This window comes from Saccopteryx leptura, chromosome 2 (genome assembly GCF_036850995.1).
Source record: "Saccopteryx leptura isolate mSacLep1 chromosome 2, mSacLep1_pri_phased_curated, whole genome shotgun sequence".
NCBI lineage: Eukaryota > Metazoa > Chordata > Mammalia > Chiroptera > Emballonuridae > Saccopteryx > Saccopteryx leptura.
In genome coordinates this window covers 360,428,695-360,571,248 of record NC_089504.1, presented here as the reverse complement: position 1 = coordinate 360,571,248, position 142,554 = coordinate 360,428,695, and the positions used below count along the sequence as shown (strand labels likewise).

Here is a 142,554-nt window from a genome sequence, read left to right as displayed (position 1 = left end):
GATACAACGCCTACGCAAACATACCTGGGGTTTAGTCAGTGTCCGTTCTGATTGGTTGGTGCCTGTCCGAGATCAGTTATCAAAGATTTGAAAATCCCTTTATTGTCAACATAATATATAAGGTCTACTGGAAAGTTCTGTCCGTTTTTGGAATAAAACAAAATACAAATTTTTCTTACAGTCAATAAACTTTATTAAATAATATAATTGCCATTATTATTAATGATTTCTTGCCAGCATGAGGGCAATTTGATATCCTATTTTTGAAAAATGTTTTATCTTTTGATGCGAAAAATTGAACCCGTGCTTGTTTGATATCTTCTTCAGTTTTGAATTTTTTGCCCTTCAAAAAATTTTGTAAGGACAAAAACAAGTGATAGTCGGAGGGTGCTAAGTCCGGGGAATATGGTGGATGCGACAGACATGCTTCTGTAGCATTTCTTCCTTGTTGAAATTCGTAAAAATTACAGTGGCGTAAATGAACTTTATCAGTAGCCATGGGTACACTATGGCTTCACACATAAGACTAATGTGAATCAACTTTGTTTTAGTTAATTTGCTACGTCAGTATGTATACATTAAGTGATAAAAATAGAGAGGCACACATGCGCCAAATAAACATGTACTTACGTGTTGAAACTTGTGATAGAAACGGACAGAACTTTCTGGTAGACCTTATATTTACATCATTTCATGTTGTTTCTTTATGATGTAACACTATTTGGCAAATAATTTACTTTTTTAAATGCCTATATCATATTGCTTAAGAAGATTCACCATAGTTCACCCAACCATTCCTGTATTATTGGGCACTTAGGTTGTGTCCAAATTTCTGTTTTAATGAATTTGAACTATCCTAGTGTTATAAAAGTATACATGCCTACTTCCTACAGGATGGCAAAAATAGGTCATATTACACATAAAAGAAATCTTTTTGGAGCTTTTGTTACGTGAAAATCACTGACAAATCCCAACGGTAATAAATGTTTCAATGTCAGTTGTGACCCTTTCCATCAAAGACTTTGCTCCTCACTGTTGAAATGTCCCACTAGAGTTCATGCAGACGCCTTGAGGAGGGAAGGCGTCAGCACCTTAACTGCTTAAAGGGCTCTTTTCAGTTAAAACCCATTCCATAAGTGAATTGTACAAGTCCTAAGAAAGGCTTTTGAGTGGTTATTCTTTCTTCTCCCTTCCCACAGACCTACTCGGGCCTGTTCTGTGTCACCGTCAACCCCTACAAGTGGCTGCCGGTGTACAACCCCGAGGTGGTGGCCGCCTACCGAGGCAAAAAGCGCCAGGAGGCCCCGCCCCACATCTTCTCCATCTCCGACAACGCCTATCAGTTCATGCTGACGGGTGAGCTCAAGGCTTTTGTGTGCATCTTTTGAGAGCACAGCTGTAGGAGAAAGAGACTCTAACCGTCTCCAGACACTCTTTGAGACAGTCACCTTCAGTTGCGGTTGATATATGTGTGAGGAAGACGGTCCAGGGTGGAGGGAGTACAAAAGGTGACTTACAATCTCTGTTACACAATTGCTAATGATCTGTTAAATTTCTGAAAACCAACAGAGGTTGGATAACTTACTTTTGAATAACTCAGAAACAAAATAAGCTGAAACAGAAATATAAACATAACTACATATAGGTATATCACACACATGCACACAGATACACATTCTCTCTCTCACACACACACAATCATGCCACACAAACTGTGTGTCTATTACCAAGAGCCAAGAAACAGAGGAGTAAAATTTGCCTCTTTGGTCTTATCCTCAGGTCTAAACTTACAGTCTTACATTAAGGCTGGCATAAATGCTACTGTCCTTTTCCCAGAGTCAACCTGAACACATCCAGATATTAAGGTGTTTCTGGTATAAAGACAGTTATCCCACGACTCTTCTTCCTACAATACTGTCTCAGCCAGACCAGCCTAAGGCACTATGCACCCTGGGGAGAGGGCTTGAGAGTTCCTCTTCAGGCAGAATAAAACATCAAAACAAACTTCTACCCTTTTCTAAAACCTGATTCTAGCCATGATTACTTTCAAAACTACCACCTGTACTGTATTTACTCTTGTTCACAGGCTAAACTGATCTCCAATGCCTATTTTCCGTCCTTATTTTAAAATGTATTGTGTTTCCATAGATTTTAGTGTCTCCCCGAATGCATCCTCCCCTCCCCCTATTCCCCTCAATTTCTCCCTTGCCCCCTCCCAACAGCTCCCCCTCCCCTTCCCTTCAGGTTTAATTCTGTTCCTCAGTTCACATTGTTCCTTGGATTCCTCAAATGAGTGAGGTCATATGACATTTTTCTTTCTCTGCCTGGCTTATTTCACTCAACATAATAGTTTCCAGGTCCATCCATGTTGTCGCAAGAGTTAATATTTCCTTCTTTGTCATGGCCCCATAGTATTTCATTGTGTATATGTACCACCGCTTTTTAATCCATTCATCCACTGACGGACACTTGGACTGTTTCCAGATCTTTGTTATTGTGAACAATGCTGCCATAAACATGGGGGTGCATTTCTTTTTTTGAATCAGTGATGTGGTGTTCTTGGGATATATTCCTAAAAGTGGGATGGCTGGGTAAAAAGGCAGTTCCATTTTTAATTTTTTGAGGAATCTCCATACTGTTTTCCATAGTGGCTGCACCAATCTGCATTCCCACCAGCAGTGCAGGAGGGTTCCCTTTTCTCAACATCCTCGCCAGCACTTATTCTGTGTTGTTTTGTTGATAAGCGCCATTCTGACTGGTGTGAGGTGGTATCTCATTGTAGTTTTAATTTGCATTTCTTTAATGATTAGTGATGTTGAGCATTTTTTGATCTGTCTATTGGCCATCTGTATGTCCTCTTTGGAGAAGTGTCTATTCATTTTTTTGCCCATTTTTGATTGGATTGTTTGTCTTCCTGGTGTTGAGTTTTACAAGTTCTTTATAAATTTTGGTTATTAACCCCTTATCAGACGTATTGTCGAATATGTTCTCCCATTGTATCGTTTGTCTTTTTATTCTGTTCATCTTGTCTTTAGCTGTACAAAAGCTTTCTAGTTTGATATAGTCCCATTTGTTTATCATGTCTTTTATTTCACTTGCCCATGGAGATAAATCAGCAAATATATTGCTGCGAGTGATGTTGGTAAGCTTACCGCCTATGTTTTCTTCTAAGATGCTTATGGTTTCATGACTTACATTTAAGTCTTTTATCCATTTTGAGTTTATTTTTGTGAATGGTGTAAGTTGGTGGTCTAGTTTCATTTTTTTGCAGGTAGCTGTCCAATTTTCCCAACACCATTTGTTAGAGACTGTCTTTACTCCATTGTAAGCTCTTACTTCCTTTGTCAAATATCAGTTGTCCATAAAAGTGTGGGTTTATCTCTGGGTTCTCTGTTCTGTTCCATTGATCTATATGCCTGTTCTTATGCCAGTACCAGGCTGTTTTGAGTACATGGCCTTGTAGTATAACTTGATATCCGGAAGTGTGATACCTCCCACTTTATTCTTTCTTTTCAAGATTGCTGAGGCTATTCGTGTTCTTCTTTGGTTCCATATAAATTTTTGGAATATGTGTTCTATATCTTTGAAATATGTCATTGGTATTTTAATTGGTATTGATTTGAATTTATAAATTGCTTTGGCTAATTAATACAGACATTTTAATGATGTTTACTCTTCCTAACCATGAACACAGTATATGCTTCCACTTGTTTGTATCTTCCTTGATTTCTTTTATCAATGTTTTATAATTTTCCAAGTACAAGTCTTTAACCTCCTTGGTTAAATTTACTCCTAGGTACTTTATTTCTTTTGTTGCAATAGTGAAGGGGATTGTTTCCTTAATTTCTCATTCTGACTGTTCATTGTTGGTCTATAAAAATGCCTCTAATTTCTGTGTATTAATTTTATACTCTGCCACCTTGCTGAATTCATTTATCAGGTCCAGTAGTTTTTTGACTGAGACCTTAGGGTTTTCTATATACAGTATCATATCATCTGCAAATAATGATAGTTTTACTTTTTTTTTTTCCAATTTGGATGTCTTTTATTTCTTCTTCTTGTCTGATTGCTGTAGCTAGGACTTCCAGTACTATGTTGAATAAGAGTGGTGAAAGGGGGCACCCCTGCTTTGTTCCTGATTTTAATTTTCGCCCATTAATTATGATGTTGGCTATGGGTTTGTCATAGATGACCTTTATCATGTTGAGGTATGTTCCCTGTATTCCCACTTCAGTCCTTCTTTTACCTACAATAAATATGCCATTAACTTGTCATCTAAATCCAGCCCAAGCCCACTTCTGATATATATTGAGTGGTATAGAGAGAAAGTCTAGTGCTTCCTTGCAGTGCTCTGCGTGACTTGTTGCGTGTATGTTAAATCGGGTAGGGGTGATGGGAGCTGTAGGGACCAGGAGAGAAGAGTGCTAAAAAGGTAGCAGACCTACAGCCCATCAAGCCCTAGGAAACACTGAAGAATCATAAGTCTGAAAAATATTAAGTTTGTTCCACTTGACTTTACTTACTAGTTACAAATATATATATATTTGTAAATATATATATATATATATATATATATATATATATATATATATATATATATAAAACAGTATTAAATGTTTATAATTTCTCTTTTGCAGACCGAGAGAACCAGTCAATCCTGATCACGTAAGTAGATGTTATACTTTCTTTTCATGCTGAGATGCCACCAGCTTGGGGACCACATTATACTTAGTTTCTGTTTGACAGCGGAGAATCCGGTGCAGGGAAGACTGTGAACACCAAGCGTGTCATCCAGTACTTTGCAACAATTGCAGTTACTGGAGACAAGAAGAAGGAAGAAGCTCCTACAGGCAAAATGCAGGTGAGTCTGAGGCCCAGCGTCAGAATCCAGACTGTCCAGGCTCTCAGGAAGCCTGGGCCCCGGATGAGCACTGCTCCTGTTTGTGCAGGGGACGCTGGAAGATCAAATCATCAGTGCCAACCCCCTCCTGGAGGCCTTTGGCAACGCCAAGACTGTGAGGAATGACAACTCCTCCCGCTTCGTAAGTCTCTTGGTCACAGAAGCATTTTCTCGGCCCTTAAATGTCAGAGAAAGAGTGTCTGAATGATTATTTCAATCTCATCAGTCTTGTGAGCTTCGAGCTTTGTACATAACATCATCTTTTTCACTTGCAAGGGTAAATTCATCAGAATCCACTTCAGTACCACAGGGAAGCTGGCTTCTGCTGATATTGAGACATGTGAGTAACAGGACCTGCTAAATAGAGTCCAAGAATGACAAATGATGGTTTGGAGGAACATCTTGCAGCTCCTGCTGAGCCTGGAGCCTGTGAAACACCAGCCTGCTGCCAAACGTGCCCACAGTTAATGCCAATCTTACCCATAGTCCTCAGTGACTTTATCCACGTCAGTCATGAACTAATGATTCTGTAGTAGCTGCCAAGAGCTGTTGGGCCTGTCTGAATTATTCCAGCCTCAGAACAAATTTCAATTATTTTCTAAGAAAAAATAACACCAGGGGTAAATGAGTTGCCTGTGGGTTGAGTTTGTGTGATTAGTTCCTAGTCTGAGCCTTGATAAATTTCACTTTAGAGTCCCTAAGCACCCCGGGGGAGAGAGTGGCTACCAAGAATCAATTATATTCCATAAAGGAAGGATCTTCTGTAGGGGAAAGTGTTATGCCTTGGGCCAGCATGCCTTATTCTTTCCAGAGCTGGTAAGAGCTCTGCCACTGTCGAGATGTAAGATGTGCTATTTCATAGGAACATTTGGCTGAAATCTGAAGATGCCAACATGATTTAGCTAATGACCCCAAGTGCCAAAGTCACTCTAGGAGCTTCACAATTCCCCGCTAATCCGATGTCTACTTTCCACGGCAGATCTTCTTGAGAAGTCCAGAGTCACTTTCCAGCTAAAGGCGGAAAGAAGTTACCATATTTTTTATCAGATCATGTCAAACAAGAAGCCAGATCTAATTGGTAAGAAAGAATTTAAATTTATAAACTAGGAGCTAATAGTTTTATTAACATCTTTTAATGCAAAATGTATCCCTTGAATTCTGTGTACCCAGAAATGCTCCTGATCACCACCAACCCATACGACTATGCCTTCGTCAGTCAGGGGGAGATCACGGTCCCCAGCATCGATGACCAGGAGGAGCTGATGGCCACTGATGTAAGTTACACATGCAGCTTTGTAACATACATTATGTTTTGGAATGACAACAGCACCTTGTTGTATGTGTGTGATTAAGAATGTAGTGTAGCCTGACCTGTGGTGACATAGTGGATAAAGCGTCCACCTGGAAATGCTGAGGTCACCGGTTTGAAACCCTGGGCTTGCCTGGTCAAGGCGCATATGGGAGTTGATGCTTCCAGCTCCTCCCCACCTTCTCTCTCTGTCTCTCTCTCCTCTCTCCCTCACTGTGTCTCTCTCTTCCTTTCTCTCTCCTCTCTAAAATGAATAAATTTTAAAAAAATGTAGTGTAAATTCTCCTAAGTAGATCTGTGTCTCCTGCCCCAACTCTCCTCTCATCCATCCTGATAGAGCGCCATCGACATCCTGGGCTTCACCGCTGATGAAAGAGTGTCCATCTACAAGCTCACAGGGGCAGTGATGCATTATGGGAACATGAAATTCAAGCAGAAGCAGCGAGAGGAGCAGGCCGAGCCGGACGGCACTGAAGGTACCACATGGAGGTCCATCTGGGCTTAAGAAGACAATCTAGGCAACAAAACGCCCATTCCTTTACAGCGGGGCTTCTCATGGGTACATACTGATTACTGTAGGGATGCTGGGTGCACAGAGGTCATGTTGGGCACCTGACTTGTGTCTCTGCAGTGGCTGACAAGGCAGCCTATCTCCAGGGTCTGAACTCTGCCGACCTGCTCAAAGCCCTCTGCTACCCCAGGGTCAAGGTCGGCAATGAGTACGTCACCAAAGGCCAGACTGTAGAGCAGGTAGGTGCATCATTTAAATTACTACTAAGGATGCAAGCATTGGACAGTTCTCTAATCACCTCAAGAGATATATTTTGTCTTTCAAGGTTTACAATGCAGTTGGCGCACTGGCCAAAGCCGTCTACGAGAAGATGTTCCTGTGGATGGTCACCCGCATCAACCAGCAGCTGGACACCAAGCAGCCCAGGCAGTACTTCATCGGGGTCTTGGACATCGCGGGCTTTGAGATCTTTGATGTGAGTAGTTTGGGTAAATGTCTGGCCTCAAAAACAAAAAGCCCTTCCACATAGTGTTTGCTTTGCTGAATCCACACTGAAATCCCCCAGCTCACCCAAACGGCTCTTGTTTGAAACACCCAGTTCAACAGCCTGGAGCAGCTGTGCATCAACTTCACCAACGAGAAGCTGCAACAGTTTTTCAACCACCACATGTTCGTGCTGGAGCAGGAGGAGTACAAGAAGGAAGGCATCGAGTGGGAGTTCATCGACTTCGGGATGGACCTGGCCGCTTGCATTGAGCTCATCGAGAAGGTCTTCCTGTTATACATTTCAAAAACCATATTTGGTGGCAACTAAATTATTAATTGTATCTTATTTTAATTCTATTCCCAAAGAAAAATGTTTAAACAGGGGAACTTCTTGTGTGGTCTTATTTCTTGTAGCCGATGGGCATCTTCTCCATCCTGGAGGAGGAGTGCATGTTCCCCAAGGCCACGGACACCTCCTTCAAGAACAAGCTGTATGAACAACATCTTGGAAAGTCCGCCAACTTCCAGAAGCCCAAGGTCGTCAAGGGCAAGGCCGAGGCTCACTTCTCCCTGGTGCACTACGCGGGCACCGTGGACTACAACATTACCGGCTGGCTTGACAAGAACAAGGACCCCCTGAACGAGACCGTGGTCGGGCTGTACCAGAAGTCTGCACTGAAAACTCTAGCCTTCCTCTTCTCTGGGGCTCAAACTGCTGAAGCAGGTATGGGTCAACAATTCCAACACTTATAAGATGTGTTGTTAGATTGAGGCTGGTGATCTCACAGCGGTGGCCTAAGGACTCCAGGCTAAAGCCTTTGGGTCTCCAGGTTTTGAGTAAGTAGTCTGCATTGTAATTATACAGCTATGGCTCCTGTCAACACTCATAGAAGCCCTACTGCAAAGGGTCAGGGAGGAGCTCTAAGGATCTCAACCAAAGAAGAGCCTAGGCCTCCATGATTCTCTCCTGCTTTCTCTCCACATCTGCTGGATTCTCAGTATCTAGGCATGTTGAAGGCAATACAATGACAAACTTCTGCCTCTCAGTTATAGCTTCTATTGATGATGTTGACATTATAGTGTTCCCAAATGTCCTAATATTGAAGAGTCCATTTCTATACTGTGAGAAGAATGCCCTTCATTTCATTTCCTAGTGGAGAAAAAAAAAAACTCCCAGAAAAGTGAATGCACATTTAGTTAGCATGTAAGATTCATTCTCAATCAGAGAGGCCAGTGGCAAAAAAATGTTCATTTCAGCATAGAAATCCGCAAATAGGGAAGAAATAGCCCTGTTGATTCAAAACTGTATTTGAGCCCTGGCCAGTTGGCTCAGCAGTAGAGCATTGGCCCAATGTGTGGAAGTCCCAGGTTCGATTCCCAGCCAGAGCACACAGGAAAAGCATCCAGCTGCTTCTCTACCCTTCCCCCTCTCCTTTCTCTCTATCTCTCTTCCCCTCTTGCAGTCAAAGCTCCATTGGAGCAAAGTTGGCCCAGGCACTGAGGATGGCTCCATGGCCTCTGTCTCAGGTGCTAGAATAGCTCCGGTTGCAACCGAGCAATGTCCCAGATGGGCAGAGCATCGCCCCCTAGTGGGCATGCCAGGTAGATCATGTCGGGCACATGCGGGAGTCTGTCTCTCTGCCTCCCTGCTTCTCACTTCAGAAAAACACAAACAAACAAAAAACAAAAAATCACAAAACACTGTATTTGAATGACATCATTTCTCATATTTTCCTCAGAGGCAAGTGGCGGTGGTGGCAAGAAAGGCGGCAAGAAGAAGGGCTCTTCCTTCCAGACGGTGTCCGCCCTCTTCAGAGTAAGGAAGACTGCTCGCAACGCCGCCCACACTCCCCAGTGACTTCGCAAAGTTGTTTTCAGAATCACAAGTCGCTTAGAAAAGGGCTGACATTAACTCATGACTTCTGTTAAACTAGCTTTGGAGAGAGAAGAGCTTGAAATTACTCGGGAGTTATTAGCTCATCCTTCTGTCATGTTAAGCCAAATAGCATACAATATTTTATAGGAAATCTGATAAAACTTAATACTCTGACATTCATAATTTAGTTGAATCATAAAAATAAGCAATGACATGTCCTCAGAGAGACAAAATAATCAGTAAGACTAATAAAAATCTAACCACTAGCCTACACAAAGCCTAATATGGTATCCTTGTTCTTAATCTGGTTAATTCCCAATTATAACTGGTCAAACTGTTTCCTTTACAGACAATATTTATTTCCTAAACATTGATGTAGTTGGAAAGGGGGAACCATATATTAATAGAAAAAAGTTCAGATGTGGTTCAGGCTTGTGTTGCCTTATTTGGAAAACCATGGAGTTTAGTAGAAGACAGTATGATCATTTAGTATGGGAAGGCAATGGACTTGTATGTGGGTGGCCAGGGGAAGGAAGAAAGACAGTACTTGTATACAATAAAAAGAATCATGTGTCAGGCTCTTTATATGTATAACTCCTGCCCACTTACGAGGCCACAGCTATCCCTCAGCAGAAGCATATCAAGATGGCGGGGGTGGGAAGAGAAAAGCCTCCCCACTGGCCACTCAACTCAACCACAGACACTGATTTTATAAACGCTCAAACCACGTCGAACACCGGAGATAACAGGACTGTTCTTGGTTTCACAGGAGAATCTGAACAAGCTGATGACCAACCTGAGGAGCACCCACCCCCACTTTGTACGCTGCATCATCCCCAACGAGACCAAGACTCCCGGTAAGAGAGCTCTGACATCACACAGGCTCCAGCGCGCTTGCTCTGGACCAGGAGATGAGGCGTGCTATTGTTCCTTTCAGGGGCCATGGAGCACGAGCTTGTCCTGCACCAGCTGAGGTGTAACGGGGTGCTGGAGGGCATCCGCATCTGCAGGAAGGGCTTCCCCAGCAGAATCCTGTATGCAGACTTCAAGCAGAGGTCAGACACTCCTGATTGTGCTGTATCGTAAAGTGTTAGTATAAATATGTTTAATGCAAGCAGAAACAATTTTGTGAAAATATGCCTCTATTTGTTTTTAATTTTCCACACAAAGTAAGAACTTATAAGCCTCAAAGCATCTTTAAAATCTAGATATACGACATATTGAGCATTCTATATATTTTTAATTGAATTTGCCAACCTTTTGGGTCAGCTCATCAATATATATATATATTTATTTTGATAATTATGAATACTACCAGTTTTTATTTGTATTATTCTCCTTTAATCCTTACAAAACCTCAGCAGAGGCAGGTACTACCAATACCTCATTTTGTAGACAAATAAACTGAGGTGAAAAGAAATTAGGTTACTTACCCAAAGTCCCATGGGTACTACGTGGCTGAGTTCAGAATTGTCCCACACATTCTCTGTCACTTCTTTTGCATCTCCACCTTTTCCTCTCACACATTAGTTTCCCAGAACCATGTTACAACAGCCCCTCAGTCCTCCTTTCTCCTCCCTGGAGATGGATAAATCCATCCTGAGACTCAAACGAGAGGCAGAGTGGACCAGGGTTGGGGGACGCGGTGGGGAGCTGGTCTCTCCCAGCCTGGGTGTGGGGGAACTGACTGAGAGCTCCACGGTCACGACCTAAAGCCTTTCTCCATTGGCCGCGAGGTGCTCAGAGCAGTACCTCATACCTACAGCGTACTTCCTACCAGAGTCCTCAGTGAAAATGTGCTTTCGTGGACTCAAGCTCTTACAAAGCAAGTGCATCAAACAAGGATAACATGCTGCATTTTACTGGTCACCTAGACCTTAATGCACAAGATGGTAAGAGTCCTTTCTGAGAACGAGGTCTGATGAGGCAGAAAGGAAAGTTACAACTACACAGGAAGGTAAAATGGAATAAAAACAGTCAATGTTAGATTAACAATCCATGTATACAATATTTTTCCTGCGAACAAAATATAATAATACTTTTTTTTAACTTTAATTTTTTGATGGATCATTTAGTGTTGAACTACTATTAGTGTCATCAGTAAACCCAGTTAAAAAAAAACTATTTACTTAAACAGATACAAGGTATTAAATGCAAGTGCCATCCCTGAAGGACAATTCATTGACAGCAAGAAGGCATCTGAGAAGCTGCTTGGGTCCATCGATGTTGACCACACCCAGTATAAATTTGGTCACACCAAGGTAATCTTCTCCAAAGCCAACCTGCTGCTATTCCTGTCCCTTTGAAGCTGATGCAAAGTTTCTGACCCACAACCCTGCCCATGCGCAGGTCTTTTTCAAAGCTGGTCTTCTGGGGCTCCTAGAGGAGATGCGAGATGACAAGCTGGCCCAGCTGATTACCCGAACCCAGGCCAGGTGCAGGGGGTTCCTGGCGAGAGTGGAGTACCAGAAGATGGTGGAGAGAAGGTATTAATAGGGATACTTGACTGAACTCCATCAGCCTAAGCCTTGTAATTCTGATTCCTGTGATAACCTGACTTCGAAATTTTCCATTCCTATCACAGAGAGTCCATCTTCTGCATCCAGTACAACGTCCGTGCCTTCATGAATGTCAAGCACTGGCCCTGGATGAAGCTCTTCTTCAAGATCAAGCCCCTGCTCAAGAGTGCGGAGACCGAGAAGGAGATGGCCACCATGAAGGAGGAGTTTCAGAAAACCAAAGAAGAACTTGCCAAGTCGGAGGCGAAAAGGAAGGAACTGGAGGAAAAGATGGTCACTCTCTTAAAGGAGAAAAATGACTTGCAGCTCCAAGTCCAGTCTGTAAGTAGTAGTATTATCCTGGGTACTGTCACTCAAGACGTAACCGCTAGAACTCTGGTCACTAGCACTGTTAGTTGGGTAGTCAGTGCGGGAGACGCTCACTGTAGGGAGAAAGTGAAAGCATTCTGACTGTACCACTAAAGTCTATGCATTCCGTCATCTCCCAGTCAACATCCCCGAAACAGCACCAAGGCAATGAGGTAGAGCCGAGGTGCAGTGTCGTCTCTATTTTACACATTTCATCAAACGATAGGAGTTATGACTTATTTTCCCTTTGAAGACAGTCCTTGAAACTGATTTTAATAAGACATTGCCCCAAATAAAATACTAAGGGGAAGATAGCATGGAGAGAGTCATTTTTCCTCCAAAACTCCTTTTAAGTCCTAGATGTCCATGGGTCTTAAATCACGACATGTACAGCTGACAAATGGCAGTATGCTACATCAAACTTTATTGAGTTGTCGCTTGTTAATGACCTCCAAAACTCAGGCTTTCTCTTTCCGGTCCCGCTCCACATCTGCCCATCATGTCACGCCCAGATTGCTGCAGTAACCCCTAAGTTGCTCACTGCCTGGACCCCAACTCACTCTCCCTCCACCCTGGCTGTTCAGTGTGCACCCCTGAACTGATTAATCCTTTTCAAACTGTTTCCATCAACTTCGATATTAATTTTTAAGACTGCTTTTTCATTTTATTTGAATCGAATTGGTCTGGTATAATTTACTCATCACAGAATCATATATTTCTTCCATTGATTAAGATTGTTCTTTTCTGTCAAGTTGGGGGGGGGGGTGTATAACAACCTCTTCTTCTAGATTACAGAAGGAAAAAGAGTTTTTTTTCTGTCCTCTTCAAATCTATCCTGATTTTTTCTTTTGTCCCTAAAGAATTAGAATATATACACACACACACACACACACACATACATACACACACACACATATACATACACACACACACACACATACTAGATGGCTATATGGCTATATGCAGCACATTTTATTCTTTTATGTGCTCAAAGGCTGATAGGGAGGCTCATTGATAAATGCATATATCAATTTCTCTCTCATTTCCTGTATACCCCCACCCTTCTTAAGTGCAAACACAGCAGGTTGCCAGGAATTTCTTGACTTTATGCCTTAACTTGACTTTAGAGCAGGCCAGGACCATCCCACAGCCCCACAGAGAGACCGAGTTTAGCAGCAGCTGCATCCTGCATTTCTCCTGCTGGAATGTCTTCTTCCCTCCTGCTTCTCCACCCAATAAATGATTTCTGGAGCCTAAATCCAACCCATCTGCCAAGGCCCAACTCGAATGCCCTTTCATTCACAAAACCATCTCTAATAGCACTTCTCTGAACTCTTATGTCCCTAATCGCCTTCTGAATTAATGGTATCATTTGGGTAATATGCTTTAAAATCTATTGTAGAATACAGTGGGCCCTTCATATCCACGGGTTCCTTATCTGTGTATTTAATCAACTGTAAATTGAAAATATTTTTTAAAATGTTGTATTATTTCTGACATGCACTATATAGCTAGGCCTATGATTGTAGTGTCTGTGCTGACTGCGTACGGACTTTTTTCTTGTCATTATTGCCCAAACAATATAGCGCTTAGTTACATAGCAGTTACACTGTATGAGGCATTATAAGTAATCTAGAGATTATTGGAAGTCTGTGAGAGGATGTTCATAGGTTATATGCAAAACACTGCAATTTTATGTAAGGGACTTGAGCATCCTGGGTTTTTGGTATCTGTGAGGGGATCCTGGAACCAATCCCCCGGGGATACCAAAGGCATAGGGTCTATCTTCCAAAGGAACAGGATAATATCTGTCATGTTTTATTTTCCATAGTATCCTGCCTTGCACACAGCAGATGGTTCATGAAAGTTTAAATTCAAAAAACAAACAACAGAAATTTCCACTGTGATCATTAGAAATACTTAATTATTTCTTCCCAATTTTGATTTTGTTTTCAAATCAAGGAAGCTGAAGCTTTGGCTGATGCAGAGGAAAGGTGTGACCAGCTGATCAAAACCAAAATCCAGCTGGAGGCCAAAGTCAAAGAGGTGACCGAGAGAGCAGAGGACGAGGAAGAGATCAACGCGGAGCTGACGGCCAAGAAGAGGAAGCTGGAGGACGAGTGCTCAGAACTGAAGAAGGACATCGACGACCTGGAGCTGACCTTGGCCAAGGTTGAGAAGGAGAAGCATGCCACAGAGAACAAGGTGTGAAAGTATACAAGAGAGGTTTATGTTGTTGTTATTATTATTATGGAATATAATAATAATATGGAATCCACCAAAATATAGCCTGTAATGCAAAGTATTTTCACTTCCTAAGGTGAAAAACCTCACAGAAGAGATGGCAGGCCTGGATGAAACCATCGCCAAGCTGACCAAGGAGAAGAAGGCCCTCCAAGAGGCCCATCAGCAGACCCTGGACGACCTGCAGGCAGAAGAGGACAAAGTCAACACCCTGACCAAAGCTAAAACCAAGCTAGAGCAGCAAGTGGATGATGTAAGTCTAGGATTAACAAGAAAACTAGTATTTTTAAAGGAGGTTAAGGAAATCTTTTGACTCCACATTATTTATGTTTAGCTGGAAGGGTCCTTAGAGCAAGAAAAGAAACTCCGCATGGACCTAGAAAGGGCTAAGAGGAAACTTGAAGGTGACCTCAAGTTGGCCCAGGAGTCCATAATGGACATTGAAAATGAGAAACAGCAACTTGATGAAAAGCTCAAAAAGTAAGTATGAAAGAATTACTTACGAACTTCTTTCCAGTGGTGGGTGTAGACTCAATTGTTATCCTTTGCTACTTTTCTAACAGGAAGGAGTTTGAAATGAGCAATCTGCAAAGCAAGATTGAGGACGAGCAGGCCCTGGGGATGCAGCTGCAGAAGAAGATCAAGGAGTTACAGGTAACACGGGGTTTCCCTCAGGGCGACAGAACGGGCGGAATCACTAGCACGGGCTGAGCATGTGTATTTCATCGCGCCCAGGCCCGCATCGAGGAGCTGGAGGAGGAGATCGAGGCGGAGCGGGCCTCCCGGGCCAAAGCCGAGAAGCAGCGCTCCGACCTGTCCCGGGAGCTGGAGGAGATCAGCGAGCGGCTGGAGGAAGCCGGCGGGGCGACCTCTGCCCAGATCGAGATGAACAAGAAGCGGGAGGCCGAGTTCCAGAAAATGCGCCGGGACCTGGAGGAGGCCACCCTGCAGCACGAGGCCACGGCGGCCACCCTCCGGAAGAAGCACGCGGACAGCGTGGCCGAGCTCGGGGAGCAGATCGACAACCTGCAGAGGGTCAAGCAGAAGCTGGAGAAAGAGAAGAGCGAGATGAAGATGGAGATCGACGACCTGGCCAGCAATGTAGAAACAGTTTCTAAAGCCAAGGTAGGTACAGCAGAGTCTGGGAAACTGTTTATTAACAACACTAAGCCTTTATGTAAACGTCATAGTTTGCACAGGGCACTTTACAAAAATTACCATATTTTTTTGCTCCATAAGACGCACCTGACCGTAAGACGCACCTAGGGTTTTAAGGAGGAAAATAAGAAAAAATATATTCTGAACCAAATGGTGTGTTAAAATATTTAATAAAATATACCACAATAATATTTCAACAATGTAAACTCAACAGCAGTATTATTAACAAAGGAGAAGAGACTTTAAGGTTCAAATACTCTCCTAGTTGTCCAGGAACCCGCAGCAGCTAAAAAAAAAAAAAAAAAAAAAAAAAAAAGATTCACTCCATAAGAAACACATGGGCATTTCCCCCTCCACTTTTAGGGGAAAAAAGTGTGTCTTATGGAGCGCAAAATACGGTATGTCATTTGTTCTGTGTGATAGTCCAGGTTAGTAAGAAAGACATTAATATTTGTAATACTTCCACTGAACATAGGAAGAAACTGAAATCAAAGAAGGTAAGCACACGGGCCGCACGACACCATTATTACCGTAGTTTTTGCTCCATAAGACGCACCTGACCATAAGACGCACCTGACCATAAGACACACCTAGGGTTTTAAGGAGGAAAATAAGAAAAAAAAATATTCTGAACCAAATGGTGTGTTAAAATATTTAATAAAATACCATATTTTTTTGCTCGATAAGACTCACAGGCATTTTCCACTCCACTTTTGGGCCAAAAAAAGTGTGTCTTACAGAGCGAAAAATACGGTAAGATAAAAGCTCCCACTTGAACGTCGGTCATCTGTGTTCTCTAGGTCTCCGGTTCAACACAGTTCTCCAACCTTCTCAGTTATGCAGTTAGAAAAGTGTCACTCTACATAAAGCCAGCAAAAATTTTATAAATGTGCTTTTAAAAAATACACCATAAATTTCTTGGAAAATCTTGTTAGAGCATCACCTTAAATTTTTTATAATAGTGACACTGCTTCATGATGAGCTATTTAAAAATCCCAACATATAGTTTCAACTTAGGACAGTAATCATAAAATACAAAGAAAAAATTTCATCTATATCATACCTAGAGAGAAGAGAGAATTTATTTCCCGTGTCCAAATAGATCCTTTGGTTCTAGACGAAAGGGTAGCTAGCGCCGCATCACGTTCACACGCCCCTGCGTCCCCCGCTGGCTCCCTCTCGCACAGGGCAACCTGGAGAAGATGTGCCGTACACTGGAGGACCAGCTGAGCGAGCTGAAGTCCAAGGAGGAGGAGCAGCAGCGGCTCATCAACGACCTCACGGCGCAGCGCGGCCGCCTGCAGACGGAATCCGGTAACTGCCTCCCCCGGTCAGGCCCAAGAGTGCGGGGATGTGGTTACGAAAGAACGACTGATTCGGTGATGGGAAAGCCTAACTAAAGCAGCTCCGCCCACGGGTGACTCACCAACCAGCTCAGGCTCTCAGCCCGCTTGCACGGTCACGTGGGGACAATGGTGAAGGGGAGGACTTTGCTGGGACAGGAACAGGCTGTGTGCTCCAGAAAGGCCGTGAGCACGTGGCCGCATGGAGAGGTCGCGTGGAGTAAGGATCGCTCGAGCGTGGGCTCTGGGCTTCTGTTCCCGAGCCCGCTTCTTTTTATCCGTATTGTAGCGAAGCGATTGATTCCTGAGAGGGCGGAGGGGAACCCCGTCTCTGGCAAGTGGTAGGAAACGGGGACTGGGCCTTCTTTGAACATTCTCGCCAGGTTTTACGCCTTACGACCCTTCAAGAGTAAGTTACGAAGAAAACAGAGAGTTGCATTTCTTTGTTCAGATTAATATGTAAGTTTCACCATAGAAATCAGAAATTTAACATTAAGCATGAAGATGTCAACAAATAAGTCAATCATTTGAGCACTCAATTGGGTGGTGCAGTTAAAAGTAAAAATTTATTTCTAATGTGGGCTTGCAAAGTTTTTCTTCCCTATGAAAACATTGCTGTTTCTTCTGCCTCTTTCTCAGGTGAATTTTCACGTCAGCTGGATGAGAAGGATGCTCTGGTGTCTCAGCTGTCCAGGGGCAAACAAGCATTCACTCAACAGATTGAGGAATTAAAGAGGCAGCTGGAAGAGGAGATAAAGGTAACTGTTACAAGACTCATCCCCCTCCCATGATCTTGACCTTAATTGGAGTCCATTGCATCAACTTGTTAAAGGCTTTAAACCTTAGTAATTAATCATTGAAATATCCAGTACAATAGAGATGGGACTATTTCCCCAGGCCAAGAACGCGCTGGCCCACGCCCTGCAGTCCTCCCGCCACGACTGTGACCTGCTGCGGGAACAGTACGAGGAGGAGCAGGAGTCCAAGGCCGAGCTGCAGAGGGCAATGTCCAAGGCCAACAGTGAGGTTGCCCAGTGGAGGACCAAGTATGAGACGGACGCCATCCAGCGCACGGAGGAGCTGGAGGAGGCCAAGTACGTGCACAGACACTAGAGAACATGCAGAGAACTCTGCACATTGAATCAGAGAGACGCAACCCTTGATGAGTCCGTGAATTAGTCCCAAACGCTCATGAATTAACTCCTAGTTGCCAGGCACTCCGAAAAGACATGAATAAAGACCTCTGAAAAGACATGAATAAAACAAGCATGATCTCTTCCCTCCTTGCCTAAAATCTAATTAAGGAAATAAAGAAAAACAAATAATGATACAGATAATTAGGCCTTAGTGCTGTTGGTCAAGTATACGGACCTCATTGCTGCTTCAAGAGTTTGCTCTTGCTGGTCCCTCTGTCTAGAACACTACTGCAGACCTCCCCCTAGATCACTCTCTGACTTCTTCTAGATCTTGACTCAAACGTCACCTCCTCAGAGGGGCCTTCCCTGACTACCTAGAATAATCGCTCATCCCTCACTCTTTGTTCTTCTTCATTGCACTTGTATCAGCAATATGTTATTATGCATCTTCTCACTTGCTTATTGCTCATCTTACTTGATGGGAAGCGTCATGAGACGAGGACCTTTTCTGTCCTGTTCACTGCTGTGTACCCAGTGTCGGAGCTCATCAATTATTTGTCACATGAATGAATGGATAGTTTGAACATGAATATTATTAACATAAGGTTTCCATTAACTATCAATGCAGGAATAGTTCGCATTCTTGTTTTGGTTTCCTTCTCTCTACAAACATATATAATCTTCAAGGAAGAAGCTGGCCCAGCGTCTGCAAGCGGCCGAGGAGCACGTGGAAGCCGTGAATGCCAAGTGTGCCTCCCTGGAGAAGACCAAGCAGCGGCTCCAGAACGAGGTGGAGGACCTCATGCTGGATGTGGAAAGGACCAACGCCGCCTGCGCCGCCCTGGACAAGAAGCAGAGGAACTTCGACAAGGTGCTGTCTGCGGAAGTTTCTGCTCTCCGCCGTTTCCCTCTCGCCTCTACCGCCTGTGACCATCCATGATTTTTCAGGTCCTCTCAGAATGGAAACAGAAGTATGAGGAAACCCACGCTGAGCTCGAGGCCTCCCAGAAGGAGTCCCGCTCTCTCGGCACCGAGCTGTTCAAGATGAAGAACGCCTACGAGGAGTCCTTGGATCAGCTGGAAACTTTGAAACGGGAGAACAAAAACTTGCAGCGTGAGTCCCTTTCACTTACAGTAGTATCCATGCCTTATGGGGACCTTTCTTGTGTCCTCCGTCTGACCAAATCTTTACCCAAACAACAGAGGAGATCTCTGACCTCACGGAGCAGATCGCAGAAGGAGGCAAACGGATCCACGAACTAGAGAAAGTCAAGAAGCAAGTTGAACAAGAGAAGTGTGAGCTTCAGGCAGCTTTAGAGGAAGCAGAGGTACGAGTCCAACTGTGCGTGCGTTACAAACACATCCAGAAAAGAATTAGGCTCCCCCACAGATTAAATAGAAAGATAAAAAGCACAAAATCTGTGAAAGAATAGGTTGCAGAAAAACTTCCAAATGTTCCCATTCCCTGCTAATGTCCCTCTTGCTGTCATTAGGCGTCTCTTGAGCACGAGGAAGGAAAGATCCTTCGCATCCAGCTGGAGTTGAACCAAGTCAAGTCTGAGATTGACAGGAAAATTGCTGAAAAGGACGAGGAAATTGACCAGCTGAAGAGAAACCACATCCGAGTGGTGGAGACCATGCAGAGCGCCCTGGACGCCGAGATCAGGAGCAGGAACGACGCCATCAGGATCAAGAAGAAGATGGAGGGGGACCTGAATGAAATGGAGATCCAGCTGAACCACGCCAACCGCATGGCAGCAGAGGCCCTGAGGAACTACAGGAACACCCAGGGCATCCTCAAGGTCAGCGGGTCAGCAGAGGGTCCCGGGCCCGCTGGGGAGACCGGAGCCCTGAGAAAAAGATTTCTCAAGGGTCCTTCGTTCCATAGGACACCCAGCTGCACCTGGACGACGCGCTCCGGGGCCAGGAGGACCTGAAGGAGCAGCTGGCCATGGTGGAGCGCAGAGCCAACCTGCTGCAGGCCGAGATCGAGGAGCTGCGGGCCACTCTGGAGCAGACGGAGAGGAGCAGGAAGATAGCCGAGCAGGAGCTCCTGGACGCCAGCGAGCGCGTCCAGCTCCTGCACACCCAGGTGAGATTCAGCACGAAGAACTCGCCTTTAATAAATGCCTACATGTGCCAGAAACTATAAGCTTAAATCTATATTTGGCAGGCAGGTTTTATTCTTCTATCAAGTTTTCACAGTATTACTGAGACATCTGTGGCTCTTTTATTTTGCATAAGCATTGATTCACTTCCTATAATATTCCAAGGCTGCCCAGGCTATTTTGTGTTAATATCTTTATTGATTCTGGTTATCAATACTGACAGTTTTATTATGGCAAAATGGAATGTTTGAATGTTTGTTATAATTTTATGTCTGTGAATGGTCTCAGTGGTAAATGGCAATTATGAAATTATAGAGTTACTTGGTATAGTTATGAACTATGTACTTGTAGATGCTGAATATTCTATAACATTTCTATTTTATTTAATTGTACAATGTGACAAAATAGTACTAAAGGGTATTTGACTTGCAAATTTTTATCTGAAATTTAAGGGGGAAAAAAAGCTACCACTAAGTTCCTAGGTAACATGATAAAAAATTTATAACTTACTTTTAACCAGAACACCAGCCTGATCAACACCAAGAAGAAGCTGGAGACAGACATCTCCCAGATCCAGGGCGAGATGGAGGACATCGTCCAGGAAGCCCGCAACGCAGAAGAGAAGGCCAAAAAGGCCATCACTGACGTGAGCAAGACGAGCGTTTGCTTTACTAATACACATGGCTACCTGCCATTGCCAGGCTTCCTTATTTTCTTGATCTCCTTACTAATCAGGCGGCCATGATGGCCGAGGAGCTGAAGAAGGAGCAGGACACCAGCGCCCACCTGGAGCGGATGAAGAAGAACCTGGAGCAGACGGTGAAGGACCTGCAGCACCGTCTGGACGAGGCGGAGCAGCTGGCCCTGAAGGGCGGGAGGAAGCAGATCCAGAAACTGGAGGCCAGAGTAGGTCTCTCCATATGCATTTCCATTTGCCCCCAGTGCCTCATTGGATCCAAGTTCTTACGAGCCTATTTATTCACAGGTGCGTGAGCTAGAAGGAGAGGTTGAAAGTGAGCAGAAGCGCAATGTTGAAGCCGTCAAGGGTCTGCGCAAACACGAGAGGAGAGTGAAGGAGCTCACCTACCAGGTAGAGCAGTCATTTTTATCAGTTAAGCTCTCCTCTCTAAATATGTGAAACACTCATCTGCCATGATACAACAGTCATGTATTTTAGAAAGAAAGCTCTATTTGTTTTGTAATTTTTTTCAGACGGAAGAAGATCGGAAAAATATTCTCAGACTTCAGGATTTGGTAGACAAACTTCAGGCAAAAGTGAAATCTTATAAGAGACAAGCCGAGGAGGCTGTAAGTATTCCTAAGATAGAAGGGAAGAGACAAGGCACCTGTTACTCCATGTAGTAAGCAAGCTATTTGCTTTAGAAAGACCATGCGCTTCTTAAAAACTTTTCTTCCCTTTTATACTTGTTTCTTATTATTTATAATATTAATAGCTTGGTTTTTAAAGTCAATCTTCAGATATCAAAAAAATTCAAAACAGAAATGATACAGGCCACATTTTCTAGCCACAGTGTGACGAATTTGTAAAGTGATGGGAAATATAAACAAAAATGGGATTCTCAAATGCTTAAACATTAAAAAGCTAACTCTCCTAAGTATTTTTGGGTTAAATTGGAAGTAAAAAGCATAATTTCTGAATTATCAATTATAAATAACATTTCAAGGAAGATGCTATTTTTTACACATTTATAAAATATAGTTAAAGCTGTCCTTGGAGGACAATTCATTGCTTCATATGCTTTTGTTAGGAATCAAAAATAAAAATAAATGAATTAAACTGACATTCCAATAAATAAGTAATAATAATGAAAGTAAAAGGTACAGATAAAGATAGAAACGGATAAATTAGAGTAGTGGTTTCCAGCCACCAATCCATGGTCCACCAGTGGTTAACTCTTTCTCAAATCTGCACAAAATTTCTGGCTGAGCAGTGGCTGAAAAACACTGAATTAGGTATACTATATTCTAATTTGCTAATTTCAGTAATATCTGATCATTTCTAAGGAGTTAATATAATAATAGTAATAAAATAAATATGCTTATATCTAGCTTGAGGAAAAAGAGGAAGAAAATATAAACTCTCAATATTAGAAATTAGAAAGTTGACAAGCCATACAAGTAGGTTTACATTTTTAAAATGTAAAACATAAACCTGTCAACAAAGTTGAAATCTAAAAAAATTGGTGATTTCAATAGAAGAATTATAAATTAGTAAATTGGTTGAATAAGTTATTTCAGATTTACTTACTTCTGAAAATGAACTCAGATCCAGGTAGGTCTTTTAAAACTTTAAGTAACAGATAATCCCTAAGCTATGTAAGCTGTTGCAGAGCATGGGAAAAGATGGAGAGATTTCCAAATTACTTTAAGAAGCACATAACCCTCATACCAAAACCTGTTCAAGCAAGAAAAGGGGGAAAAAACTAAAGGCAGTTTTGCAGTTTTATTGATGAGTGTAATTATAGTAAAAATAAATCACCAAAGTGCTGAAATACTTATTTTATTCAGGGGATTTCCCATCAGTGATTAAATAGGCTCAATTTCTACAATGGAAGGACTACTAATATTAGGAAATCTGTCAATAGAATCATTACAGCCAAAACAGGAGAAAAAACGTGATTATATTGAAATATGACAAAATAGTATATTATAAAATCCAACAATTTTTCAGTTTAAAGAAACTATTCAGAAACTCATCCTTACTATGGCAAAGAATAGTTAACTCCAGCAGTCACCTTATAGTAAGCATTGGCAAAAATGACTTTAAAATTCTTGACTTTTTCTCTGCTCTTACACTTTTTTTTACACTATTTATGGTCTGCATCTTTTAGTGTGTTCTGGTTGCAAGAATACAAATGTGATTATTTATGAGAAATCAAGTCCCAAATAGACCATAAAGTTAATTTCAATGATAAGCAGAACCCAGGATACAAGTCCTTTCTTCCCTTAGGCTTACGGAGCCCAGGAAAATGCACAGCAGATTGTAAGGGTTCCTTATAATTCCGTCTTTATTTTCAGGAGGAACAATCGAACACAAATCTCGCTAAATTCCGCAAGCTCCAGCACGAGCTGGAGGAGGCGGAGGAGCGGGCCGACATCGCCGAGTCCCAGGTCAACAAGCTGCGGGTGAAGAGCCGCGAGGTGCACACAAAGATCGTCAGTGAAGAAGAGTGATCGGGCCCTGATGCTGTGGAGTGACTGAAGAGAGGCACAGAATGTGAAGTCTTTGGTCATGTCTATCTGTAACTATTGTCCGTTCCACCCTGTTGCAAAGGAAATAAAGAGCATAGGGTGCTTTGCAAACAGTATCCTTAGACTGGTCTGTTCTCTCTCCTAAACTGACCTCAAAGCTCGAATAATCACAAGGTTATAAACAGTCACATTTGACCTACCTCCAAGCAGTAGTTACGTATCCCCTTTGATTTTAGGTCTGTAGTAATATAATAGTACTTTGAGACGATACAGTTGTCACTTATTAGGGAAGCCAGTTCTGATGAACAGAAATCTGCAAGTCATTTGTATGTCTCTAACCTTTTATAATAATGGGGTATAGTAGGATCTTAGAAAGCTCTTGCTCCAGGGGAATATTATTCCTATTAGGGATAGGAACCTAATTTTCCAAGTCTGTGCTATAAGCTCATATAGGGGATCCAGAATGAATATGTAATTAGCTCTCCTTGCCTAACAACTGTTATCAAGAATCCAAATCCAAAATATTATTATTAGCATATAAAGGTTTTTATCATAATACCAACAGACTGTACAGTCAGAGTGTGTGTACTGAGTTATGAGTATGACTTAAAAAAAGCTGTGACCTCCCTGTTAGAGAGGTTGCAGAGTGGCTATTAAGTTTGGATACAAAGAGAATATTATTCTATATATTTTAATATAATATCAATATGCTATTTATTAGCCTATGTTTCCAGACTTGGTAGCCTCCTGTGTAACCAATAAAATGTGAATCTCAAAATAGATTATTTAAATATATATGCAACACACATTATGATGAGTATGAGTTTGGTGCAAAAACCGGATTTGGTAGCATTCTTACTTACTCAGAGTTTTCCTAGAGGATCGATTTTTTTAAAAACTGTATTCAGTTAAGATCCACAGCCAAAAATATAACCTTCCTGGACAGCATAAAGGAGAAGCGAAAGGGTGTATTGGTTTAAATGGCATGTGAGATTATCATCACTTGGGAGTGCAGGCGCCGGTGAGCAGGTGATTAGGGTTCACACTGCCACACTGGCCTTAGGAAGGGGTGGTACTGCCCTTCCCACTGCATTGGCCTCACTTTTTGTTCCCACATCACCTGTAGATGCTACGTGCCTCATAACTTGGCAATAATGACCAAAAGTGATGTCTTACTTTCTATTTCTTGAAAAATCTATCCAGAACAGGTCAAAAAGCTCTTAAAATTCCCACCGAATCCCTTTGAGACATTATTAAAATGTCTTCTCTTCCTTACCCACATTTTCCAGATACCTGATTAAAAAAACAGTGGATGTGTAAGAAAATAAAATGATGTACCTGTGGTAACAAGAGGGGTTAAAAGTCAGTCAGGGAAACCCCTCCCAGAAGAATGTCTCCTTTCAGACCCTTTCTGAAGGCTCTGATCTACCGCAGGCAGAAGAAAGGAACCAGCAAGGACACTGGATAGCAGTCAGGGGGCCAGCTCTAGGTCACTGTGTGATTTCTGAAGACTCTCTTCTATTCTTTGGATTTCATTTGCATTACTAGTAAGCTAAGGGATATGGATGAGATGGTCTCCGACAGCAATGCTATCATGTGACCATGATACAACCATTATCTCCAGACATCTGCTTACATAAGGCAACCTACTTCCATTAAATTGATTGAAATACACTATGAGTACACTAACACAGGGATTATTGCAAACCAGGGTATGTTAAGCTAATTGGGTGTCAGTTTCAGGCAGACAATACTGACACAGACAGATGCAAAGCCACAGAGACAATAAAACAAATACTTTTTCAATTAAAAATTAGAAAACTATTTTCAGTTCTTGTTTGTAAGCAAAAGGTGAACCGTATACCATAGATAGTTGTTGGAGAAGAATTCACAGTTGCCTTGTTTCCTAATATTTTCCTATACTTAGTTTCATAGAGGGACCAGGATTCCACCAGCAGCTTGCATTAAAAATGAAAATAAACAAACAAAACGAGAGAAGCAGGAGGTCTCAGCTCAGAGGGCCACCCAGTTTTGGACTTCCCGTCTGAAGTAGGAATATGGTACCAGGCGACGAGTCAGGGTCGGCTGACTAGGGAGAACAAAGCAGCTATCTTTGGCTGCTTTTCAGAAAGCAAGTTTTAAAATGGAATTTCTGAGCATTCTTGAAAAAGCATAATAAATTGCAAAAGTAAATAAACAAACAAACAAATTAAAAAGTCATCCTTTCTTGGGAAGAACTAACAATCTTCCCATAACTCTCTGCTAAAAGGCAGTCACTTCCTTCCCTGGTCTCATCTCTGCGATTGTGCGGGCAGTCGACGAGACCTCGGCCGACTCAGTGAAAGGGCAGAGCAGCAGGCAACAAAGTCCAGGGATTCTAGGACAGGGCTGCCTCTGAAACAACACCTTACATTATTCCAAAGGCAGATCCCTCTCGGATTGCCAACAACTCAAATTATTTATAGGAGATTGATTCATATACTTAACCCAATGTGAGAGGAAATACTTCTAATTATATCCAAACATCTTTAATATGAAGGGAATTATGCTTGGAGGTCTTCATTGCCAAAAACATGTATTGCCAAATATGTTTTAAGAAAGAGGAGGAGGAGACATGTTTTCCATATTTGATCCTATAAAAGTGCCCTTGGAATGAGGAGGACTTGTCTTTCCTCATCAAGCTTCAAGGTAAGTGTGTGTGGGGACAGGGCTCTGTCTGAAGGACAGTAAGGGATGTCTGGCCGCCCGCACACGCATGCCACACATCCTGGCTCCCATGGCCTCTGGCAGCCCGTCCAGTGCAGCGCCAACTCACTCCGGAGCAATTTCAATGAGATGTTTCAGTGTCCCCAGTCATTTCCTGGTTCCCTGTTAAGAATCGTGCATGCTATTAGTGGAAATTGTTAGCATTTAATTCAGAAGGAATTTGTTCTTTTTCTTACAGTTCTGACCCACTTCAAGGCTGCCAGCTGTAAGGTAAGATTTTGACTTTTTCTCATTCCTCACAGAGTGCAAGAAATCTTCCATAGTGGTTTGGAGAGGGCTCAAGGGGTTATAAGATAAAAGCATTTCAATTTCATGGCTGATCATACTTCCCTTGAAAAATTCCAAGGGAGATGTTAAAAACTGGTTCTTAAGCATTTATGTCCTTTGCCATATATGAAAATGCTTTCTCAGTTGTTAGGAGATTTATACATAATTTTTTTATTTCTAATATTGCAGTTTGTCTTTTAAATAAGATGCAACACATTCTACTGTTATTAATTTATAGAGAAAATGTATGTTTACTCTGCTACAGCTTTTTGTCAGCACTATATAATATAAAAGCCCCCGAGATGCTCTCTGAGCAGACTGAACCCCTGCCTTGGAAAGTGGCGGAAATCTGCATGCTGTTGCACATCTACAAAATAGACATTTTTAAAAATATGATACGGAAAATGACAATAAGCATTTCAGCAAGACAAAGTATTTTAATTGTGTCACTCTAAAAATTATAGTTTGAATGGAAAAATGTGGAAAAGTTTGCCCAAGTGCTTTAAGTTTGCCTGGAAAAGATACCTTATTATTATAAAATAGATTACCTGTGACTATTATTAGCAGGATTAATGTGTGTTAACATGTCAAGAGACAAATCTTGAAAAGATTTTTTTGTAAAAATTTTATAATATTGGCAATAAAGCAAGAAGATATAGGTAATAACATTTTATATTAAGTTTTTGAGAAATATTAAAGATAGATGAAAAGGGGAGTTGGTCAAAGTTATGATATAGGAACAAGAGAAATTGATGAATAATAGAATATATTTTAACTAACAATTGAAAACAAGGCTCTCTCATTTTGGCTTTCTTTGTCAGGGAGTCTTTGACAATCCACATCTATAATGAAAAGATCTTCACCACGTACAAAATAGTTCCTAGAATTTTAGCAACACCTTTCTATTGTTCTTTTCATTCACAAAGCCAGCTTTGAGCTATTTGCTGTATCCAACGTGTGTTCTAAGATGTGTGAAGGGTCCAATAGAGGGAAATGAGCTCCCTGACTGCAAGGTACTAATAATACAACCGGGAGAGAAGAACAGTAACTGGCTTGACCTGTGGTGGCGCAGTGGATAGAGCGTCGACCTGCAACGCTGAGGTCATTGGTTCGACACCCCAGGCTTGCCTGGCCAAGGCACATAGGAATTGATGCTTACTGCTCTCCCCCTCCCCCTTTCTGTAATAATGAATAAAGTCTTAAAAAAAAAAAAAGAACAATAGGAGAGAGATGGAGAACGCCCTGCCATCATTTGAGCTTTTTGCTCCATATAAGCCAGTAATAGGCAGCTTATAAAAATTAATATACATGAGGCGTGAAACTCAGAAAGCCACTACAATATCCTACAGTAGGTGAGCCAGATGACAATAGTTTCTTTCCAAATGCATGATTAAGTGTCTGTCAGCACTGGCATGGGACACGGAGGCTGACATTTCACTTCTAGCCAAGCCAGAGAGGTAGTCATACTCAACGCAATCCTAAACACTCAACTGGTCAGTGAATGAAGAAGGTCTTCTCTTCCTTTTTTTCTTTTCTAATTATAGAGTACATTCAATATTACCTTGTATTAGTGTCAGATACACAGCATACTGGTTGGAAAATCAGGTAATGTTTTATTCCTTAAAAGGTGAGTCTAACGGTCCCGTGCTGGAATTTCCCTACTATCTTGTGCTCTGCCAGGAAGAGCCTTCGACTGGGCTGCCCCCACTGAGCTGCAGCCATGAGTTCCGACTCTGAGATGGCCGTTTTTGGGGAGGCTGCTCCATACCTCCGAAAGTCCGAGAAGGAGCGAATCGAGGCCCAGAACAAGCCCTTTGACGCCAAGTCATCTGTCTTTGTGGTGGACCCCAAGGAGTCCTTCGTGAAGGCAACAGTGCAGAGCAGGGAATCGGGGAAGGTGACAGTCAAGACCGAAGGTGGAACTGTGAGTGACACATCTCAAGGTGGCTAGTCTGTGCCTCGTGTGGCTTGGGGTGAGCTGACCTAACTTTGAGATCTGTCCTCTCTTCTTTGACTTGACAGACTGTAACTGTGAAAGATGACCAGGTGTACCCCATGAACCCTCCCAAATACGACAAGATCGAGGACATGGCCATGATGACCCACCTGCACGAGCCCGCCGTGCTGTACAACCTCAAAGAGCGTTACGCAGCCTGGATGATCTACGTGAGTGCATTCTCATGGCCTTCTGCTCAGAGAGCTAGTTAGTATTTTTGAAAAATAGATGACTATAAGGTCCTCATCAAATAATAACTTTGTTTTTTCTGTGGGGTATGCAGACCTACTCGGGCCTGTTCTGTGTCACTGTCAACCCCTACAAGTGGCTGCCAGTGTACAACGCAGAGGTGGTAACTGCCTACCGAGGCAAAAAGCGCCAGGAGGCCCCGCCCCACATCTTCTCCATCTCTGACAACGCCTATCAGTTCATGCTGACGGGTGAGTGGCTCAACTGTTTTTCACAAGTTATTTCACTGCCTATAAGCACAAAATGTTAAAGCTACAGCAAGCGTTAGAAATAATTGAACCCAACTCCCTAGTTGTACAGAAGAGGTGACTAAGGCAGAGCGAGGCACATGGTGTCAAAGTGGGAACTAAACCCAGCTCTACTTGCTGTGCTGCCATGATTTTACCAGAACACGCTACTACTCCATCCTTCTCAAGTCTCTTTAGGCTCCCTGCCGGAAAGCACATGGTTTATTTTAAATAACAATGGAATCATATTGTTTAACTAGAAGTAAAACATGTCCAATCATTTTAGTGCCCAAGTCTCTTGTTGATGAGAATTGGATACCTTTAGAAGTACTTGCATCTCTTTTAGGTAATCAGAGCTCCTCCCAGATATGACATCCTCTCTGAATGCGGTAGTGTTTAGGGGCTCCAGGCATATGAACAGAAGTTGTTACTTTCCCCTCTTTGAAGTATTTTATTCAGATGGCAGCACCCTCTCTCACCTGCTCTTTCTTTGACCCAATGCCATATTTTTGGGAAGACTGATCAGAGTTAGGGTTGCAGTCTGTGGCCATGAGACAGAGGTAGGTGTGTGTGTGTGGGGGGCACCAACTGGGATATCTAGAAAGTAATTCTCAACCTTGGCTTAATTAATACTAGTTAACATATTAAACTACAGTCCAAATCCTTAGCATTTTTCAGGTATATGTGCTAATCAGCACTCAGCATGACATTGAAACCTATACCTGACCATTAGGGAATGTGTCTGCCTTTGGGAAGTGCTGCTCTTTATTCTGAACCAGAAAGCCACACTTCCGATACCGCCTTAAGGAATTTAAGACATGACAGCATTTTCTTTTTATCTTCCCCAACTTAAGAGACTTAACAATTCCACCACATATGACTTTACAACAATATATTGAGAAACTCCACTGGATAACACACTCATCCTCAATGCTCTAAGTATTACCCTATGCAAAGTTTTGTCTGTGTGACTGGCTGGTATATATGCTGATTGTCCATTGTTTTCATTCCAGACCGGGAGAATCAGTCTATCTTAATCACGTACGTATTGCTATTCTGAGTGTTCTTAGCATTTTATTCTCACTGGGAAAATAAAAATCAAAAGAATAAATTAGTGAATGCCCACATACTAAAGCAATGGCATAAGCAGCCTAAAACTAAATATTATTTTCACTTTATTGTAAGGTTTAGATTGCATCAAAATGTAAAACAATATGGCCACAAATTACATCATTCGCTAGTCCAGTCTTGAAAGTTCCATAGGACTTAGATAGCAGTAGGAGATGTAAGACCCCTTCTCTGGACATGGCCTCAGCCTGCTACAGGGCAGTGAGCAACACACAGCCTTCTGAAGGTGACTCACTTCTGGGAGTCACCTTCTGGGTGACTCACTTTTTTACTTCTGAAGGTGACAGCCTGGGAATTGTGCCAGTGGTTTCTTCTTGAGAGTTACTTGAGCAAAGCCTATTCCTGCAGAGCTCTAACTGGAGTCATGTCTTTGGTCTAAGGAAACTGAAAGACACTTGCATTGTTTCATAGTTCTTTATCATTCTTCCATATACTACTAGTTGTTAAGTGGCTGTTTTTTGGACCCCTCAAACTCAAGCCTAGGCACCTGGAAGAAAGCCTGGCATATTTTAAGTACTGAAAAAATATGTGTTACATGAGTTATAAATGAATGTATTGCTCTACATCTTGTCAGTGATAAGCAACAGAGGTAATATGAGTTACTTGTAGGCTGAAGAAAAGGACCTAAGAGACTGACAAAGACATATAAAAATAGACGCTCAGGTAGTAAATGCTGATGGTGGAAGGCCTTCCATTTGTCACATGGCTTAACTTCTTACATCTGCTTGGTTTCTGTTTGACAGCGGAGAATCCGGTGCAGGGAAGACTGTGAACACCAAGCGTGTCATCCAGTACTTTGCAACAATTGCAGTTACTGGAGAGAAGAAGAAGGAGGAAGCTCCTACAGGCAAAATGCAGGTGAGTCTGAGACCCAGCGTCAGAATCCAGACTGTCCGGGCTCTCAGGAAGCCTGGGCCCCAGATGAGCACTGCTCCTGTTTGTGCAGGGGACGCTGGAAGATCAAATCATCAGCGCCAACCCCCTCCTGGAGGCCTTTGGCAACGCCAAGACTGTGAGGAATGACAACTCCTCCCGCTTCGTAAGTCTCTTGGTCACAGAAGCATTTTCTTGGCCCTTAAATGTCAGAGAAAGCATGTCTGGATGATTATTTCAATCTCATCAGTCTTGTGAGCTTCGAGCTTTGTACATAACATCATCTTTTTCACTTGCAAGGGTAAATTCATTAGGATCCACTTCGGTACCACGGGGAAGCTGGCTTCTGCTGATATTGAGACATGTGAGTAACAGGACCTGCTAAATAGAGTCCAAGAATGACAAATGATGGTTTGGAGGAACATCTTGCAGCTCCTGCTGAGCCTGGAGCCTGTGAAACACCAGCCTGCTGCCAAACGTGCCCACAGTTAATGCCAATCTTACCCATAGTCCTCAGTGTACTCTATCCACGCCAGTCATGAGCTAATGATTCTATAGTAGCTGCCAAGAGCTGTTGGGCCTGTCTGAATTATTCCAGCCTCAGAATAAACTTCAAGTTTTCCTAAGAAAAAATAACACTAGGGTTAAATGAGTTGCCTATGGGTTGAGTTTGTGCCATTGTTTCCTAGTCTGAGCCTTGATAAATTTCATTTTCAGTCATCCTTTGATTATAAAGTGAGAAGCGCCCCAGGGGAGGGAGTGGCTACCAAGAATCAATTATATTCCATAAAGGAAGGATCTTCTGTAGGGGAAAGTGTTATGCCTTGGGCCAGCATGCCTTATTCTTTCCAGAGCTGGTAAGAGCTCTGCCACTGTCGAGATGTAAGATGTGCTATCTCATAGGAACATTTGGATGAAATCTGAAGATGCCAATACAATTTAGCTAATGACCCCAAGTGCCAAAGTCACTCTAGGAGCTTCATAATTCCCCGCTAATCCGATGTCTACTTTCCACGGCAGATCTTCTTGAGAAGTCCAGAGTCACTTTCCAGCTAAAGGCGGAAAGAAGTTACCATATTTTTTATCAGATCATGTCAAATAAGAAGCCAGATCTAATTGGTAAGAAAGAATTTAAATTTATAAATTCTATAAATAGGAGTTAATAGATTTATTAACATTTTCTAATGCAAAATGTATCCCTTGAATTCTGTGTACCCAGAAATGCTCCTGATCACCACCAACCCATATGACTATGCCTTCGTCAGTCAGGGGGAGATCACGGTCCCCAGCATCGATGACCAGGAAGAGCTGATGGCCACTGATGTAAGTTACACATGCAGCTTTGTAACATACATTATGTTTTGGAATGACAACAGCACCTTGCTGTATGTGTGTGATTAAGAATGTAGTGTAAATCCTCCTAAGTAGATCTGTGTCTCCTGCCCCAACTCTCCTCTCATCCATCCTGATAGAGCGCCATTGACATCCTGGGCTTCACCGCTGATGAAAGAGTGTCCATCTACAAGCTCACAGGGGCAGTGATGCATTATGGGAACATGAAATTCAAGCAGAAGCAGCGAGAGGAGCAGGCCGAGCCGGACGGCACTGAAGGTACCACATGGAGGTCCATCTGGGCTTAAGAAGACAATCTAGGCAACAAAACGCCCATTCCTTTACAGCGGGGCTTCTCATGGGTACATACTGATTACTGTAGGGATGGTGGGTGCACAGAGGTCATGTTGGGCACCTGACTTGTGTCTCTGCAGTGGCTGACAAGGCAGCCTATCTCCAGGGTCTGAACTCTGCTGACCTGCTCAAAGCCCTCTGCTACCCCAGGGTCAAGGTCGGCAATGAGTACGTCACCAAAGGCCAGACTGTGCAGCAGGTAAACACAACTTAAACCCTAATTCATTTAAGCCACAGGAGATACAGGCATCCATTACTGTTTTCCATCCAAAAACTAAACTACCGTTGCTCTTGAAGGTGATCAACTCCGTGGGCGCGCTGGCCAAAGCCATCTATGAGAAGATGTTCCTGTGGATGGTCACCCGCATCAACCAGCAGCTGGACACCAAGCAGCCCAGGCAGTACTTCATCGGGGTCTTGGACATCGCGGGCTTTGAGATCTTTGATGTGAGTAGTTTGGGTCAATGTCTGGCCTCAAAAAACAAAAAGCCCTTCCACGTAGTGTCTGCTTTGCTGAATCCACACTGAAATCCCCCAGCTCACTCAAATGGCTCTTGTTTGAAACACTCAGTTCAACAGCCTGGAGCAGCTGTGCATCAACTTCACCAACGAGAAGCTGCAACAGTTCTTCAACCACCACATGTTCGTGCTGGAGCAGGAGGAGTACAAGAAGGAAGGCATCGAGTGGGAGTTCATCGACTTCGGGATGGACCTGGCCGCCTGCATCGAGCTCATCGAGAAGGTAGAGATACATGCTACTCCCCAGGGGAAGCTCCTCTTTTGTTGGGACTGTCACCTCTTTGCTCTAATTCTCCTGCTAATACATTGCTGTGTCTAACCCCACACCTCTAGGAGAGTTGAATCACCTTGCGCATAAAGGGCATGTATATGGAAGCACTCAGAATTTGTTCAGACCCATAGAGAGGTACATGGGTGGTTAATATCCCAGGGCTCAGTGATCCCCAAGAAAGTGATGAAGAACTTATCAGGGACCATGGCATTTCATACCTTCTGGTTTATCCAAAGACCCATATAGGAGGGACCATGGAGCAGTGTGTTTCTTAGAATGTTATTATGAAAACAACAGATAACATTAACTTTGAAAAAGAAATTCCCATAATAGTTTTTGCACTGGTCATGTTGGAAGGAGGTGGCTATTGAGAAATACAGATATGATTGTTTGAAATATACTTCATATTACTTTATGTCTATATATATAACTAAATTATTTTGTAAACCTAAAAGTAAGCTACATTTATATACAGTTAATTTTACTCTATGTCCTTTCGTTCAACAAATACTAATTAAGCACATACTATATGTCTAGCACCTTCCGTCACTGCACCAAACAGGCCAGGAGCCTTGTTTTTACAGCACTTTTACATCCATCGCTCTTTATAACAGAGTAACAACACCAAAGAAGTTGTCTTTGGCTCCTGCAGACAGCGGAGTCACTGGGATGTACTAGGATTAAGCACTGAGGGATAGCCTGTTATGTTTCTTGTAGCCGATGGGCATCTTCTCCATCCTGGAGGAGGAGTGCATGTTCCCCAAGGCCACGGACACCTCCTTCAAGAACAAGCTGTATGAACAGCATCTTGGAAAATCCAACAACTTCCAGAAGCCCAAGCCTGCCAAAGGCAAGGTCGAGGCGCACTTCTCCCTGGTGCACTACGCGGGCACCGTGGACTACAACATTACCGGCTGGCTTGACAAGAACAAGGACCCCCTGAACGAGACCGTGCTCGGGCTGTACCAGAAGTCCTCACTGAAAACTCTAGCCTACCTCTTCTCTGGAGCAGCAGCAGCTGCTGAAGCAGGTCATTTTCCATAGCCTGATCTTTTACTTAATGAATGAAACCTAAACTGGGAAAGGCTGTACTATGATCGTCTGTGCTTTCTCCGTCCCCCTTAGAGGCCGGTGGCGGAAAGAAAGGCGGCAAGAAGAAGGGTTCTTCCTTCCAGACCGTGTCTGCTCTCTTCAGGGTACAAACTTCATTTTGTCTAACTAGACTCAGGAAATTAAACTTTTACTGTGTTGTGTGGGGATGGGGAAGTAATGTTGCAAGGACTCTACAACTGGATGCGACTGAAGGACATAGGTCAGCAGGCAGTGGTAGAACTGACTCTCAGGGACATTTGGAAGAGATGCTCAGTATAATATAGGAGACACAGGCCAAGGGAGGACCAGAGTGAATTGCAGAAATCGGTATCAGATGGTAAAATTCAATTTTGGGGCCAGGAAATGAGGTCATTTGACACTTAAAAGTTTCTACTGGGATACAATTAAGCAAATCTCATGATTTGCTTGAGACTTGGGAGCCTCCCGATGATGTAGGCACGGAGGTGTCTATTGGCATCAAATGGAAATGAGTAGACTTCAAAAGCTGAGGAGAAAGCAGCAGTAGGAATCGGAAGCTGAGCTAGAAAAGTAAGAAAACCGATGGGGTAAGAAATACTCTTTGAGGAAACTTTGCTTTTCTTTTGACAATTCAATCTGTAAAAACTGAAGCTCTAGTTATTTTGAAAAAAACAGGATTTCCTTGAAGAACACCTCACAGTTGTTAACATAGCTGTCAGTTTCCTGCCAGTCCCCAGAATAAGGTATTAAAAGGCCACCTTCTACGGAACCAGAAGGAGGACTCAGCTCTCTAGCTATGACAAGGAATAAGCATGAGATAGGAAAGCAGACTCAACTGAAAGTCAGGTCAAGAAAGAAATGGAGATTTGGAGAAAGACATTGAATTATTTGTGAGACCACACTACAGATCTAGGCAAAAGAGTGTAGGTAGACGTATTTCCATATGTTTAGAATGTTGCACTAAATTTATAACTTATGCTATCATATTCATCAGCTGTGGACAACCACTCCAACATCTGGTAGAAAACTATATAAATAATGCACAAAAATAGGAACCAAATATTCATATGGCTTCACAGGAGAATCTGAACAAGCTGATGACCAACCTGAGGAGCACCCACCCCCACTTTGTACGCTGCATCATCCCCAACGAGACCAAGACTCCCGGTAAGAGAGCTCTGACATCACACAGGCTCCAGCGCGCTTGCTCTGGACCAGGAGATGAGGCGTGCTATTGTTCCTTTCAGGGGCCATGGAGCACGAGCTTGTCCTGCACCAGCTGAGGTGTAACGGGGTGCTGGAGGGCATCCGCATCTGCAGGAAGGGCTTCCCCAGCAGAATCCTGTATGCAGACTTCAAGCAGAGGTCAGACTTTTTCACTTGAATTATGTCGAGATTCTTCTTATTTACTTTAGTTTTTCAATGAAAGAATCACTAATACCTTCTATTAAAATGGAAGAGAAACAAATGTAACAGACTCTGTATTGACATATCAAAAGTTTGACATCCTTTGAATGCACAGAGTATAAAGAGGTATATGTGACTTCTTGTTTGTTTGTTAGATGACCCAACAACTATGCTGTTTTTATGGACTCCTTGTTCATGACAACAGCTAAATCATTTATTTGTTAAACAGATACAAGGTATTAAATGCAAGTGCCATCCCTGAAGGACAATTCATTGACAGCAAGAAGGCATCTGAGAAGCTGCTTGGGTCCATCGATGTTGACCACACCCAGTATAAATTTGGTCACACCAAGGTAATCTTCTCCAAAGACTACCTGCTGCTATTCCTGTCCCTTTGAAGCTGATGCAAAGTTTCTGACCCACAACCCTGCCCACGCGCAGGTCTTTTTCAAAGCTGGTCTTCTGGGGCTCCTAGAGGAGATGCGAGATGACAAGCTGGCCCAGCTGATTACCCGAACCCAGGCCAGGTGCAGGGGGTTCCTGGCGAGAGTGGAGTACCAGAAGATGGTGGAGAGAAGGTATTAATAGGGATACTTGACTGAACTCCATCAGCCTAAGCCTTGTAATTCTGATTCCTGTGATAACCTGACTTCGAAATTTTCCATTCCTATCACAGAGAGTCCATCTTCTGCATCCAGTACAATGTCCGTGCCTTCATGAACGTCAAGCACTGGCCCTGGATGAAGCTGTATTTCAAGATCAAGCCCCTGCTCAAGAGTGCGGAGACTGAGAAGGAGATGGCCAACATGAAGGAAGAATTTGAGAAGACCAAAGAAAACCTTGCAAAGGCTGAGGCCAAGAGAAAAGAGCTGGAAGAAAAAATGGTTGTTCTGATGCAAGAGAAAAATGACCTACAACTCCAGGTTCAGTCTGTGAGTGTCAGAACCCATTTCCTTTAATCTGATGGTAAAATTAAGCAACTGCTAGGGGAAGGTCCAGATCCCACCTTACTAAGGGACTTATTATCAGTCTTCCCTAATTCACAACTCTTTAGAATGCTCTATAAAATTTTATCCACAGTATTACTGAAAAGAATGATGGTAGGATTCCTTGCTGTTGAGAAGGGAAACAAAAATGTGTTTTTCTTTTTCCTTTCCCCTAGTGTTTCCCCTAGCAGAACATGGGCAGGAAGTAAGGAGAGCTTTGCTCCCTAAGATACTCCCTCCGGAAAATGCAAAAAGGAGCAGTGAAAATAATAATTAGTATTCACAGTGAAGAGAATTCATATTTGTAATAAATGTAAATCAACATGAAACGAATATTCTGAATTTTTAGATCTATGGCCCTTGGCAACTTCCCTCTGCTCCTTGTCTTCAGAAACTCCCTAGTACCTGAAAGAACAGCATCATTGCAAGGATAACGACAATACTTTCTATAAATAGTATCAATTTTTTATGCAAAGCATGGCAGATAGGGTTAATGTTCTTGTTTTTTGTTTTTTGTTTTTTTTTGTATTTTTCTGAAGCTGGAAACAGGGAAGCAGTCAGATAGACTCCCACATGCGCCCGACCGGGATCCACCTGGCACGCCCACCAGGGGGCGATGCTCTGCCCACCTGGGGCGTCGCTCTATTGCGACCAGAGCCATTCTAGCGCCTGAGGCAGATGCCATGGAGCCATCCCCAGCACCCGGGCCATCTTTTTTTTTTGTATTTTTCTGAAGCTAGAAACGGGGAGAGACAGACAGACTCCTGCATGCGCCCGATCGAGATCCACCCGGCACGCCCACCAGGGGGTGATGCTCTGCCCCTCCGGGGGTCGCTCTGCCGCGACCAGAGCCACTCTAGCGCCTGGGGCAGAGGTCACAGAGCCATCCTCAGCGCCCGGGTTGGGCCATCTTTGCTCCAATGGAGCCTTGGCTGTGGGAGGGGAAGAGAGAGACAGAGAGAAAGGAGAGGGGGAGGGGTGGAGAAGCAGATGGGCGCTTCTCCTGTGTGCCCTGGCCAGGAATCGAACCTGGGACTTCTGCACGCCAGGCTGACGCTCTACCATTGAGCCAACCAGCCAGGGCTAATGTTCTTGTTTTGATATCTCAATAGAGGCTTGAGAAGAAATATTTGATCATAGGTCATAGTCTAACCCATTTTTGTGACCCAAAGGACATGAGAATTTCAGTCGTCACCACTGAAACCAACAATAGAAACATTAAAGGTTATTCTCTAGTTTTCTGAATTGAGAAGGGAATCTACATTGGACTTACAAGCTTTGGACACATGACTAAAAAACCTAAAAGAGGTTGAACTGTCAATGCCTAGGTTGGCCCTGGGACATGTATACTAGGTTAGGATGAATTGTCAATGCCTAGGTTGGCCCTGGGACATGTATACTAGGTTAGGATGAACTGTCAATGCCTAGGTTGGCCCTGGGACATGTATACTAGGTTAGGATGAATTGTCAATGCCTAGGTTGGCCCTGGGACATGTATACTAGGTTAGGATGAACTGTCAATGCCTAGGTTGGCCCTGGGACTTGTATACTAGGTTAGGATGAACTGTCAATGCCTAGGTTGGCCCTGGGACATGTATACTAGGTTAGGATGAACTGTCAATGCCTAGGTTGGCCCTGGGACTTGTATACTAGGTTAGGATGAACTGTCAATGCCTAGGTTGGCCCTGGGACATGTGTACTAGGTTTTTACAAATTGACAAGAGGTCCATCAGACCTTCAAAGTTCAATGGATAATTGTAAGAGGCATCTATGCTGTATCCAAGCATACTCCTCTCTCTTGAGCCTAGAATGGCCTCTATACTTGTCTATTTGTAAAGAATTGATAAGACACAGGGTTTGTGCTAAGGGTAGTTATGGTGAAGAAGTAACTGGAAAGATAGGGTTAGTTAGTTTAATAAGGTTTACGCAGCCTTCTTGGCCCCAGTTCCCCATCTCTGGTGATAAGAATGTCTCTTCTCCTCTGAGTACAGAGAGTATACCATTCACATGGGAGTTTTATGACCTGTTTCAGGAAAGAAGGGCAAGGGGATGAGGTAAGAGTGGCCTGTCTCCAACTGCCATTTTCTCAAACTCCTTCAGCTTAAGATTTCAGTATGCCCAAGTACCTTCATTTGAGGTAGTCTTCCCTGAACCCCATTATCAGAAATAGAACTGCCCTAATTTCACCAGGAACCATGACTTGAATCCCTTTATTTATTTTCAGTGTCACAAGTGTCCAGTAAATACTTCCTCAGTGATGGAGAGCTAATAAAAATTAATCTTAGGCTTTAAAACACAACTTAATGGTTTGGTTTCAGGATATTAATAAAATCTGAAAATATCCAGAGAACTAGAATAAAAAGGTGTCTTTTGTTTCTTCACAGGAAGCAGACAGCTTGGCCGATGCAGAGGAAAGGTGTGACCAGCTGATCAAAACCAAAATCCAGCTCGAGGCCAAGATCAAAGAGGTGACCGAGAGAGCTGAGGACGAGGAAGAGATCAATGCAGAGCTGACGGCCAAGAAGAGGAAACTAGAGGACGAGTGTTCAGAACTGAAGAAGGACATCGATGACCTTGAGCTGACCCTGGCCAAGGTTGAAAAGGAAAAGCATGCTACAGAGAACAAGGTATGAAACACATTCTGCTATATTATATGGAGGTTCTACCATTCAATAAGGTGCTTTATAGTAGAGAGAGACAATCTCTTCCTTGACCTTCTAGGTGAAAAACCTCACAGAAGAGATGGCAGGCCTGGATGAAACCATCGCCAAGCTGACCAAGGAGAAGAAGGCCCTCCAAGAGGCCCATCAGCAGACGCTGGACGACCTGCAGGCAGAAGAGGACAAAGTCAACACTCTGACCAAAGCTAAAACCAAGCTTGAACAACAAGTTGATGATGTAAGCATAACATCATATATATATATATGTATATGTATATATATATGTATATATATGTATATATGTATATATGTATGTGTATATATATAATTTTGTAACTAAGTAAGCATGAATTTGTGTCATGATATAATGAGCACTTCCAAGAACTTCCAATGACTAAATGGTATAGAAAATTATCACTACTACAGGAACTAAGATGGACAGATAAGTAAAAATCAATAAAGTCCCTGGTCAGGGCACACAGGAGAAGCAACCATCTGCTTATCTTTCCCTCCCTCTCCCCCTTCTCTCTCTCTTCCCCTCTTGCAACCAGTGGCTCCACTAGTTTTAGCCTTGGCCCAACATGGGGTTGCCGGTTAGATCCCAGTGAGGGCACTTGTGGGAGTCTGTCTCTCTATCTCCCCTCCTTTAACATCAATAAAATTAGTTGTAACAGATAATGTGGTAAAAAGAATTAAGAGGAAGGAAGGAAGGAAGGAAGGAAGGAAGGAAGGAAGGAAGGAAGGAAGGAAGGAAGGAAGGAAGGAAGGAAGGGCTGTACAAACAGAGCAGGTCTTTAGCTGGGTTTGAAAGGAGAGAGGCTATGGGAAGATTTATAAGAGAGGGAGTTCTCTAAGTGAAAAGCGTAACAAGAGCAAAGAAGCCATGATAGTCCATAAAGTTTTCTCTCAGGGACAAAGGGGATCCTAAATAAGGAATGTGGAGGATGAATTTGGCTTTAAACATGTTCTGATATCAAACAGAGAATCTACTGTGAATGTCTGAGTAAGGGAGGACTTGACAAAGGTCATGGTTTGGAAATATTACCACGGTGTTCATGCCATGTGGTAAATCATCAGTCACAATGAATTCCAGTGGCTAGACAGAGAAGACATGATCTCTGACTCGTTTACTGTAAGAATATGGTATTGAGGTGCATTTCACCTTTAATGATGAGTCCTTTGACTAGATAAATATCAATTAAAATGAAATAATGGGACAAATTTGTCAAATTTAAAAAAATCAAAATAAATTGCTGATTACATAAGAGTTAAATGTTTCCATGGGGCAAAAGGTGGAAACATGCCAGGAACTGTATTCATGGATGATTACCTTTTAGCTTGAAGGTTCTCTGGAGCAAGAAAAGAAACTCCGCATGGACTTAGAACGAGCCAAGAGGAAACTGGAGGGAGACCTAAAACTGGCCCAAGAATCCACAATGGATGTGGAAAATGACAAACAGCAGCTTGATGAAAAGCTTAAAAAGTAAGCAGCAAGGACAGAGGTTCACGGGGAAGTGACTACGAATGTCTCTGTGACTTACACCAAGTGCTTTTCTAACAGGAAGGAGTTTGAAATGAGCAATCTGCAAAGCAAGATTGAGGACGAGCAGGCCCTGGGGATGCAGCTGCAGAAGAAGATCAAGGAGTTACAGGTAACACGGGGTTTCCGTCAGGGCCACACAACAGGGGGAATCACTAGCACGGGCTGAGCATGTGTATTTCATCGCGCCCAGGCCCGCATCGAGGAGCTGGAGGAGGAGATCGAGGCGGAGCGCGCCTCCCGGGCCAAAGCCGAGAAGCAGCGCTCCGACCTGTCCCGGGAGCTGGAGGAGATCAGCGAGCGGCTGGAGGAAGCCGGCGGGGCGACCTCTGCCCAGATCGAGATGAACAAGAAGCGGGAGGCCGAGTTCCAGAAAATGCGCCGGGACCTGGAGGAGGCCACCCTGCAGCACGAGGCCACGGCGGCCACCCTCCGGAAGAAGCACGCGGACAGCGTGGCCGAGCTCGGGGAGCAGATCGACAACCTGCAGAGGGTCAAGCAGAAGCTGGAGAAAGAGAAGAGCGAGATGAAGATGGAGATCGACGACCTCGCCAGCAACATGGAGACCGTCTCCAAGTCCAAGGTACGGTTATGGCTTACATCTTAGGGATTTCTGTTAGAAGGTGTGAATTAGCCTTCTAGGAATCATTAGTAAGTGGAAGAAGGATTCTAAGGCAGGAAACGGGTCAGAGGCAGGGAGGGGCGACTCGGTGTGGTGGAGCAAAGGGCTCGCTCATTCTGGGAGTACAGCCATATCCAAAGAATATGCATAGTGAAAACTTAAACTCTTTTAAATAAAAAATAGAATTCAAATACACATTTTAAGGTTTTTAAAACACCTCACCCTGATTAGGTTTACTGTTTTTCTTTTAAGCACAAATACCTAATTTGCTTCTCAAAAAGAATATCATGAGCTGAATTGAATATTGTTGTTGTCATTTTACAGATGAGCCAGTTCAGTCACGACAGGTTCACACATAGACTGTGTGTCTTGTTACTCTTTCCATCACCGTCTAAGGCCTCAGTTATTTTTGTTTGTAAAAATAGTTGATTCTCAAAATGAATGATTCCTGAAGCTCCTCCTGAATACTTGGTATTAATAAGAATCTCTATGGTCCAAATACTTGTTCCAGTGTCTTCTACCACTTTCTGAACGCAGGGCAACCTGGAGAAGATGTGCCGCACTCTCGAGGACCAGCTGAGCGAGCTGAAGTCCAAGGAGGAGGAGCAGCAGCGGCTCATCAACGACCTCACGGCGCAGCGCGGCCGCCTGCAGACGGAATCAGGTGGGCCTCTTACCAGTGTTAACCTTGAATGACCACTTTACCTTGGGTGCTCAATTTGTTGAAAAAGTCTGCATTGATTACTTGAAATCATATATTACCTTCCTGGGCGGTGCCCACTCCTATGAACACATTATTGACCACTGCCATGAACAGTTTTGTTCTTCTTCTTATTATTATTTTTTTCATAATAAAGAGACCCAGGCTTTTTGATTTTGAAAATTTTAAAGAAGATTTGACTTGAATCGAAAAGTAATAAATAATAAGTGTATCCTCACAATATGTATTTTCGCCTTGCAAAATACCTCCACGAGTTATTTATAGCTATTATCCTTATTATTCTGTATAATGTTATCCCCATTTAAAAGATGACAAATACGGTAGTGAAGAAATGACTTGTCAAGAATGCTTGCTCTAGTTTTATCCCGAAGGCTTTCTAATTGCTGGTAGCAACCGCAGTGCAGCAGGGAAATAGTCCGGACCGCACCCCAGCCTAGGCGTGTCCCAGGAGGTCTGCAGTACCTGGGTGATCCAGATTGGGAAGTCTCCTCACTCCCCCTCCCCCTATGGACTTGTCTACCTTTCTACCAGCTCTACATTCCCTAGGGAGAAGGGACACGATGGAGATTGTTTTAGAGGTCATCTGGACTATTGAAACAAAAGGCAGATCAAAGTGCTGGACCATTTTCCTCTTTCATATTTGTTCAAATAGTGTTCTTTCTAGCACAAAGCTCAAAGTCACGCTTTTATCATTGTTATACAGATGGCAAGTATACTTTATGAAAAAGAAAAATTGTCTTCTAAAAGAATCAAAATGTTCCTTGTAGTTTCTTTTCCTCCAGACATGTTTACTCCTAGTAATTTAGTGGTATAAAAAATGCAAGTTGTGATTCTTATTAAATTTTAGGAATAAGGTAACCAGGTCAAAATGGTGTTAAGAACTTTTTCTCAATGTGTAATATGATATAATGTGTAAAAAAAATGGAGATAAGTTTAAATGCCATTTTGTTTTGGAACTGATTAGTTAGTCCCATAAATCAACTCCTCTGGGAGTGGAAGGATACTTGATCATTTCTTAATATAAAAATGATTCCACGATTTTCTTTTGAACACTACTTCTATTTGTAGAAGCAACTGTTCAAAGTCTCCTATTTTTTACAGAATAGTTCTTTTTTTTAATCAACTTTCAATAGAAGGTAAACTAGTACAACACTACTGCCTTAGACAAAAAGCTCTGGAATGTTTTGTTGGTTTGATTTACATTGCTTTTCACATGTTTCTTAACAATTTCTATGGTGATCAAATAATCTTAAATACCTCCCCAAATCTCTGAGTTGTTCATCATATAATCTGCCTCAGCATTTCCCATCCTTGTCATGTTTCCATGTTTTCTTGTCGGGGTGGAAGCCGATGTTGGCGGTGTGTTGGAATCCATGCCCTCCGTCAAGTTTGAACTCAGCTCGCTTTCCCTGCTCCGGTTCTTAATTCGACACTTTCATTCCCAAAGTCAAGTTGCACTGTCTGGATCTCGGTCTCTACAGGTGAATATTCCCGCCAGCTGGATGAGAAGGACTCCCTAGTCTCTCAGCTCTCCAGGGGCAAGCAAGCCTTCACACAGCAGATTGAGGAGCTGAAAAGGCAGCTGGAGGAGGAGGTCAAGGTGAGCTGGCTGTCCTTGTCACTACCCCTGGTTTTGTTTACTTCTACAGCCTGGTGACCTGTTGGAGCTTAGGCACTAAATAGTACTGTAGATAGATAAAATGCAATCGCCCATCTCTATGTTCTCAGGCCAAGAGTGCCCTGGCCCACGCCCTGCAGTCCTCCCGCCACGACTGTGACCTGCTGCGGGAACAGTACGAGGAGGAGCAGGAAGCCAAGGCCGAGCTGCAGAGGGCAATGTCCAAGGCCAACAGCGAGGTTGCCCAGTGGAGGACCAAGTACGAGACGGACGCCATCCAGCGCACGGAGGAGCTGGAAGAGGCCAAGTATGTTCTAGAATGAAGTATCTCTATTAACGTAGTGCACCTGCTACCACCAGTAAATGGGCACATGTCTACTGCCCCCCAAACAAAAAACTAGAGGAAAAACATGCATGAATATGAAACTAAGCAAGAAAAACAAATACTCTCGATGGTCTAAATGAAACTAGAGGGTACAAAGAGAAAGTACGTAAGGCAAGAGGAAGCTGGATGATTGCTTTGAAAAGGGAAACTTTTGGCACCCTTCTATCTATACAGGGGCGGACAGAATAAGAATTAGCTGTACTTTCTTGTGCCTCTCCTGTTTCTCAGCAACTTAACAAAATATCAATCCAAGGGGATAGGTACGGGAGAGAAAAATAATTAAAGTAAAATGTTGGCTTGGGTTGATCATTGCCTTAGAGCCAGGACAATGGGTGCAGCAAGAGTGAAATTTGGGTGCTTTACTGTATTTGGTTGGTAGGAGAATGAGAATGAGTAAATACAGAACTGGACCTACAGAAGCAAGTTTGAAGAGCAAAGTATTAAGGAGTCTGACTGTGGAGATCACTCTCTTGTGCCCACTTTGAGCACCCGGTTCTGCTGATGACCGCGCACTTCTATTGTCCTTACTTCACTTGTCAGGAAGAAGCTGGCCCAGCGTCTGCAGGATGCCGAGGAGCACGTGGAAGCCGTGAATGCCAAGTGCGCCTCCCTGGAGAAGACCAAGCAGCGGCTCCAGAACGAGGTGGAGGACCTCATGATTGACGTGGAGAGGTCCAACGCCGCCTGCGCCGCCCTGGACAAGAAGCAGAGGAACTTCGACAAGGTGCTGTCTGCGGAAGTTTCTGCCTCAGTGTCCAGCACACGATTAAAGTCAGCCTGTGCTGTCAGTGTGCCTTACTTCGCCCATCCGAGGGCCGGTCTCAGTAGTTCTTGCTTCCTGCGTAAGGGGGGTGGGTCTTGTGGTTTCTGTTCTTCACATTCATAAAAATTGTTCAGTCCCAGATCATCTCAGCTCTGTGGGAGCTGACCATATACATGGTCATTACATCAGTCATTCCCCACTAAGTTTCTGGACCACCCCTTGCCCCTCAGGTCCTGGCAGAATGGAAACAGAAGTATGAAGAAACTCATGCTGAACTTGAGGCCTCCCAAAAGGAGTCCCGGTCCCTCAGCACAGAGTTGTTCAAGATCAAGAATGCATATGAGGAGTCTTTAGACCATCTAGAAACCTTGAAGCGGGAAAATAAGAATTTGCAACGTGAGTACATTTGACCTATTTCTTAATAAAAGAGTTAAAAGACTATTTTCCTACTGAACAAAATTTTACGTATTTCTTTTTTCACCAACAGAGGAGATTTCTGATCTCACGGAGCAGATCGCAGAAGGAGGGAAACGTATCCATGAACTGGAGAAAATAAAGAAGCAAATTGAGCAAGAGAAGTCTGAACTCCAGGCTGCTTTAGAGGAGGCAGAGGTAGACATTACTGGACACTCTAAAACAATTACGAGGGGAATTAGGGTCTACTGCATGCAAGGATTAGTGAATCAAGAGGAAAGAAAATTTATACTTTTCACATAATTGTGTGGATGGAGAATTGACCATATATACAACTAACATAATTGTACATCAGGAACTATGCAAAACACTGAGAGAAAAGATGAAGTGAAGGGTCCTCAGGGCACTATCTAGCTAGGGAGATGGAAGTATATAAAACCAACAATAACACTGAGGAAGTTTCTTTAACAATGAAATAAAGATACATTAAGGCAGCATAATAGTAGGATCTAATTTCTATTTCTAGAATACTACCTACTTCCATTCCCTGCTAATGTCCCCCTTGCTGTCATTAAGGCGTCTCTTGAGCACGAGGAAGGAAAGATCCTTCGCATCCAGCTGGAGTTGAACCAAGTCAAGTCTGAGATTGACAGGAAAATTGCTGAAAAGGACGAGGAAATTGACCAGCTGAAGAGAAACCACATCCGAGTGGTGGAGTCCATGCAGAGCACGCTGGACGCCGAGATCAGGAGCAGGAACGACGCCATCAGGATCAAGAAGAAGATGGAGGGGGACCTGAATGAGATGGAGATCCAGCTGAACCACGCCAACCGCATGGCAGCGGAGGCCCTGAGGAACTACAGGAACACCCAGGGCATCCTCAAGGTCAGCGGGTCAGCAGAGGGTCCCGGGCCCGCTGGGGAGGCCGAAGCCCTGAGGAAAAGATTTCTCAAGGGTCCTTCGTTCCATAGGACACCCAGCTGCACCTGGACGATGCGCTCCGGGGCCAGGAGGACCTGAAGGAGCAGCTGGCCATGGTGGAGCGCAGAGCCAACCTGCTGCAGGCCGAGATCGAGGAGCTGCGGGCCACTCTGGAGCAGACGGAGAGGAGCAGAAGGATGGCCGAGCAGGAGCTCCTGGACGCCAGCGAGCGCGTCCAGCTCCTGCACACCCAGGTGGGTACATAGAAGAGAGGAGTGAAAAATACAGGAGAAAAAAATTTTGCTCATATCTTAGTACAATATAAAAATTTATTCATAGTGCTTCATGAATGATAAAGTTGAAAACATTCAATATTTTTGGATTAACAATATATTTTTATGAACTTTGACATCCAGAATTGATTGTCTTTAAAAATACGTTGTCAACTCAGACACTTTATGTAACAAGGAGGTATACTAATTAGTTAATTTAATTAACTAGCTTGTGATTTCTTTAGAACAGCGGGCATCCTAATTTTGCTCCCATGTGCTTAATATTTCTAAATGTGGTATTTTAACCAGAACACCAGCCTGATCAACACCAAGAAGAAGCTGGAAACAGACATCTCCCAGATCCAGGGCGAGATGGAGGACATCGTCCAGGAAGCCCGCAACGCAGAAGAGAAGGCCAAGAAAGCCATCACTGACGTGAGCAGAGGGCCACACAGTGGTGGTCGGACTTGGATCTTGTGCTCTCTGAGCTCCCTCAACTGACTGTGCTTTACTCCTACCAGGCGGCCATGATGGCCGAGGAGCTGAAGAAGGAGCAGGACACCAGCGCCCACCTGGAGCGGATGAAGAAGAACCTGGAGCAGACGGTGAAGGACCTGCAGCACCGTCTGGACGAGGCGGAGCAGCTGGCCCTGAAGGGCGGGAAGAAGCAGATCCAGAAACTGGAGGCCAGGGTGGGTCTTCTGATCAGCATACTTCTCAGCTCAGCACATCTGATTTCTGAACACCTACCACTGCTAGATCATGTGTGGCATCCAGAGATGAATGGGAGACAGTCCTTTCTGCCAAGAGCTTATAAGAGGGCGGATGAGACTAGGGCATCAAAAACGCTATATAAAACACAGCAAAAGAAGTATCCAGGCCATTTGAAGAGTATAAATCCATTAAGTGAGCAGATCATAATGTCTTTCAAACGTACCTGTCTCCTTGCAGGTACGTGAACTTGAAGCAGAAGTGGAAAGTGAACAGAAGCGGAACGTGGAGGCCGTCAAGGGCCTGCGCAAACACGAGCGGAGAGTGAAGGAGCTCACTTATCAGGTGAGGAAAGCAGCCTGTCTGGGTTCCCACCTCCGACTGCAAAGCGCTGAAAACCAAATGCACAGCAATGTGTGATGGTATTTGTACTTTAAAGAAACTCCCCTCTGGCATGTCATTGCAGACCGAGGAGGACCGCAAGAACGTCCTCAGGCTCCAGGACCTGGTGGACAAGCTGCAGGCCAAGGTGAAGGCGTACAAGAGGCAGGCAGAGGAAGCGGTGAGTTCAGGGTCCCTGGGGGTCCCCGGGCAGCCTCCAGTGCTGCTAAGTCCAAGAACATTCGGTTGAAGGGGTGACAGAAAAGAGAAAGGTGAAATGAGAAAAGAGTACAGGGAAATGGTCCAGTGCAGGTCTGAAGAACGAGAAGAAAGCAACCACTTCACAAGTCAGAGCCTAGTGTTCTAGAGAAGAGCAGGTGCGCCAGTTCTGGGTGGGGAAGTCTGGTTCAAGAGCATAAGAACAAGAGAGCTTGTGGTAGGGACGGAGCTGAAGAGCTCAGCAGTGGAGGACCGCAGGGTCTTCTGGGTATGATGAGTAAGCAGGAAGCCACAGGATGCTTTTACATTGGGTCAGTCATGCTCTGGCTTTTTTTTAAAGAGCATTCTGCTTCTATGTGGAAAATAAATGATTGTTGAGTAATATAGGTAGGTACAGCATAACATTTTAGGAGGCTTCTCAGGCAGTTCATCGCTTGGATTAGGTAGTAGTGGAGAGTTCTCTGTAGAGAGAACTGGAGATACTCTGGAGGTAGAAACTAAAAGATATGCTCATAGTAGCACTTGGGAGGTGAGAGAAAGGAAATTGAATAATTGTCACATTATGATTTGAGTATTGCTTACTAAAATAAAGATCTAGGGAAAGAACAGATAAGCAGGGCAAGAAGAAAACAGGACTGTTGGAAACATTATTTAAAATATCATACACACAAATCAAAGTGTCAAGTAGGCAGTTCAGTATTAAGTCTGGAGCTCAGGAGGTCTTGGTTGTGTTCAAACCACATATTCTTAGACTTTTACTCTTTCTCATTTCCCCATCCTGTGATTCATCGGAAATGGCAATCATGTAACATCAAATTCCTAAGTAGAAAATTATGGTTATACAGGCCTACATATCATAAATTAGTTCTCCCATTCATATATGGTTTTTATTTTTCCCCTAGCCTTTAAGCCTCTAAGGTCTTGAGAGAGAGAGAGAGAAAGAAAGAGAGAGAGAGAGAGAGAGTTGACTTAGATAACCTTTCTCTAGCTCCTACTATATCTATACGGGGAAGATTTGAGGTGTTCTTTTGTTTAAACTCTATTATTTAGTTATTTAACTTTTATTAATGTTCTAAATTTAAATGCCATATTTTGGATGATTCTAAATGAGCCTTTAAAAAAATGATTACTGGACACTACAGCAGAACTGATCATCTGAACTCACTGCTCTATACTCCAACATAACCGGAGGCCACTCAGACTACTTTAGAAAACAACTGACTTCTTGACTTATTTCTAAACTGCCTTATGTGGCAATAATTTATAGTCAATGCTATTAATTCGGCATAATTTAGTTTGCATATCTGCATTTTTAAAAGGTCTGGTTGCATTCTCAGGATTTTGAAAAAGGAAGAGGCTGGAAAGCTGGTCTATTAGGACTAGCTTGAAGATGTGTAGACATCCTAAAGGAGAACTTTTAGAACATCTTGGAGACAAATGATGTCCCCTGTCCATCCTTGTTATCCATGAGTTCAAGATGCATGAGAGGGGTTAATACAAAAAGAAAAAAAGTTCAAGAGCATTTCTCTAGCTTTTTAAAAAAGATTTGCTACAGTGAATCATTTTTAACTAAAAAGAAAATTCAAGACCCACCATTTTGAGAAACTAGAGATTCTGAATTTCTTTCCCTCCTAAACACATTTGCACTCATCCCCAGGAGGAACAATCCAACGTCAACCTCGCCAAGTTCCGCAAGCTCCAGCACGAGCTGGAGGAGGCCGAGGAGCGGGCCGACATCGCCGAGTCCCAGGTCAACAAGCTGCGGGTGAAGAGCCGCGAGGTGCACACAAAGATCGTCAGTGAAGAAGAGTGATCCCTTCTAATGCCGAGAGGTGACCAAAGAGACGCACACAATGTGACGTTCTTTGTCACTCCATTTTGTACTTACAGCTTTTGCAGATAAAAAATTTATTTGCAAAGAAGATGTGTCTCTGTTTTTCCGCCACTGTGTCAGTTTACCTTTCAATGCATCAATTAAAGAAACGAACATCTTGCTCATATCTTCTGGAGAAGGATTTAGTAACAAAACATAAAAGGTGGCAGGAGGAGCCACGTCACCTGCAGTCAGTAAGGGCTAACCCACTTGTGCCCTTGTGGGGAGCTGGGGAAACCCTGAGGCAGACTTCAGGCCCCTGAACACAGATTGTTCACGTTACCTCCCTTGGCAAAATGTCAGCGACTTATCAGAAAAGCAGATTTCTGTTCATGAAGTTAACAGTCTCGATCCCAAGGCTGAGTAAAAATATAGTAACACACTAATTACCAACATAAAATGAAAGGGAAAACAAAAATACTTAAAATGTCAACTCTGCCCCATAATGATATGAACTATTATATTAAGTTGGCTTAGGATCCCTGGAGAGGAAAACATGTTCTATAAATTTTCTGGTCCTTTTTAAACACGAGAGAGTTGTAGTGTTCTGTTACTTACAGATGGTGAGTTGCTTGTTTCACCGAGCCTCCTCCCTGGTTCGTACATTAAATGGTAAATGGGAGTTATGAACAGACATATTTCAGTATTTCTTCTCTCTTTGGAAGTTTCTGCATCTTTTACATGGCTTCCTCACAGAACTTCTGATAGCAAAGGGCTAATTCATTATTCTTTTAAAGTCTGTTTCCTACTCTCATTATTTTATCTTTAGGTTGCTACATTTAGTGCCTTTTTATAGTATTGTGGCAATTATAGTATAGTGTATAATCCACACTATATGTGTAATTATAAAATGTAATCTGTAGTATTACTACAGATTGGTATGTGCTGAGGGTAACATGGGCCTTCTATTTGTCTCATTTTTTAACAGGGGTCAAGCAAGTATCTTGTCCATTAGGACTAGAACAAAGATCTTATAAGAACAGTATACAACCTATGAAACAATACAAAATTAAATGTCTTTAACCTTGTTATCCAATAGATTAAATTATTCAGATGCACACTTCTGGACCTCAGCTCCTAGGAAAGCTTCCCTCTGGGTTGTTACGCATGCTCATTTATTTTGTATTGATCACTGGATTGATGTAAAGCTACATCTTGAGCTGACCTTAAAGTAATTTATAAAACAGTTACTAGTCTTTAATATATTACCTAATTTTCTGCTAAAGGTTGTAACCTATTAAACAGGCAGGTGTTGAGCAAAGAGGCAGAGAAGGAAGGGCGGGTTTGATAACAGTTGCCAATCTTAGTTTTCCGATCACCCAATATGGACCAACTTGAAAAAACATGATTTCTTATATCCCTTGGAACATGCCTCCCATACTTGGCTTAAACCAAAATCTGCCTAAAAACAATGCTTCCCTGAAAGCTCTCTTAAAAGGTAGCCACACTTTAAGAAGTGCTTGGTCCTGAGCTAGAAACAAAATCCCCGCCTCACCTCCAGTCCACATTGCTGCTTATACTTCCTTCTCTGAGATTCTGCTATTCTGCTATTCCACGTACTTATAGCTATCACCTGCTGACTTCTCCTTCATTAAAGACTTTAGCACTTCTTCTCTCTTCACCCATTTGTTACCACATTCTGGGAGACGTCAATGTCCACATCAATCATTCATCCAATACACTGATTCCCACTGTCCACTGCTTTCTCTCCCATTCTAGCTCTTCCACACCCTCATTCCAAAAAAACGTCCAGTCACCAAAGTCACCAAACCGAGCGTATCCTTCCTGACTTTCTAGCTTGCCTGTTGGGCTATTCCCAACATAACATGTCTTCAACACCATTGACACTTCCAGTATTCTGGCCTTTTACTTCTTTCATTTTCCTCAGCCCCTATTTTACCTTTATTTCTCTCCCAACTAAGTAAAAATTCATCATCTGTCTTTTTGTCTACTCTCTTGACAATACCCTAAAATTCCTTGCCACCTCCTACCCTCCTGTTATCCTTGAGTGTCAAAACAACTAAACTTGAATGATCTGATCATGTACTACTCTACACTGCAGAGGAAATGGTACCGCTATCAATTCCCAACCACGAACCCCACTGGGCCTTCAGAGCTGGAGTTACATCACCAATCTGCTCAATCATTCTGCTTCTCTCTATTTGAAATCTTCTCTGCTCTCCTCAAATTTCCAACTGCCTTTTGGCCTGGCAAATAATTTCAGATCCTGCTTGAAAGAAAAAGTAGATGCCCTTGGGTGAAAATGGCCTTAAAACGTTTCTACGGCCAAGCCATCATCTTCTTTCACTGAGGATCTCTCTCCTCCAGTTTAGGGCCACTGGCTCTAAATCTCATCCTCCCCTTTCTTGGAATATTTATAAAATGGGCCATGCTTTTCCTTCCCTTTTTTCCCACTCTCACTCTATTGGACCCTTTCTTAGGCTCTCCCATGATTCTATTTTTTTTTCTCTATTTGTTGTCTCATTTCCCTACTTTCCTTTACAATAAAATTTCTCACGAGTTATGGATACACACTGTCTTCATCTCCTCACCTCCCACCTACTCCTCCACTCACTCCTATCTGGCTTTTTCTCCCTGCACTCTCTCTAGATGGATTTCACTATGATCTTGTGACTTTTTCATTGCTAAATCAGATGAACATGTCTCAATACTTAATTAAATCAACCTTCCAACTGCACATTATGCATCTGGCCATTCTCTCTTATTGGAAACATTCTCTTCCCTTGGTTTCAAACACTCTGCTCTGCCCTGGTTTTCTTTACAGTTTGGACTTTCCCGCTTCTCCTCTCCTCTCTCACCAGCTCATCTGCCTCTGCTCCCCACCCCATGTTTCTGTGAACGCAGAGGGGCATGGCTCAAGTTTCCACTTAGCTCCCTCTCGTCTCACTCTGCATTTTCTCTGTGGGATGATCACATCCACTCCCTTGGCTTCTTGACACCCCCCATACTCTATGAAGTCCAAATGTATATCCCACTCTAGTTCTCTATTCTGAGTTCCTGATTTGATATCTCTGCTATAAGTACTTCAAACTCAATACAGAAGCTAGAACATAACTTCTTCAACCTAGTTCCCAAGTGTATTTTTAACACAATTGATAGAAGAAAAACATAACAGCAACAACAAAAATAATCCTGTGCACTGATGTTTTCTAAGCACCATCTCTCTTCAGCACTTTGCTACCACGTTAGCCCCTTGGGTGTATCTGGGAGAGGTACTGGCATGCCGGCGTGACCGTTACTTCTCACTAAGAAATGTCTGCATCAGTAGTCCCTGGTGGACACGATTCTAAGCATTCTACTAGGTGTGTCTGTGTGCACATATGGATTTTTAAAAGATTACATATAAATTAGGTAAAATCTCCATTTATGATATAATAAAATAGTCTATAATACCTATATTAATTATATAAGTATTGCTATAAATTGCTCATACAACCTAATTTAATTTATACAACTTTATAAGGTAGAGTGAATATTAGGTTTTTACCAGGTTTATGTTTTTAACTGATAAAGAATTACAAGGTCACAGAAGACTATAATATTTCCAAATCTTTAGGAGAATGAGAGGGAAATGCTAGAGAGAAGGTTTTATTCAGAGTGCTTAAAGACAGCATCTAAAACCACTCTCCTCTCACCTACACCTAATCCTAAAGAACCACACAAGTAAAAGAAGGGTTAGTGGCAATTTCCTGTATTTCCTATTTAGACAGTCTTTAGGAAAGCAACTGGAAGAAAAATGTCTCCTCTCTCCTTCAGTGTACGTTGTCTTCTCCTTTACCCAAGCTCTGCAAGATTCTTTGAGCCATTCTGAGTGGCCCATGACAGTTTCCACTACAATATCACTGTCTTGTTTCAGAGCATTCAAGATCTGAATGATTAGTCTATCTGCGATTGGTCAAAGTTCTGACTTTTACACAGAGTTCTCATTAGCAAGAGCTGTATAACTCAGCTTATGTGTCTTGATCTCATTCATAGCTTATCTTATCTTTCAGTTCCAAAAGTAGTGCATGTGTATGATTACACTTATGTCTAGAATTTAGATATTAAGTTAAAAAAAAGTAAAAATAAGTGAGTCATAAGAAAATTAAATTAGAGAAAAATCAGGAGATGTTTCTTCTTTCTGGCTTAGAGCCTGACATTTTGAGTAAGTCACTAGACTTCCGTGAATCATTTCCATAGAGATGAAAAAAGAGAAAAGTCTGACCAACTATTCCAATATATTGTATCAGAAGAAAGAAAAAGTAGAAAAGATTCAATCTGTTCTGTGCTAAAGAGAAATTCTAAGTCAATAGATGTATAAAAACTGTGATCACATTAATCAGTAATTTAAGCTGGCAGATGACAGTCAAAAATATCACACCAGACATTAGGGACGCACTTAGAGTAGATAGATTTCCTGTCATATTCTGCAACAGCTGTGTATGTGGCAAAAGCACCCAAATCCAATTTACAAGTATCGTGCTCACATGTGATGGCCCACTCTTCTTCTCAATTCACAAAGAGAGAGAGTATTGTGGATGCCACGTCTTTCCTCCCACCTTAAATAAAAATATGCAGTACCCACCTTATTAGAGCTACAGCTAGGCATGCGGATTTGCCCGTGCAATAGGAACGCACGTTTGTGTCTCCTTCCCTTATGCAGTGGAAACATGCATGGAACACCACACAGCATTCTGTTGTCCCCTCAGAGAAAACACATGAGCTGGAGCTGTCCATGGCAAGTCCTCCAGGAGAGGAACAGAAGTGTTTACGTCTATTCTCAGTCTCGCATGAGTCTCCCACTGGTCCATTACCACTGCCTGACCTGAGAATTCACTAGCCCTGGGTGTTTAGACTTTCAGACTTGAAAAGCATCTCTCACCAGTGGTTTCTAAAATCCGGACGTGGGCTAGGAATCCTGCCTTAATATCCATCACCCAGTGCTTCCAATCATAACGTCAGATCTAAGATTCATCCCAGCTTCTCAATGACTCTAAGCGCCAACAAATCAATTAGTCCTGAACTCCTTGCGTCAGGCTCATTCTGCCAGACCGATTTTACAGGTGGGAGAGTGAGTGGGAAACTGGCTTTGAACTCTGTGGTGAATGATGCAGCCACAGAGCTGGAAAAACAGCCTTAGAAGCCCTGAATCCCCGTCCCCTATCAAATGCCCATAAAAAACCCTAGATCATCCTCTGTCACATTATTTATGGGTGACAACAAATATTTCTAATTATATCCATTCACAGCCACAGTCAGTGAATATTGTCCAAAGAGATTGCCAAAAAAAAGGTTTTGCCAAGTAGGTTCCCAGTTAGGACAGCTGAGGTGGCTGCTGTGTTTGCAGAATGGTCTCTATAAAAGTGGGACCGAGATGCCTCTGTCCTGTCCTTCCTCAAAATTCCTTAAGGTATGTATACGTGGACGAGCACTCGGTTAGTTTTACATTCCTGATCATTATTGTTCCCTTAGGGGAGATGGCTACTCTTTCCCAAAGTTTAACTTTTCTTTCCAACATTCCTAAGGATGACATTGTACACAATAATTACTAGCATTTTGTGATTAAATGGGGGGAAAAATAAAAGAATCCACATTCTCTTGTTTGTTTTTTCTTCCAACAGTAGTTGTCTGCTTTGAGCCTGCCACCTTCTCCATCTGGTAACACAGAGGTAAGAGTCATCTATTATTACACTCTAAAGAACAAAGGGATCTCTATATTGCTGTGTCTTAAAGGGCTACCATTTTATATTTTAGTTTAGTATTGGGAATAGGATCTAAGGAGCAGCTGCTTCTTAAAAAATGGCTTCTCATAAAATTCTGACTGTTCAGACCATTTATCCACACAAAATGTAATGATGCTTTTACGTGTTGTTAGAACTTAAGAAGGCAAGGATTGCATGTAACATTTACTGTGCACTACTACTGCAACTTAAACAACAGGATAGAGCAGAGATGGAATGGTAACATCATGTGTTGATCTGAGTCCCAGCTTCTGGGTGCCGGTCCAGGCTTTTCACTGACTCTAGCTGCCTGCTAAGCAGCTGGCATTTCTGTATCTTGAAATAGTGTATTGCAGTAGAATTAGCACCAATGAGTCCTGACGTGGACCTAGGAGAACAGGACTCAGATCCGAGCACCACCCCTTACGCCTCTGTGTCACCGAATGACCCCTTCACCTTTCTGAACCTTTGGTCTCATCACCAGTGAAATGAGACCCCTTTATTCTAGGTGACTGGTAAGGTCTGCCCAGATCTTGTCACCTCTGATTTAAGTCAGGGTTTCTAAGGACTTCTCTCACAGGACCAGAAACATTTAATGGACCTCCCTAATTCGACCTGTTGGGACCTGTACTTTTTGTAGCATGTTAAGTACAGGCGTACTAATGAAAACCTCCTATACATGTAATAACTATTTTAAATGAGTTTATAGTTAATATAGCAGCTATATTCATTTGGAAAATTACAGCAACCATTGTGTGGGAATGTTGCTTGTTCAACTTGAGGCCATTACCACTGAAACAAGCTTGAGGGTCCTTAGGGGCTTGTCACCCACAGGCTAGGAAGTGACTGATTTCAGACATGAGATGGGCAGGGTGACATCCGTTCTGTGCTTTGTGGATACACTGTGTATAGTATTCTCTATGGCAGTTAATTCAAAATTTGATGTGTGTGTGATGTAAACAAAAACACAGAAACTATACACACACACACAATGTGACAATGACATTTCTAGTTTCAAGAAAAAAACATCCTAACATTAAATGTTCCAATGTCTATCCTCTGCAAATGTCTAAATTTCACTGTATTATCAAGAAACACTTAGAAATGTTTACCTGAAACTTATGTACTCTTTCTGATCAATGTCACCCCGTTACATTTGATTTCTTAAACAATTTAGTTTAAAAATAGAGATTTTTACAAGTATGAACCCTATTGATTTTAGAGCTATAGCATTGGCAAACTCTGTATTTGACACTGCAAACTGAGGACGTTCTCACCAAGTCTGCTCCTGGGCAGCTGAGAAAAGGCTGCCGGTCGTTGTTGATGCCCAAGACACTGCTTTCCATACACCAGCTTCCCTCCTGCTCCACAGGGTCACCCCTTTAACTCGGCTCACTCACCGGTCCCTGCCATCAGGCAAGAGGACTCACTTTCTCACAATTAACTTGTCAGTGAGAAAAATTTATTCTGGCTTGAAACTTTATCCTGGCTATCCACTTCAGCAGAGATGTTTAGAGACTTGGTATTTTTTAAATAAGAGGAGGAAAGAGAGATTGAGAGAGAGACCTAAAACAATAAGAATCAGATAAAAATAATCTCTATGTTAAAATCTAGCTAAAAACAAAGAGAAGCATAAACTAAAAATATACAATTGCTATAAAAATTTTATTAAAAATTCAGATGTTTTTCTGCAAGAAACTTGTCAAGTTTATCTTTTGTTTAAATATTTCTGACTTTCAAACAATTTAAAACTGATAAAAAGTAATTTTGACAGGATAAAATAATTTGTTGGATTTTCAGCATTCCTTGTACTTACTTTTGTCTTTAATTACCTAATGGTTGTCAGTTAACCAGGACAAGTATTTTTCATGTTTTCAACCTGGACTACGTCCTTGAAGAACAGAGGTAGCTTTCAGGGATCCAATTTTAGTATCTTTTTACATCCAGTTTATATATCCAACTTTAATGATTTGAGACAGGAAAAAACTTGCTTAAGTAATCTAGTCTCTTAAATAGGTTCATTTAGATTGTAAAGCGATTGTTGACAGTCATTTTCCATTTTTTTGTATCATCACAATGTCAAAAAAAAAGGAGTTTATGGAAAAAGGAAAGACAAGAAAAGCAAGCAGAGAAAGAAAAGACACTGAGCACATTTCAGGTATTGCAAATGTTGCTAATCGAAACATCAGTTCCTCCACATCTCTCAACCTGTACAAAAGAGAAAAATGGAGGCTTAAAATGCCATAAAAATTATGTTTCCAATATAAGAGCTTCAAATCGACGATCAAACCTTTCAGAACCTTTACCTAGTCCACAGCAGTGACCCCGGAAGGCAGGGGTGAGGAGATGAGCATGGGAGACAGCAGCAGGACACGCAGGGTCACCATCCACCTCTGTGTCTTCCCTCTAGGTCCACCTGGTGCTGTGCTGTGTGGCCCTCAGTGAGCTGCAGCCATGAGTTCGGATGCTGAAATGGCCATTTTTGGGGAGGCTGCCCCGTATCTCCGCAAGTCTGAAAAGGAGCGGATTGAGGCCCAGAACAAGCCCTTTGACGCCAAGAATTCTGTCTTTGTGGTGGACCCCAAGGAGTCCTATGTGAAATCAACAGTGCAAAGCAGGGAAGGGGGGAAGGTGACAGTCAAGACCGAAGGTGGAGCTGTAAGTTAAAAAAACAAAGAAAAAAAGCAAAAAGGAGGGAGAGACAAACTGATCCTATCCTACTACTTCGTTGATACACACTGGCTCCTTCTTTTCTTAACAGACTGTCACAGTCAAGGAAGACCAAGTCTTCTCCATGAACCCTCCCAAATATGACAAGATCGAGGACATGGCCATGATGACCCACCTGCACGAGCCCGCCGTGCTGTACAACCTCAAAGAGCGTTACGCAGCCTGGATGATCTACGTGAGTGCCCCCTTCGATGTTACTTTTCCAATATTCCATGTACTGTACCGTGTTAGCTAAAACAAATCGCAGACTTCATTCTCAGACTTTGCTAAGGCAGTGCTATCTCAAGACCAATCATTCGGTTCGGGTTGTAAATTCTGATGTGCTTGAAAATATGCACGTGGAAAGCCATCTACTCAATACCGAATTCGCTGGCAAACTGAGGCGTTTTGTGCAGCAGTGGGTTTTGGAGGGAGGGAGGCAGCAAAATAAATGAAACTATTAAGCCTCACGAGAACCTCAGGCTTGGGTCCCTTTCGATACAGTGCTTAGTTCCCTCACTCCGTAATCCCAGCACAAGTTCATGAGGTGACTACTGACTGAGCAACTTTGTCATTTCCCACAGACCTACTCGGGCCTGTTCTGTGTCACCGTCAACCCCTACAAGTGGCTGCCAGTGTACAACCCCGAGGTGGTATCCGCCTACCGAGGCAAAAAGCGCCAGGAGGCCCCGCCCCACATCTTCTCCATCTCCGACAACGCCTATCAGTTCATGCTGACGGGTGAGCAAGTCCATAATTACAATTTTCATACCCACTTATAAAATATTTGTGTACTGATAAAACAAAATCTAGGGCCAGTACCTTAAGAATAGAATGATCAGCATAAACTTAATAGCACTAATAAACTTAGAGAAATATAGTTAGAATAAAATATACCAGTTCCAAACATATACAGAATTTTGCTTAGATTTCTATGATAAAATCCAAATTAATGCAAATTTCAGTTCAAAGTTAACTAAATTTAGGCATCAAATATGCATTTTAATTCTAGCTAATAGATCATCTCTTCTAAAACATACACTCTGAAATTTCATACTGAGAAGTTATCACAATTATTACATTAAAATTTGGATTAGACATTAATCATGACAGAATTTTGAGTTGTGAGCTAGGTGATTAATAGGACACGAAACTATTATTTATTCACTTGATATTGATAGTTCATTCTCATATGCTAATATGATGAAATAATGTATTACATATTTTATTACATTAAAAGTAATGGAAGTTTAATAGAATAATTAATTAGCCTACCCTTAGCTTATTTTTTAGAAGTATCTTGTGAGAACAGCAAAGCACCAATTGATATATTTTTGTGTGAGTTTACAAGTACTATATGTTAATCTACATACTAAGTTTTTGGTCTTCTTTTAAACATCTTGGTTTTTGGTTTCTTTCACAGATCGTGAGAACCAGTCCATCCTGATTACGTATGCACATTTCATATCTTTTTCTTCTGTTGATTTTGACCCTTGTAATAGTGACTATTCCAGCCTTAGTCTGACTTTTTCTTCTGTCTGGACTTGACAGCGGAGAATCCGGGGCAGGGAAGACTGTGAACACCAAGCGTGTCATCCAGTACTTTGCAACAATTGCAGTTACTGGAGAGAAGAAGAAAGAGGAGCCTGCTTCTGGTGGCAAACTGCAGGTGGGTGTGATGCTCACTTGGGGATGGAAGAACTGAAAGACTTTTTAAAATGTGACCACGTTTTTAGGTAACTTCAGCACCATGCAACCTCAGGTTTAATAACTCAGGAAGAACTTATGAGAATGAAAATGTATTGGTTCAATATGCAAAAGTCCTCACAACCGTTTAATTAGGAGAGAAAATGAGCTTGAAAGATATGGAAATCAAGACCATGTCACTAGAGCGTCCCTTCCCCACAGTTTGTCCCCCTCCTTACTCACTTTAGAAAACCTTGTGCAAAAGTCACAGACTACTCCAAAGCGAGAAAGGAGAAAGTTATTTTAGTAGACTGCAACTCATCTTCTGTGGAGTTTCTTTATCTTTCTTATTTAATTCTCTTAAGGGGACCCTTGAAGATCAAATCATCAGCGCTAACCCCCTCCTGGAAGCCTTTGGCAATGCCAAGACTGTGAGGAATGACAACTCCTCTCGTTTTGTAAGTTTCTTGGTCTTCCTTCTCCTGTGAGAATTAGCACTGCCTCTTCTGTACATCTGATAGCAGTATCTTTTCCATCTATTTGTCCTATAACTGAAGAACTAGTGTCTGCCTATTAATATGTACAATGAATTCTCCTTTGCCTCTTTAAGGGTAAATTTATCAGGATTCATTTTGGTGCCACAGGCAAACTGGCTTCTGCAGATATTGAAACATGTAAGTTAGATATTAGTGATTATCTTTTTCTTTGAGGTATATTTAAAATTTTTTAACTATTTTTCCACGGGGTCCTTTTCCAGTGTGGTGACTGTCAGGAGTACAGGTGTGGGGGAGGTAGAGAAAAGGCTGGGGGGATAGATGGTGATGGATAGAGACTTGGCTTGGGGTGGTGAACACACAGTACAGTGTACAGATGACGTGTTGTGGAGTTGTGCACCTGAAACCTATATAATGTTGTCAACTAGTGTCATCCCAATACATTCAATAAAAAGGAAAAATAAATAAATAAATAAATAAATAAATAAATAAATAAATATATGTGCTTAATCTCCTTTTCTAGATCTGCTAGAGAAGTCCCGAGTTACTTTTCAGCTAAAGGCTGAAAGAAGCTACCACATATTTTATCAAATCATGTCCAACAAGAAACCAGAGCTTATTGGTAAGAAATATCTTTGGTTGATTTCTACCCCAAAACAAAACAAAACAAAACCATAACAGCCCTTCTGATGATCAAAGTAATTCTGTCTATATTTATTTTTTTCCATGTATTCAGAAATGCTCCTGATCACCACCAACCCATATGACTTTGCCTTCGTCAGTCAGGGGGAGATCACGGTCCCCAGCATTGATGACCAGGAGGAGCTGATAGCCACTGATGTAAGTGACACAGACAAAGCAGGAAAAGGCAGATTCACTTTCCAGTATACAACGCTCTCCTCTGTTGGAGTAGACAACAAGCAGAAAGAGTATAAATAGGCAGTCCACCTTTCAGAGTTCCACACCCCTAGAATAAAATTACCCGATATCTCAATGCCTCTGCCCATCAGTATGTACTAGAAAATTTAAATGTCTCTAATAAATGTTAGGTCTTTGTCATTCCTTGGCTGACTCTTTTTAATTTCTCTTATCAGTCATATTTGGTCAATTTTTATACTCCAGTAGTGATGTTTCTCTTCTATTTTATGCCAGACCCTACATCCAAGAATATGAGAATCATAATATTAAAAAACAATTTTTGTAACAGAATATGAAATCCCCACAGTTCCTCTATATTAGATGTAAACACAAAATTTGTTTTGAAAATACTTCTGTGGGCTAATAATATAAGCCTCACCTCCCTATGTAGTATAAGAAAAAATGGATTGTCTATCTGAATAATATCCTTTTTGGGACTTTACATTTATTTTTAGAGCTATGAAGCCTTTACATTTATTTTTAGAGCTATAGATTTTCTCTCTCCCCTCTTTTTTTTTTAAAGATTACTCTGGTTTATATTCTTTATACATATTTTGTGCTTTCTTTTGAATTTCTGAAGTCAATCATCTTTGATTATTAACTTTAATACCAATGGGAATATCCCAACATTCTCAAGATAGGATTTAAAGTTGCTTGCAAACATAATTTTCCTCTAAAACATTATTTTAAGGAGTCTATGAACTATTTGTGTGTCTCTTATATGAGCTCTTACTGTCTATAACTTATTACTATATTCATATGTCCAAATGTGTTAGGAGACGAGAGTAGTAAATAAAAGTATTTTTCTTCCCTGATGCCTGCCTCCATCGTAGGAACCTTTTCAAAGCCTAACATGGGCAACTAAGAAGGTAATCACACTCTAATGAGAAGAAAGACACAAAAATAGTTCAATAACAAAAGAAAGTTTTTCCACAGTGCCTGTTCCCTACATGAACAATGATCTGGTAAAGCTCCCTGCTGGATGTCTCATGGCCAGCTAACCTGTGACCTGTCATCAGAGCGGCACATGGAGAAAAACTCAGATTATTGCTGTTGTCCTCATATTCTCTTCCTAACAGCATCCCTTATGCTCATTAGGGTGGAGAGAGGTTGATTATGTTTTAGGTTAGGACAATATAGGAGAAGAAGGAACAGACAGATTTCTGAGGCTGGAGAGAAGAGCAAGAGAAGCCATAATCAAGAATAGTATGCATTAGATTAGCAAGGCCAGGTTGCTAATGTGGAGAAATGGGAAAAACCACGGCTCTGGTCTTGGCAGAGTGAGTGTGGACAAGTAACATAACATCTTTACTGTCCACATGACTCAATGGGAAGACGGATCCATACCTCCTGGTGTCGCCATGTGGAACAAAATGGTGCTGAATATGAGTGCCTTTTAAAAACAAAAAGGTGTTAGTCAAATATAAGACAAGGTGTGATGAGAAAAAAAGTGGGAGGAGTATCCTGAGTCTTCTACGGTGATAACTGTGCGATGAGTTAAATTCAACTCTTTCCACAGACTGCTGTGGACATTCTGGGTTTCAGCGCTGATGAAAAGGTGGCCATCTACAAGCTCACAGGAGCTGTGATGCATTATGGGAACATGAAATTCAAGCAGAAGCAGCGAGAGGAGCAGGCCGAGCCAGATGGCACTGAAGGTACCACTCCCTATTGATGTCTTTCAGTTAACAGAACTAACACCAGCAGCTCCTCAGAGTCACAGACCATGGTTTCACTTTCTTTGACTTCAGTGATGATGGGAAAAAGTATTGGGGTAAAGAAATGGCTACTACCTGGTGTTTGACGTGACTGGGGCAGACTTGTGAAGATGTGATTTTTGCCCATTCCATTCTTCACTGACTTCACACAAGCTAGTGCTTGTTAAGTGATTAAAACATTTTTTATTCCACATGCACTGGTGGTGGGGAGGAAGCTGTTACTTTTTCAGTCACTACTCCCATAGGTTAGAGTTTCTCAAATTATTTTCATCTGTGGCCCACTTTAGTTATGTTTTAAATATCACACAGGACATCATTTCCCAAATTCTCAAAAGGAAAATTATTAAAATTAGCATTAAAATGGCAACAACTTTGAAGCAATATCAGCAAATGAACAGGTTTGCTACATTGTACATATTACTCTTCAAGCAAAAAATTTTTTCTGTGTCACTCTCACCCATTAAATTGTATGAGCCATGATGGGTCTCACCCTCTTCATCTTGTTCACGCAGTGGCTGACAAGGCAGCCTATCTCCAGTGTCTGAACTCTGCCGACCTGCTCAAAGCCCTCTGCTACCCCAGGGTCAAGGTCGGCAATGAGTACGTCACCAAAGGCCAGACTGTGCAGCAGGTAAACACAACTTAAACCTTAATTAATTTAAGTCACAGGAGATACAAGCATCCATCATTGTTTTCAATTGAAACTAAACTACTTTTGCTCTTGAAGGTGATCAACTCCGTGGGCGCGCTGGCCAAAGCCATCTACGAGAAGATGTTCCTGTGGATGGTCACCCGCATCAACCAGCAGCTGGACACCAAGCAGCCCAGGCAGTACTTCATCGGGGTCTTGGACATCGCCGGCTTTGAGATCTTTGATGTGAGTTGTTTGGGTAAATGAATGGCCTACCATTTGCTTTGCTGAATCCACACTGAAATCCCCCAGCTCACTCAAACGGCTCTTGTTTGAAACACTCAGTTCAACAGCCTGGAGCAGCTGTGCATCAACTTCACCAACGAGAAGCTGCAACAGTTTTTCAACCACCACATGTTCGTGCTGGAGCAGGAGGAGTACAAGAAGGAAGGCATCGACTGGGAGTTCATCGACTTCGGGATGGACCTGGCCGCCTGCATTGAGCTCATCGAGAAGGTTTGTATGACTTTTCAAGCCTTCAAAATGTGCAGAACAAATAGTCCATCTTCCTATGCTTAACTGTAGTCCCAATTTTCAAAGAACAAGCAGTGGTATTTTATGACATACTTGTTCTCTCTGATCAGTTGTGCGGTGTGTCACAAGTGATATTATTAATGAAAAAAGTAATTTGTAGAAAAATGATTACAACACCTATATGTACATAATCACATTTTCCCCTCTAATCACTCCATTTTCCCTCACTATTATTCCTAAATGATTTTATGTATATGCGAGAAAGAAACGGAATTACAGTTAGTCCTGTGATTGTTGTAATGAACTCAGGGAAACCCATGATGGTGTATCGTGCAGGTATCACCATTCATGTGCATCAAGGCAGGATATCTTAAAGGTTGGAAGGTTAACTCTTCAATTGTTTCAGTCATTAAGACTATGATGACTACTGAGTAAACTAATGATGAGTAATAGACTTTTCTATAGCCTTTCTTGGAATATGAGCCATTATCAAGGGGGTAGAGCAATAGCTGTATCAGTTCTGAAGATGTAAAACTCATCAAGCAGTCGTTAAACACTTGCAAATTGGCAGTGAGAACTCATCATGTACTTACTAACACCAAAAAGATGTACCATCATGTGTGAACCCTACCCTAATCAGTGGGAAGAGTAAATGCAACTGCCACGTAGGAAAACTTCAAATACTCATGTCAAAATTCAAAAACTATGAGGAATGAGAGCACAAAAGTAGACTAGATCTGCCCAATTGAGAGAAAAGCTATTTTAATTTGGTGATATAATATCTCTATTACTCATTTAAATTATTTATTCCCCAGTAAAGACATTTTTTTTCTGTAGTATTTCAGTTTCTGGAACAACCCAAATAGTTTTTGGGAGACAATTTGTGACTACAGCAAAATCATCAATGTTGAATTTTATATCAGGCTTTCATATCAAATTTGCCACTTAAGAGAGTCATTCTGCTTACAAAGCAAAACCAAATCAACATCATTTAACTCCACAGTGATGGGAACATAGCTTAGAGTAGAAAGAGTTTTAATGATACAATATGAGAATCACTTTTCTCCTGCACATGGATCATTTCTAGTCATTATCCATAATCTCTCTCTTCTTCATACTTAAGTCATGTCTAGATTTGAGGTGAAGGAAGTTGTATTGTCAATAAGGAAGAAAGTTTTAAGGTACATACATTTATGGAAGAAAGAATTCTGCTTTGAAATGACAGTTTCAGAATTTTAATTTTATACTCTTAACATGAAGTTTATCAATTGGTACAGGTGGATTTCTTTTCTTTTTAAATGGAGTCTTTTTTTTTTTTTAACAGAGCAAACATATTTCCTGTATGTCCATGGTACATGATTGTATCAAATTTCAGTAGTAGAAATGAACTAGCATCTTGCCTATTTAATTTCTTATCATTCCAAGTCTTCTTTTGGAACATCATATTTTCCAGGTTAACACCAAGTACATAAATTATTGGGGCATATTTTTTTCTGAGGGGCCCTGCATTATTATAATCTTTTTTTTTACTCTTAGCCGATGGGCATTTTCTCCATCCTGGAGGAGGAGTGCATGTTCCCCAAGGCCACGGACACCTCCTTCAAGAACAAGCTGTATGAACAGCATCTTGGAAAGTCCAACAACTTCCAGAAGCCCAAGCCTGCCAAAGGCAAGGCCGAGGCCCACTTCTCCCTGGTGCACTACGCGGGCACCGTGGACTACAACATTGCCGGCTGGCTTGACAAGAACAAGGACCCCCTGAACGAGACTGTGCTTGGGCTGTACCAGAAGTCTTCGATGAAGACTCTGTCTTTGCTCTTTGCTGGGGGAGCAGCTGCTGAAGCTGGTAATTTTTTTTAATTGAATTTATTGGGATGACATTGGTTAATACAATTATACAGGTTTCAGGTATACAATTCTATAACACATCATCTATATATTGTACTGTGTGTTCACCACCCTAAGTCAAGTCTCCTCCCATCCCCATTTATCCCCCTTTTCCCTCTTCTGCCTCCCTCCATCTTCTTCCCACTGGTAATCACCATACTGTTGTCTGTGTCTATGAATAATTTTTTGTTTTTACTTAATCTCTTCACCTTTTTCACCCAGTCCTCCAACCTCCTTCCTCTGATAGCTGTCACTGTTCTCTGTATCTATGAGTCTATTTGTATTTTGTTTGTTAGTTTATTTTGTTCATTAGATCCTTCATATAAGTGAAATCATATAGTACTTGTCTTTTTCTGACTGGTTTATTTTACTCAGCATAATACCCTATAGGTCCATCCATGCTATCACAAAGGGTAAGATTTCTTTTTTATTCCTTTGTGTAAATGTACAACTTTTTTATCCACTCATCACTGATGGCCATTTTTAATATCCCAAATATGTTCCTGGAGCCACTAATCAGAAATATACTATTTATCAGAGACAGATATAGTTATAGAAAACCTAACATGAAAATATCGGCCAATATGGATCTAATGAAATGAAGTCTATTTAATAAGGTGGCAGAGTCTTACAATCATCGACTTTCAGAGATAAAATTGACACTATGGATCATTTAGTCCACACCCTCTTTTCATCAATAAGAAACTCAGAGCAGTTAAGTGACTTGTTCACAATCATACAGCCCATCTATACCATTTTAATACTGCTGACTCCTTCAAAGATCCAACTAAGTTAGAAATGAGGAAATTTTTTGTCAGGGCACTAGTGCTTGAGAAGGTAAAGCTCTGTTCTTTTAAGTCACCTAAGACCAGATGTACATGTAACGGTATGAAAGCACAGTTAGCAGAACAGAAGCTCAACGAAGGGACCACGCACGCACCTCTGCCTGTTTTCTGGGGATGTGTGCACTAAGGAGGCCTCTGTCTCCTCGGCATTCCTCCGAGGGACAGACTCTGCTGATTTGAACTAGAGGAATCCCATCCTTTCCCCAAGTCTACCCTTTACTTACAGAGTACTTTTGTTGTTGGTGGTGGTGGTAGTGTTTTCCTGAAAGTTTATAATGTGGATCAATGTTTCATTTTCTGAATCCAGAATTGGAGGACAGGAAAAGAATAAGAATGATACAAATTCATTAGTGCTCATTTAAATTGCAAAGGGAATTTTGGCAGTTGTGCTATCTGTGGATATACTTGAAAGACTGTTGCCAATAATTAGAATTCCGCTATTTTATTTTTTAGAGGGCGGCGGTGGCGGAAAGAAAGGCGGCAAGAAGAAGGGCTCTTCCTTCCAGACCGTGTCTGCTCTCTTCAGGGTACAGTATATTTTTAAATTCAAATAATTACTTTTGTAAAAAATTAAATTATTATAACTTAAATAAATTTTTAAAGAAATCTAGACTAAAACAGAAAAAAAAGTAGTGATGTATTAAAAATAACCTGAAAATTTCCTTAGGAAGATTTTAACAAGAAGACCAACAACAGTGTGTCTGTTCACATCAAACCTAACACTAAATGAACTACATCCTTTTCAGCCCCAGATCTAAAAGATCTGGCACTAACAAACTTCACATGAAATCAAACCCTCGTTTAAGAGCAACCACTGTATTAAGTTACATCTGCTTTATATGACCAAAGTCTCAATATAAATTTTCTCTGATTGGCCGTGCTTGAGAAAAATGTACTAGAATTGACTGGTTTTGTGTAATCTTTAATTTTCTATCTATACTTTATATATATTTCTCTTTGCTATCATTATTTGTTCTTCATGAGACAGCTCATTAAAACATGAAAGAGGAGCACATTAACTACAGATCGGTAGAGACTCTCATGTAAATGCTACTTGAAATTATTTTAAACCTTTTCATATGGCTTCACAGGAGAATCTGAACAAGCTGATGACCAACCTGAAGAGCACCCACCCCCACTTTGTACGCTGCCTCATCCCCAACGAGACCAAGACTCCCGGTAAGAGAGCTCTGACATCACACAGGCCCCAGCGCGCTTGCTCTGGACCAGGAGATGAGGCGTGCTATTGTTCCTTTCAGGGGCCATGGAACACGAGCTTGTCCTGCACCAGCTGAGGTGCAACGGGGTGCTGGAGGGCATCCGCATCTGCAGGAAGGGCTTCCCCAGCAGAATCCTGTATGCAGACTTCAAGCAGAGGTTTGTGTCTCATTATTTATGCCTTTCAATGTGCTAGTCTATATCAAAATTTCCCCATATTTCAAACATTTTTTATTTTTTTTTAATTTGTTTTGCTTACTGATTTAGAGAGATAGAAAGAAACTTTGATTTGTTGTTCCACCTATTTATGCATTCATTAGTTGATTCTTGTATGTGCCCTGACTGGGGATCAAACCTGCAAGCTTGGCACATGGGAATGACACTCTAACCAACAGAGCTACCCGGCCTGGCCTCAAATATTTTTTTAACTTTTCCTTGAACACTAAAATGCAATTATTTGAAAGGTGATCACATAGGAAGGAAGTCTTGGTTTAAATGATTTTAAGTTTTTCATATTTTTGCAGGTTTTACATAAAGCATTGTTTATTTGAATGCAATCTTTTCTCCAAAAATCAATGTATAATTTTGTCAATGACAGCTATCAAGAGTTCTACTTATTTTATTTCCGTGAAGAAAAGCCACATTTTAATACTCTCTTGATTCTGGCAGATACAAAGTTCTAAATGCAAGTGCCATCCCAGAAGGTCAGTTCATTGACAGCAAGAAGGCTTCTGAGAAACTTCTAGGATCTATTGACATTGACCACACCCAGTACAAATTCGGTCACACTAAGGTACCACCAATACAAATTTCTATCCATCAAAACTTCATCTATCTCTTTTGGACTTTTTCATTCATGAAAATGACATATTTAACTTGTTCTTTGCCAAGGTTTTCTTTAAAGCTGGCCTTTTGGGAACTCTAGAGGAGATGCGAGATGATAAGCTGGCTCAACTCATCACACGCACTCAAGCCATGTGCAGAGGGTACCTGATGCGGGTGGAGTTCAAGAAGATGATGGAGAGGAGGTGAGGGAGCACCTGCACCTCCTCCTTCCTCACAGCTTAATAGTTGGATCTAATACAGTCATTACTTTGCTTGAGGCATGGTCCCTTTCCACATGTTTTCATTTGCATTTTTTTCCTTTCCTACAGAGAGTCCATCTTCTGCATCCAGTACAACGTCCGCGCCTTCATGAACGTCAAGCACTGGCCCTGGATGAAGCTGTATTTTAAGATCAAGCCCCTCCTCAAGAGCGCAGAAACGGAGAAGGAGATGGCCAACATGAAGGAGGAATTTGAGAAGACCAAGGAAGACCTGGCTAAATCAGAGGCAAAAAGGAAAGAACTTGAAGAGAAAATGGTAACTCTAATGCAAGAGAAAAACGACTTGCAGCTCCAAGTACAATCCGTGAGTATAATATATTGCTCAGGGCAGCCATATCCTTATCATCTAATCACTACCTGACTTGATATAGAAATCTTTTAATTTAAGTTAAGGTTTATGAATAAATGATTTCCACCAAAACATTTGTTGTAATTGTTTGCCTTTCAAAAATAACAAAACTCAGACCTAAAGAAGCAGTAGATGCAAAGTCACAGATTACATTGTATTTGCTCATATGTGCATTCATATGTTTGATCATCAGTCAGCAAAATCATAAAAATATCCATAGACAATTTCTTTTCTTTATAGAAACTTCTCTTGGATTACAATATTCTTTTTTTTTTTTTTTTTAAATATAATTTTATTTTTTTAATGGGGTGACATCAATAAATCAGGATACATATATTCAAAGATAACAAGTCCAGGTTATCTTGTCGTTCACTTATGTTGCATACCCATCACCCAAAGTCAGATTGTCCTCTGTCACCTTCTATCTTGTTTTCTTTGTGCCCCTCCCCACCCCCTATCCCTCTCCCATTCCCCCCTCCCCCCCGTAACCACCACACTCTTATAAATGTCTCTTAGTTTCACTATTATGTCCCACCTACGTATGGAATAATACAGTTCCTGTTTTTTTCTGATTTACTTATTTCGCTTCGTATCATGTTATCAAGATCCCACCATTTTGCTGTAAATGTTCCGATGTCATCATTTCTTATGGCTGAGTAGTATTCCATAGTGTATATGTGCCACATCTTCTTTATCCAGTCATCTATTGATGGGCTTTTTGGTTGTTTCCATGTCCTGGCCACTGTGAACAATGCTGCAATAAACATGGGGCTGCATGTGTCTTTACGTATCAATGTTTCTGAGTTTTTGGGATATATACCCAGTAGAGGGATTGCTGGGTCATAAGGTAGTTCTATTTTCAGTTTTTTAAGGAACCACCATACTTTCTTCCATAATGGTTGTACTACTTTACATTCCCACCAACAGTGTATGAGGGTTCCTTTTTCTCCACAGCCTCTCCAACATTTGCTGTTACCTGACTTGCTAATAACAGCTAATCGAACAGGTGTGAGGTGGTATCTCATTGCCGTTTTGATTTGCATTTCTCTAATAGCTAAAGAAGATGAGCATCTTTTCATATATCTGTTGGCCATTTGTATTTCTTCCTGGGAGAAGTGTCTATTCATATCCTCTTCCCATTTTTTTATTGGATTGTTTGTTTGTTTGTTGTTGAGTTTTATGAGTTCTTTGTATATTTTGGATATTAGACCCTTATCTGAGCTGTCGTTTGAAAAAATCATTTCCCATTTAGTTGGCTTTCTGTTTATTTTGTTATCAGTTTCTCTTGCTGAGCAAAAACTTCTTAGTCTGATGTAGTCCCATTCATTAATTTTTGCCTTCACTTCTCTTGCCATTGGAGTCAAATTCATAAAATGCTCTTTAAAACCCAGGTCCCTGAGTTGAGTACCTATGTCTTCTTCTATGTACTTAATTGTTTCAGGTCTTATGTTTAGATCTTTGATCCATTTTGAGTTAATTTTTGTACAGGGGGAGAGACTGTAGTCCAGTTTCATTCTTTTGCATGAGGCTTTCCAGTTTTCCCAGCACCATTTATTGAAGAGGCTTTCTTTTCTCCATGGATTACAATATTCTTTTTAAAATTTATTTTAATTTATATTTTTTGACAAAGAGAGAGAGAGGGAGAGAGGGACAGATAGGGATAGACCAGCGGTTCTCAACCTGTGGGTTGCGACCCCGGCGGGATCGCCTAAAGCCATCGGAAAATACATAATGCATATCAGGTATTTACATTCCGAATCATAACTGTAGAAAAATTACAGTTATGAAGTAGCCACCAAAATTATTTTTTGGTTTGGGGTCACCGCAACATGAGGAACTGTATTGCGGGGTCACGGCATTAGAAAGGTTGAGAACCACTGGGATAGACAGACAGGAAGGGAGATGAGAAGCAACAATTCTTTGTTGTGACATCTTAGTTGTTCATTGATTATTTTCTCACATGTGCCTTGAGTGGGGGGCTTCAGCAGAGTGAGTGACCCCTTGCTCAAGCCAGCAACCTTGGGCTTCAAGCCAGTGACCTTTGGGCTCAAGCCAGCAACCATGGGGTCATGTCTATGATCCCACACTCAAACCAGTGAACCCACACTCAAGTTGGTGAGCCCTTGTTCAAGCCAGCAACCTTGGGGATTTGAACCTGGGTCCTTTGTGTCCCAGTCTGATTCTTTCTTCACTGTACCACCACCTGGTCAGGTACAATGTTCTTTTTTTAGTGATTATTTTTATGGATAAAATAGAAGTTATGTTTTTTTTCACCAGGACAGAAAAAATGGCTAAACTAATCATCCTGAAATGTAAGAAAGCTATGTTCTAGAACAAATAAGTGACTTTTCCAAATAACAGAGGTGCAGATTTTGCCAAAAGGCTCCTTTTCCTGATTTGCCTTTCCATGTATGGATATTTGGAGGAAATTTGTTATTATATTTAATCAGTATATTTGATATTACTAACATTTTTATCCTCTTGATTTTTAAAAGTTGACAAGTTAGTTGGCATGTGTTGACCAAATTGGTTGGGTCATTGAAGTTTCTACCTTTTAACAAATTAGTGTTTGTTTGCAGATATAACTTAGGCAAATGAATATATTTCATTTCCCCCTTTAGGAAGCTGAAGGCTTGGCCGATGCAGAGGAAAGATGTGACCAGTTGATTAAAGCCAAAATCCAGCTCGAGGCCAAAATCAAAGAGGTGACCGAGAGAGCAGAGGATGAGGAAGAGATCAACGCAGAGCTGACGGCCAAAAAGAGGAAGCTGGAGGATGAGTGCTCAGAACTGAAGAAGGATATTGATGACCTCGAGCTGACCTTGGCCAAGGTTGAGAAGGAGAAGCATGCCACAGAGAACAAGGTACAAATCATGACCCATTTTAGAGTATTTACAAGTGCTAGGTTGTAACTAAAGTATTTTAATGGAAGGTTTATAATAAAATTATTGAATAGGAAATGATAACACTGTCATACTACGTCATCTATTTAGTCTTTACCATTCCTATGCATTCACCTTGACCTTGACCTGCCATACTCTTTAGCTACAGAGCCCTGGGTTAGCTTGTAGTTTCCCTGTTCCATCGGGCTGACGTTGTCCTAAGATACTACCATGGTTTTCATCAAGATGACAGGATGTCATTAACATTTCTGTAATTTCCTTCAAATCTAAAGGTGAAAAACCTCACAGAAGAGATGGCAGGCCTGGATGAAACCATCGCCAAGCTGACCAAGGAGAAGAAGGCCCTCCAAGAGGCCCATCAGCAGACGCTGGACGACCTGCAGGCAGAAGAGGACAAAGTCAACACCCTGACCAAAGCTAAAACCAAGCTAGAGCAGCAAGTGGATGATGTAAGTGTGAAAAACACAGTGTTTTCTTTTCAGATGAAATAAGCAATTGTACCACATCACCATAAATGATGCCCATAGATTTTTACTAAGTATGTCTTATAATATTTTCCTGTGCATTTTTGCACATTAGTACCATAAGCTTTAGTTCTTAAGAACTTAAATAAATAATATCCATTAAAAATTTAGCTTGAAGGCTCCCTAGAGCAAGAAAAGAAACTCCGCATGGACTTAGAACGAGCCAAGAGGAAACTGGAGGGAGACCTAAAACTGGCCCAAGAATCCACAATGGACGTGGAAAATGACAAACAGCAGCTTGATGAAAAGCTTAAAAAGTAAGCAGCAAGGACAGAGGTTCAAGGGGAAGTGACTACGAATGTCTCTGTGACTTACACCAAGTGCTTTTCTAACAGGAAGGAGTTTGAAATGAGCAATCTGCAAAGCAAGATTGAGGACGAGCAGGCCCTGGGGATGCAGCTGCAGAAGAAGATCAAGGAGTTACAGGTAACACGGGGTTTCCGTCAAGGCCACACAACGGGGGGAATCACTAGCACGGGCTGAGCATGTGTATTTCATCGCGCCCAGGCCCGCATCGAGGAGCTGGAGGAGGAGATCGAGGCGGAGCGCGCCTCCCGGGCCAAAGCCGAGAAGCAGCGCTCCGACCTGTCCCGGGAGCTGGAGGAGATCAGCGAGCGGCTGGAGGAAGCCGGCGGGGCGACCTCTGCCCAGATCGAGATGAACAAGAAGCGGGAGGCTGAGTTCCAGAAAATGCGCCGGGACCTGGAGGAGGCCACCCTGCAGCACGAGGCCACGGCGGCCGCCCTCCGGAAGAAGCACGCGGACAGCGTGGCCGAGCTCGGGGAGCAGATCGACAACCTGCAGAGGGTCAAGCAGAAGCTGGAGAAGGAAAAGAGCGAGCTGAAGATGGAGATCGATGACCTGGCCAGCAACATGGAGACCGTCTCCAAAGCCAAGGTTCTTATTAACTTGTCCCCTTTTCATCTTTATTTGCAACAATTCAAAATGATCAAGTTATATATGACAATCTAATCTAACTGTACACGCTTTAGATCAGGGGTCCCCAAACTTTTTACACAGGGGGCCAGTTCACTGTCCCTCAGACCATTGGAGGGCCGGATTATATAAAAAAACTATGAACAAATCCCTATGCATACTGCACATATCTTATTTTAAAGTAAAAAAACAAAATGGGAACAAATACAATATTTAAAATAAAGAGCAAGTAAATTTAAATCAACAAACTGACCTGTATTTCAATGGGAACTGTGCTCCTCTCACTGACCACCAATGAAAGAGGTGCCCCTTCCGGAAGTGCGGCAGGAGCTGGATAAATGGCCTCGGGGGGTGCATGCGGCCCGCGGGCCGTAGTTTGGGGACCCCTGCTTTAGATGTTATCTCAAATATTAAAATTATTCCTAGTAGGCATCACTGTGTTAAATTGAATCATTTCATTTATATGTAGAAATTACTTTACACTTTGTCACTAATACTGTGGAAGCGTGCAATTACAGAAAAAAAAAACTTATCTAAAAACCATACTCTACATCAGGGGTAGTCAACCTGTTTATACCTACTGCCCACTGTTGTATCTCTGTTAGTAGTAAAACTTTCTAACCGCCCACCGGTTCCACAGTAATGGTGATTTATAAAGTAGGGAAGTAACTTTACTTTATAAAATTTATAAAGGAGAGTTACAACAAGTTAAAGCATATAATAATAATTACTTACCAAGTACTTTATGTCAGATTTTCGCTAAGTTTGGCAGAATAAATCTTTATAAAACAACTTACTATAGTGAAATCTATCTTTTTATTTATACTTTGGTTGCTCCGCTACTGCCCACCATGAAAGTTGGAATGCCCACTAGTGGGCGGTAGGAACCAGATGCAGAGTTAAATGATGCTTATGTTTTCCAGTCATTTCACAATCATTTATTTATTCATTCAGGCAAAATTATGTGACTCTTTATCCAAGGCACCGTGCAGGGCTTTGAGGTAGATGGAAAGTAAATCAAATTCAGTCGCTTTCCACAAGTATTTACAGATCTCTGAATCGCAGACGTACAACTAGGAATGTACCGTCTCACGGTTTTGTGCCCCCCACCCCAGGGAAACTTTGAGAAGATGTGCCGCACACTAGAGGACCAGCTGAGTGAGGTGAAAACAAAGGAGGAGGAGCAGCAGCGCTTAATAAATGAGCTGTCAGCCCAGAGGGCGCGTTTACACACAGAATCAGGTGAGCACATATTTATGCCCTTCTTGTGCAGAGTGAATGAAAGGCAGACCACAGCCACTATGTACCTAGGGAACACAAATCATTTCGTGGGCCACGTGTCGCCATTTACCATTGATTTGTTATTCCTTCATCGTTTTACTGTGAGATGGTTAAAGAAAAGGGTCCATAAGCCATAAAAAAAGTTTTAAGCTCCTTGTGCTGAGAAAATTTTTGTTTCCTTAGCATTACTCAAAACCCCCAAATCCTAAAAATCAAAGAAAGCTCACACATTTTTGAAAGAGCAAGAAATAGTCTTCTCAACAGCATCAAACTTCATGAGTTCTTTCCATATTATGAAATAAGAGAGTTTTTTGTTTCTTTGTTTGTTTTTTATTAATTTTAATGGGGTGACATTGATAAATCAGGGCACATATGTTCAGAGAAAACATCTCCAGGTTATTTTGACATTTGATTATGTTGCATTCCCATCACCCAAAGTCAAATTGTTCTCTGTCACTTTCTATCTGGTTTTCTTTGTGCCCCTCTCCTCCTCCCACCCCCTTCCTCTCCCCTCACCCTCCACCCCCATAACCACCACCCTGTTGTCCATGTCTCTGAGTCTCATTTTTATGTCCCACCTATGTATGGAATCATATAGTTCTTAGTTTTTTTTATTTACTTCTCTCCGTATAATGTTATCAAGGTCTATCCATGTTGTTGTAAATGATCCGATGTCATCATTTCTTATGGCTGAGTAGTATTCCATAGTATATATATACCACATCTTCTTTATCCAGTCATCTATTGAAGGGCTTTTTGGTTGTTTCCATGTCTTAGACACTGTGAACAATGCTGCAATGAGCATGGGGCTGCATGTGTCTTTAAGTAGCAATGTTTTGAGTTTTGGGGGTATATACCCAGTAGAGGGATTGCTGGGTCATATGGTAAATCTATTTTTAATTTTTTGAGGAACCACCATACTTTCTTCCATAATGGTTGTACTACTTTACATTCCCACCAACAGTGGATGAGGGTTCCTTTTCCTCCACAGCCTCTCCAGTATTTGTTATTGCCTGTCTTGTTGATAATAGCTAATCTAACAGGTGTGAGGTGGTATCTCATTGTAGTTTTGATTTGCATTTCTTGAATAGCTAATGAAGATGAGCATCTTTTCATATATCTGTTGGCCATTTGTATTTCTTCCTGGGAGAAGTGTCTGTTCATGTCCTCTTCCCATTTTTTAATTGGATTGTTTGTTTGTTGTTGAGTTTTATGAGTTCTTTGTATATTTTGGATATTAGGCCCTTATCTGAGCTGTTGTTTGAAAATATCATCTCCCAATTAGTTGGCTGTCTGTCTTGTTGTCAGTTTCTCTTGCTGTGCAAAAGCTTCTTAGTCTGATGTGGTCCCATTCATTTACTTTGCCTTCACTTCCCTTGCCTTTGGAGTCAAATTCATAAAGTGTTCTTTATAACCAAGGTCCATGAGTTTAGTACCTATGTTTTCTTCTATGTAATTTATTGTTTTAGGTCTTATATTTAGGTCTTTGATCCATTTTGAATTAATTTTAGTACAAGGGGACAAACTGTAGTCGAGTTTGATTCTTTTGCATGTATGTGGCTTTCCAGTTTTCCCAGCACCATTTGTTGAAGAGGCTTTCTTTTCTCCATTGTGCGTTGTTGGCCCCTTTATTGAAAATTATTTGACCATATACATGTGGTTTTATTTCTGGACTTTCTATTCTGTTCCATTGGTCTGAGAGTCTATTTTTCTGCCAATACCATGCTGTCTTGATTGTTGTGGCTCTATAATATAGTTTGAAGTCAGGTATTGTAATGTCTCCAGCTTCCTTCTTTTCCCTTAGGATTGCTTTTGCTATTCAGGGTTTCTTATGGTTCATATAAATCTGATGGGTTTTTGTTCTATTTCTTTAAGAAATAAGAGAGTTTTAATCTTATTTCATTTTTCAAATTATTCTTCTCTTAGACAACAGAACTCAATCACTCATGTTTTGTCTCTCACAGGTGAATTTTCACGCCAGCTGGATGAGAAAGATGCTCTGGTGTCTCAGCTGTCCAGGGGCAAACAAGCATTCACCCAACAGATCGAGGAATTAAAGAGGCAGCTGGAAGAGGAGACTAAGGTGAGAATTCTCCAGTTGATACTTTCAATCACTTGAACTTTTCAGCATGAGACATTATTGAACTTCACATAAAGAATATTGATGGATAAGAACATAATAAACTGACATTACACGCTTTTTGGTTACTTCAGGCCAAGAATGCGCTGGCTCACGCCCTACAGTCAGCCCGCCACGACTGTGACCTGCTGCGGGAACAGTACGAGGAGGAGCAGGAAGCCAAGGCCGAGCTACAGAGGGCAATGTCCAAGGCCAACAGCGAGGTTGCCCAGTGGAGGACCAAGTACGAGACGGACGCCATCCAGCGCACGGAGGAGCTGGAGGAGGCCAAGTATGTGCTCTTGGTGGGGGAGAGGGCAGAAAGAAATTAAAGTTTAAAAACAACAAAATAAATAAATGAATAAATAAGTAAATAAAAGAAAGATAATATTCCAGGCATGGAGATAGGTACAGGATTTCATTCTATTTTATTGCAAAGTGATGGGTTCCACCAAATTCTTTTTCCTACAGCCCCATGTATGGACCAAGACCAGAGCACTCTCCTTATTCTGGTCTATTACGAAAGCATCTTAAGTTTCTTTCTACCAAAGTGAATTAATAATTATCAGTATACCCTTTAAAAATTAAGTATAATTAATTTCCTTTAATATAAAATATAGAGACGTTGAGATTTATCTGGCATATTGATATGAATATTATAATGAACACTAATCAGTTTATCTCTACCTGGCGTATTGGAAATTCAGAATAAGACTATCATACCCTTTCATCATTTAACTAATAACCAGTACCAATGAGTTTACTAATAACATGCAGTTTGTGAAATAAAACTCATGGGAGTCATGCATGATAGGAAAATAACCATTATATTCCCAGCGAAGGAAGCTTCTCTGAATCTGACTTGTCTTGGGAGTTGTAAGAACTGGACAGAATGGGAGGGACTGGCAAGCGTGCGCAGGGGGTGTTCTAGGTGAGAGTGTTGGCTGGAAGAGGTCAAAAATTAGCCGAGCTGGTGAGGGGAGCTGTAAGACTGGAGGATGTTTGGGAAGTGTAATAATGAAATAATAGTTATGTTCTGAGCTAAACAAACCCAAAAGGTTACTGATTGATTAAATGACCTTGAGCATGTCACTTTGAGCCAGGTTCCTCTATTGTCAAGAGGAAATGTTTAAGAAGCCTAACATTCTTTGATACGACTCCAGTTCATTGCTGTCCCTTCTTCCTGACCCGCCCTCACTTCTTCACATTGCTCAATCAGCAAAAGGGCTTCATCTCTCTCTCTCTTTCTGTCTTTCTCTCTCTCTCTCTCTCCACCTCCTCCTTTTCCACCACACACATACCAATGGCCTCATATACATGTCTGACAACCCCTGAGATAAAGGTAAGAATTCTCTGGGAAAAAGAGAATTCTAGAAGAGCTAAAATGGACTCTGAAAAGATATTTTAGAAAAGCTTAAAGACCTGTAGACATCGAACAAAATATCTTGGGGAAAATATGCTTTCTTAGCTAGCAGCTTTATAAAGGTGACTGCGGTAACTCCGATTGTGCTCTTAGTCACTCAAATACTGACCAATTTCTCAGGAAGAAGCTGGCCCAGCGTCTGCAGGATGCCGAGGAGCACGTGGAAGCCGTGAATTCCAAGTGCGCCTCCCTGGAGAAGACCAAGCAGCGGCTCCAGAACGAGGTGGAGGACCTCATGATTGACGTGGAGAGGTCCAACGCCGCCTGCGCCGCCCTGGACAAGAAGCAGAGGAACTTCGACAAGGTAGCCCAGCCTGCTGACACTTCAGCCGTGTGTCACTTGGTCTCCCTGTCTCCTTGCACTGCTGATGATTTACTGCTTTTCAGGTCCTCTCAGAATGGAAGCAGAAGCAAGAGGAAACGCAGGCTGAGCTCGAGGCCTCCCAGAAGGAGTCCCGCTCTCTCAGCACTGAGCTGTTCAAGATCAAGAACGCCTACGAGGAGTCCCTGGATCACCTTGAAACCCTAAAGCGAGAGAATAAGAACCTGCAACGTGAGTCCTTATGATCGTTCTAGTCCAAAAATGGTAAGAGGGATATCTTCCTAATTTTTCATTTTTTCTCAACTGAATTTGGTCTTTTCTTATTAAACTACAGAGGAGATTTCTGACCTGACGGAACAGATTGCAGAGGGAGGAAAGCATATCCATGAGCTGGAGAAAATAAAAAAACAGATCGATCAAGAGAAGAGTGAACTACAGGCTGCCCTAGAGGAGGCGGAGGTACATGTCTCGTCTGCTCACTTATGCTTTATAAATAAGTTGAAAAATTAATAGCAAATGAGATCAATCATACTGCAGACTTTTATGGGGTAACTCATATAATACAGTGAGAAATACTGAATTGTACTTTGGGAATGCAGGACTAATAGGCTAAATTAAGATGTACAAAAGTCTGTGAGTTTTTTAAATGCCTTCTTGAAGAATTTATCCCAATGTACAAATCAAAAGAGCTCTTAGAACATTACATTTAGGTAACCTAAATGCTGCTTTCTCAAAAGGCATCTCTTGAACATGAAGAAGGCAAAATCCTTCGCATCCAACTGGAGTTAAATCAAGTGAAATCTGAGATTGACCGGAAAATTGCTGAAAAGGATGAGGAAATTGACCAGCTGAAGAGGAACCATCTCCGAGTGGTGGAGTCCATGCAGAGCACACTGGACGCCGAGATCAGGAGCAGGAACGACGCTCTGAGGATCAAGAAGAAGATGGAGGGGGACCTGAATGAGATGGAGATCCAGCTGAACCATGCCAACCGCCAGGCCGCGGAGGCCATCAAGAACCTGAGAAACACACAGGGAATACTGAAGGTACATTGGGGTAAACACACATGGTATATCCTGCAGTCTGGATGTCACTGAGTCACTCACATCTTGATGTTTTATGAGGACTAACTGCCATTAAGTCCTCTAAATAGTATGCTGATTAGTTGAAATTTTTATGTATACAGCTAGAAAACAGCTTTATTCTGGAAAGCCCAGGACAGAGTTTACCTACTTTGTCCTCTGAAGAGACAAAGAAGGGTGAGGAGACAGAGAAAATGATGAGAGAGTTTAGTTACATGTCACTGAATAAATCACTTCATTTATCTGGATTTCACTTGTTTACTGTACATAAACTAATACCATTAGACTAGCTAATCTCTAAGAATACTTTCCTGATCCAAAATTTCATGGCTTATGCCATAGTATTTTTCTATGATTCAGGATCAAAAATATTATAACATCATATTCTTTTGAGTAGAAATGCTCCGCTAGGCTACAAAGAAGTTGTCACTAAAGAGACTTGCGGAATTTTCCTATCTAATCATACTCTGAGTTATTAAGATCAGTGTATGTACATGACCCTAAATTTGTATTTCTTTAATCAGACCATGAGTAAGAGTCATTTTCTCTTTCTGTGCAGGACACCCAGCTACACCTGGATGATGCCATCAGAAGCCAGGATGACCTGAAGGAACAGCTGGCCATGGTGGAGCGCAGAGCCAACCTGCTGCAGGCCGAGATTGAGGAGCTGCGGGCCTCCCTGGAGCAGACGGAGAGGAGCAGAAGGATGGCCGAGCAGGAGCTCCTGGACGCCAGCGAGCGCGTCCAGCTCCTGCACACCCAGGTGAGATTCAAGACTAGGGATGAGCAAATGCACTCCCTGAAACAGAAGACCATTCAGGAGAACAAGCTTCTTTGTACAGTCAGGAGAAATCTTGGCAAGGATTTGGAATTCTGGAAAATGTACATACTGAGACCCAGCTCGCTCACAAGTATATTCATGGGATGGCATCATTATATTTGTTTGAAATAATTTTCAGTTCTAGAAACTTTAGTAAATAAAGCACAGAAGATCGCCCCCTCCACAAATAACCATATATATAACATCGATGGCCATCTTGTCTTTTGCAACTCAAAATGGCGTATAAGTAAAATAAAGAAAGAATAAGCCAATGCATGATCTTTATGTATCATATGTGCAAATAAAGTTAACTTCATGGGATATAAAAAAATCTGTTAAGTTCAAACTCATGGAAGTAATCAATGCTACTAGTCAGTATTTGTATTGGATTTGTTACATAAATGGTAGTCTATCCTCACAAAAGCAGCCACTGTAGTATTCATTTATTGCCATAAAGATGTTGACAATATAGTAAGTGATAAAAAAAACTTAAAAATAATATATAAGTGTCATCTTTTTTGTTAAAAATATAGAGAAAACATCCAGAAGGATAAACAAAAGTGTTCATTAGTTCATTCCTTGTCTCTTTTTGTGAAATTGTATGTTCTACTATTTTTTACAATAAACATGTATTATTATATACTTTTAAAATTTACAATATAAAGAAACAGCCATCATAGAAATGTTAAAAGCACAAACTACAAATAATTTTAAATTTAAATTTAAATGCATCATTTTTCTTATTCATTATGAGTATCCTTTAATTTACTGAATATTTCAAATACTATCAAGTTTCCAAAATATAAGAGATTCTCATCATTTTCTGAACCAATAATGATGCTATTTATGCACTTAAAATATAATAAACATGAACACCTAAAAATTAATAGTCAACTTTTCATGAGCTGTGTGGAGCTACATGATACAGAAGTTAAATTTGTTCTTGGGGAAGGAATAGTGTATTGTGCTTACAAGCAGCAACTGATAAACTGTCAGATAACTATGATATAAAAAATTAAATATGAGTAGAAAGAAGAGAAGGCATAAACCTAGAATCAACTTTTGATTTGGTTTTTATTCCAAACACTTCTTAGGTCAAAACTTTATGTCTGTATACACTAATAAAATTGATAATGTAAATATTTATAATAGGTTTTTCTCTTTTTTTTTATTAATTTAAAATAGAACACCAGCCTGATCAACACCAAGAAGAAGCTGGAGACAGACATCTCCCAGATCCAGGGCGAGATGGAAGACATCGTCCAAGAATCACGCAACGCAGAAGAGAAGGCCAAGAAGGCCATCACTGACGTGAGCAAGACGAGCGTTTGCTTTACTAAAACACATGGCTACCTGCCATTGCCAGGCTTCCTTACTTTCTTGATTTACTTACTAATCAGGCGGCCATGATGGCCGAGGAGCTGAAGAAGGAGCAGGACACCAGCGCCCACCTGGAGCGGATGAAGAAGAACCTGGAGCAGACGGTGAAGGACCTGCAGCACCGTCTGGACGAGGCGGAGCAGCTGGCCCTGAAGGGCGGGAAGAAGCAGATCCAGAAACTGGAGGCCAGGGTGGGTCTCCACTACCCCATATGACTCCCAGCCTGCTCACGCAGCTAGTGGCAGCCAGTGGTTAAACACCTTTGTTCTCGCCAGGTGAGGGAACTTGAGAACGAGGTGGAAAATGAACAGAAGCGGAACGTGGAGGCCGTCAAGGGCCTGCGCAAACACGAGCGGAGAGTGAAGGAGCTCACTTATCAGGTGACCAACCCTTGCCTTGTTTGCGAAATTTTATTTTCAAGAGAATAAAAATGAGTTGTTTTCAAATAATGACACAAGTCTATTTGCTACCTCTTTCACTTCAGACCGAGGAGGACCGCAAGAATGTCCTCAGGCTGCAGGACTTGGTGGACAAATTACAAACCAAAGTTAAAGCGTATAAGAGACAAGCTGAAGAGGCTGTGAGTATCCTCAGCGAGACAGAAAGGTCAAGGAGCAAGGCCAGGTTCTGTGGAGCCTGAAGTGGACAGTCTTTAAGAGGCTTTCTCTAGGGCAAAGAACACAAAATTGGGAATACAAAATTAGGTTTGAAAATGAGTATCTAGAATGAGAAAATTTTACCACGAGTTACTGGAGTCTTCCAGATTCAGGTTCTGAGAAGTCTTTAAGCAATTTTCCAGACGCGCTCAGACAGAAGTGCCTCTTGGTTCCAACCCGATCCCCTCTCTGTCTAGAACATTGTACCACTCCCTCTGGAAGCCCTATGTTGCCCGCACTCATAGGGACTGTGCAGATGAAGCCTCTGAGGTTTACACCTCATTCAGCTTCATAAAAAAATCCATCTCGGGACATTTCTTTTTAATTTGGCTGCAGTTTTCCTTCTTATCCTGTTAATTCTGAAATGTTCCTAAGGTTTTCTGTACTCAACATTACCACTGCGCCAACTTTTAAAAGTTTGTTTCATAGATATAAGACGCATTCAGGGTCCCGATATGTTGATCCTCCTGTGGTCACGGTAGCATTTAAGTTTGCCAAGAAGAGATAAGTAAGAAAGACGAACGAAGCAGGGGGGTTGGAGCCCCGCCCATTCCTGAGCAGGGGGGTTGGAACACCACCCAATCACTGAGGCGGTGGTGCCGCATGCCCTGCCCCCAAGTAAGTATGTCACCAAATAGCAGAACCTTTTGCTTTCTCACTCGTGAAGCAGATCCCGTAGCTGCTTTTATCAGCGGTAAGAATCAAATATGTCAAACTTCCTTGCATTCTCAAATGCATTTCTTTTCTCAGGAGGAACAATCCAACGTCAACCTCGCCAAGTTCCGCAAGCTCCAGCACGAGCTGGAGGAGGCCGAGGAGCGGGCCGACATCGCCGAGTCCCAGGTCAACAAGCTGCGGGTGAAGAGCCGCGAGGTGCACACAAAGATCGTCAGTGAAGAGTGATCCCTTCTAATGCTGAGAGGTGACCAAAGAGACGCACACAATGTGAAAATCTTTGCCACTTTCACACATCGCTGTAGTATCAAAGAAATAAAATCAGAGAATTTTGCAATCTAAAATACGTGTGTGTCAATACCAAGCTCTACAGTGCTACTGGAACTGATTCATTTATTAAACATTCATTAAGCTCCTACTGGCCGCCATCAGAGATGGTGACAAAAATGAGTGTGGCCAATACAGGAACTTTAACAGAAGGCAAATGAAATTATGTGTTCTAAGAGGACGTGAGGTGGTCAGTGCACCCTCAGCTCCATTCAACCAGTTTTAATGAGTACCAAGTGTGTGTGTGCACAGAAACAGGCACCCAGGAAACGAGCCATCCCTTCTCTGAGGAGCTCAGGCCACTGGGAGGGACAGCAGTTCAAACAGATTACAGTACAGTATGGTAACTCTGACTGAAGTATTAATATAAAAACAAAGTGTGGCAGTCACATAGAGTGAGCTGCTACCCTGGGGAGTTCAGAAAGGTTTCTCAAAGAGGACTGTGAGCTAGCCCCTAACAGGAGTAGAAAACTTACCAGGTGAAAGAGAGGTGGAGACAGTTGTTTGGTAAGAAGAAAACGAGCATGGGATTTCAGAGTAGCTTAAATGTAGGCTCCGTGAGCAAAGGCATCCGAGGGGGCCAGAGATGGAAGGTACAGCTAACTGTAAGGATAAAACCTTCCTGCTTCATCTGCAGGGCTGGAAATTAGGACACGCATCAAAGGGGTTAGATTCCGCAAGGAGAAGAGTTGACACGATTCTGGCAGTGGTATGGAGGATGGAGTACAGGGAAGCCCCGAGCCTGGAATGACGTTAGGAAGGCTATAAAATGGTCAGATTGGAGGTGGCAGTGATGGAAATGAACGAGAATGCAGATGAAACCTGGGTTCTAATACTCGTGTAAAGAAATGACTGAGGGGCCCTGGCCGGTTGGCTCAGCGGTAGAACATCGGCCTGGCATGCAGGGGACCCAGGTTTGATTCCCAGCCAGGGCACATAGGAGAAGCGCCCATTTGCTTCTCCACCCCCCCCCCTCCTTCCTCTCTGTCTCTCTCTTCCCCTCCCGCAGCCAAGGCTCCATTGGAGCAAGGATGGCCCGGGCGCTGGGGATGGCTCCTTGGCCTCTGCCCCAGGCGCTAGAGTGGCTCTGGTCGCAAAAGAGCGACGCCCCGGAGGGGCAGAGCATCGCCCCCTGGTGGGCAGAGCATCACCTCCTGGTGGGCAGAGCGTTGCCCATGGTGGGCGTGCCGGGTGGATCCCGGTCGGGCGCATGCAGGAGTCTGTCTGACTGTCTCTCCCCGTTTCCGGCTTCAGAAAAATACAAAAAAAAAAAAAAAAGAAAAAAAGAAATGACTGAGAGACAACGCCGAAGAAGTTGCAGTTCCACAGCATTCACACCTCCCAGTGATTCCGTGTACTTCCTTTTGGGGAAAACTGTTTTTCTTCTGAAATTCTTCCCTTTCCAGAAAAAGCAAAGACAAAAAGGGACAGAACTTTTTAGATAATTATTTTGATTAACCTGCTACCTAATTTCAACACACTGTGTTCCTTATCAAGGAACCTGATTTTTCTCAATACCATTCAAATTTTAAGGTGGAATCAGGAACAAAATTTATTTAATCGCAAAAAGGATGTGACAGTATTTTATCATAGCCATTGCCAGAGTGGTTTTATTCACTTATTTAAAAGTTTTTAAAGCTTATCGTTTGGCTTCATTGTGTGGACATTTAAACTTATTAAAAAGTAAGATAGTAGAGGACCAATTTATTCTGGTGGATATACCTTTCTAATGAGGAGGCTGCCTGAGGGACTCGCCTTCCCCAATACAGGAATCCTCGTCAGTAATAAGAAACCTGCTTCATGAGAAGAGGATTTAGAGGAGATAGAAAACAATTATGCATTTTCACTTAGGTCATAATAAAGACTAATGAAATATCCTGCTTCGAGCAGGCATTTATTATCAAATTTTAATTAAACTCTCTAGAGTTAACCTACTGACCTCAAAAGCACTGGGCAATTGCTTTATTATTCTGTCTACTATTTAAATTATTGCTTATGTAGACATTTGGGAGTTGACTTAATTACAGATGGGTCAGTTATTCTGGGGTCCCTGATTAAAGCAGAAAGAATTTAGAGTCACAGCTATTTTGGTTAATATTCTTTACAGAGTAGGTGATTTATGGGCTTATTGCCTTATCTCTTACAACAAAACCATTCATTATAATCTAGAAATACTTAGAATACTCTTTGCCTTTTCTTTAATTGATATGAGGGATCACTGAGATTTAGGAAGAGTTTCTAACCTACTGATGCTTGATATGAGAAGCCTAACAGAATACACGCAAGAAGAAGGAAGGATGCTGTCTCCATGGACAGCACTGAAGTAGAATAACGGAGGTAGCTTAAGTCTTACTCCTGCCTGATAAGTAGCAGTATGACGCACTGTGATGGAAAAGAACTGAGACTGGAAGAAGATTGTAAAACGTTACAAAGGCAAGAAAGGTTTTCTCTAACTTATTGATAAACCTATTTAAAATGTATACACAGGGATTGATTGAGACAGAGATGACCATGCCCTAGTGTTTTTGGTATCCAGCCAGACAATATTCCACAAATAAAATCTCCTAAGGATTTGTAATAAAGCCAGTTTCTTTACTTTTCCATGTTCTGAAGACTTAAACATCATGGTTACTAAAAGTGAATTCTGGGACCACAGACATTGATTCTTGGAAATATCATGAATCTTTCCCCTCAGCTCAATTTACAAATCTTCAAATAACTAAACAGCTATCAAGAAAAGAAAAAAACTCGAGATCTTTCTATTCCAAAATATTACTTACTCTTCTATCTACCTTATATCTAAGTATCCTACTACGAGAGACCAAATACTTGACATATTACAGGGTGTTCACTTTATTTAATCTTTTATTAAGTTGTAAATATACTAATTTTGACTAATAGCTAGAAATATTGGCTAACCAACTAAAAAAGCATGTCATAAAAAGGGATGCTGAGATATGCCTGAAGGGGAGGCATCCTTGACAAGGGAAAGGAGGGGCATAACAAGATGCATCTATAAAGGCCATTTACTCACAATTTTGCTGAGGGCTGATTCAGGGTTTTAAGACATCCAGCATTAAAATAAGGATCTAAGATGGTGGCAGAGTAGTTGGAGGTTACACTCACCTCCTCCCAGGACCACACTGGAGTTTATAACTAAATTTAAGAACAATCGTCCTGAAAAACCATCTGAAGATTAGATGAAGAAGAGTCTTACAACCAAGAATTAACAAAAGAAGTCACATGGAGACTGGTAAGAAGGGTGGAGATGCAAAATGGACTGGCCCCACGCCTTTACTTTTATGGCTGCATATAGTCAATGGTATAAATGACCACAGATTTTTTTATCCACTCATCTACTGATAGGTACTTGGGCTGTTTTCAGATCTTGGAATATTAAATAATGCTGCAATGAACATAGGGGTGCATATATTCTTTTAAATTAGTGTTTTGGAATTCTTAGGATATATTTCTGAAAGTGGAATAACTGGGTCATAAGGAAGTTCCACTTTTAATTTTTTGGAATAATTCCATACTACTTCTCACAGTGGCTGCACCAAGCTGCATTCCCACCAACAGTGTAGGAGGGTTCCCTTTTCTGTGCACCCTCGCCAGCACTTGTTTGTTGATTTGTTGATGACAGCCATTCTGACAGGTGAGTTGATATCTCATTGTGGTTTATATTTGTATTTCTCTGAGTTTAGTGACATTGAACACCTTTTCATATGTCTACTGATCATCTGTATGTCCTCTTAAGAAAAGTGACTATTCAGGTCTTTTGCCCATTTTTTAATTGGATTGTATGATATTGGCTGGGGGTTTGTCATATATGGCCTTTATAATGTTGAGGTATGTTCCCTCTATTTTTATTTTGCTGAAGAGGTTTTAGCAAAAATGAGCACTGAATTTTATCAAATACTTTATCTTTCATTTTGTTTATGTGGTGTATCATGTTAATTGATTTGTGGGTGTTGTATCAACCTTGCATCCCAGAATAAATCACATTCAATCATGATGCATGATCTTTTAAATATATTGCAGGATCCGGTTTGCTAATATTTTGTTGAGGATTTTAGCCTATATGTTCATCAGGATTATTGGCCTATATTTTTCTTCCCATTTGGCTGACTCTTTGGGTCTGTTTCTATGTATTAGATAGATCTGCTATGATGCCCAGTCTTCATGAGGTGGCATTAGGTAGTAGGTGCTCTGTTGGGTCCAGTAGTGCAGTCTCCTAGATCACCTGAGCTGGGTGCTCCAGGAATGTCTCTTGTGTGAGTTATGTGGGCCCTCCTGTTGTAATTGAGTCTTGATTGCTATTGGCTTGTTATGCATGGGATCAACCTTCAGGTCAAGGTTGAAGGATCTACCCCAACAAAAGCAGGCTAGCTGCTGTGCAGGTGTCGACCACAGGAAGCTGAATTTGCCTTAGCTGGGTTGCTGCCTGTTGAGCTCTCCCTTTGGCTATGCTGCTGTGAAGCTAACTGGATCCTGCTCTGGTGCTGTCTGAGGTTGGCCACTGGGTGTATTGGTTCTGGGCCTCCTGGGAAGAAACCTGTTATTGGCCAATGTAAGACACTGGCCCTCAACAACCTGTTTAGAGCTACAAGCAACCCACAGTTTGCTATTACCTATATTGAACTAGGGGCATGCAGGATGGACCAAGCTGCACAGCAAGGTTGGCTCTTACCAGCACCAGGCCCAGGGGCAGGTCAGCAAAAGTTCCAGGCACCCTGAGATCTGCCACCAGCTGGCTCAGCCAGCTCTGGTGGAATTGGGATAATGGTTAGTCCATCTCCCCTGAGGATGAGATGCCAGTCAGGCTTCAGGAAAGGTGGCAGGTGTGACACAGGTCTCAGTCTGTCTTAGAGTTTTCCCTGATCTCAGCAGGGTGGAGCCACTAGGGGTCGTGCTGTTGGAGCCTCTGGAATCCACAGGGTGGGTCTACCAGCAGCCAAGAGAGTGGTTCTACTAACTCTCCTATGAGGGGGGAAGCACCAGTTCAATTCACAGGAAAAATGGGGGTAATGGCCCCCCACTCAAAGCCATACAACTGAGTCAGTGTCATCCCCTTAGTCTGTCTAGGCCTCTACTCCCTGGCCATGGCCACTGACTCCTAGCAGGGCTTAATTTCTGCGAGGTCGGGCAAGAAGGAGCCTAGAGAGTGGGGTGATTGCTTTCCCCCAGGATGATGCCAAACTGCAGGGAATGCTCCACCCAAAAAAGATGCGACTGCAGTACTAGAGAATGACTCAGCACAGAGCCTGGGGGCTGTTGCCCCCATGTTTCTGCCCAGAGCCACAAACCTCAGACTCTCCTCATGCAATTCTAGTCAGCACATCCCTCCCTCTGCCAGAGGTAAAGGTAAGCGGCTTCAGTTGAGATTCTGTGAATGGGCCCTTTAAGAGGGTGGGTGCCTGTGTCCCTGTGGACTCGTCTCTTTCTGACAGAAACCTTGCTGCTTTTCACAACCTAATGCTATGTGAGCACCTCTTCCTAACTCTGGTGCTCTAGGCTGAGGAGCCTGGCTTGGGGTTTAGGCCCCACACCTCTCAGAGGAAATCCCCTGATACTGAGATATCCCTCTGGAACTTTAGCTGCTGCTTGAGTGATTGGAGCCAGTCATTTTCAAGTCTTTACCCTTCCTACCAGTGTCAGTGAAGCTTCTCTGTGAGTCCTTGTTTATAAGACTCCTCTTCATTTAGTCTTGAGTTAGTTTTTCAGGATGATTGTTCTTAAATTTAGTTATAAGATCACTTTGGTCCTGGGAGGAAGTGAGTGTAACATCCACCCACTCTACCACCATCTTGGATCATTCTTCTATATATGGTATCCTATAGCCCCATGTTGACACCAAAAATTCAGCCAAATCCCTCAGGACCTCAGTTTCTTTATCCATAAAATGAAGAAGTTGAGTTAAATAATTGCTAAGATCCAAATTAAAAGCCTTGGAGTCCAAGTTGGGTAGTACTGTCTGCAATTATATAATTTAATATGTTAAATTGTAAGACCCTTTGTTTTATTTACAAAATGTTTCAATGTACAGTTTCCCAGTCACTGGACACTCACAATGATGTGAAACAAACAGAATCTTCTAGGAAAGACTTAGATATAAAAACAATAGTGGTTTGTCAACTGTTGTATAACTAATAAATGATAAGCCAAGACCCAGACCAAGATCGTCTGATTCTTCATCTTGAAAACAAGGTATTGTCCAGGACTTCTGGAGTAACCTGACCAGTGAAAGGTTCTGATCATATTCTTCCCCTAGACGCAAGGTCAGTATTCTGTCATTTTTGTAGAAGAGAAGAGCCCATACTCTTCACCTGGATATCCATATGGCTTGCTTCTTACTATGCACAGGATTCTGGTCATATTACATCTTAATAGAGAGTCCTTCCCTGACTACTCAATATCTAAAGGCAATCCTTTATCCCTGCCCTGATAAGTATACTTCTTATCTCCTTGATTTGCTTTAAATCTTTTTATGCAACTGATCACCAATTGATCATTAATTTATTTAATGTCCATCTCCCTCTGTAAAATATAAGCTCCACAAAGGGCAGGACTTTGTTTTGTTCACCGTTAAATGTACAATGAGTTGAACATTGCTTGTCATTTAACAAGTATTCAAGAAATATTTGTAGAATGCATAATGAATAAGAATTTAATATGTGCCACATTAAGTTCTAGGTATTTTACATGTATTATCCAAAATTATTGTGTAACTGATAGAGCTAAAAATATTCAGTAAGGAGAATTCTGTTTCCAGGAAGATCAAGTTTTCCTTATTCTTTTCACTAAGAACAACTAAACTCCTGGACATTATAAATGTAACAAAAGTATATATGTATCAAATAACTTTGTTGTATATGAAAAATAAATATAAAACAATAAAAGAAAACAATACAGTCTAAGGGAGCAAAAGACTGATAGACACTTCCAAAAGAAAGTATGTGAAGGTCCAATAACCAGATTAAAATATGCTCAAGATCACTGTTCTAGAGGATTAAGATTAAAACCAGAAGGAGATTCCACTACACATCCATAAAAATGGCTAAAATCGTTAAAAACTGACGACAGATGTTTACAAGGATGCTAGGCAACTACAGTGTGTGCGTAAAGTCATGGTGCACTTTTGACCGGTCACAGGAAAGAAACAAAAGACAATAGAAATGTGAAATCTGCTCCAAATAAAAGGAAAACTCTCCCAGTTTCATACCTATTCAGTGTAGTTCGATGTGGGCTCACGCACAGATTTTTTAGGGCTCCTTAGGTAGCTATCCCGTAGAGCCTCTACAGACTCGTCACTGACTGATGGCCTACCAGAACGGGGTTTCTCCACCAAACTGCCGGTTTCCTTCAACTGCTTATCCCACCGAGTAATGTGATTCCTATGTGGTGGCACTTCGTTATAAACGCGCCGATATTCACATTGCACTTTGGTCATGGATTCGAATTTAGCGAGCCACAGAACACACTGAACTTTTTCCTCTGTACTGTCCACATCTCGACTGGCATGGCCGTGGGCTGCTCCGCTGTATACATGGTGTTTCATCATCATCTGCGCATGCGCACATGCTGCCACATCATCCTACAGAAACTGGGAGGGTTTTCCTTTTATTTGGTGCAGATTTCACATTTCTATCGTCTTTTGTTGCTTTCCTGTGACTGGTCAAAAGTGCACCATGACTTTACGGACACACTGTGTATCTTACACACATTGCTGGTAAGGATATAAAATGCTTCAACTCTGGTTTTTAAAGTGTTTTGACCATTTCTTACAAATTAAATACACACCTAAATACCCTCTGACATAGCAATTCTACTCCTTTGGAATTTAACCAAAAGAAATGAAAGTTATGTCCACAAAAGAAGAATATCAGCAAAATAGTAGATGAATGCAACATGGTATATTCTCACAATGGAATACTATTAAGCAACAATAAGAGGAAATGAACTATGAGAAATAACATGGATACATCTAAATACCATTCCTCTTTGGTATCTTATGAAAGGCAAGTTGTTTCCTTTGGCTGAGAATGAGATAATTACAGAGTTTCATATTAGTAAAGGTAGGGATGCCTTAAGTGGCTATTATTCCTCTGCTATTCCTCACTGGAGAGAGAAAACAGGGACATTGTTAGGCCAAAGGAAATCTTAGGAATTGTAAGCTAATTTTTGGCAAGAACTCACAGAGCAAAGGATCATTAGAAACAGTAACTTAATGCTGCCCTGAGCTTAATTGTAAGTAGATACTAGCAAGAAGATCATGGACAAGGGATATAAACCTGACCTTGGAAGAGCTTGACTCTAAATTAAAAGAAATGTGTTATCACTCAAGAATTGTGTAAGAGATCTGCACATTGGAAAAGGGTTGGAATATACCAATAAATAAACTTTAGCAGAATATATTTCACAGTTTAGTTCCCTTATTTATTTATCTGTACTTCATTGTTGCTATTTTAAATAAGGTTTTTTATTTTTCTTTGAGGGTTATGCCTCAAATAAAACAAGTAGAAAATGCGTTATGTTGATCCTAATCTCAGATTAAGGTGAGTCTCAGGTTTCAGCCACTGACCTATAACCAGATCACCACCACAGTTAACAGGTGGCCACTTAATACAAGTTAACTGAATAGACATTTAAGTTGTTTCCAAAGTTTTGCTATTAGGATAGTGCTAAATGCACAGCCTTGGCATACCTTCTTGTTCTTTTGTGCTTCTCTAGGAAAGACAGTAAGAAGGGAAATTACTGAAATTTTAAATTTCAAAAAATGTAATTTCCCTGTAATTTTACACCCTTATCCATAACATATCAGAGCATCTACTCCCCCACACCACTATCTATAATCTATCAAAATTTTTTATGTCAACCTGATAAGTGAGGTATACAAGTTGTATTTGATCTTGCACCTCCTGAAGTTGGGTATGTTTTGAAATTTATTGGCTATTTGTATTGCCTTTCCCACAAATTATTTTTGGGTTATTTTTTTCTATTTACATGTATCTCCTTTTATTCTTGATTTGAGGGGTACACACACACACACATTAAAGTTTTGTTTTGTCATAAGACTTCAATTGATCTAGAACTTCTCTTTACAAATGTTTTCAGGCCAAAACCCAATTTAATAGTTTTTCAAAAGATAATTCTCATTCATTCATTGAATAGTCCTTTCTTTTCCCAGTGATTTGAAATGCTACCATTCTAATATACTAAACTTCTATCCTTGCAAAAACCCATTTTGATCTACTTGTCTTCATCTACACTAATTTTACACTGTGTTAATCACCATATTTCTAAAACATGTTTGCTATCAAGTAGCCTATTATTTCATTATCTGGTAAAAGCTTATTATTCCTGGAAATGATTGTTCTTTTCCTACAAATTCTAATATTGTCATTCTCCATCATGTTATGTCTCTAACCTTTCTATTACTTCCAAGTCTATTCCCTTTCCGTGAAAAAATTACTTTGAGAAATTCAGTTTATTTTTAGCTGTCTTGGAGTACAATAAATTTAAGTGATCCTTGAACATCTGAAAATATTCCTATTTTACCAGCAGCAAGCAGAGTCAAATCTACAACCTAAATACCTCCTGATCTCACCCCCTCTTTTCTTTTCCAAGAGCTGTTGGCTTGGTTCAGGTCCTCAACTCTTCCCTAAAATAGCACAACAACTGCTTGAGTGGGTTCCTTATCTCTGTCTCAGCCCTCCAATTCATCTTCCATGCTGCTGCCATAGTTGTGTTTAAAGCACAGATCTTATGATATCAGTTCCTTGTTTAAAAGACTCTAGTAATATCCCATGACTCACAGTGATAGAGCCCTACCCCTTACATAAGTTTAAATAGAGTGATAATAGCCAATGTTTAACAAATACTTTTTACATTGCCAGATAACTATGCTAGATGCTTTACATATGTTTCTCAGTGAATACTCACATTAATTCTGTGAAGCGGTGAAGAAATATCATTTTCCTTTTTAACAGAAGAACAAACTGAAACTTACAGATGTTAGGTGACTTGCCTAAAATCATATAATATAACATCTGGCTAGTTACAGTAATATTTAAAACATTGTGCACACCATAAAAAATATGCCAAGCAGTTTTCTGCTTCTAATATTTACCTACTAAAAAATGACCACATAATAGGTTTTAAAAATACTTACATTTTCAAAGTTTGATGCAAAATAAAATAACTTAAAATGATTGAAAATAAAAGTATGGAAAAAGATAAATTGTATATATTCTACCAAAAAGTAAAAGCAAATATAGAAAAATATTAGAAATATAATTCAAGGTCAAACAATTCAAAAAGTGGCAGAGACAATTCCTATGCTAATTTCAAAAGATACAATCTATGAGAATGATACAATGATCACAATTTCTATGGAATTCACAAAAATATTTGAATTATGCAAACAAAAATCTGACAAATCTGAAAACCATCACAGTAGAGGATTTTAACTTACAGATATAGAAAAATAACAGATCAAGTAGACAAAATTAAAAGCATCAATAAACAAGTTCAATTGTAAAGATAAATATAAAATTTTATTGTCAACTTTGAGTGACTGCAAATGCTTTTTCAAACATTTAACATATGCTTTTTCAAGGGAGATAATATCACTCTTTGACAGGTAAAAATTAGGTCTCAGGAGTGCAATAAGAACCCTGAGATAGTCTGACCCGGCAATGGCGCAGTGGATAGAACATCAGACTGGGATGCCGAGGACCCAGGTTCGAGACCACAAGGTAGCCAGCTTGAGCACGGGCTCATCTGGTGTGAGCAAAACTCACCAGCTTGGACCCAAGGTTGCTGGCTTGAGCAAGGGGTTACTCGGTCTGCTGAAGGCCCACGGTCAAGGCACATATGAGAAAGCAATCAATGAACAACTAAGGTGTCGCAATGAGAAACTGATGATTGATGCTTCTCATCTCTCTCCATTCCTGTCTGTCTGTCCCTATCTATCCCTCTTTCTGACTCGCGCTCTGTCTCTGTAGAAAAAAAAAAAAGAACCCTGAGATATTGTAATAGCTTTTGACTCCCTAAGCTCAACTCTACCTTTTAAAAATATCTCATTACTTTTCTTATTAGAGAGAAATTAAATTAAATAAAAATTTATGTAATTAAAATCTTATTGTTTAATATTTCATTTCTTAGAGAGAAATTAAACTTAACTTAATTTTTTTTCTCCTCAGAGAGCAGTAATGAAAAAAACAGTAAGAAAGACAATGATCTAAACTCTTCATGGCCCTGGCCAGTTGGTCAGTGGTAGAGCGTTGGCCCAGCGTACAGACATCCCAGCTTCAATCCCCAGTCAGGGCACACAAGACAAACAACCATCTGCTTCTCTCCCCCTCCCTCTCTCCCTTCTCTCCTTCTTCCCCACCTGCAGCCAGTGGCTCCAATGCTTCGAGTGTCATCCCTGGGCACTGAGGATAGATTGTTTGGTCTGAGCATCAACCTCAGGTACTGAGGATAGGTTGGTTGATTTGAGCATCAGCCCCAGACTGAGGTTGCTGGGTAGATCCTGGTTGGGGACCATGTGGGAGTCTGTCTCTATCTCCCCTCCTCTCACTTAAAAAATATTAAAACTATAGCAAAAAACTGAGACCAGCAATTTGTCTATAGAGGAATAAATAGCCATGTAACCATATAAGGTAATAACGTACAATAATGAAAATAAATAGTTATACACAACTTCATGGGAAAATCTTATAATAGTAATGCTGGGCAAAAGAAGTGAGATACTGAAAAATGAAGTTGTATTTATATGAAGCTCAAAAAAAAGCAAAAATGGTATACATTGTTCATGGATGCATACACAAATAATAAAACTATAAAGAAAAGCTGAGAAATTATCCTAAAAGTAAAAATCATAGTTACCTTCAAGCAAGTAAACTAAGAGTTATAATGAGGGAGATCATGAGAAATTTATGGGATGCTGATAATATTCACATCTGGATGTTATTAAATTGTTTTAGTACCTACACACTTGCATACATAGACCCATAACCACATCTCCTAATCCCATTGGAACTGCTAGGGAACAAACTGCGTGCGCGCGCACACACACACATGCACACGCACATGCATACTAAAAGAAATAACAGCAAAAAGAGAACCCTCTTTTGAAATAGAAATTTTAAAAGAATTATACTTGAAGGACTATCAGAGAATTACATTTTAACCTGTGGGAATCAGCCAAAGTAGTAAATAAATAAAAAATTATAACCTTGTTAAACCATAATAAAGAATGAAAATAATTGAAGATTTCAATTCAAGAAGCTAGACATAGACCAAGGAAATAAACCTAAAGAAATAAAATGAAGAAATCAAAAAGATTAAAAGAAGAATACAATAAAATTAAATTATATAAAGAATAAAAAGAGAGGATGAGTAAACAAGAGTTTTTAATTGAAAAATCTATGCATAAAAATGTCAAAAATTCTAAAATCCTACATGAAACGGGCAATTTTCTAGGAATATAGAAATTTTCCAAATGGGCCATAAAAAAGAAAATACAAATAGGAACTCTGAACAGACTAATAGACGGTCATGAAAAGAAGGAGATAATAGTAAGTAAAACGTTTATCCTCCAAAGAGGCGAGAGGCCAAAACCCTCCGTGAAGGAACGCTACCACACTGTCATGGAACAGATTATTCACGTCCTAAACACACTGTTGTAGAAAATAGAAACAAATGGGAAGCTACTCATTTTACAAGATTAGCATGATCCTGAAATCAAAACCAGAAAAGGATAGCAGAAGAAAACTATGGCCTGGTCACATATGAACTCAGATGCAGAAATCCACATAAACATGAGTAAACTTAAAGCAGTAGAGAATTAACAATATTACATTAATAGGTTTTATTTCATGAACTCCTTAACGGTAAAAGTGAGAAAAACCTATCACAAAATTCACACTAACAAATAAGAGGAGAAAACACAGTAATCTCAATAGAGGCGGTAAACATTGATAAAGCCCAGTGCATTTTTAGATATAATTCATATACCATAAATTTCACCATTTAAATGTACAATTCAGTAGTGATTCACAGAGTTGTGAAAATTAGATTACAAACTAATTCCAAAAGAGTTCATCGCCTCAAAATAAAAACACTCATTAGCATTCACTATCCATTCTCTCCTTGCTCCATCCTCTGACTACTATTAATCTACTCTACGTCTCTATGAGTTTGCCTAGTCTTAACATTTTAACATTTTTTTTTTTTGTATTTTTCTGAAGTTGAAACAGGGAGGCAGGCAGACAGACTCCCACATGTGCTGGACTGGGATCCACCCGGCACGCCCACCAGGGGGCAATGCTCTGCCCATCTGGGGCGTTGCTCTGTTGCAACCAGAGCCATTCTAGTGCCTGAGGCAGAGGCCACAGAGCCATCTTCAGTGCTCGGGCCAACTTTTTGCTCCAATGGAGCCTTGGCTGCGGGAGAGGAAGAGAGAGACAGAGAGGAAGGAGAGGGGGAGGGGTGGAGAAGCAGATGGGCACTTCTCCTGTGTGCCCTGAACGGGAATCAAACCTGGGACTCCTGCACACCAGGCCGACGCTCTACCACTGAGCCAACCAGCCAGGGCCTTAACATTTTATATAGATGAAATTGTCAACTATGATTACATTATGCCTGTGTTCTTTTACTTAGCACAATGTTTTAAAGGTTAATTAGTGGTGTATCATGTATCAGTACTTCATTCCTTTTTACGGTTGAATAGTTTTTCGTTGCATGAATGTATCACATTTTGTTGATCAATTTGTCAACTGATGGACATTTAGGTTGCTTTCACTATTGGCTATTATGCATAATGCTGCAAAAAATCTGTTTACAAGTTTTTGTGAAAGCATGTATTTTCAATTTTCTTGGGTAATATACTTAGAAATGGAACAGTTTAATTCATTTTTATAATCCAAATTGACAAACTAGATATAAAGTACATAGCAAATATCATACTTGAAAAATCATTAGATGTGCTCCAATTAATGTCAGGAATAAGATAAGGATCTCTTATCTTGTATAGCAGGGGTCCCCAAAATGTGGCCCCCTGAGGCCATTTATCTGGCCCCTGCCGCACTTCGGAAGGGGCACCTGTTTCATTGGTGGTCAGTGAGAGGAGCACATTGACCATCTCATTAGCCAAAAGCAGGCCCATAGTTCCCATTGAAATACTGGTCAGTTTGTTGATTTAAATTTACTTGTTCTTTACTTTAAATATTGTATTTGTTCCTATTTTGTTTTTTTACTTTAAAATAAGATATGTGCAGTGTGCATAGGGATTTGTTCATAGTTATTTTATAGTCTGACCCTCCAACAGTCTGAGGAACAGTGAACTGGCCCCCTGTGTAAAAAGTTGGGGGACCCCTGTTGTATAGAATATGTATAGAAGTAGTCTAGTGTCAATAATATACTAATACTATTCAACATTGTCCTAGGTGTCTTAGACAATATATTCACAGAAGGAAAAAGAATGTATAAATTATCCAAAAGAAAAGAAAGAAAATACAGAATTGTGATTATTTGTGCATAATACATCACAGACCCAAGACAATCAAATCAATTATTAGAAGTGATAACAAAGTTCACTGAGGGGGCCAGATAAAAGAGAGTAGAATTATTACTAACTTTTGGAAAGACCACACATCTGTTAGGAACTATGTTTGTATATAACAGAAAATCTGAGTAAATAGTACCTTATAAATATTAGGTTTTTTGTCTTCACGTACAAAATTCAGCTCACAAATATCAAATCTAAGGTCTGAAATTTTCTTGCTCTTTCTTTCAAGGCTATAGCTCTGCCATTAGACCTGTATTCTACACAGAAGAAAAGGATTAGAGAGAAAAGGGAAAGGTAGTACCAGAGTCTGCTCTTTTTTATAAAAGAGCTTCTCTGGAAGCCCACGCCAGCAACTCCTGCTTGCATTTCATTGGGCAAGACAGTGTCACATGATTACTCTATGTAAAGAAACTTGGGGAATAAGGTTTAGTTGGCATATTGTTGCCACAAACAACACTGAGGTTCTGAGGAAATGAACTAATCTGCCGCATGTCAGTAATACCAAGTAGAAAGTATAATAGGAAAAATAATTCTGTTCACCAGAGCAACAAAAACTATAAATTCCTACAAGTAAACCTAATAAAAATATATAAGACCTTCATGAAAAAAACTATGATCTTAACATTATTATGCTAAGTGAAATAAGTCAGACAGAAAAGGAAAAGAGCCAGCCCTATAATTTCACTTATATGTGAGCGATAAAACAAAAAGCAGCAAAGAAAACACATAAAAAAAAAACTCATAGATGCACACAACAGAATAGTGGTCATCACTAGAGAAGGAAGGTGGGGGGAAGAAAAAGGGGACAAAACTGTGAAATATAAGATGACGAAGAGGGACTTGACTTCAGGTGGTAAACACGCAGTGGAACACACAGAGGTCGTAACAGAAAGTTGTACAACTAAAATTTACACGACATTATTAACCAATGTGACACCAATAAATTTAATAAAATTTAAAAACTAAAATAATGTCTGAAGAATATTTTTTTAAAGACTTGGACTAAAGAGAAAAATATACTTGTGAATTGAAAGACTCACTATTATAAAGGTTATCAACTCTCATCAAATTTATTCAATTTACTCATAGAATCTGATTCTAAACTTCATACAGTAGACTGTAAGAGTTGTCAAGACTACTTTGGAATAATTAGGGAAAATCTGGCCTATCAGATATCAAAACATATGTGCTATTGGTATAAAGATATGGTACAAAATATGGAATCCAGAAACTGATTATATATATTCTCTCTCTCTCTCTCTCTCTCTCTCACACACACACACACACACACACACATACACACACACACACACATACCCCACACAGAGCTAGATTACAAATCTCAATATTTTCTTTAAAAAATTTGCTTGAAACTACACAACATATTTATGACCCTGTTTTAGGGAAGGCCTTCTTTTAAAATACACACTAAAAAAGCAAAAATATAAAGAAAATGTTTTTTATAACTTTAGTAGATAACACCCTATCCTATCTTTGGTGATGGTTAAAGAAACTGATGTATATGTAAAAAACTCACAGAACTAGACAACAAAAAAAGTAAATGTTATTTCAAAGTTTAAATTTTCTTTTAAATAGAAGCCAAAAACCCACACACAAATGTCACTTGAAAATGGTGATTTGGCCAGTGTACAAATTATAGCTCAATATGCCTGACCTTAGAAAAAAAGATTTTATAAGGTACCTAGAAATAAATTTAACCAAGAAGGTAAAAGACCTGTACTCCAAAATTATAAAATACTAAAGAAAGAAAAGAGGAAGATAAAATTAGTGCAAGTATATACCATGTTCATGGATAAGAATTAACATCAGTGAAATCTCCATACTACCCCAAACAATCAATAGATTCAGCACAATTTCTATCAAGATGTTAATGGCATATTTCACAGAACTAGAATATTCCAAAAAATTGTTTTCATTGTTTAAATTTATTTAAGAGAAACATCAATTTGTTGCTCCACTTGTCTATGCATTCATTGGTTGACTCCTGTATATACATACACTGGCAGGGGATCAAACTTGCAACCATGGTATATCAGGACAAAGCTCTAACCAAATTTATATGGAAGCACAAAGATGGCAAATGGCCCTAGCAACCTTAACAAAAAAATAAAGTTATTGGGTGATGGGAATGCAGCGTAATCAAATGTCAAAATAACCTGGAGATGTTTTCTCTGAACATATGTACCCTGATTTATCAATGTCACCACATTAAAATTAATTTTAAAAAAAACAAAGTTAGAAGAATTGTGCCACCTGATATCAAACTAGACTACAAGGCCATCGAAATCAAAATCGCATGGAACTGGTATAAAAAAAGACATATCAATTGAACAAAATAGCCCAGAAATAAACCCATGCCTTTATGGGAAATCAGTATTTGACAAAGGAGGAGATAACATACAATGGGGTAACGACTGTAGTCTATTCAATACATGCTGTTGAGAAAATCGAATAAATACATGCAAAGAATGAAACTAGATCACTTCTTACATGATACATAAGAATAAACTCAAAATAAATTAAAGACTTAAATGCAAACCTCAAAACCATAAAAACCCTACAACAAAATATAGGAGAAAAATCTCAAACATTTCTCACGTTAACATTTTTCTGATACATCTCACTGGACCAGGGAAACAAAGAAAAAAATAAACAAATGGGATTACATCAAACTAACAAGTTTTTGCACAGCAAAGGAAACCATCAACAAAGGAAAAGACAACCTATTGAATAGAATAACATATTTGCCAATGATACATCTGATAAGGGGTTAATATCCAAAATTGATAAAGAATTCAAACAACTCAAAAGCAAAAATACAAACTATCCAATTAAAAAACGGGCAAGGCTGGCCGGTTGGCTCAGCGGTAGAGCGTCGGCCTAGCGTGCGGAGGACCCGGGTTCGATTCCCGGCCAGGGCACACAGGAGAAGCGCCCATTTGCTTCTCCACCCCTCCGCCGCGCTTTCCTCTCTGTCTCTCTCTTCCCCTCCCGCAGCCGAGGCTCCATTGGAGCAAGGATGGCCCGGGCGCTGGGGATGGCTCTGTGGCCTCTGCCCCAGGCGCTAGAGTGGCTCTGGTCGCAATATGGCGACGCCCAGGATGGGCAGAGCATCGCCCCCTGGTGGGCAGAGCGTCGCCCCCTGGTGGGCGTGCCAGGTGGATCCCGGTCGGGCGCATGCGGGAGTCTGTCTGACTGTCTCTCCCTGTTTCCAGCTTCGGAAAAATGAAAAAAAAAAAAAAAAAAAAAAAAACGGGCAAGGGACATGAATAGATACTTCTCCAAAGAGTACATACAGATGGCCAGTAGACATGAAAAGATGCTTAATTAAGGTCACTAATCATAAGAAAAATGCAAATTAAAACCACAAAGAGATATCACCTCACATCTGTCAGAAAGGCTTCCTCAATAAATCCACAAATGTCAAGTGTCGGCAGGACTGGAGTAAAGGGAACCCTCGTGCGCTGTTAGTGGGAATGCAGATTGGTGCAGCCTTGTGGAAAACAGTATGGAGTTTCTTCCAAAAATTAGAAAAAGAACTTCCTTATGACCCAGTGATTCTACTTCAGGGAATATATTTGAGGAAATGAGAAACACTGATTTGAAAGAATATATGCACCTCCATGTTCACTGCAGCGCTATCTAAAACAGCCAAGATTGGGAAGCAGCCCAAGTGCCCATCAGTAGAGGAGTCAATAAAAAAATTGTGGTACATTTACACAATAGAATACTATTCAGTCATAAATAAGAAGTAAATCTGACCTTTCATGCAGCATGGATGGATGGATCTAGACGGTATTATGCTAAATGAAACAAGCCAGTCAGAGAAAGATAAATACCAAATAATTTCACTGATCTGTGGACTCCAATGAACAAAAGAAACAAAATGGAAACAGACACGTAGATGCAGAGAACAGACTGACAGCTGTCAGACAGGAGTGGTACTGGAGGGCTGGGTGAAATAGGGTTAAGGAAGAAAGCCAAAAACAAAACAAAAACTCACGGACACAAACAACAGTGTGGTAATCACTAGAGTGAGGGGAGGTAGGGGCAGGTGGAAGAGGGTAAGCAGAATGAACAGTGATTGAGGAGACTAGACTTTGTATGGGGAGCACACAACGCATTGACAATATATCACAGAATTGTACACTTGAAACGTAATTTTACTGACCAATGTAGCCCCAATAAATTCAATAAAAATATTTTTTAATTTAAAAAAATGATTATGATATGATTTGTTTAAAAAGAAAGGAGGGGTGAGCGAGGGGCATAAAGAGGAACAAATATGGGGTGACAGAGGAAGATCTGACTTTGGGTGATGGGTATACAGCATAATCAACTGTCCAGATGATGTGGAGATGTTTTCTCTAAATCTGTGTACTCTGGTTGACCAATGTCATCTTGTTAAATTTAATTAATTAAATAAAGAAATTAAATAAAGAAGAATAAGGTATAAATTATAATACATTGATAGTATGTTCATTTAAGATTACAAGACATACATATATAATATATTAATATATCATATGTGTATACAGTATGACCTTACTTATATGTCTATACATTATTTTATTGCTGCATATTGGGAGTATAGACATTTTCTTTTTGCTTTGCTTTTTTACCATGAATATATATTATTTTCTAATTAAATAATTTTTTTTTTCAGTGTTGAGTGTGTAGGCACAGGCCCAGCGGTGGAGACTCAGTGCAGAATCTCTCCTCACACCGGCCCTGCCGCCCAAGTCCAGACTCCCAGGGTGAGCCTTGGCAGTGAGCCATGGAGATGAACCGGGGGGCTCCTGTGGTGTCAAATAAGGAAGAGTGGTCAGGGCCCTGACAGTGATGTGTCGCTGAGTATCTGATCACTGAGTTACTGCAGGCATGCGTGAAAGAATTTGCCAAAACGAATATAGCTCTCAGGAACTTTCTTTGAGGCCCCACCAGGCACTGTCAAAGATTACCTTCCCAGCATACTAGAAAGCATTCCCTGCCAGCAGATTGGCTCTTGTCGCATTATTTATAGGAGATTGGTTCACATACCCAAAATGATATGAATACTTCTAATTATATCCAAACATGCCAAATGTCAGTACAAATTATGCGGAGGGTTCAGGCTGCCAAATGTTTTGCCCTAACAAAGAGAAGATAGCTGCAGCATCAGCACGTTTGTTCCTATATAAGCCCAACAGATCCCAACCGCCTTATTGCCAAGAGCCCAGAGGTAAGTGATGGGGACCTTGGGACATGAACGACCCCAGGAGGCAGGGAGAGCTAACCCCGTGACTCATCTCTGAGCAGGAGACGGTTCTTCCCACCTTTGACTTTTATTTCCATAGAGTTAAGTTTTGGATCAGGGAAATTTTTAATTCCGTACCTATTTTACTAGAATTTCAAAGCTTAGCTAATTTAAAAAATAAATAAAATTTGTTGTTTTACAGTGTTAGACACTTCTGATCCTGAATTTTCATCTGTACCTCCAGAGGTAAGTTTATTTATGACATAGGGAATGTAGTCTAATGAAGCTGGATACCTCTCTTAATTATACATCATTTCTATGTTTTTGCAACTATGTTAAATGGTGCTTCTGAATGAATGACTGATTATAAATGCTAGCAGGTCATTTGTTCAGAACGTCTTATTCTCAGAGACTACCCTCGTTTGAGTTCCAGGATCTGACCATTTAGGCCAGAATGAATTTTGACAGTGAATTCTCAGCTGCACTTAGACCAGTCCAGGGACAATGGTCCATTCCATGTCAACTTCCCTCCACTGCAAAGTGTTTAACTCTTAAACACTTTACCAAGATATTTTAAACACCTTGGAAAAAATCTTATCAAAAAATTTAACAAACACCTTGTTAAAATCATCATATTTCAGCTACTTTCTAATGATGTACTGTTATTTGTTTTTAGAAAGATTATTCTTCATTAAAAAGTTGCAAGTATTACATCCACAGAGTGCTAAATATAACACCTAAATGGGAAGAGCGCCTGGCCCTTCCAAAGTAATGGATACTTGAAATAAAGGAAAGCCTCAATCGAGCACACCAATGGCGTAGGATCAAAGGGCAACTGCTTGCATGCATGTGATGAACTCTTAAATTTGTCTCTTTTCTTTTTCTTGACGAGAAGAAAAGCAGCTGAGGAATTTATGTGGGAAGAAGGGGACTTATTCATGTTTGAAGCTCTCATTTCTCTGTGGTTGGATATGTTAACTAACAGTTGAAATATCTCATGCCAAAAAAAAAAAAAGAGTGTCAAAGAGATTTTGGAGTTAAGGTGATGCTAAGTCTTTTAGTAACAAACCAAATTACAACAAATCCAGAGTACTGACAATTTATTATGAGGTCCTTTTAATGACCCACTGAGAGATATGGCACCAAATATTAACACAAAGCAGAAGTCAAAAGTAACTATTTGGCTTATGAGTTTAAAAAGGGCCATCTAAAAAGGCAAGGGTGTTTGGATAGCTTTGAAACCATCAACTTTCAATTGCACAAGACAAACTTTCCTTCCCAACTCTATGATTGACGGAGCGTATGGCAGATGGAAACACTATGCAGGACAAAGGTGGGGATTAAGGTTTAACAGTTGCTACAAAACAATCCACCCACCGTTTTAGCTATGGATACTGTTACAGTTTAGAGATAAAAACGTGCAATGATTCCATTATTGTTCAACTGTAAGTACCCTAGCCCTAAGGATCAATATACATACAATCTGGGAAGGGATTTTCCAAGTCCTAAAAACAAAGACTCAAATGACAATCTCATTCCAAACCAGTCCGGTGTTAGTGTCTCTGTGTTAGAACACTGGGAACAACAGTTTGAGAGAATAGTTACAGTTGAGGCAATAGAGGCTCAACATCTTCTCCATTTCAAATCCTAAGTGACTTGTGTTGTTTTGCCTGCTCTCCCATTTCTTCCCCAAGGCTGCATCCCCTGCTAAATAAACTGCAGCCATGAGTTCGGATGCAGAGATGGCTGTTTTTGGGGAAGCTGCTCCCTATCTTCGAAAATCGGAAAAGGAGCGGATTGAGGCCCAGAACAAGCCCTTTGATGCTAAAACATCAGTCTTCGTCGTGGAGCCCAAGGAGTCCTACGTGAAGAGCATCATACAGAGCAAGGAGGGAGGGAAAATAACTGTAAAGACAGAAAGCGGGGCAGTAAGTACAGACATAGGAGAAAATACTTCCCGTTTCACTTCCCTAGCTCCTCACTTCAAGTTGCAGCCTCACTTGCTGGCAATCGCTGAGCCCGTTGCCCATGCAAGCCCCCTTCTAGTCCATGCATGAGCACGAGATTTGGAAGGCAAATGAAATGCTCAGCAGCAACCGCACTGTGCCTTCCCAACTCCCACAGGACTCGACTCCCTTAGTACCGGCCTCCACCATTGCCCTTCCATGCCCCAGTTCCCGGTCTAAGTCTCCACACTGGGGAATAAAACGAACTTCTACTATCAGAAGAAGTATTACTTACTAAGTTAAATGATATGTGAATATCTCCATTACTTCCTCCTCAAATTGAAGTTTATTGTAATGAATAGAAAGGAAAAATGAGAAAATCAGACAATTAGAAGAGTGAAAGGGATATAACCTGATAAACCTGGGATGGGTAATCTGGGAGGAAAAAACCTTTTTAAAAAGGTAGTGTCCAAGTTCATCAGAGGAAACAGACTTTCTTAGCAACAACCCCTTAAATGAGTATGCTTTTATGAATTTATTTAAAGGCCAGTGTCTGTAAGCCTAGGTTATAACCAAAACAAACAGATCAACATAAACCCTATCTCCAACTACGAACACAAACGGGTCTCTTACTTTACTCGCCAGACTCTCACTGTCAAGGAAGACCAAGTCTTCCCCATGAACCCTCCGAAGTATGACAAGATTGAGGACATGGCCATGATGACCCACCTGCACGAGCCCGGAGTGCTGTACAACCTCAAAGAGCGTTACGCAGCCTGGATGATCTACGTGAGCACCCCCTTTGACATCTGTTTATTCCATTTAGTTCTCTGCCTAAAAACCTGACCCACATGTAGCTTTTCTGATTGTCTTAGACCTACTCGGGCCTGTTCTGTGTCACCGTCAACCCCTACAAGTGGCTGCCGGTGTACAACCCCGAGGTGGTGGCCGCCTACCGAGGCAAAAAGCGCCAGGAGGCCCCGCCCCACATCTTCTCCATCTCCGACAACGCCTATCAGTTCATGCTGACGGGTGAGTGAGTGCTTTATCTGTTAACAGAAATGTGGCAATAGGATCGTTAATGAGCAAACAGATTTTGTCTGGGCCTGATTGTGATCCCACACTGTAGCCACATGGGGGTTCTCTGCTTTCAAAGAGCGTTCAGGGCAGTAATGTCACACATTCTTCCCAGCAGTCAGCCTCCTCCATTTTCCAGGTGCATAAAGTGACACTCGTGGGCTGCACGGACCTTCCAAGGCTAACCCAGACAGTAACTGGAAGTCTCGTTGAAACCATTAACAGAACTCTGCAAATATATCTGTTGCTTTCCATATTTTTTTGTTTTCTGATTTCAATAGAAAAGTGTTCAAATAATTTTTTAAAATATTCACATCCACAGCAATCAGGGACATTAGTTACAATCTGGAAAGCTTTGTGAATTCTCATCTTTACATTTAAATGACACAGCTAATACTGCTAGACTTTGGGGTAGAACAAGAATAAATAAAATAAAAACAAACAAACAGAGCTATGACTTTCCTCCTAAAGATTTTGAGTTTTCTGTTAAAATGGAAAAAATGAAAATCTTTCTTTGAAAATATTTTTTGAAAACTATTTCAAAGTCTGTTATTCCTGCCTTATTAAAATATAAACAAAAAGCTTAGGTAAGTATAGGCCCGAATTCAGTGTTAAGAACTTATATCCTCACACAGCAAATTTTTTGCCTTTGGAAATAATGTAAATGCCTGCGTTTCCTGTTGGCCCATGGCGCTTTGGAAACTGAGAGGTTTTTCTATTTTCCCTGTTTTGTGTTTGCTTTGTTGCACTCGTTTTTACATTGTCCTTTAAAGGAGAAGAGGAAGGAATTAAATAGGAGATCTTCTATTACAAACTGGCCAGCAGTTCTGTAAGGATTTCATCCCAGCAAACCGTTCTTTGGTTGTCAACAGACACAAACTACCCTTCAGAAATTACCCAAATGCTGGCTCACTCCAGAGGATTTAATACTCAGCAGCTGCACTGACATGGCCACCACCCCTACCAAGGTCCCCCCTCCCTGCTTTGGAACTACTCCACATTCATAATTATTTGTGGATTCCAAACATAATTTCCAATGTAAAACCATGCAAAACGGTGGCGTTGGACCTCACTGATGTTATTTTAGCGTTGCGGAAAGAGCCTGTGAAGTTCTTTCCTCATCTGTGCTCCTAATTGATGTGATAATGATCTTTCAGGATTTTTCTTCTACTGGAAAAAGAAATCAGTCTGAGTATGTTCCAAAATCTGCATATACGTCCCTAAATTTATAGAATTTTCAAGTTCTCTAAAACCTGTACCCACATCTCAAAATATCCAGCTTTGTATCTATTCCTCTGAAAGGATTTTTAGATTTGAGAATTCCCTAAAATCCATAATCAGTACAGAATTAGAAATTTAACAAATCAGAAGATTGGAACAGGTTAACATATCCATCATATAACTAGTGACAATTTTTGTTTTTATTATTTAAAAATGTATATGAGAGCCTGACCAGGCAGTGGTGCAGTGGATAGAGCGTCGAACTGGGATGCTGAGACCCAGGTTCGAGACCCCAAGGTCGCCAGCTTGAGCGCGGGCTCACCTGGTTTGAGTAAAAAGCTCACCAGCTTTGACCCAAGGTTGCTGACTTGAGCAAGGGGTTACTCGGTCTGCTGTAACCCCATGGTCAAGGCACATATGAGAAAGCAATCAATGAACAACTAAAGTGCCACAACAAAAAACTGATGATTGATGTTTCTCATCTCTCTCCGTTCCTGTCTGTCTGTCCCTATCTATCCCTCTCTCTGACTCTCTCTCTGTCTCTGTAAAAGAAAAAAATAAAAATAAAAATGTATATGAGATAAAAAGGGAAATAAAAATAAATGATAAGGCTTTGTATGAAGCATTTTTAGGATCCTTCAGTAGAGGAACAATTCTGAGCATTTTTATAGTAGCTTTATCAACCACAAATATGATATGCCCACATACTATCATTAGTCTATATGGTTCTCTCCAAGAGACTGAATGAATCCATTAGGCAAGTGGTGGATAACTAGCCAGACAAAACTTGAGAATGCAGAAACTCATTGCCATGGAAACATACATAGGATATCTTTCCCCAGATTGGGTGGAATTTTTCCCTTTTTATGTGGGATACTAGTTATTTGTAACCTAAAAAAAATTTCTGAATAATTCTTCTAATATCAGCTCTGAAGCTAGTTGTACTGATTTGAGGTTGTGTTTATTCATAATAAAAGTGAAGTGAATCTCTAAAACAGGCCTGAATATCTTAGACCTTAACAAGTTAGGTAATTATTAGAAATGTCGTTTAATCTGCTCTGGGTCTCGTCTTCTTTATCTGTTAGAACTTCAAAATTATGATTCTTACTGAAGTACTTCCATACGAAATTACACGATGCCTGAGATTTTCTCTAAAATAACTGAGTGAGATTTGGGATGGCGGTATAGATTACATAAAATTGACCAAACGGTAACTGTTGAAGCTGTATACTGGCAATATGTGGGTTCTTTATCGCATCTACCTTCTATATGTTTGAAATTCCCAAAACAAAAGTTATAAAAATTAATAACATACAAAAAAATAGTTCTTTGTCTCTTATTTTTACAAACTTTACTCCAAGAGGCAAGTGCTATTTTGGAGGCTAAATACATCCTAAAGACAGGCAACACTTCAAAATGTTAAAAAGGACAAGCTGTGTTTGATCTGACCTGATTCATAACCTTCATATTGACATTTATTTTTAACTGATGCTCTTGATTTTTCTTTCACAGATCGTGAGAACCAGTCCATCCTGATCACGTATGTGATATTTTTCTTCTCTGGTTTATGGTGATTGCTTAGATGTTGACCATGTGAGCTGTAATTCTGACCTCTTTTCTGGTTTCTGTTTGACAGCGGAGAATCCGGTGCAGGGAAGACTGTGAACACCAAGCGTGTCATCCAGTACTTTGCAACAATTGCAGTTACTGGAGACAAGAAGAAGGAGGAAGCTACTTCAGGCAAAATGAAGGTGAGTCTGAGAGCCAGTGTCAGAATCCAGACTGTCCGGGCTCTCAGGAAGCCTGGGCCCCGGATGAGCACTGCTCCTGTTTGTGCAGGGGACTCTGGAAGATCAAATCATCAGCGCCAACCCCCTCCTGGAGGCCTTTGGCAACGCCAAGACTGTGAGGAATGACAACTCCTCCCGCTTCGTAAGTCTCTTGGTCATAGAGTAACCACATCTGAATTATCATTTCAATTGCATCACTGTGTGCTTCAACTTTTTAATACTAAACCATCTGTCTTTTTTTAAGGGTAAATTCATTAGAATCCACTTCGGTACTACAGGGAAGCTGGCTTCTGCAGACATCGAAACATGTGAGTATTAGGGCCACTGAAAATCAAAACAAGACAAGTGGTTTCATTCCAGGAGTGTTTTGCAGCAGTTGGTGCATAGTAAGCCTCTGCCAGTGTGGTGTGAGCCATGCCAGGCCTACCTGTAATCTACCATGTGCTCCGTTTACTTCAACCTCAGAATGATGGTTCTGTAGCACATTCTGGAAGTTCTGCCTCAGAAACAACGATGACACCTTTTTTCCAGGACAAACACTAGGGTTATGTATGGATTCCTACAAGTTATCTCTAAGTTCATAATAGGTCTCTAATTTGTCTTTGATCTGAGCTTTGGTAGGTGTTTCCAAGGAAGCCCCTGACAGTAGAGTTGGAGGTGATTTAAGGAAGGAAGGGATGTTAAGGAACATTTCTAATACAGATGCCACAGGTCCCTATAGGAGAGTTATTTCTCTTAGCACATATGCTTCGGTCCCTGCTCTTAGATGGTAGGACCTTGAGCGGCTGCCACGTGTATTTGAAACTCATGTATGTAACACCAACAGGATCAGTCACCAAACTGAAATCTTAGTGCAGCATGTATAATGCCCCTATTTGTAGCAAAGACACTGAAATCCATTTATTATCTCAGCCGTATTTATATTTTCTTCTAATTCAGTATCTATTGCCCTTTCTTTCCAGATCTTCTAGAAAAGTCTAGAGTTACTTTCCAGCTAAAAGCAGAAAGAAGTTATCATATTTTTTATCAGATTACTTCTAATAAGAAGCCAGATCTGATTGGTAAGAAAGAGCTTAAATTTACAGATGAAAGCTAGTATTTTTTAATTAACAACTTCTAATGCAAAACATATCCCCTGCCTGAATTCTGTGTACCCAGAAATGCTCCTGATCACAACCAACCCATATGACTTTGCCTTCGTCAGTCAGGGGGAGATCACGGTCCCCAGCATTGATGACCAGGAGGAGCTGATGGCCACTGATGTAAGTCATGCACACACACACACTTTTAAAATATCCATTATGTATGGGAGTGACAACAGCAAACTCACTGCAGTGTGGCTACCTCAGGATATAGTACACATTCTCCTAAGTCAGTTACCTTTGTCCCCTCATTGCTCCTGGCAGAGCGCCATCGACATCCTGGGCTTTTCTCCTGAAGAGAAAGTGTCCATCTACAAGCTCACAGGGGCAGTGATGCATTATGGGAACATGAAATTCAAGCAGAAGCAGCGAGAGGAGCAGGCCGAGCCGGATGGCACTGAGGGTATGAAATGAACCCCCCCACACAACACACACTTGGGTTCAAACTCAAGAATATGGCAAGAAAAAAAAACCTTATTCTAAATCAAAACTCCTTTGTGGCTGGACTTCTGAAGGGCATATACACATTTATACACTCTGCATGCTTTTCTCACCCCCTTTCCTTCTTCACTTCTCCATATTTCCATCATCTCTCTCCAGCCCAAATTGAGTTAAAATGAACCCTAATAAGCCACAATGAGATATGTAAAAAAGCGCCATGAAGGGAAGATAATTAGATGCCACAGAGTTCCTGCTTTATCTTAGCAACGGCGGGTAGGTATGTAAGATAACTGATGTAGCGGGCTACCGCAGCACTGGATAGGGAAACCCGAGGGCCGGGAATCCAGGATCTGCCCAAACACAGCTGAGGGGGAAGGAAGTTCCTAGACATCTGTATGTGTGCGCACGTTGTCTACATAGAAACCTGTAGATAGTGTAGGCAGCAAATAAGGTTAAAAAAAGGAACTAAGACAGAAAATCATATAATCTACTATGGAAAGAGCATGGAACATACAGGAACTACCACGGAAGCTCGAGGTATCTGCTCCTTGAAGCCCTTCCTGACCTCCCAGTCTGACATTCTCGCTCCTTCTCTAAACTTTTTAGCAGTTACTTTAGCACCTAACATGTGGCATTTATATTATAGTCAATGACATTTTAGAGACTCTGTAGTGAAATGTAATTCCCACATTTTCAGATAAAGAAACGGATCCAATGAGATGAAATTGGGAAGAGCAAAACTAAGATAAGGATCCAGATATTCTTTGCCCACCTTAACAGGGAATATTAAGATGTACTTATCTTATCCTTCCAACCGTACCAAATCTTAAAGACCATGGCTTGTGCCTTACATAAAAATCTCCATAAACACTGAACATACGCTTACTGTCGATGAATTTCTCAAAAGCTGCTTGCAGTTAATTACCAAAGACCAGTGTAACGGATTGATCACTTACTATCAAACACATCCTCTAATGTGCAGAAAGCCTAATCTGATCTTCTATAGAATTATTTATAGATTTTACTTAAATAATAAAGAAAATGGCCTGAAGAAAAATGGAAAGATTAGGTTAAAGAGGATATCTCCCATTAAACAACACTTCTTTAATTATGTCTCTGCAGTGGCTGACAAGGCAGCCTATCTCCAGAACCTGAACTCTGCCGACCTGCTCAAAGCTCTCTGCTACCCCAGGGTCAAGGTCGGCAATGAGTACGTCACCAAAGGCCAGACAGTGCAGCAGGTGAGTACACTACCTCAATGAATTACACGCATCTCATTCCTTTAATAATGCCAGAAAACATTTCCTTTAATAATGCCCTTAATAGCACTAGAAACATTACTTTGTCCCTGAAGGTGTATAACTCCGTGGGCGCACTGGCCAAAGCCGTCTACGAGAAGATGTTCCTGTGGATGGTCACCCGCATCAACCAGCAGCTGGACACCAAGCAGCCCAGGCAGTACTTCATCGGGGTCTTGGACATCGCGGGCTTTGAGATCTTTGATGTGAGTTATCTTCATATTAATTAGAAGTGAGAAGAAGGTAATGTGGACTTTGATATACTAGATGTTATCATTATTGACATTGGTAGTTTCTACATTGCTTTCGCCAACACTGCTCCTAGAGTTACCTTCAAAATATCTAGGAGGTAACAGAATGTAATAATAATAATAACTAACATTTATTGAAGTCAGTGTATTTATGAAACTATGAAACTATACTAAGCACTTCAAAATGTTACTTCAGCCCTGGCAGGGAACCTCAGTTGGTTAGAGCTCACCCCAATATGCCAAAGTTATAGGTCGATCCCCCAGTAGAGCAGATACAAGAAGCAACCAGTGAATGTATAACTAAATAGAACAAATCAATGACTCTCTCTTTCTTTCTTTCTCTCTCTCATTTCCTTCTCTCTCTGCAAATCAATAAATAAATTTTTAAAAATTAAAAAAATGTTACCTCATTTAATCTTCAGAACTCACCAAGAAATAATTAATATTACTGCTAATTACATGTGGAAAACTGAGATCAGGAACATCAAAACACTTGCTAAAGATCCTACAGCCATATAAGGCAAAGCCAGGTCAGGAACCCAACTCTGTAGCATTTGGTCCAAAAAGCATCTACCATAGAAGAATAAAAATCTAAAGTTAGAACCATAGAGTGTTCATAGTCTTTTCTCTCCCAGGTTCATGTAACACAAACTATTTCCTTTCTATGGGCATCAGCTTCAGCATCCATAAAATGAGAATGTAAATTGTAACAAAGATTTAGCTCTCCATTTTGTTATACGACATCAGGTCCCTACTTTCATAGACCTGACAGTGATGATTTGCTAAATTTTGATATGAAGAGAACAGAAATTAGATAAGCTTTCCTTAATATTGTTGACAGTCAAAAAGTGAAAAATATGAACTTTGTCTTGAAATGAAGAGTGGGGGTGGTAAAAGAAGTGAGGTTTTCCAATACATTACTTTTACCCTTAAATCTGAACCACAACTCATAGGATCATGGTTGTACTTTTAATGAATATTATCATCCATGCAATCTAAGAAGTAGAAGACAGATTTTACCAGAACTCTTGCTGTGTGACTGATATCTCTACACCTTTAAATAATGCCCAGAATTCATAGAAAGGATTCATGTCAAAAAATAATCATTTTTCTCCCTGGGATTTTTGAAGTATAAATAACAATTCATTTAAATTTTATTTTATTACTATCTTCCATGTGTTTTTCAATAAAATATTTTTCATTAATAAATTTCACTATAATAAAATCCATTTAATGTTATAAATTTTGTTCTGTGCAGTACAACAGCCTGGAGCAGCTGTGCATCAACTTCACCAACGAGAAGCTGCAGCAGTTTTTCAACCACCACATGTTCGTGCTGGAGCAGGAGGAGTACAAGAAGGAAGGCATCGAGTGGACGTTCATCGACTTCGGGATGGACCTGGCCGCCTGCATCGAGCTCATCGAGAAGGTCTGTTTGACCTCTAAAGAAAGGCTACATGATAAGGATAATTTTTTCAAGTGTCTTAAGCAACTCTTTAAAGCATTACTTTAAAAAGACTGATTTCAGAACCAGTTAGAAATTACTATTTAGAAATAACTTCTTCTTTTCAACTTTCACATAAGAGGGACCAGAGTGTTTAGTTTCATTTTGTTCCAACCAGTTTCATTCTAATACTGATTTAAATCCTGTTTTATAGCAGCACTGAAGACATCATTGATATGGTCTGCTTCATTAGAACTACCTCGTTTGTTCTAAATCTATCATGATCTAATAGAAATTTCTTTTTCCTAAATAAAAATTAATGTACAGGCAACACAGGTAGGGCCTATATGAAAGTTAATCTGTTTGGAAGCCAAGAAGTCACATTGATTCTTCATAATCTATCATTAAGGAGGTAAAGTACACAACCTGTCTTACATAAGGTTTGAGTTATTTATACTATTTAATAATTGATTATAAAACAAACATCATTCTAAGTCAGTAAGTCCTTTTCATAGCAAAATAAAACATTGACAATAAATTAATTAACTCAATAGGGAAAAGAAGTATGATAAATACAGAACCTTTTAACAGATCACCCCCTACCCACATACTGCACTGATATTTGGAGTTTGTATCCAGCTCTTATTTTAATAAAAATGTACTGTGCAAAAAGAAAAAAGAATCTCAAAAAATGATGGTAGTATAAGGAGCCTCTGGGACTTTAAGCATACCAAAATTTGCATCATGAGGATGCTGAAAGGATAAGAGATAGAGCAAGAAATTAAGAATCTATGTGAAAAAATAATGACAGAAAACTTCCTTAACCTGGTATATAAAATAGACATACAAGTCTAGGAAGTACAGAGAATCCCAAATAAGATGAACTCAAAGAGACCCACACCAAGACGCATCATAATTAAAATGTCAAAGGTTAAATACAGAGAATCTTAAAAGCAGACAGAGAAAAGTAGTTAGTTACCTACAAGGGAGCTCCCATAAGACTGTCAGCTGATTCTCAACAGAAACTTTGCAGTCCAGAAGGGCGTGGCAAGCAATATTCAAAGTGATGAAAAGCAAGGACCTACAACCGAGATTACTCTATCCAGCAAAGCTATCATTTAGAATCAAAGGGCACAGAAAGAGATTCCCAGAGAAAAAAAGCTAAAGGAGTTCATCACCACCAAACCAGTATAATGTGAAATGTTAAAGGGTCTTCTTTAAGAAAAAGGAGAAAAAAACAATTAAAAATATTAATAGAAATGGTAATGAGCACATATCTATCAACAATTGAGCCTTAATAAAAAAGAAAAACAAAATAAATGAACAGCAGAAAATAAACAGATTCACAGATACAGAGACATTTTGACAGATGGTAGGGGGTTGGGGGGAATGGGTAAGTATGATATTTGTTGATGATCACTTTTTAAGTTATATAATGTTTAATCATTGGGATGTGTACCTCAAACTAATATAATATTGTATGTCAACTGTAGTTTTAAAATAAAAAAAATTGTTTAAAGTAAAATATATGATGATGTGGGTTGAATGTGAGAAAAAATGGTGGACAAGTCATGTTAGTGATAACAAAAGGACTTAAGCTCTGACTCTGTTTTACTTCATAAATATAATTAGTTGGGGAATGGTCGTAATTTGATCAAATGATAGCCAGTATCTATATCTTTCAAGAGAAGACAGATTGACACACCAATGTCTACTTTTCTGAATTCAGCCACTGGGTATCTTCTCCATCCTGGAGGAGGAGTGCATGTTCCCCAAGGCCACGGACACCTCCTTCAAGAACAAGCTGTATGACCAGCACCTGGGCAAGTCTGCCAATTTCCAGAAGCCCAAGGTTGTCAAAGGCAAGGCAGAGGCCCACTTCTCCCTGGTGCACTATGCGGGCACCGTGGACTACAACATTGCCGGCTGGCTTGACAAGAACAAGGACCCCCTGAACGAGACTGTGGTCGGGCTGTACCAGAAGTCTTCGATGAAGACTCTGGCCAGTCTCTTCTCCACGTATGCTGGTGCTGAAGCAGGTATTTTCTGCTCTTTAATCTAATTTGAACCTATTCCCACAGAATGTTCACATACCATTCTAGCCTCTGGGATTCTACTTTAATTGACGGGTTTTCTTTTTACCTCAGACAGCGCTGGGAAGAAAGGGGCTAAGAAGAAGGGCTCCTCTTTCCAGACTGTGTCAGCTCTTTTCAGGGTAAAGTACAAATTTAATTCAAAAGTCTATTAAGTTTCTATGAATTATCATAATTACAGGATTCAGAATAAATTAGGAGAAATAGAATGTTAATAAAAATCACTTCAAATAAAATTCACTCTTGTCAGTGAGGAGCTGAAGCAATTCTCCTGCCGGGCCAGCACCTTATCCATCATTCCTCATTATGAACACTGATGTATTCAAGAATGCCAGAAAGTCCGTAGAGGCTTTCTTATTATACAATAAGGCTGATTTTTAAAAGAAGCACAGCTGAACTTCACTGCTATTCCTGTGGAAGACTGTATCTCTATTCCACTAACATTGCCCTTTAGAATATTCCTGAGTTCTTTATGAATGAGCCTGAGATACATTCTTTAAAACATTCTTCTACCAAAACATCTTTGTCCTTTAAGCTGAATTTAACTTTTTGTAATAGATAAAAATAACCAAAAGCCAAGCCTAGTGGTTTACACAGATGATGAAGCTGGAAAATATTTCTTGGTATTAAAATAGCAATAATAATAATGTGGCTTTCTTAGGAGGCTTAAAAAGGGGCTCTTCTAATTGGGAATGGGTTCAATACTGGTCTAATGGCTGCTCTGTAGGAATTTGTATGGCTAAGTCGCATTGCTGTTACAACTAGAACGCAGATCTAACCTGTGGCCTGAGCAGGAAAACGGTCCTGTTCTTTCTCTTTCTCAGTTCTGGTCTGCATTATCTCACCCAATAGACTCTTGTTTCATCAACTTATCCTTGAACCTGTTTTCAAGATTAGAAACTCAATACTTTTTTTAATTTCCTGATAGTAAACTGAGATGGTGGGTGGGAGCAACTCTGCCTTCTCAAATGGTATAGCTAAGAAATACTGAGAAATATTTACATGTGAGTTTTCTTGGGTTGAATAACACAACATCATCTGTCATAACTAATTACTCTATTTCTGGAATAATATACCCCCCCCATATGCTTCAGACTGTGGATCATTTTCAGGTACCTAAGATCCACCCACACAAGGTCATACGGTCTCATGATTTTAGACTCCACAAAAGAAAAAAATAGATGTTACAGGTCCAAGGGAGTAATAAACTCAAGGAAGGAATGGCAAAAGTTGGAACAATTGGCAACTTAGGTTTACCACTCTAAACCACTGCTGTGAGGACTATTAGCACTGAGAGAGATGAACAAGACCTTAGAGGCGACCTCAGTCATTTTTAGATGGGGTGCAGAGACAAAAAAGAATTTGTAGCATTGAGCAAGCTAATTATTGTCAGAGAAAAGCCATAGTCTTTTGTCTCCTGGTTCCCAGTCAAGAACACTTCTTGCACATCAAGGTTATTGATCAAGTGTTAGAAATTAATACCTTGAAAAGCTGCATTTCTTCCCAGCATTTTGGCCTTTTGGTTACTTGGTAGGCTAGAATCTTTTTTTTTTTATTTTTAATATTTATTTTTATTTAATTAATTATTTACATAGATTCTAGGGTCACCCCAAATGCATCCCCCCTCCTCCATATTCCCTTCAACATCTCCCTTGTCCCCTTCCCTAGAGCGCCCTCCCCCCTTCCCTTCAGGTTTATCCCATCCTATCATCCCGTTTCTCTCTGTCCTCTTTTCCTCTGGTTCCTTTGATCCCTCATCTGTCTCAATTCTGTTCCTCAGTTCTCATTATTCCTTGGATTCCTCAAATGAGTGAGGACATATGATATTTTTCTTTCTCTGCCTGGCTTATTTCACTCAACATAATAGTTTCTAGGTCCCTCCATATTGTTGCAAAGGGTAATATTTCCTTCTTTTTCATAGCTCCATAGTATTCCATTATATATATGTACCTCAGCTTTTTAATCCACTCGTCCACTGACAGACACTTGGCTAGAATCTTGATACCTTCAAACTACAGAGCAACTGAAGCCTCACAGATTTATCCCTAATAGTTAAGAGAGTATATAAGGTAGCTCCATATAATTACAAAACAGAAATCTGAAACGACTTTCTCATCAAATCTTTTCTATCTGGTTTTCTAGGAAAATTTAAATAAACTGATGACCAATCTAAGGAGCACGCACCCTCACTTTGTACGGTGCATCATCCCCAACGAGACCAAGACTCCTGGTGAGTTATGAGAGCATGAAGTAATCAAACAGGCAAACGCTTGAAAACACAGTGCCCAATAGTAAGTGCTCTGATATACTTTCAGGGGCCATGGAGCACGAGCTTGTCCTGCACCAGCTGAGGTGTAACGGGGTGCTGGAGGGCATCCGCATCTGCAGGAAGGGCTTCCCCAGCAGAATCCTGTATGGGGACTTTAAACAAAGGCCAGTCTCTCTTTACTGTATTTCACTGAGTGCCGTGGATATTTAACCATCTTAATTGTTGTCCTCTGTGGATTTTATTTTGTGTATCCTGCTTAGTAAATATTATAAGATTAATAAGCCAAATACGATAGTCTCGTGGTGGTCTGACAGAATAACAGATCAGAAGAGGTGGCATTTCTTAAAATTAGGAAGGAGGCATGCGTCAGACAATGGGGAAATTGTATTGTATAATCCTCTGAACTTAAGACACAGCTGGATTTTCTAACTTCACCTTTTCTCTGATATTTTTATGGATGTTTCTTTTTGGTGTAATTTGATTGCCATATATGATCACACCTTCCTAACCTTTCCTCCTCTGACTGAACAGATACAAAGTTCTAAATGCAAGTGCTATCCCAGAGGGACAGTTCATTGACAGCAAGAAGGCTTCTGAGAAACTTCTAGGGTCTATTGACATTGACCACACCCAATACAAGTTTGGACATACAAAGGTATGGCTATTACTAGTCACACCTGACCCAATTTCCTTCTGCCATCTCTGTGTTTCCTGCAGTATGAGAGATGCTTTGTGACTCTTACTTTCTCTTCAAAGGTTTTCTTCAAAGCAGGCCTTCTGGGTCTTCTGGAAGAAATGAGAGATGACAAATTGGCCCAGATTATAACAAGGACTCAAGCTGTCTGTAGGGGATTCCTCATGAGGGTAGAATATCAGAAGATGCTTCAGAGGAGGTAAAATTATACAGACTACCAAAACTGTAAGGTCCCTTAGGGCAGCGGTTCTCAACCTGTGGTTCGCGACCCTGGCGGGGGTCAAATGACCAAAACACAGGAGTCGTCTAAAGCATCAGAAAATATTATACATATTTATTATACAATACATTTTTAAATAAAATATGTATTTCCGATGGCTTTAGGCGACCCCTGTGTTTTGGTCGTTAGACCCCCGCCAGGGTTGCGACCCACAGGTTGAGAACCGCTGCCTTAGGGGCTATCGGCCTTCTTCACCCTTTCATTTTGTGGCTAATACATGCTTCTCACCCAGTTCAAAGCTCACTCCTACAACCCATCAGCTTTCTTCCTCTCACCCTTGGATTCCCTCCAAAATGTCTCTCCTCCCTCGTTTCTTCCTTCCCCTCATCTCACATACAGCTGAGAAAGTGGCGTGCGGTGAGCGCGGTTTTCATCAGGCCCTATCTCAGCCTCTGCTTCCCCATAGTCTTCCACTCCAAATCCAGATTCCTTGTGTGGCTGTCGGGCCCTCTCCATTCCCCTCTCATCCATCATTTCCAACCACGCCACCTTTCCAGCCAGGCTAAACAATTTGCTTATCTCTCATTTTCAGGTTTGCAGAAGCCCTCTCCCCTCATTTCAATTTACCTCCTTATGAATTCAAACTTCTATTCCTCCTTTCTCTAATGAACCTCCTTTGGTTCTAGCTCCACAGCACTGTGTTCTCTGTGCTCACACACATTTTGCCTTCATTCTGTTCACTGGGTACTTACTTAGCTCAAGTTTTTTACATGTGTCTACATTACGAGTTGTGTCATAGTATCTGCCCTCTCAGCCTACTCTTATGAATTGGATCTATAAAAATAGAATTTCCATTTTAGAAAGCCTGAAGAAACATAGACTTTGCTACCAGGTAGTCAAACCTTGCCAGCCTACTGCTAGAGTTTGCAGAAGAGGTGTCTTTTATTACTACTTTACAATTTTATTTAAATAAAACAGAATTTGGACCTCAAGCTGTGCTCAATTCCCTGCCGATATTAAAAATATAATTGAAGCAAGTAAGCATGAGGCGTTTGCTAGAATTTGAGAAAAGCCAGTGTATCCTCTGAAGAAGCCAACAAGAAAGGTTACAGAGTGGATAATTCAGTGGTGAGTTAAATAAGAGGAGACACTCCCAGGAAGACGTGGAAAACCATAAGCTCCATCTCGGTGGGGCGATTGGGAGAGCTGCTTGTGCTGTTTCAGAGGTCACATCTATGTGCCGACGGACAAGCAGCACGATCAATTTACAACTGCCACACTCATTCCCAAAACACTGATGCTGCAATATCTCAAATAATCTTAAAATGGTACATGATGCTGATACATGTCAAGTATCCCCCTCTAAATTTAGTCAGCTTGTTAGTTTGACGGGAACTTGACAATCTAGGACCATACAGCATCCTCAGCACACACTAGCAAAGTGGTAATACTGAGGATCACTATGAGTGTGAGCGTGAAGATGTGCACATGCATGCACATGCATGTGTAAAGTCTGCATAAAACATACAGAATTTGACATGTGATTTATATGTGGAAGGGGGTCTCTAAGGGGAGTTTGCATATACAAAAGAAGACTAACACTGTCTCTGGTAGGTCAGTCTACACTGGTATGTCTCTGTCATTCAGGGAGGCCCTCTTCTGCATCCAGTACAACGTCCGTGCCTTCATGAACGTCAAGCACTGGCCCTGGATGAAGCTCTTCTTCAAGATCAAGCCCCTGCTCAAGAGCGCGGAGACCGAGAAGGAGATGGCCACCATGAAGGAGGAGTTTCAGAAAACCAAAGATGAACTTGCCAAGTCGGAGGCGAAAAGGAAGGAACTGGAGGAAAAGATGGTCACTCTCTTAAAGGAGAAAAATGACCTGCAGCTCCAGGTTCAATCTGTGAGTTCTCTGCATTCTGAATGCACCATGTTACTGGGGCTTTTCTGGGAGTCACACATACTTTGGAATTACAAATGGCTTTTTCTTGAAAAAGAAAATCTCAACTGTTTATTTTTTTAAGAATTTTATTCAACTTATGATATTCCTATGAGGAAGGCACAATTACTTCCAAATTACAAATGGAAAAGGAAAGATTTAAGAAATGTATTTAACGTATCACAAAGTTAACACAAAGAAAACAGTTTAAGGGCAAGCCCCAAATCCCATTTGCCTTGCCTGCTTCATCCCAACCTTAAAATAGTCTTATTTTCTGAATGCAAGCGTATGAAATTGTATTTAAATTCAGGAAGGAAAGTTAATTCTTATTCCTCCCTGTACCTCCTTCCTCAGCCCCCAGGGCTTAGCTAAATCAATTTATTTGCGGTTCTTGAGCTGAACACCCGGAAAACAAGGCAGAACAACATGCCATCTAGGATTCCTGCTTTGACACAGAAGCCTAGTTCTTAAAGCCTCATCTGATCAGTTCAGAAAGGAGTTGTCATCGGAGTGGGAGGAGGCTGGGCACCTCCACTTTGGCTAAGCACAAATTTACTTCGTCCAATCAGTGCAATAATGTCATGAAGAAATCTGAAAAAGGATAGTTTTCCTGAAATTTTTAAGCTATTTTCAATCTTTCCTCCTGGTAACTTTACTTCTATGATAGGTATAGTTTCCCAAAAGCATAGGATTACAGTCCTTTCATCTTAACTTTTTTGACAGGTATTATTATCAGTCAGTGAGTACATATTTATTGACTGTGTCACTGTTAAAAAGAGTTGCGCAGGAAGAAACCCTGGGATATCCTGTTACCGTCCAGTTAAGCATTTAAAAAACTTATGATGAAAATAAAACAAACACTCAGAAGTTAAATATATTCTCTAGGCCAGTATAATCTAAGAAGTGAGTAGTGGAACTGATTTTTGAGTTCTTTAATAACTTATAAAAAGTTATTGAGCCCTATGGTTTCTCAAAATTACATATTCTTATGTATTCTAAAATTCACTTTGAGACTAAAGTAATTTATAAGATGGAAATAAATATTTGGGATAATTATAGCACTGTTATGGACTGTCAGGAAGGTTTTGAGTATATAAAAACATTGCATGGAAATGTATTTGTAAGCACAAAACAAGTGTTTTTGTCTCTTCTTTTTAAATCCAGTCTAGTAACCAGTTGCTTGATCTGAGTAGGTACTGCTCAAAAACAAAACCAACTCATTTGACTTAGTCAAACTCTTTGAACATTACAGTGCTCTTAGCAATCATTGATTGCACCCCCCAGGTCACATATGAGACCACTGCACATAGGTGTAATAAAAGAGTAAAAGGTCAGACATATGGAGGCAAGGATGAGTCAAGACCACGGCTGCCTCTGTCCTTCCACTCTTCTCCGCACTGCTTTGAACAAGAGCCAGTCACTTCAGTCTAGTCCTTTTTCAGACTAATTTGCTTTTACATCTATAGTCTTACTTCTAATTAGCAGCATTTCTCTAGGCCATGTAATATTTAGTTAAGTTTTAATGTATGTATGTTCAGGCTGAAAAATTCATCTAACTTCAGTGAATACTTATTATTTTGTGTCAAGAACAATCTCAAAAGAAGTAAGAGATTCTCTATCTTCCTGAATCTCCCGACAGGAAGCAGACAGCTTGGCTGATGCAGAGGAAAGGTGTGAGCAGCTGATCAAAAACAAAATCCAGCTGGAGGCCAAAGTCAAAGAGGTGACCGAGAGAGCGGAGGATGAGGAAGAGATCAACGCAGAGCTGACGGCCAAGAAGAGGAAGCTGGAGGACGAGTGTGCGGAGCTCAAAAAAGACATCGACGACCTCGAGCTGACCTTGGCCAAGGTTGAGAAGGAGAAGCACGCCACAGAGAACAAGGTTCAAATCATGACCCATTTTAGAGTATTTACAAGTGCTAGGTTGTAACTAAAGTATTTTAATGGAAGGTTTATCATAAAATTATTGAATAGGAAATGATAACACTGTCATACTACGTCATCTATTTAGTCTTTACCATTCCTATGCATTCACCTTGACCTTGACCTGCCATACTCTTTAGCTACAGAGCCCTGGGTTAGCTTGTAGTTTCCCTGTTCCATCAGGCTGACGTTGTCCTAAGATACTACCATGGTTTTCATCAAGATGACAGGATGTCATTAACATTTCTGTAATTTCCTTCAAATCTAAAGGTGAAAAACCTCACAGAAGAGATGGCAGGCCTGGATGAAACCATCGCCAAGCTGACCAAGGAGAAGAAGGCCCTCCAAGAGGCCCATCAGCAGACGCTGGACGACCTGCAGGCAGAAGAGGACAAAGTCAACAACCTGACCAAAGCTAAAATTAAGCTAGAGCAGCAAGTGGATGATGTAAGTGTATTTTTAATACCCATGTGAAATATTTTTTAAATATATTTTCAATTTTTAACAAATTGTATTTTCTCATTAGCTTGAAGGATCTCTGGAGCAAGAAAAGAAACTTCGAATGGATCTAGAAAGAGCAAAGAGGAAACTGGAGGGAGACCTAAAATTGGCCCAAGAATCCACAATGGATGTGGAAAATGACAGACAGCAACTTGATGAAAAACTTAAAAAGTAGGCACTCCAGAAAAAAATTTATTTGATATCATCTTTAAATTCATATGGCTACTAATATGCCTTATTGTCCTTTAAAAGGAAAGAGTTTGAAATCAGCAATCTGCTAAGCAAAATTGAAGATGAGCAAGCAGTAGAAATCCAACTACAGAAGAAGATCAAAGAGTTGCAGGTGAGTCATCCATCTCCATTTTCCTCAACGCGGGAAAATCCCGAAATTGAGATGAATTTATGTTAACGTGTTTGTGTCATGCCAGGCCCGCATGGAGGAGCTGGAGGAGGAGATCGAGGCGGAGCGCGCCTCCCGGGCCAAAGCAGAGAAGCAGCGCTCCGACCTGTCCCGGGAGCTGGAGGAGATCAGCGAGCGGCTGGAGGAAGCCGGTGGAGCAACCTCCGCCCAGGTCGAGATGAACAAGAAGCGGGAGGCCGAGTTCCAGAAAATGCGCAGGGACCTGGAGGAGGCCACCCTGCACCATGAGGCCACCGTGGCCACCCTCCGGAAGAAGCACGCGGACAGCATGGCCGAGCTCGGGGAGCAGATCGACAACCTGCAGAGGGTCAAGCAGAAGCTGGAGAAGGAGAAGAGCGAGCTGAAGATGGAGATCGACGACCTGGCCAGTAACTCAGAGGCCATTTCCAAAGCCAAGGTGCCCAGCACTGTCTCATACTGAGGCTGATAACCTCTGAGAGCTCTTATTGTTCCCTGTCATTGAACATTGTTTGCAGGCACTCATCTATTTTCCATTCCAATATATTCCATTCTATTTCATTTTTTAAATGCTGGAAATGACTTATTAAGATTACTTCAAAATCCACTTTAAGCAAGTGTCAGTCTTATTGGGATAAATGAATGGGCTCCAAAAACGGCCTCTTAGGGACACTATACTCTCACCATGCTTGAATCCCAGCATGTTCGATAGAATTGGTGCCATAACCTCCTATTCACTCTAAAAATATTTTAGGAATCAAGTTTTAACTGTATTTACTGCATGCAGTGTCTCATCCTTCGCTGCCACACGTCCCACAGGGCAACCTGGAGAAGATGTGCCGCACTCTCGAGGACCAGCTGAGCGAGCTGAAGTCCAAGGATGAGGAGCAGCAGCGGCTCATCAACGACCTCACGGCGCAGAGGGCCCGCCTGCAGACGGAAGCAGGTGGGACCTCTCTCTCGGCCTTGAAACTGTGCTGGATGAAAGCAACTCCAGGAGTCCTTAGTAAAGAGCAGTACTCCCATGTTAGAGGGGGATAAACCAACCATAAGAATTGGCTGAGCAGGTCAGAAAGAAAAAAAATGAAGCAAGAATCAGTAAGCAAGTTTACTTGTTACACTCCTATGGCAACCCTGCTCTCTGTTCTGCAATTCTAGCCAGTTCTATAATACTCAGACGTGTGTGTGTTTATATATATATAAAGCATATATATATGCTTTAGGCTAATTTTAAATGCCATTAACCAATTCCTTTACTTCTGTTGTTCTCAGGTGAATGTTCCCGACAATTAGATGAGAAAGATGCTTTAGTCTCTCAGCTCTCAAGGAGCAAACAAGCATCTACTCAGCAGATTGAGGAGCTGAAACGTCAGCTGGAAGAAGAAACTAAAGTGAGTTCCACCTAAGATCCTCTTGGCTAATCAAATAGAAACATGGCCCATTAGCTTGGGATGTGCAAATTAAATGTCACTGAATAAGTGAATTTATGTCACTGAACTGGTACTTCTTCCCCAGGCCAAGAACGCACTGGCCCACGCCCTGCAGTCCTCCCGCCACGACTGTGACCTGCTGCGGGAACAGTATGAGGAGGAGCAGGAAGGCAAGGCCGAGCTGCAGAGGGCGCTGTCCAAGGCCAACAGCGAGGTTGCCCAGTGGAGGACCAAGTACGAGACGGACGCCATCCAGCGCACGGAGGAGCTGGAGGAGGCCAAGTATGCACTGTGAACTCCGGGAACAAAAATGACACGATTTCTTAGTGTCCAACTCAGCCACTCCCAGAAGCAGTTGTGGTGATATTGGGGAAGGTGGTAACATAATAGAAGCTAACGTTTACTGAGTATATACAATGCTTCAAATACTATATATATATATTATTAGCACATTTAGTTTTCATAGTAACATTATTTTGGGATTATTATTCTTATTCCTATTTACACATGAGGAAATTGAGGCCATGAGAAGTTAACCAACTAACCCAAGGGCCTTTGATTAATCCCAAGGATATATGGTAACCAGGCATTCTGAATCCAGAGCCTACCTTAAGCACTGCTATGGAAAGAGACAGCTCTTCAAACCCATGTTAGAGGCCACTGAACAATAATGTCCAGGATTGGTGTAAATCAAGTAAAGCCTTAGTCCGTGTACAGACTAAAGCAGACTTTCAAGTAGATCTTCTTGGGTAACAGGGCTAAAGAACTGTCTGAACCTTAAAGATGTAGTGTTAGCACACTATTGGGAATTAAAACTGTAGGTGATTCAGAAGGAAAAAACAGCCCTGCCTTTGCTCAAACGGCAAGAGATGTCCTGACTTATCCATCAACTTCTTTCTCTGCTGAAATTGTTTAAATATATTTAGGAGAAAGTGGCTACTTTTCTTTAAAGATAAAGTACACAAAATGAAATGGAAACTTTGAGAAAGCAAACTAATGTGCTTAGTACATTTCTGTCCAATAAAACATCTAGTTAGCCTTAAATACTCTTTGGAATTAGAGATGTAATCAATAAACTTGTCCTAGCCACACATTCGCCCCCATCATACTCAACCAGAAGTCTTGAAACTTCTGAATTAGTTATGTAGTAAGATAGATGGAACACTAAGAATTCAACAGCATATCAAGGACTTGAATCCAATTTTTCACCACTTTGGATCTTTTCATATAGTTTAGCAATCTAGAAGGCAGTTCTGGCTACCCGCTTTGCCAACCATGCTATTTGTCATGGACACAGGACTGTTGAGAGGGACCGGAGAGCTTCCTGCTTGCCCAACTCTCCTTAAATGCCTGGTTCACTTGATAGGAAGAAGCTGGCCCAGCGTCTGCAGGATGCCGAGGAGCACGTGGAAGCCGTGAATGCCAAGTGCGCCTCCCTGGAGAAGACCAAGCAGCGGCTCCAGAACGAGGTGGAGGACCTCATGATTGACGTGGAGAGGTCCAACGCCGCCTGCGCCGCCCTGGACAAGAAGCAGAGGAACTTCGACAAGGTGGCCCAGCCTGCTGACACTTCAGCCGTGTGTCACTTGGTCTCCCTGTCTCCTTGCACTGGCTGATGATTTACTGCTTTTCAGGTCCTCTCAGAATGGAAGCAGAAGCAAGAGGAAACGCAGGCTGAGCTCGAGGCCTCCCAGAAGGAGTCCCGCTCTCTCAGCACTGAGCTGTTCAAGATCAAGAATGCCTACGAGGAGTCCCTGGATCACCTTGAAACCCTAAAGCGAGAGAATAAGAACCTGCAACGTGAGTCCTTTGAATGTCCCAACCCCACATTGCCCTGCTGGGTCCTTTCATGTTGCCATCACCTCACAACTTCTCCTTGACTGCTCACCCACAGAGGAGATCTCTGACCTCACTGAGCAGATTGCGGAGGGGGGGAAGCATATCCACGAGCTGGAGAAGATAAAGAAGCAAGTGGAACAAGAAAAATGTGACATCCAGGCTGCCCTAGAGGAAGCAGAGGTGAGTATTACTAGGATATAGGGAGGGAAATCAAAGACAAACATCAGTGAAACACTCCAAGGGAGCAATGACACTGAAACATATACCTTACACCAAGCTGGTGAGAAGTTGAACTTATATAACCTCTATGAAGGGCAATCTGGCAATAATAATCAGAAACCTTAAAAATATATGACCCATCGGCCTGACCTGTGGTGGTGCAGTGGATAAAACGTTGACCTGGAATGCTGAGGTCGCCAGTTTGAAACCCTGGGCTTGCCTGGTCAAGGCACATATGGGAGTTCATGCTTCCTGCTCCTCCCTTCTCTCTCTCTCTCTCTCTCTCTCTCTCTAGCTCTCTCTCTCTCTCTCCTCTCTCTAAAATGAAGTCTTTAAAAATGTAAAAAAAAAAGTCTATTAAAAATTGTATGACCCATCAATTCTATTTTTAAGAAAAGACTCTTAAATGGAAGTAAAGCTTTGAGCACAGGACGTCTAATTCAAGAACAAGATGAAGAAAATGATGTGCTCTGACTGAAGAGCTCAGTTGGATAGAGCAGTGTTTTTCAATCCCCAGTCAATGAACGGGTCTGCGAGAAATCTCATGCTGTTCTGTGAAGGAGTTAACCACCCTGATGTTGTAAAAAGATTGTAGACTCAATGATCTTAGTCGAATTCACTTATGCTCAGTGTGATTTCTACCTTAGCGGTCCCCAAAATAATCTTCCTATTTTCACTGATCCCCAAGTATAAAAAGCACTTGTCCCCAAGTGGTTGAAAACCAGCAGGTTAGAGCACCATCATGGTATGCCAAAGTTGAGGGTATGATTCTCAGTTTGGGGCACATACAAGAATCAACCAATGAATGCACAAATAAGTGAAACAACAAATTGACGTTTCTTTCTTCCCCTCCCTCCTCTCCCTCCCCTCTTCCTCTTTCTAAAATCAATAAATTAAAAAAAAGAAAATTATGGAACATCCATATGATGCAATTTATACTGAGGTTAAATACAATTAATACAGAGAAAGATTTATGACAGTTTTAAAAGTAACATATTGTGCATATATAGTATAAATTTATTTTGTAGAAATATATATAAATAGAAAAAAGACTAGGAAAAATGCGTAACATTAAAATGGTTACCTCTGAGTGGGGGCACAACATGAGGTTTTTTCCTTTGTTTTTATATATCGCCCCATGTTCTACAGTGAACATGTATTATGTGATCCGATAAAAAAACATTTTAAAATTGAGAATTTCTACAACAGAAATTAGAATATCACACATGAACATTTTAATTTATGAAACAAGTTGAGTTTACATAAGTTTAATTATATAATTTTTGATAGTATTTACATAAACATTTCTATGTAAATATTTACATAAATATTTCTATATTTACAAAGCACCTTTATTACAGAGCTGCCGTGTACAATCCATGACTGTATAAACAAAAGAATGATTTACCTATCAGGTTCCTGGAACTATTGTAATGTACTTTTTAAAATTACATAAACTGGTATTAATAAGAGTTTGGCTTACAAGAAATATATGTCAAACATTCAAGTTCTTTTCCAGTATTAATGAATCACTTTTTTTTAAGGCATCTCTTGAGCACGAGGAAGGAAAGATCCTTCGCATCCAGCTGGAGTTGAACCAAGTCAAGTCTGAGATTGACAGGAAAATTGCTGAAAAGGACGAGGAAATTGACCAGCTGAAGAGAAACCACATCCGAGTGGTGGAGTCCATGCAGAGCATGCTGGATGCCGAGATCAGGAGCAGGAACGATGCTCTGAGAGTCAAGAAGAAGATGGAGGGGGACCTGAATGAGATGGAGATCCAGCTGAACCACGCCAACCGCTTGGCTGCAGAAAGCCTGAGGAACTACAGGAACACCCAGGGCATCCTGAAGGTAAACGCGTCCACATTTAACGGTCCAGATAAGTCAGACAAGTTACTGGTCTTCCATTTCCCAAAACACCTTCTGCCGTGGACCAGCACGGCTCCTAATAACGGTGCAGAATTAAGGAAACACACTTATTAAGAAAAAATGGGACCGGGAGGACTCTTCAAATACTGATGGCAATATCCGAGTGCCCCGTAGCCCCAGTTTGCTTTATTATATAGCCATATGCAAATCAAGGAAGTCCTTGATACAAAGTTACACATCTGAGGCTAAAGCAGGAACTCTCCCAAGGCATAAACAGGAATCCCCCTACCATGCATAAGTGAAATGGACCAACATCTGAACAAAGAGTAAGAGGAAGGGTATGGAAATTGCTTCCAGCAACTTAAGAAAGCAAGTGAAGCAGGGGCAAATACTCAGCATCATAGCCAATATGGAGGTGGAGGGGGGAGAACTTAGCCTTTTGCTAAGCCTCGAATCTACAAAGGCTTTTTGCCATTTACGGTCCACAATAACCTTCTTGTTAAAACATCCTTTTTTTCTTTCTTTTAACAAATTATATAGCTCATAGTATGGAGATAACTAAATTAAACACAGAGAATAAAATTTTTTATTTAGCAATTAAATTTAATGGGGTGACAGTCAATAAGAATACATAGATTTCAGATAAACATCTCTGTAGTTTGAATGTTTGTTGCGTTGTGTGCCCACCACTCCAAGTCAAATCATTAACCGCCACCGTATATTTGACCCTCTTTATCTCCCTCCCCCACCATCTTCCTCTGGTAACTATTTTACTTTTGTCTACAAAATAAGAGTGAGACTACCCCCTCATAGGGTTATTATGGGGGTCAAATGAGACAATAGATATCAAGTACTGGGTAGAGCAGGGGTCGGAAACCTATGGCTCGTGAGCCAGATGTGGCTCTTTTGATGGCTGCATCTGGCTCACAGACAAATCTTTAATAAAAAAAAATAACGTTAAAAATATAAAACATTCTCGCCTGACCAGGCGGTGGTGCAATGGATAGAGCATCGGATTGGGATGCGGAGGACCCAGGTTCGAGACCCCGAGTCACCAGCTTGAGCGCGGGCTCATCTGGTTTGAGCGCGGGCTCATCTGGTTTGAGCAAAAGCTAAACCCAAGGTCGCTTGGGCCCAAGGTCGCTGGCTTGAGCAAGGGGTTACTCGGTCTGCTGAAGGCTTGTGATCAAGGCACATATGAGAAGGCAATCAATGAACAACTAAAGTGTCGCAATGTGCAATGAAAAACTAATGATTGATGCTTCTCATCTCTCCGTTCCTGTCTGTCTGTCGCTGTCTATCCCTCACTCTGACTCTGTCTCTATAAAATAAATAAATAAATAAAAATAAAACATTCTCATGTATTACAATCCATTCATTTCCTACCGCTCATGTTCATGGTTGCGGATGGCTAGAGCCAATCACAGCTGTCCTCCAGGACACCACCAAATTTTTATTGAATAATGTGTAAAGTGCATGGGTCGTTGTATGGCTCTCACAGAATTTCATTTTAAAATATGTGGCGTTCATGGCTCTTTCAGCCATAAAGGTTCCCTACCCCTAGGGTTAGAGCATATGGAAAATGCTCCATAATTATAGACGTTAGGACTCGCAAGTGTAAAATGTAACCAGTTAATGTCATAAATAGAATAATCTGATTCCCAAAAAGTCTTTTTTATCCGAGTTAGTGGCATCACCATATTCGTGTTCTTTCCAGTGACAGGCCTGTTACTTCCTATTCCTGGTACCAGTACATTCTTCCAGTTCATCTCCAAGGATGTTCACATCCTCTTCACAGTATCTAAAGCCTTTTTTTTTCTTTAACAGGATACTCAGCTGCACCTGGATGACGCACTCCGGGGCCAGGAGGACCTGAAGGAGCAACTGATGATGGTGGAGCGTAGAGCCAACCTGCTGCAGGCCGAGGTGGAGGAGCTGCGGGCCTCTCTGGAGCAGACGGAAAGAAGCCGGAAAATCACAGAGCAGGAGCTCCTGGATGCCAGTGAGCGCGTCCAGCTTCTGCACACCCAGGTGGGATTCTCACATCAAACAAATGCTGTTGTACTGTCAAGTGGTGAATGTGAATTATACAGCGAAAGTATTCTGTTTTTATAAATAGGCTGTTCACAAAAATTAGGGGACATGTTATTGCTTCATATTCATTTTGAAATATCCCCTAATGTTTTTGAGCAGTATATATTTTTGAATTAGGGTTTTGCTTTTCTTCAGATAAACACCGGGAAGTGGAATTTCTGGGTCCTTCTTTGTCTCTTGTTTTAAAGTCTATTTTGTCTGATTTAAATATTGCTATCCTAGCTTTTTTTGTTGTTTCCATTTTCATGAAATATCTTTTCCACCCCTTAACTTTCAGTATGTATGTGTCTTTCCATCTAGGGTCTCATGTAAGGGCCTTGTTTCTTAATTCATTCAGTCACACTATGCTTTTTCAATAAAGCACTTAGCCAATTTACATTTAATGTAATTAATGACAGGTATGTGCTTATTGTTATTTTAATTATTTTCATACTATATTTATAAGTGGTTGGTCTACTATGTTTACTATATGTCTTTACTAGTAAGAATTTTTTCTTTCATATAGTTTCTTCTAGTTTTAGACTTTTCTTTTCCACAAAAGAATTCTTTTGAAGATTTCTTGTAATGCTGGTTTAGTTGGGGATGAACTCCTTTAGCTTTTGCTTGTCTGGGAAAATCTTGATGTCTCCTTCAATTCTGAATGACAATCTGGCTAGGTAAGGTATTCTTGGATGTAGGTTTTCTTCTCTCATCATGTAGAATACATCCTGCCACTCCCTTCTGACCTTCAAAGTTTCTTTTGAAAAGTCAGCTGATAGTGTTGCAAGTCATTCCCTTCTATGTAACTAGTTGTTTTTTTTCTTGCTACAGTTAAGATTCTCTTTTTAACTTTTAAAAATTTAATTATTGTGTCTTGGTGTTGGTCTCTTTGGATTCATCTTATTTGGAACTCTCTAGGCTTCCTGGACTTGGATGTCTGTTTTATTCACCAGGTTAGAGAAATTTTCAACCATTATTTCTTCAAATAGGTTTCCATCCCTCTCTTTCTTTCTTTCTGTTCTTTCTGGAACTGTTACTATTTGAATGTTAGTATGCTTGATGTTGTCCCAAAGGTCCCTTATGCTATTCTCTTTCTTTTTAACTCTTTTTTGATCTTTCAATTAGGTATTTTCCACTATCCTGTATTCCTGATTGTTGATCCATTCTTCTGCATCATCTGATCTACTGTTTATTTCTTACAGTGTATTTTTCATTTCAGTTGTCATCTTCTTCAGTTCTGCCAGGCGTCCCCAAACTACGGCCCGCGGGCCGCATGCGGCCCCCTGAGGCCATTTATCCAGCCCCCTGCTGCACTTCTGGAAGGGGCACCTCTTTCATTGGTGGTCAGTGAGAGGAGCACTGTATGTGGTGGCCCTCCAACGGTCTGTGGGACAGTGAACTGGCGCCCTGTGTAAAAAGTTTGGGGACCCCTGTCAGATAGGCCCTTTTTTTAAATCATATTTTATTTCACTGTCAAATTTTTCACTGAGTTTACCCATTTGTCCACAGAGTTCAATGAGCATCTATCTTTAAAACTATTACTTTGAGCTCTTCATCTAATAGACAGCTTACCTCAGTTTCATTTAGTTCCTTTTCTGGGTTTTCAGCCTATTTTTTTGTTGATTTTGTTTGTTTGGAATGTATTCTTTTCTCACATTTTACCTGTTTGTTTTTATGTATTAGGTAGATCAGCTAAATCTCCTGCTGTTGAAAAAGTGTCATTATTTAGAAGGTTTCCTATGGGACCCAGTTGTGGAATCCCTCTTGCCACCAGAGTCAGGTGCTCCATAGGTATCCCCTCGTTGGACTAGTGTAGCCTTCTGTTGTATCTGGTCCACACCTTTTGTGGACACACTGGTAGGTGAGGCTGGTCCCTAGCCTACTGGCTGTGAGGCCAGGCCACAACTTTCTCAAGCTCAGTGGTATGCAAGTTAAGCCTTGGGTGTGGCTGGTTGTGAGGCCCAGCCATACTGTTGCAGACATACTGGTGTATACTGGTGCTAAAACTGTCCACTGAGTGTGGCAGGACAAGAGCCACTCTGGAGGGGTGTTAACCTCAGTAGGTCCTCAAGGAAATGTCAGGGGTGAACAGTGTTAGCAAGGTTACCAGAAAGTGTCAAAAATAGTGCCTTCCAGTTAGGTTAAAAAAGGGGAAGAGGGGAACAGCATCTGCCAGCACCTCTCAAAAGAAAGTTCCAACATATCTTCATCCTCCAGCACACACCCTAAAATTAGTCAATGTATCATCTTTGTGTATAGCCTACGTGCTTTTCATATTGCTGCCTCCATGCCAGGACTCAGAAAGAATGCAACCTGGGTTTCCTACAGCCCTTTGGCTCCCCCAGACGTAAAACCCACTGATTTTTAGAGCCATATATAAAGGGCTCCTTTTCCTGGTGCAGGTCTCCTAGGCTAGGGCCTTGACCCCTCACTCTTCGGGATAACCTCCATAGTTGTGATCCTTCCCACATGTGAGTCACTGCATGGGGAGTCTGGGATAGGAGAGGTCTTGACTAGACTCAATCTCTACCTGTCTTACCTATGTCAATGTGCCTTTTTCTTTACATCCATCACAGAAAATCTGTTCTGCTAGTAGTCATGTCATTCTCAGAGACAGCTATTCTATATGTAGCTGTAGTTTTGGTATCAATGAGAGTAGACGAACTTGGGAACTTTCTACTTCACCATATTAAACTTGAAGCCATAGCCTCACTTTTGAATGTCAGTTTAGCTTGTCTGTAAAATGTTCCTGTGGTTGGTGCAGAGCCCCCACAAAAAACTATTTCCAAATAGGATTGCTGAGTCACTCTCTGTCTTTTTTAGATTTTCTACCCCCCAAAAAGGATATTACTTTTTTATTTAAAAATAAGGTTTGGTTCTTTATTTTGAAAACCATGATGTGCAGTAAACATGGATAAAGATATCTGTTAACTCCAAAATCTGAAAATGTTCCATGAAACATTTCTTAGCATTGTTGTGTTTATTGTCCCTATGCCTTGCCCAGTCAGTAAATGCAGTAGCACCCTCCAATCATTTTAACAACCAAACATATCTATGCCCAAACATTTCCAAGAACCCTCTGAGGCAGTAGTGCTTCCCTTTGAGAACCACTGGGTTGAGATTTTAAGAAAATGTTTTTATAAGACTAATGTAGCATTTTTGAAAGGACCAAAGCATGAAAATACGCAGAGAATAGATTACTTCTAAGTGAGAATCTCCCAGTGCCGGGCACTTACAAAAGGATCTATTCTTTTCTAATATTTCCAACCTATAAAGATACAAGACTAGTGAGGTCCAGTTGAAATAGAACTGAAAGAGCAATTAATTTAGATATTCTTATATCTCAGAAGTCCTTATGCATAAATCAGGTGACACTTGTGGCAGCAGTGAGGGGGGTTTACAACCTTGTAAATAATTACTTTGCACTGAATAAATATTTAAAGTTGAGTGAAATGTTGCCATTAGTCCCTTGTATGAGCAAATAAATAAGACATTTATAAAGTCCCAAAAGGGCATGCTAATTCACACTGACTGGTTTTTAACAGAACACTAGCCTGATCAACACCAAGAAGAAATTAGAAAATGATGTTTCACAACTCCAGAGTGAAGTGGAAGAAGTAATTCAAGAATCCCGCAATGCAGAAGAGAAGGCCAAGAAGGCCATCACTGACGTGAGCGAGACGAGCGTTTGCTTTACTAAAACACATGGCTACCTGCCATTGCCAGGCTTCCTTACTTTCTTGATCTCCTTACTAATCAGGCGGCCATGATGGCCGAGGAGCTGAAGAAGGAGCAGGACACCAGCGCCCACCTGGAGCGGATGAAGAAGAACCTGGAGCAGACGGTGAAGGACCTGCAGCACCGTCTGGACGAGGCGGAGCAGCTGGCCCTGAAGGGCGGGAAGAAGCAGATCCAGAAACTGGAGGCCAGAGTGGGTGTCTCAATCTCTCCAAGTCTGAGAAAAGAAAAAAAGGAACTCCCTCTACCCTTCTCTCTTCCTGCATATTTGACTTCCCTCCTTGTTCTGAGGCTGGGGACATCCACGTAATACCTTCAGTAGGTCCTGAGCTAATTATTATCCTCCAAGACTGACTCCATAAGTATCTTGCTTGGTTGCAGGTACGTGAACTTGAAGGAGAGGTTGAAAATGAACAGAAACGCAATGCTGAGGCTGTTAAAGGTTTGAGGAAACATGAGAGAAGAGTAAAGGAACTTTCTTACCAGGTAAGGAAATAGCTTCCTAGAATATCCAGACTTCCTGCCAGTGGGAAATTGGAAACCTGGTGGTGATTCATGTGTCACTCAGATAGATATCACTAACTTTATATATATAAGAGGAAAATGACATAGTTGCCTATCACAGACCTATACTAAGCTTGAAAAATCAGGAAGGCCTCTAGCATAAGAGAGGAAAGAATACAGGTTTTAAAGCCAGATAAATGGGTATTAGCCCTCATCTGGCCTCTCTTATTTTTTAAACTTGGGTAGATTACTTAACACTCTAAACCTTAGCTTCATCACCTATGAAATAGAACAATAACATCTACTCTCCATGGTAGGAAAATAAGGGTTAGAAAGGTTGTGTACACACAGTTATCGAATACAGTGCCTGCACATAGTGGACATTTAATAAGAATGGTGATTGTTATTACTATGAAGAAAGCCTCGGAGTTGACCAACTTTACCCCAGGCCCACTGCCATCAAAGCAAAGTGACTTATTTTACTACCTCTAGCAGAGTTATTTTATTGGGTTGACTGCAGATCGTTTTTTCAAACTTCCAGACTGAGGAAGACCGCAAGAATGTTCTCAGACTGCAAGACTTGGTAGATAAATTACAGGCAAAGGTGAAATCATATAAAAGACAAGCAGAGGAGGCTGTAAGTATCTTTATGTCTTGGGGGTGGGAGGGAGAAATCTTTTGGAGAGGTAGAAAATGTATAAAGAAATCATGTTAAATGAGAAAGGATATAAAGTAAGAATATATAACTCATTTTTAGAAGAGATGATTTTATAAATACAAATTTACCCCCAAATCCTAATTACAGAATAAGACTTTAAGAAGAGATATTTTATTATTAAACAATTTGTAAGGTTTGCAGGAAAAAGAAAGTTCTAACTAACTCACCTTATTTGACAGCTGAAAAGAATATATAGTAGAAACTAACCCCATGGTAAGTATTCCTCTCCCTCTAGAAATGAACAAACTCAAGTGTTTTCAAATGCCAAACTTACATCTTGTACCCCAACTGACCTATACATTCACTACCAGTATCATCCTCAGGGGCTCGTCTCTCCACATTAAGGACATGTTGGAAGCTTCTTCAGCTTCACTATTTCTAGTTTGTTCCAATTCTTCCAGACACATGAAGTAGGCAGGAAGCAAGGCAAGGAAAGGAGAGGCACAAACAGTAGGGAGTCCAAACAACAGACATGCTTTCTCCCTAGCCCCATTTTCCCTTTTTCTGTATATTGGAGTAAAAATACATGGCCAAAAATAAAAATAAAAATGTTTTAAGTGGGATTTTCCCAAAGTTGTAGTTTGACCTTAGATTTACTTACTAAGCTCTGTAACAGAGAGTACCTGGGTCCCTCCCTCCTTTCCACCCAGCCCATGCACTACAACTGGATTTCACGTTTGTATGAGTTTGGCATAATAACACTGTGCCTTAAGTTCTGTCCTGACTTGAAGTCAGATATGGCAAACTGACCACAAGAAATATTTCAGTTGAAAAAATAATCCTGTTTGGTGACAAGTGCAATGAGAACCACAAAGTGTAATTCTCACATTTTTATCTCTCTTCCCAGGAGGAACAATCCAACGCCAACCTCGCTAAATTCCGCAAGCTCCAGCACGAGCTGGAGGAGGCGGAGGAGCGGGCCGACATCGCCGAGTCCCAGGTCAACAAGCTGCGGGTGAAGAGCCGCGAGGTGCACACAAAGGTCATGAGTGAAGAGTGATCAGGCCCTGATGCTGTGGAGTGACTGAAGAGAGGCACAGAATGTGCTCTTTTTGGTCACTTACTTTCCTACGTTTAATTTTCTCTTACTGTTGAGTAAATAAAACTAAACTTATCAATTAAACCAACTGTCACTTTTATTTTCAGAATTACTTTCTTTTAAATACAATTCTCACTTAGCTATTATTTTCAATAACATATATGGCTTTGCAGAGCCTTCAATATTCTTATCTCCGTCGCCACCCAGCATCCCCTTTTCCAGACTCCTACCATACTATTCTCTTTTGCTGGTCTTTATGTTACTAAATCTTTCTAGATGGTTAAATATTACAAGGAAAACACTCCCTGAGACTGCCTTTTCAGACAGGATACATACATTCATGTATACACTGCACAAAGTTATTGAGCATCTACTACGTGCCACTGGTCAACACCATGAGTCATTAGCAAAGTAAGAATTAAAACATAATGAGCTATCACTACACACCTATTACAACAACAGTCCAAGTGCTGGCCAAGAGGTGGAGGAACTGGACCCCTCATTTCTGCTAGTGATAATGTGAAATGGCAAACCATGTGGGAAAGTTTTACAGCTTCTTTAAATGTTAATTGTCCATTTGTTCCAGTCATTCTATTCCTAAGTGTTTACCCAAGAGAAATGAAAACATACATACATACAAAAACGTGTACACAAATAGTCACAGCATATTTATCTGTAATAGCCAAAACTGAGCCCTGACCAGTTAGCTCAGTGGTAGAGCGTTGGCCTGGCATGCGGGAGTCCCGGGTTTGATTCCCGGCCAGGGCACACAGGAGAAGTGCCCATCTGCTTCTTCACCCCTCCCCCTCTCCTTCTTCTCTGTCTCTCTCTTCCCCTCCCGCAGCCAAGGCTCCATTGGAGCAAAGTTTGCCCGGGTGCTGAGGATGGCTCTGTGGCCTCTGCATCAGGCGTTAGAATGGCTCTGATTGCGGCAGTGCGACGCCCTGGATGGGCAGAGCATCGCCCCCTGGTGGGCATGCCGGGTGGATCCCGGTCGGGCGCATGCGGGAGTCTGTCTGACTGTCTCTCCCCGTTTCCAGCTTCAGAAAAATACAAAAAAAAAAAAAAAAAACCACATATGCATAAACATTTATACACAAATGTTTGCTAGACTATTAAAAAGAACAAAAAATTAGAGCACCCTAAATGCCCAACAAAGGAAAACTGGTTAAATAAATTACAGTACATTCATAGAACACAATGCTATGTAACTTTGACAATTCATGATGTAAAAGAAGAATTAATACCATGAGGAAATTTTCATAATCTGTTAAGTTTTAAAGGCAGAACACTAAACCATGCTTATGAGCTGATACCCCAAGTGTGTGTTTAAAATAGATTGTGCACGTGTTTACGGAAACCTGGAAGAGTAGGCGTGAAAGGGCTTAAACCAAATTTAGGCAGAGATGACTTCCACGCTAAAATTTTAGGAGTGATCTTAAATTTTCCTTCAGCAGAGTTGAATATATTTTGTAATATTTCTACCAGATGTATATACTATTTTTGGAATTTTTTTTAAAAGGCTCATGATGTTGTTTTTTTTTTTTTAAATAACTCACTAAAAGTAAGCTGCTTCTTAAGACTTCATAGACACTTCTCATCAAAGACAAGGATCTCCCTGACAACAGAAAAGCGAAGAAGAGGCAGCAAGGGTCATTTGATGGATGGGACCATTAGCGCAGCTGCTCAAAGCTGTTGCCTTTCATCCAAGCTTTCGGGAAGGATTAACATTCCAGGGCTAACCCAGCAGCTGTCCCGGAGCGAACGTCAATCAGCCTCCTGGCCGTGGCGGGGATCTGGGCACATGTTACCCACACCCGTGTCCCCAGGCACCTCCGCGGCAGACCTCCTAGGTCGTGCTTTTTCCTAAGTGGGAAGCAGAAGCATCAGCTGTGGGCAGACGGAAAGAACCTACCTCACTTACGGGTGGAATTCACCGGCTTGTGTCCTCCCTGCCTGGTTCCCAAGGCCACCAAGAGGTGGCAGCTGCCCAAGCCCAGGAGGAAAAACAAAGCCTCGCCTGTCTGTGATGCAGGAGAGAAAAAAACAAACAAAAAACCAGTCCCCTTGGGGGGGGACGCCCAGAGCAGGGCGAAGCTTCCATTACAGCAGCCTGACCTTCAGGACCATTTCCTCAGCTCCTCACAGACACTACTGGGGAAACTGAGGCACGGCCCGGCGGGAGGGCTCGAAGGATGGGATACTTTGTTAAGGACATGGATGGGAAAGGTCATACCTTCTTTTTAGCAAAAGAATCCGGTAGTTTTTCGGTAGTCTAAAAATAATAATAATAATTCAACGAAGACCCACAGACTGTATGTAGCACCCAAGATGAAGTCAGCACGGCAGAATGTACAGGAATATGTCTGTGCAAACCTAACAACACGCTTCGAACTGCACGGAAAAACTGCAACTGCAGTTCCGCGACGGACGAGTTTCTCAAAACCGGCCTTGTGGCCCAGTCACGTCGAGGGCCCTGCATCCAAGATGTCCTCTCCCCCTTCAATTTCAGCCTCTCCGCCCTACAGCCTCACACAGCCACTGTCTGGAATCGACGGGCCTCCCCCCAAAAAGTCACGGGGATGGCCACGGCCTTTCTTACCCACAAACTGGCTACCCCGCACTTCCCGCTGGGTCACACAATCGCCGCCAGGGGGGGGGGGCCAACATGGCGAGGCCACGTCCTGCCTTCCTTCCTCAGCCGTCTCGCCCTTCCCATGATGCCCCGGGACACACCGGAAGTGACCCCTCTGTTCTCGCGAGAAGTTGAAGCCTCGTTTCTCTCCAGCAGTCAGAGCACAGGGTTACCTGAAGTCTTTTTCTGTGTGATCCACCCACCCACCCATCCCCAACTAAATCCTCAGCTCATTTTGCGAAAAACAACTTTTTATCCCCAATGCCCGGAAAAAGTGTCTTTAGAAGCCATTTGTTATATGGAGAGAAGACACTCAATAAGTTACTTGTGTTGGAAAGTATGAAGCAGAAGGGAATAGAAAAACATAGCAGAAAATAGGGCCAACACTTAGCGCGTGCGTGTGTGCGCACGCGCACGCGCACACACACACACACACACACACACACAGAGAGAGAGAGAGAGAGAGAGAGAGAGAGAGAGAGAGAGAGAGAGAGAGCTGCCTTTATAATAACAGCTGACATTTAAACCTCCAAATCTTTATCTTACTTTTCCAGTCTCTAACCATTTGGCACCTAGCCTACCTGGGTCAGTTCATTCCTTCCTACTGTTTCTTCACCCCCTTCGCCCTGCCCTACTGGCTTCTGTTGTTGTTGTTCCTGTGCTGGCAAACTCACCTCCCAAAGCCTTCAGATTTGTTTCCGCTGCCTAGAACACTGTCCTCTGTTCATATTCTCATGGCTTGCTCCTTCACTTCACTAAAGTGGCCGTTTAAATATTATCTCTTCAGAGAAACTTTTCCTGATTTATCTACTTAAACACCACATAGCCATTATTGTCTTATCCTGATTTTCCATTCCTTCAAAGCATCTGACACACACACACACACACACACACACACACACACAAACTACAATAGAATTTCCATGAGGACAGAGAAGTTGCTTGTTTTGTTCCCTGGTACTTAAAATCCTCCCAGGGCAGAGTAGGCTCTCAATGAATATTTGATGAATAAACAGTTAAATGAGTGCATGCTTCCTATGTTGCTGGCTCTGTGCATTACAGTTTTAAAATTAGCACTAGGTGTGAATTTTTGTCATCATCCTGGCTTAGTGGGAGATCTCAAACTGGTCCCATCCAACCTCACGTTAGTCAAGCTTGAGGATTTTGCAATCATCCCCCCAACCGCCTTTCAGGTAGGGTGATGGACTTCTCTAGATTTGCCTGGGACTCTCCTGATTTTAAAACCGAAAGCCACAGGAACTTCTTCAATTCTACGCAAAGTAGCATGGTTGGTCCCCCTACTTCAGCTATCCATGATCCATCTTTTTTGTTTTGTTTAATTGTTGTTTGTGCAAGGGTGTGTGTGTGGGGGGGTGAGGAGTTGCCTGAAGAGTGTTGTGAGCCATCTGAACAGGAAATTAGCCATATGCAGTGGGTAGGATAGGAGGATTGGATGGGCCAGTGGTTGAACTGGGGTCAGCTTGTGGGGCTCACCAAACAGCAACATTAAACACATGAAGGAGCGACACAGATGATGCTGTCCTGACTTCCAGAGCCCTCTGGCACTGGCAGTGGCAGGTGCTTTCTCTAGAGAGAAAGCCCCTGGTTGCCACACCTGAGGCTTTCTCCTGTCACCATGGCCCTACCTGCTCTCCCTTCTTCCAAACCACCATGTCAGCTCCAAATAGAACCCTTCCAGGATTTCACAAACTCAGTTGTCGCAAGAACTCATGAGATAGGTATTGTTCTGAGCCCATGTCACTGATGAAGAAATTGAGGCTCAGGAAACTTACATAACTTGACCAAATTCACATTGCTTAGATGGTGGGTGCAGTCAGGATTTGAACCCCAACATTTTGACTCTCAAGGTCCATTCTGAGTTACTATATTAATCATGAAAATTCTAATAATATAAATGCATATTTTAGATGTTCTGTAATGAACATATATATACATTCAAGGTGAGGCAAAAGTAGGTTTACAGTCATTTGTGTGGAAAATAATACAGTGATTAACAAATGAGAATACAAGATCAAACTCAGTGTTTCCCATGCTCACAACTGTAAAC

The 142,554-nt window shown here is 41.3% G+C and overlaps 4 protein-coding genes across 4 annotated transcripts in view; all 4 read left to right on the top strand.

Moving 5' to 3' along the window:
* The window catches only part of LOC136392598 (myosin-2), a 25,965-nt gene extending 2,708 nt beyond the window's left edge, over positions 1-23,257 (top strand). The window contains exons 4-39 of the mRNA XM_066364882.1: positions 1,200-1,356; positions 4,638-4,665; positions 4,747-4,861; positions 4,950-5,042; positions 5,177-5,240; positions 5,880-5,978; positions 6,071-6,174; positions 6,547-6,685; positions 6,841-6,959; positions 7,046-7,195; positions 7,319-7,489; positions 7,621-7,930; positions 8,946-9,022; positions 9,852-9,939; positions 10,020-10,137; positions 11,220-11,343; positions 11,432-11,568; positions 11,667-11,922; positions 13,912-14,154; positions 14,270-14,446; positions 14,528-14,673; positions 14,757-14,847; positions 14,929-15,318; positions 16,539-16,665; positions 17,334-17,452; positions 17,592-17,788; positions 18,518-18,701; positions 18,779-18,944; positions 19,034-19,158; positions 19,324-19,632; positions 19,719-19,922; positions 20,459-20,584; positions 20,674-20,844; positions 20,924-21,028; positions 21,151-21,246; positions 22,978-23,257. Of these exons, the coding sequence (XP_066220979.1) occupies positions 1,200-1,356; positions 4,638-4,665; positions 4,747-4,861; positions 4,950-5,042; positions 5,177-5,240; positions 5,880-5,978; positions 6,071-6,174; positions 6,547-6,685; positions 6,841-6,959; positions 7,046-7,195; positions 7,319-7,489; positions 7,621-7,930; positions 8,946-9,022; positions 9,852-9,939; positions 10,020-10,137; positions 11,220-11,343; positions 11,432-11,568; positions 11,667-11,922; positions 13,912-14,154; positions 14,270-14,446; positions 14,528-14,673; positions 14,757-14,847; positions 14,929-15,318; positions 16,539-16,665; positions 17,334-17,452; positions 17,592-17,788; positions 18,518-18,701; positions 18,779-18,944; positions 19,034-19,158; positions 19,324-19,632; positions 19,719-19,922; positions 20,459-20,584; positions 20,674-20,844; positions 20,924-21,028; positions 21,151-21,246; positions 22,978-23,133 (5,481 nt within the window). The 3' untranslated portion in view covers positions 23,134-23,257. The remainder of the gene's footprint in view (positions 1-1,199; positions 1,357-4,637; positions 4,666-4,746; positions 4,862-4,949; positions 5,043-5,176; positions 5,241-5,879; positions 5,979-6,070; positions 6,175-6,546; positions 6,686-6,840; positions 6,960-7,045; positions 7,196-7,318; positions 7,490-7,620; positions 7,931-8,945; positions 9,023-9,851; positions 9,940-10,019; positions 10,138-11,219; positions 11,344-11,431; positions 11,569-11,666; positions 11,923-13,911; positions 14,155-14,269; positions 14,447-14,527; positions 14,674-14,756; positions 14,848-14,928; positions 15,319-16,538; positions 16,666-17,333; positions 17,453-17,591; positions 17,789-18,517; positions 18,702-18,778; positions 18,945-19,033; positions 19,159-19,323; positions 19,633-19,718; positions 19,923-20,458; positions 20,585-20,673; positions 20,845-20,923; positions 21,029-21,150; positions 21,247-22,977) is intronic.
* A 2,564-nt stretch (positions 23,258-25,821) lies between these two features.
* Positions 25,822-49,746, top strand: LOC136392599 (myosin-1). The gene is made up of 40 exons (XM_066364883.1): positions 25,822-25,839; positions 26,096-26,127; positions 27,865-28,108; positions 28,207-28,350; positions 28,464-28,620; positions 29,670-29,697; positions 30,528-30,642; positions 30,731-30,823; positions 30,958-31,021; positions 31,678-31,776; positions 31,877-31,980; positions 32,130-32,268; positions 32,424-32,542; positions 32,641-32,790; positions 32,915-33,085; positions 33,851-34,163; positions 34,259-34,329; positions 35,284-35,371; positions 35,452-35,569; positions 35,841-35,964; positions 36,053-36,189; positions 36,288-36,543; positions 38,982-39,224; positions 39,319-39,495; positions 40,595-40,740; positions 40,819-40,909; positions 40,991-41,380; positions 41,957-42,083; positions 43,622-43,740; positions 43,869-44,065; positions 44,684-44,867; positions 45,137-45,302; positions 45,394-45,518; positions 45,897-46,205; positions 46,292-46,495; positions 46,823-46,948; positions 47,035-47,205; positions 47,465-47,569; positions 47,691-47,786; positions 49,482-49,746. Exons 3-40 carry the CDS (start codon positions 27,905-27,907, stop codon positions 49,635-49,637), a joined length of 5,826 nt encoding a protein of 1,941 aa, XP_066220980.1. The 5' UTR covers positions 25,822-25,839; positions 26,096-26,127; positions 27,865-27,904; the 3' UTR covers positions 49,638-49,746.
* Positions 49,747-55,058: 5,312 nt separating this feature from the next.
* Positions 55,059-83,977, top strand: LOC136392595 (myosin-4). The gene is made up of 40 exons (XM_066364879.1): positions 55,059-55,107; positions 55,319-55,366; positions 57,828-58,075; positions 58,179-58,322; positions 58,711-58,867; positions 59,550-59,577; positions 59,678-59,795; positions 60,178-60,270; positions 60,423-60,486; positions 60,830-60,928; positions 61,043-61,146; positions 62,744-62,882; positions 63,455-63,573; positions 63,670-63,819; positions 63,919-64,089; positions 65,644-65,953; positions 67,293-67,366; positions 67,931-68,018; positions 68,099-68,216; positions 68,727-68,850; positions 68,949-69,085; positions 69,212-69,467; positions 72,134-72,376; positions 72,688-72,864; positions 73,051-73,196; positions 73,275-73,365; positions 73,447-73,836; positions 74,991-75,117; positions 77,121-77,239; positions 77,371-77,567; positions 78,819-79,002; positions 79,086-79,251; positions 79,355-79,479; positions 79,758-80,066; positions 80,662-80,865; positions 82,108-82,233; positions 82,323-82,493; positions 82,578-82,682; positions 82,787-82,882; positions 83,709-83,977. Exons 3-40 carry the CDS (start codon positions 57,872-57,874, stop codon positions 83,859-83,861), a joined length of 5,826 nt encoding a protein of 1,941 aa, XP_066220976.1. The 5' UTR covers positions 55,059-55,107; positions 55,319-55,366; positions 57,828-57,871; the 3' UTR covers positions 83,862-83,977.
* A 19,887-nt stretch (positions 83,978-103,864) lies between these two features.
* On the top strand, positions 103,865-137,891 carry LOC136392596 (myosin-8). Its single transcript, XM_066364880.1, has 40 exons — positions 103,865-103,893; positions 103,995-104,038; positions 105,487-105,720; positions 106,384-106,527; positions 106,614-106,770; positions 109,549-109,576; positions 109,673-109,787; positions 109,876-109,968; positions 110,071-110,134; positions 110,789-110,887; positions 110,985-111,088; positions 111,233-111,371; positions 112,532-112,650; positions 112,764-112,913; positions 114,217-114,387; positions 116,132-116,441; positions 116,550-116,617; positions 118,638-118,725; positions 118,811-118,928; positions 119,296-119,419; positions 119,521-119,657; positions 121,326-121,581; positions 123,257-123,499; positions 123,811-123,987; positions 124,067-124,212; positions 124,294-124,384; positions 124,470-124,859; positions 125,240-125,366; positions 125,693-125,811; positions 125,936-126,132; positions 127,217-127,400; positions 127,485-127,650; positions 127,745-127,869; positions 129,453-129,761; positions 131,607-131,810; positions 135,398-135,523; positions 135,613-135,783; positions 135,972-136,076; positions 136,636-136,731; positions 137,660-137,891. The coding sequence occupies exons 3-40, from the start codon at positions 105,517-105,519 to the stop codon at positions 137,810-137,812; spliced, it is 5,817 nt and encodes a 1,938-aa protein (XP_066220977.1). The 5' UTR covers positions 103,865-103,893; positions 103,995-104,038; positions 105,487-105,516; the 3' UTR covers positions 137,813-137,891.
* Positions 137,892-142,554: the final 4,663 nt, after the last annotated feature.

What these genes read in the sequence shown, in the direction of transcription:
- LOC136392599 (XM_066364883.1), top strand. Translation starts at nt 27,905, where the DNA reads ATGAGTTCCGACTCTGAGATGGCCGTTTTTGGGGAGGCTGCTCCATAC. An exon ending in CGGGCTTTGAGATCTTTGAT is followed by an intron (nt 32,791 to 32,914) that starts GTGAGTAGTTTG and finishes TGAAACACTCAG; the next exon opens with TTCAACAGCCTGGAGCAGCT. An exon ending in TCCAGAAACTGGAGGCCAGG is followed by an intron (nt 47,206 to 47,464) that starts GTGGGTCTTCTG and finishes GTCTCCTTGCAG; the next exon opens with GTACGTGAACTTGAAGCAGA.
- LOC136392595 (XM_066364879.1), top strand. Translation starts at nt 57,872, where the DNA reads ATGAGTTCGGATGCTGAAATGGCCATTTTTGGGGAGGCTGCCCCGTAT. An exon ending in TCCAGAAACTGGAGGCCAGG is followed by an intron (nt 82,494 to 82,577) that starts GTGGGTCTCCAC and finishes TGTTCTCGCCAG; the next exon opens with GTGAGGGAACTTGAGAACGA. An exon ending in AGAGACAAGCTGAAGAGGCT is followed by an intron (nt 82,883 to 83,708) that starts GTGAGTATCCTC and finishes TTCTTTTCTCAG; the next exon opens with GAGGAACAATCCAACGTCAA.
- LOC136392596 (XM_066364880.1), top strand. Translation starts at nt 105,517, where the DNA reads ATGAGTTCGGATGCAGAGATGGCTGTTTTTGGGGAAGCTGCTCCCTAT. An exon ending in CAGAAGATGCTTCAGAGGAG is followed by an intron (nt 119,658 to 121,325) that starts GTAAAATTATAC and finishes TCTGTCATTCAG; the next exon opens with GGAGGCCCTCTTCTGCATCC. An exon ending in TCCAGAAACTGGAGGCCAGA is followed by an intron (nt 135,784 to 135,971) that starts GTGGGTGTCTCA and finishes GCTTGGTTGCAG; the next exon opens with GTACGTGAACTTGAAGGAGA.